Below are 144,179 nucleotides of genomic sequence, written 5' to 3' on the forward strand. Positions count from 1 at the left end.
TTTCTTTTCTTTGCATGGTTGTGGGAAAGGGGAGAGGGGACTTGGAGAGGAAGAAGCTTGTCCTGAAGATGAGGTCAGCTATGTCTGGGCGGCAGGACCCCAGGAGGCTGGGCTTGGGGTCAGCAACAGCAAGGGGCTGTGTGAGACTCTAATTAGCATCCCCTTGTCTTGCTGCCCTAGACATCCATCTACTGCCATAGCTTTAAATCAAGTATCGCCAAGGGTTCTGCACATTCCATATTCATTCATTTATTTTTTAATAGAATGTATTATGCACATTATATAAAATTTGGAAAGAGCAGAAAGAAGAAAACATTTATGCAAGCCTCACTCACCCCAAACAACTGTCTGTAAACACTTTTAGTTCTCAGGTTTTTTTCCAGGCATGGATACTGAGAGATTTCATATATGGTTATCATACTGTGTAAGTAATTGAGTAAATTGCTATTAGATGCCTGTATCTGGTGAGAAGAGTTGCAAACAAGATAAAGAAATAAAGCCCTTTCTCTCCATGCTCTTAGTGCATAAATCTGGTTGCCCGTCTTGGAATAGGTTCATAGGAATGATGTTATGGGGTCAAAGGGTATATTTTAGAGGAGAGTTAAATTTAAGCGAGGGTGAGGGTGCAGGGAAGAAGTGCTTCCTTTTGAGCCACCTCCCCTTCATTTAGTTTATCAGTTATTTCACTCATGTATGGTTTCAGGCAACCACCTCACAGTAAGACCTTTGGAGAGCCTTGGGGTGCATAACCCGGAGCAGTGGCTGGAACAGGGGTGGCTCAGCCAGAGAAGCCCCAGGCCTGCAGATCTGGACTGGGGTCACTCACGCTGGAAATTCAGCTTGCCTTGGTGAGAGACACTCAGGAGTGCATATGAGCTGAACTGAGAAGGGCCCGAGCAGTCCTTGATGGTGGAGGTTTGACTGGGAGATTTTAAATATCTAACCTTGGGAGCTCCTGCCTATAAAGACGTTGAGCGTCACTCCTTTTTTTACTTTGTGTTGGTCACCAGGAGAATCTGATTCCTTCAACTGCCTCACACCATAATCAATGGATGACTTATTATTCTCTTTGTCCTTATTCTCAAGAAGCCTGCAGACTCATGGGGAAGCCATTCCTGAAATAATCACAAGCAAATAAACAGATTTTTCTAAGCTGTTATCACAGTTCAGGTGTTAGGGAGAAAATGTCCAGGGTGCCACGAAAACATATAATCAGGAAACTCCACTGGAGCTGAGGTGGAGTGGGCGTGAAAGGTTTCCCCAATGTCATTACCACTGAGCTATACATTCTGAAGAACGACGAGCAACTCCTAGGCCACAATGGTGTGGAGAAGGGGGTGTAGAGGTGGTTTCAGCAGATCAAACAGTAGCTGTGCAAGTCAAATTGCAAAGAAGCAGGTAGTTAACCACTACCAGCCACCGAAGAGAAGTCGGCTTCATCAGGAAGCAGAGTGTGTGCCTGGGAAGCAGGGTGGCCAACGTACCCTCTTCAGATTGAAAATCCCACGTCATGGGCACCTTCCTCAGCCCCACGCAAACCGGGATGTTGGTCAGCTTAAAAGTACCCTCTGATTCATTTTAATGAATTGGTTTTCTGAGTGTCAAGGGTTGTTTGGTTAGACATTGTCCTGCTCTGTCAATGGACCTCTCTTAGAATGTAAATACTGTGGGAAGAAGATGATGCCGTTAGCCACCCACTTCTTAGTATAAGTCTGCTTATCTGAAGTCTAAATTCTTTACTAGTTAGACTCTGGCTTATGAGGATGCACTGAGATATGGAAGGGAAGGGGAACATGGAAGAAGATGTTTTTTACATAGAGAGGAAGAAAATAAGAAAGCGATGAAGACATGCTTGGCCTGTGTCATTATTTTACCTGTGAATAGGTTACCTTAGGGCTATACTCACTATGCCTCAACTCTTACATATAAGATGAGAGTAGTAAAGTTCTTGTTCAAGTAAGAAATGATGTAGGTGGTAGGCCTGTGGAACTTGTGGTCAATGCTACATAACAGCAGGAACATTTGTTTTCTGTTCTCAGCTCCAGGGAAAGCCTCTCCTCCAGGTAGCCTTGGGATCCATTTGTGAGATGCAAGTCACTGTTGAAAACAGTGACAATGAGGGTCTTCCTGCATTTTCAACAATGTGTGGACTTACCTCAAATTCAGCTTCAAGGAGTAGAGAGTACAAGGGCCTATACTTGTACGTGGCTTATAAAGCAATTTCACTCGTTATCTTCTTAGAAAACTATACAAATCCAAGGAAAAATTCCATCAGCCAATATTTACCTAGCATTTGCTCTGACAAGTTCCATTCTAGGTGCTTTACTTGAACCAGGTAATTTAATCGTCACAATAACCTGATGAGGTAGGTACTATTACCAACCCATTTTACATATGAGCAAGCTAAGGCCAGAAAACCCAGGTAATAAAACAGTTATTAAATGTGGCAGCCAGAAGTTGAATTCAATTACAATGGTGCTGGAACCATCTACAGCTGGGACGAGGTATTGTTACCACTTCTATTTTAGAGCAGAGGAACCCCTGCATACCTGGGGCCCATCAGGAAACCCTGACTGTTACAGAAGGGCCAGACTCAGGCCCTTACATTAGAAAAGGACTCCTACTGCCCTGCTGGCCCTTTGCACAGGATGACACACATGCATTTTGTTTTTTATAAAGCCACCAACTGCCTTGTGTAAAGGAAATCAATCTGAGGTCCCTTGGAAGGGGAAGTGTGGAGGGAAGGTCCTGGAAAGGAAAGGAGCAGAACAGGCTGTGCATTTGCAGCTGGAGCATCACAGATCCGCAGTGAAGAGGGCAAAGTAAGACTGGCCACGGCTGCACAGCGCAGAGGATGTGCCTGGAAATGGGTGACAGTGCGTCCAAGGAGAAGCGTGGAGGTAGGACATGTCATCAGCTGTTTCATTCCACTTCTGGGCTTAGTTTGGTTGGATGTAGCTCCCCTTCCTCCCCTTGGCTGATCAATGAATGAGAGAAAGACCTCGGCAGTGCACTGTGTTAGCAGCAAGCTTGACTCTGGAACTTGGAAGTTCATAAGCACATTGAGTGACTATTCCTGAGTTTGCAGGAGATGAGGAGAGCCCAGAAGCACCAATTTCCAAGTTCCTTTACTCCTCTCAGTTCTTAGAAGCTGTAGAACTTTAAACTGCTAATCTAGTACGTCACATCCTCCTACCTAATGAATCCTCTCTGGCAATTCCCTGAATCAGCTTGGCCTCTCCATCATGGTAACGCTCTCTGTTGCCTTTCTCAGCCGAGAATTTGGTGGGTGCTGAGATATGGCAATCTTTAATACTAGCCTAACTCAATTTAATTAAGGAGATAAACTTTGAGACAGAGAAGGAGGAATAGCTGTTTTGTGATGAATTCTGTAATATGGTGGGTATTCAGACTATTTCCATGGAAAACTGGATGCTGAGTGTGTAGCCATTTAGAGAGTCCTGATGAATAGAATAAATATTTGGTTCACTTTCTATGGTTGTCTTCTAGTTTCTGACTTCCACTAATAACATAGATGTGAATAAATAAAAACCTAAACCACTGCCCACTCAGGATATTCATTTGCAGACTGTGTATTATAGCACTATGTGACTTAAATCTCCCTCCCCCCATGGAGTTTATTTGTCCAAAGTAAACTCTCAGAAGCATAATAAAAGGCTGTGCTCCAGGTTTACAGACTCCAGGTCCTAAGGACTTCAGAGAGCATTTGATTACCACCAGGAGACACTTCGTAAGAGCTTCCCAAGTGTTCTCTAGGAAGAAATGCCTCATCATTTAGGGAGATGTCCCATTAGAACCTTTGCCCTTTGCTCCTATCATTAGCTTTTCTTTTCTTCCTTTTTTGAAAAGCAGTGAAGTGACGTTTTCCCACATTCCTCCGCAGTGCTGTGTACCTGCACACAAGTTGGCAAGAAGGCAAGAGAGGCGGGGGGAACTTAAATGGAAACAAATGTGAAGGTGACTATTTGCTGGTGCTGTGGAACGAAGTTCCAGAAGGCAGCCTGGCGGTGCGTCCAGGGACAGCGGAATTGTTAAGAACGAGTATCGGCTCTGGCATGGGGATAAAGAATTGTCAGGATTTGCTTTTCCATTTTTCACCCCTTTGATGGACTCGTGTTAGTACTTTTGTTTGCGATTAAGCCGTTCATTTCTATCTGTGTGCAATGCAGTGCAGTGTTTCAGGCACTGCGGGGGACCTTGTCTCTCCCACCAGAAGTTGTAGTATAGTTCAGGGCTTTATTTTCTTTTTTTAAAATAGTGTTGTGTGGTCCTGAGCAGAGTGAATAGTTCAGCTAATAAATTCCTGAGCCCCTTTAGCACAGAGGTGAGGGCTCCGTTGCTCACATGTGTCCCTAAGCCTTGACCTGTTGAGCCCTTTGCCACACTGTAGCACAGTCTTTTCATATTGATACTAATTTATCATTATTCCATTTAAATGCTCTTTTTTTTTGTCTGAGAGAAAGAGACAGAAAACATCTGCATATCGAGTAATATTAGCTACAGTTGGTGTCTCAAGTGAGAATGAATCTGACAGCCCCATTTATTATATCTGGGTAGGCTTTATTACAGAGACTCGTGCATTTGAACTTTTCCTCTGCAAGATATGAAAGAGTCTCTGATGGATTCATATCTGGCTTTACAAACAACATTTTGAAATACAAGAGAGATTGCATCTATAGATAACATTTCAGTTATAATAAGCGAGGCCAAATGTTAGCCAGATTTAAACCAATAGCAACAATCCAGACATTTAAAGGTGTTGTTAGTTACGAAGCCTTCTGGTTCATGTTTACAGCTGCGTTCTTTTGTTTCCTGACTGTGTTGTCAGCATTCATGTGGTTGTTTTTGATTCATCATGTCTAGTGCATCGCCCTCCTCCATCATTAGGCTAATAGCTCAGGTCATTTTTAAGAGCAATGCCATGATCCATTTCCCTTTGGGTAGGACTGGCCATTGAGGTTAAAACATGCCATTTTACAACAACCAAATTACCACCACCACTACCAAAATCTCCAAACAGACTTTTTCCCATCAATTTGAAAATCAGCCGTCTGAGGCTTAGTAAGGGACACTGGGGTAGAATGTTCAAAGAATTGGCTTAGCGTTTAACTTGGCTCACTGTCAGTTAATTAGGACTTGAGCTCTTACAAATCAGAGGTGCCCATGTTAGTGTATGTGCTAATGTGTTTCTCAGGCAGCAGGATGGTTAGTAACTATTATTTCTGTATCCCTACTTGCTAAAGAACAAGGATGGCTCTCTTTCCCTCGAACTCTACTGAGTCAAATGGCTCTGCAGGTGATCTTGGTGGTCCTGAACCCTGGGACACAATTCCTTCAGTGAGGCCTGAAAACCAAGGAAGTTTCACACTGGGTTCTTTCGTTTTGTCTTCCCTCTTTACTTGTATTATTTTTAATTGAGTTTCAGTACTCAACACCAGGAAACAGAAAACAAAACAGGGCTCCTGTTCAATGGACTGGTGGTCAGCATGCAATTGTTTATGTAAATCTCTGAAAGTCCAATACGTTTATTTTTTTTTTTATGTCAATGTGTCTTAACATTTTCCATGTAAGCAAATTTTTTTTTTTTTTCAGACGGAGTCTCGCTCTGTTGCCCAGGCTGGAGTGCAGTGGTGCAATCTCTGCTCACTGCAACCTCCACCTCCTGGGTTCAAGCGATTCTCCTACCTCAGCCTCCTGAGTAGCTGGGACTACAGCCGCATGCCACTACGCCCAGCTAGTTTTTGTTTTTTTAGTAGAGAAGGGGTTTCTCCATGTTGGTCAGGCTAGTCTTGAACTCCTGATGTTAGGTGATCTGCTCGCATTGGCCTCCCAAAGTGTGGGGATTACAGGCATGAGCCACCACACCCGGGTATAGATTTGATTTTTAAAGCACCGTAGAGCTGCAGTCCTCATGTTTCTGTGTCAATTAAAGTTAAAATGTGTAGACAACATTTATGAGCATCCTAATACTCATAGACCTTTGTCAGTTGCAAACTAAAATGGTGATTTTTTCCCCTACTCTTTTGTTAGTCTCTGCCAGACTTCTCTAGGTCCTCTATCACCTTCTCTTAGCTCCTTCAGATTTATCTACTCTTGATCACCAAGTCTTTCATTCTTTAATTTATCATATTCTATGCCGGGAACATCTATTTTTCCTCAATCCACTACCTTCCTTGACTTGTTATTTGAAGTCCCTTCACTTTGTTTTATTTTATTTTTCACTTAACAGACACAAACCTACAATACACACATAGTTCAGGGTGCCTGACACCCTAGAGGAGAGATTCAACACATTTCAAAGGTGACTATAAAGGCAGAATGTGATAAATATGAGAAAGATTAAAGCCAAGTGCTTTGGGAGTGAAAAGGGGAGAGATACCCATTAAATGAAAACTCACCTCTTTTAGAAAATGTAATAGTTTATTCTTACTATTAAAATAACACACATTTAGAGATGCAGACTAGGAAGCTTCACAGAGCTACGAAGTTAGCAAAAATATGTGGACCAAAATATTTTTGTGAGAACTCTGGAGACTACTTGAGAAGTCTAAGCACTCTGACCAACATACAACAGGAAGGGATTTCAGATAAAGGGTTAGGGAAGTTCATAGCACTTTGTATGCTCATCTGTGCTCTGCCCCCATTTGACCTAATGCAACACAACTGGAAGGAAACTTCCCACACCAGGGATCCTCTCTTTGAATAAAAACGAAGGAGAGGACCATGTGTACAACAGTCTGGCTCATCTGGGAGCTGACTCAAAAATTGGTATCTATCTCAGTTGGCTCAGATGGCTGATGGAATTTGTGGCCTTGTTTGCAAGCTGCTGAAAACAGGTTCAATGATAGTGGCACTTTTGAGCTGCAGTTCCACAGGCAGGTGCCAGAGGGAGCAAGAGAGTATAGACTTCTGTAAAGAAGCAAGGACAAGCTGCAATGGGAATTTCACAGGACTAAAAGCTTATGTACATGCCCAGAGAAGACACATCCTCAGAGTTTGAAAGATCCTAAAATAAACTCTAGCTGGTCTGATCAGTGAAAGTCTTTTGCATGAAGCCAGACCATAAAGTTCATGAAAAGTGGTTGTTGTTTTGAATGTCCATGTCTTAACAACATCATCAGCACAACAAAAATCACAAGACACACAAAGAAACAAAGATTTATGGCCTAATCAGAGGGCCAAAATAACACTTCAGAAGCCAACCCTAAAGAAGTGAAAATGTATGGGCTTGCTGACAAAGAATTTAAAATAACTGTCATAAATATGCTCAATGAGCTAAAAGAGAATACAGATAGATGACTAAATGAAATCCAGTAAATGACACATGCATAAAGTGAGACTATCAACAAAGAGATAGAAACTATTTTAAAAACGCCAAACAGAAATTCTGGTGCTAAAAACCATAAGAAGTGATCTCAAAATATCACCAAAAAGGTTCAACAACAGACTTGATAATGCAGAAGAAGAAATCATTGAACTTGAAGACAGGTTATTTGAAATCCTCGAGTCAGAGGAACAAAAAGAAAAAAGAATGAAGAAAGTGAAGAGAACCCAAGGAACTTATGGGGCACTATCAAGCAGCTCAATATACTTATTATAGAAATTCCAGAAGGAGAAGAGAGAGAAAAGGCCAGAGCTCTTAACTGGAGAAATAATGGCCAAATGTCTCCCAAATTGAAGGGAAAAATGGACATACAAATTAAGAAGCTCAAAGATTCCAACAAGGGTAAATCCAAAAAGACGCACACCTAGATATAATCAAACTGTGAAACATCAAAGACAAAGAGAGAATCTTGAAACCAGCAAAAGAAAAGCAACCCATCACATAAAAGAGAACTTTGACAAGATTACCAGTGAATTTCTCAGCAGAAAGTTTGAAGGCTAGAGGAAGTAGGATATTATACTCAGAGTGCTGAAAGAAAAAAGGAAAAACAAAAATACCCTCCAAAAAAAACCTGTCAACTAATAATATTGTGTCCAGCAAACTGTTCTTCAGAACTAAAAAAGAAATTAAGACTTATTCAGGTAAACAAAAACAAAGGGAGTTCATTATCACTAGATCTGCTTGGCAAGAAATGCTAATGGGAAATTACTCAAGGTGAAGGGAGAGGATGGTAGAGACATTAGCACAAAGCCATTAAAAAATATAAAGTTCTCTGATAAAGGTAAATTCATAGACATAGTAAACTTTATTACTCTAATTTTATTGCATACCTTCACTTTTAATTATTGTATAGAATTTAAATTACGAAAACATTAAAAAACTATAAATCTATGTTAATGGGCATACAACCTATGAAGACGTAATTTATGACAGCAATAACAAATGGGAGATTGGGCATTTAGTACTAGAGTTTTTGTATAATATTGAAATTAATTTATTTGTTTAAAATAGTCTTATAACTCTAAGATGTTATATGTAATTACAGTGGTAACTATAAAGAAAATATCTATAGAATATACACAAAAGGAAATGAGAAGGAAATCAAAGCATGTCAGTATAGAAAAATCAACCAAACATAAAAGGAAAGCAGTAAGAGAGAAAGAGAACAAAAAGCTGTAAGATATACGGAAACAATTAACAAAATGGCAATAGTAAGTCCTTCCATATAGACAATTACTTTGAATGTAAATGGATTAAATTCCCCGGTCAAAGATATACTGGAAAATTTGATTTTAAAAAACAAGATTCACCTGGGTACGCTGGCTCACGCCTGTAATCCCAGCACTTTGGGATACCAAGGCAGGTGGATCACTTGAGGTCAGGAGTTCGAGACCAGCCTGGCCAACATGGCAAAACCCCATCTCTACTAAAAATTAAAAAATTAGCTGTGCATGGAGGCACATGCCTGTAATCCTAGCTACTCAGGAGGCTGAGGTGGGAAAATTGTTTGAACTCAGGAGGCGGAGGTTGCAGTGACCCAAGATCACAGCACTGCACTCCAGCCTGGGCAACAGAGCAAGACTCTGTCTCAATAAAAATAAATACATAAATAAATAAATACAAATAAACAAAACCCAGGATTCATCAATATACTGTATATCAGAAACTCACTTTCGATTTAAGGATACATATAGGTTGAAAATGAAATAATGGAAAAAATGTTGCAAATGGTAGCCAAAAGAGAACAGGATAGGCTATACTAAAATCAGAAAACGTTTACTCTAAGTCAAAAATTTTGTTTATAAATGACAAAGAAGGACATTATTTAAGGATAAAAGGATTAATTCACCAAGAAGATATAATTCTAAGTATTTATGCACCAAACATCAGAGAGCCTCACTATATGAAGCAAACTTTGGCAGAATTAAGGGGAGAAATAGACAGCAACACAATAGAAGTAGATTTCAATACCCCTCTTTCAATAATGAATAGAACCACCAAACAGAAAATATGTTTAAAAATAGAAGACTTGAACAACAGTATAGATCACTTGGACCTAAAAGACATACAGAAAAGTCTACCCAACAATAACAGAATATACATTCTTTTCACGTGCACATGAAACATTCTCCAGAATAGATCACATGTTAGATCATGGAACAAATCTTAACAAATTTTAAAAGATTGAAATTATACAACATATATTTTCCAGTCACAATGGAATTAAACTAGAAATCCATAACAGAAGGAAAACTGGAAAATCCACAAGTATGTGGAAATTGAACAACACACTATTTAATAACCAATGGGTCAAAGAGGAAGTCAAAGGAAAATGAGAAAACACTTTGAGAAAAATGAAAATGAAAAAAATCCCATATTGAAATGGATGGGATTCAGTGAAAGCAGTGCTATGAGAGACGTATGTAGGTACAAGTTCATACATTAAAAAAGAAGAGAGATATAAACCTGTTTAACTTTATACTTCAAGGAACTGGGAAAAGAAAAACAAACTAAACTATAGCTACTAGAAAGGAGAAAATAAGGACTAGAGAAGAGATTAGTACTATTAAGTAGAAAATAGAAAAATAGTAGATAAAAATAAAACTAAGAGTTGGTTTTTTGAAAAGATAAAGAAAATTGACAAATTCTTAGCTAAACTAATTGAAATAAAAAGAAGACTGAATTAACTAAAATCAGAAACAAAAGAGGGGTTATTACAACCAATGCCACAGAAATAAAAATGATGAAAAGAGATTAATTGTATGCCAACAAATCGGATAACCTAGAAGAAATGTATACAATCCAACACACAACCTACCAAGACTGAATCATGAGAAACAGAAAATCTGAAGAGATCAATAACCAGTAAGGAGATTAAATCAGTAATTAAAAAGTTCTTAACAAAGAGAAGTCTAGGACCACACAGCTTTGCTGGAGAATTCTACCAAACATTTAAAGCAGAATTAACACCAATCCATGTCAAGCTCTTCCAAAAAATTGAAGAGGAGGGAGTACATACAAGGTCATTTTACAAGGCCAGCATTACCTCAATATCAAAGCCAGACAAGAACACTAAAAGAAAAGAAAACTACAGACCAGTATTGTTGAATAGTGATGAAAAATCCTCAACAAAATACTAGCAAACTGAATTCAGCAGCACATTGAAAAGATTATCCACCATGACAAAGTAGAATTTATTCCTGGGATGGAAGGATGATGCAACATATGAAACTCAATTAATGTAAACTTCACATTAACAGAATAAAGGACAAAAATCACATGATCATCTGAATTGATGCAGAAAAGCATTTGATAAGATTCAACACCACTTCATCATAAAAACACTCAACAAACTAGGAATAGAAGGAAGCTTTCACAGCATAATAAAAACCATATATAATAAGTCCACAGCTAACATCATACTCAATGGTGAAAGACTAACACTTTTCCTCTAAGATCAAGAGCAAGGCAGGATACCTGTTCTTTGCCACTTCTATTCAACATAGTTTTGGAAATCCTAGCCAGAGCAGTTAGGCAAGAAAAATAAATTAAAACCATCAAATAGGAAAAAACACCCTACAATTATCTCTCCTCACAAACCTATGATCTTATATGTAGAAAACCCTAGAGATTCCATGAAAAGCTATTAGAACTAATAAATTTAGTGAAGTTGTGGGATACAAAATCAATACATATTTCTATACACTTACAATGAAGAATTACAAAATTAAGAAAACAATTTGATTTACAATAGCATCAAAACAAATATAATTCTTAGCAATAAGTCTAACCAAGGAGGCAAAAAATTCATATACTGAAAACTATAAGCCATTGCCAAAAGAAATTAAATAAGATACAAATAAATAGAAAGATATCCATATTTATGGATTGGAAGACTATATTTATTAGATGTAAATGCTACCAAAATGATTTACAGTTTAAACACAATACCTATCAAAATCTCAACAGCATATTTTGCAGAGATAAGAAAAATTATCCTAAAATTTATATGGAATTTCAAGGGACTTCAAGTAGCTAAACATTTTTTTGAAAAAGAAGAATAAATTATAAATGGAGGACTCACACTTTCTGAATTCAAAGCATATAGCAAAACTACAGTGATCAAACAGTGTGGTACTGGCATAAAGACAGATAGACCAATGGAATAGAATAGAGAGTCTAGACATAAATGCTCACATATATGGCCAAACAATTTTTGAAAAAGGTGCCAAGACCACTCATTGGGAGAAAAGACAGTCTCTTCAACAAATGATATTGAGAAAACAGTATATATACATGTAAAAGAATAAAACTGGATTCTTAAATCATACACAAAGTATTAACTTAAAATAGATTAAGGACCTAAAAGTAAGATCCAAAGTTTCAAAACTCCTAGAAGACATCATAAGGTTAAAGATTCATGACATGGGATTTGGCAATGATTTCTCAGCTATCACACCAAAACCACAGGCAAGAAAGCAAAAATAGACATATGGGGCTACATCAAATTACAACTTTTTTTTTTTTAATCAAAGTACACTGTCAAGAGAGTGAAAAGGTAACACACAGAATAGGAGAAAATATTTGCAAATTGTACATCTGATAAGGGTTTAACATCCAGAATATATAAAGAACTCATACTACTCAACAACAAAAATCCAACTAGCCCAATTTTTCAAATGTGCAAAGCATTTGAACAGACATCTCTTCAAAGATGAAATACAAATGGCCAGCAATCATGTGAAAAGATGCTCAGCATCACTAATCATCAGAGAAATGGAAATTTTAAAAAATGAGATATGACCTCCTATCCATTAGGATGGCTACTATAAAAAAAATCAATCCAGAAAATAGCAATTATTGACAGTGCTGTAGAGAAGTTAGAACCCTGTATATTGTTGTTGGGATTGTAAAATGGCACAGTTGCTACAGAAATCAGTATGGCAGTTCCTCAGAAATGCTCTACCATGTGATCCAGCAATCCCACTTCTGAGTATATATCCAAAAGAACTGAAAGAAGGGGCCTAAAGGGATATTTTCATACTCATATGCTTAGCAGCACTATTCACAATGGCCAAGAGGTGGAAGCAACCCAAATGTCCACTGAGGTATGAATGGATAAAATGAAAGGTAGTATGTACATGCAATGGAATAATACACAGTTTTAAAAAGGAAGGAAATCCTGTCATATGCTACAACATGGATGAAGCTTGAGGACGTTATACTAAGTGAAATAAGCCAGTCACGAAAGAAAAAATGCTGTGTGATTCCACTAACATGAGCTATCTGAACTGGTCTAATTCATAGATATAGAAAGTAGAATTATAGTTACCAGGGGCTTGGAGAAGGAGCAACAGAGACTTGTTGTTTAATAGAGGCAGACTTTCAGTTCTGCAAGACAAAAAAGTTCTGAAGATCTGTTTCACAACAATGTAACCTAACGCTACTGAAACGTACACTCAAAGTGGTTAAGATAGGAAGTTTAATGTATGCGTTTTTTCCCCAAAAAGTTAATTTAAAACATTTCCAAATATGTATTTATTATAGAAATTGTGGAAAGTACAGAAAACATAAAGAAGTAAAGGAACACAACTAGATTTTCAACAACTCATATGTTAGCATTTTGGCAAATAGGCTCTTGGTGGTTTTTTCCTTGCTTTGTATATTTTTCTTAAGGTGTAGAAGTTCCATTTGAAAGTAAATAGCAGTATATGTCTCTAAAGTTTGATATATTAATTCACTTTTGGAAGATATTCTCCTTGAGGGGAGAATGTGAAGGGTCCTTTGAGATTTTTGTCTATCACATATTACCTTTTGTATTTGGGGAAAACTGTAATGTTCAATAAATGCAGATACGGGCCGGGCGCGGTGGCTCACGCCTGTAATCCCAGCACTTTGGGAGGCCGAGGCGGGCGGATCACAAGGTCAGGAGATCGAGACCACGGTGAAACCCCGTTTCTACTAAAAATACAAAAAATTAGCCGGGCGCGGTGGCGGGCGCCTGTAGTCCCAGCTACTCAGGAGGCTGAGGCAGGAGAATGGCGTGAACCCGGAAAGCGGAGCTTGCAGTGAGCCGAGATTGCGCCACTGCACTCCAGCCTGGGCGACAGAGCGAGACTCTGTCTCAAAAACAAAAAAACAAACAAAAAAACCTGCAGATACTTCAGTATAAAATATTAACTCTAATAGGCTTGTGCAGATGGTCAGTTTAGAGAATTGGTTATTTTCTGAGTTAGCAAGGATAATCTAGGTTATACCGCAGTAACAAACTCCCAAATCTTGATAATCTTACACAATAAAATTTTATCTTTGGCTTTTATTGTACACGTAATGAAAGTTGACTGGGGTCTACTTCACATCATCACTCAGGAATCCCACCTCTCTGAGGGACCACCATCTAGAATATTGGTGGTCGCAGTGGCAAGGGAGGAAGGAAAGACCAGAGAGTTAAACAGAGAGTACTTGCTGAATCGGCTCAGAAGAAACACAAGTCATTTTCATACATTTCACTGACCAGAACTACTCACATGGCCCCACCTGACTGTAAGGGGTTGGAAACCTTGAGATTTTCTATATTCCCAGGAAAGAAAGAGAACTAGTTATTGGGGACCACTAGTAATATCTACCACATTTTGTTTATAAGTGGAACAGGAAGTATAATATCTGAAAAATTATTCTTTGTTCTTATAGGGTGGTCTCTCTCTCTCTCTCTCTCTCTCTCTCTCTCTCTCTCTGTCTCTCTCTCTCTCTCTCTCTCTCTCTCTCTGTGTGTGTGTGTGTGTGTGTGTGTGTGTGTGTGTGTGTGTGTAGGAAATTGAGACTAGGGAAGACAAGGCTCTATATTTTCACCATTTGGCAGTGGGACCCTAAAAGGACTCGAAGAAAAAGCTAAAATCTATTTGATCTCAAGTACTCCATGAGGTGTTTTCTTGTTGACTAAATCAAACTTTGTAGAAATTTAGTGTTACCTATCAATGGGCCACATGGTCCAGGCAACTCCATTGTTAATCATCTGGAGGAGGAAGGAGGTAAGCCTTGGGCTGGGGGTGGGAGATCTGTATCTTTCCACTGGACCAGGAGTGGCTGAACTGGGAATTTGGATAGAGGGACGTTTGAAGAAGGTTGTCTGGCCCTTGCAACATGCCAGTAGGTCCGAAGAAAATGAGAGAAAGGTGTTGAGTGCCTGGAGAAGACCCTGTGAAAACCAGAGCCCACAACTAGAAGCAGTGACATGTAACAACCAATTTTAAGGTTTACTTCTTGTGTTCTAATTTTCTTCTATGATGTTTTGATAACACTGCAACCTGGCTTGTCTGTGCTTCTAGGATTTAAGGAAGGGGTTTGACTGCATGCAGCAGGCTACATATAGAGAGATAGTGGCAGAAGTCAGGAAAAATAAAAAGACTACAGTGACGACCAGGGTAAATTTCTCAGAGTTTTGCAGAAATTATATGGGGCGGGTACTTGTAAGAAGAATGAAATTCCCAGTCCAGGGAATGGAGTTCTGCTCTACTGTGATTTGACATCATGTGAAGGAAAATCCTTGAAGACGGGGGAATGTGTGGATATCTGGGTCACATTTAGGTCTTTAAAAAGGCAGAAGTTAGACATCTTTACCAGCTGAGAAGAATGGATATGACAATGCTTCTATTTCACTATTTCTCCCTCACCAGAATTTTAATTTATTATTCTTACTATTTTTTAAAGAGATGGGGGTCTCAGCTATGTTGCCCAGGCTGGTCTCAAACTCCTGGCCTCAAGTGATCGCCTCAGCCTCCCAAAGTGACGGCCAGGATTTTGTATTGGCTTTTAAAAAATATCATACATTTCTACCAGTTACCCTCACATACGCATCAAACCACTCAGTATCATAATGGGTAAAGTTTTCTGGCACTTCAGTAACAAAACAACCCTTACTTTGCCCTGAGCACCTACTATGTGCCAGTTACTCTACATACATTAGCTTGACTCCTCCTAACAGCCGTGTCTGATACATGTTATTATTCCAGTTTTTATTGCATCTTATTCCATACTTTTTTCCAGTTATTCCTGTTTCACTGATAATGAAAGTTAAATTAAGCCAAATTAAGTAAAATTTTCAGGTTCTTACAGTGAGTTTGCAGCACAACTGTGATTTGAACATACATCTTCTGGCCTCCAAAGTCTACAGTCTTCCCATCAGTATTAGACTGCCTTCTTCTGCCCCCACCACAGGGGCTCAGCTGGACAACAGGATGGTCTCTCTACTAAAAAGCGACTTGGCAATGCTGACTTGTTATCATCAGCAAAAGCATCGTTAGTCCCACAAAGCCGTATGCAAGCACTTACAGGTGAGTGGGCTAACACAGTGGCTGTATTTTTCTGCTTTATTGCTGTAAAAAACTATCACACAGCCTTAGTGGCTTAAACAGCACACATTTACTATGTGTTTTACAGTTCTATAGGCCAGAAGTCTGGCCCTGATCTCAAGGCATTAAAATGTAGGTGTTGTCGGAACTGCGTTCCTTCTGGAATAAGGGTGAGTTTGTTCCCTTCCCTTTCCCATCTTCTAGAGACCTCCTGCATTCCTTTGCTCATGGCCCCTTCACCATTTTCAGAACTAGTAATGGCAGATTTCATCCTCACATTGCGTCACTCTGGTCTGTTCTGTAGTTACATCTCCTTCTCTGACCTTCTCTTCTGCCTCCATTTTTCAGTTTTAAAGACCCCTGTGATGACCTTTGACCTACCAAGATAATCTAGGATAATCTCTCTATTTTAAGTCAGCATTAGGAATCTTCATCCTATCTGCTGCCTTAATTCCCCTTTGCCATGTAGCCTAACATAGTTACAGGTTCTGGGGATCAGCACATGAACATCGTTGGGGACCATGGTTCTGCCCACTACAGTGGATTACTGATTCACATCCAAAGTTAGATTGGATCTAGAATGTGGTCCTGATTTAGATATAGAATGTGGCCCTGATCCCCTTAAGGATTGCTGTGTGTTTATTTCATTTTCGCCCTGTGCTTCACTCTTCATTCTTTCAATCAATCTGGTGGTGAGAGGTGACTAACTGAAAAAATGGTAGATGGTTTCAAGGTGGTTCAATACCAAAAGCAAACAAAAAAAACCATGGTTATCTTACACGAAGGCAGTATAATGTGAGGGCTGACAGGGTGGACTTTGGCAGCAGGGTACCTGAGTTCAAGCCCCTACTCTCCTGCTCCCATGCACAATCTTGGGTAAGCTATTTATCCTCCCTTTATCTCAATTCCTTCATCTGCAAAATGGCAATAATAAAGATAGTACCCAACCTGTTATGAGAACAAAACGAGTTAATTCTGGGCACATAATGAGCACTCAGTAAGTGTTACCTGTTACTATGGAGATATGCCTGGTTATTAGCAAAAAGAATTGAAGGTTAAAATTCAGGGATTCACATTTGTTTGAAATGAGAGGCCAAGTATGGCAAGACAAAAATTATAGAAAGGCTCCAGGAGTCCTACACAGAGATGTCTGGGCTTGAATTGTGTCAAAGCAGCTGTGGGCTGGAGGGCTTCATGATAAAGAGTGGGTGCTATGATTTGAATATGGTTTGCTTGTTCCCACCAAAGCTCATGTGAAATGTCACCTCCAATGTGATGGTATTGAGATGTGGCCTAGTGGAAGGTATTTGGGGCATAGGCAGAGATCTGTCATGAATGGCTTGGTGTTGTTACTGCAGCAGTGAGTTCTTGTTCTGGCAAGACTGGATTAATTCCCTTAAGAGTGGGTTGTTATAAAGCCAGGATGCCCCTTGGATTTTTGTCTTTTCACACGTCTGCTTCCCTTTTGACCTTCCCCACCATGTGGTGACACAGCATGGAAGCGCTTACCAAAAGCCAGGGCCATGCCCTGGAAATTCCCAGCCTCCAGAACTGTGAGCAAAATAAAGTCCTTTTCTTTATAAATTATCTGGTTTCAGGTATTCTGCTACAGCATCACAAAATAGACTAAGAGCATGGGCTTCCTGGTCTGTCATTCATGACCACTCATAGGCCCCCTCCATTCACCTTTCCATCTTTGTCTCACTTCTCTCTCTTGAGGGAAATCAGTTGAATGTGCCCATGCTTTTCCAGTTCTGAATCTTTGCTCAAGTGGTTCTCTCCCAAGACTACCTCCTCCCATCTCTGCCTGTTGAGAAATCTCGAGGAATATCTCCATGAAGCCATTATGAACTCTTCAGCCATGGAAGGACTTTCACTCTTCTGAATTCCTATAATGTCTCATCTGCACAGCTCTTATATTATGGTTAATGCTCTCTGTGTCTTTTCTTCTTTACTAGAGACAGCCTGTGTAATGTCCTCATCTACTTCTGCATCTTTCTCAGCACATGCTTAGGAAAGTTGCATTGAATAAATGGTTGGCAAATGATGGAGTGAGAGTGTGCCACCTCCAAAACAGGATGCCTGGTTGCTTCTTGGGTGAGAAATTAGGTCATGGTATTCATAGTGTTCTGCATCTTTGAAGTTACCCTTCTCTGATTGCACGCACTTCCCTTGCTCTGCTACTGCAACCTCCGCCTCCTGGGCTCAAGTCTTCCTCCGACTTCAGCCTCCCAAGTAGCTGGGACTACAGGCATATGCCATCATGCTTGGCTAATGTTTTGTAATTTTTATAGAGACAGGGTTTTGCCATGTTGCCTAGTCTGGTCTCAAACCCCTGAGCTCAAGCTATCTACCTGCCTCAGCCTCCCAAAAAAATCCCATACTGGGATTACAGGCATGAACCACTGTGCCCAGCCAGGAAAGGTCATTATTGATACTGGCATTGCAAAGAATTCCAGATATTGGTTAATGGATGATTCCTGAAAAATAATCAGAAAAAGAAAACCTATCACTTCTCTATTCTTATTGCCAAAACATACCACAGCCATATTGTCAGGGGAGATGTCGTAGATGTCAGTCCATACATAAATGACGAGGTTGAAATTTGGGCAAAATGAGTTCGTCAGGATGAGAAATTAGCAGGTATGTGGCAATAATGGATGGGGGGAAGAGGTGGGAAGGTGACAGGGAGACATTTTGTTTTTGCTAACATAAAAAAGCCTTGAGTTTTCTTGTATTTCAAGAGTTTTCATATATATATACACACACATATATGCATGTGTGTATATATAACGTGTCTGTGTGTGTATATATGTATATACATACCTTTAGTCTAGGGAAAACCTAGAGAAGCATTAAGTCATGGGAGATAAAATACACACACACACACACACACACACACACACACACACACACACACACTCCCCTAAGCTACAAAGCTAAATGTGAAACACAGTAAGTCCACATGGGCTCAAGTGAGAAATTTGCTTCAGGATAACAATTCAGCCAGAAAGTAAACCAGATAAAATACCCAGAGGTAGATAAAGAAAAGGACAGGGAAACTCTGTGTTGTACTTGCAATGTAAAAGGTAAGATTTTTCTCAAAGTTCCATCCTGAATAGGCTTTGCCCTACTGAATAAAGTCTTGAAGGCTGAACTGTGGGTGAGAATATTTGTGTGTTACACATTAGCTAAAGGGACCCCATTATCCACGAGTCAGGAGCTCAGCTGGGTGGAAACTGTAGGTAAGAAAACAAAGGCAGTATGAGAAAAATGGCTGAGGGGGCTCAGAAGTTGGGACTATTTTTTTTTTTTTCTTACACCATGGTATTTTAGTCTTGTTTTGTTTTCTTGATCAAGTGTGTAATTTCGTACTGTTGTGGAATAGAGCCATGACTTTTATTTTGCAATTATGTAGTTTCATTTCCCTTATATTTATGAAAACTACAAATTTTTTTTCTTTGTGATGCTGATGTATTCATTGGATTGTTACAAGAGCATAGGATACCCCAATCTCCACCCCTCCTATCCACCTACCCCACTGGGAGCTGGTTTCCAGGTTCCTTGCCCTGGGCCCTAAGCTTCCTTCTTCTTTCAAACAAAGACCTCCTTTCCCTAGTTCTCTTCTTGGAATCACAGAGGCTGGAGCTGAAGGAACACAAGTGGCCCAACATTCTCAGGTTGCAAATGAGCAAAATGAGAAAACAGAGGCCCAGAGATGGGAGTGGCTTAGTTTCTGTGAGAAATGAGGGTCTCCCAGGAGGAAGCCAGTCCAGTCGGTCCAGCTAGCTGAATGTCTGTGGAAACAAAGGAAGTAATACAGGTGGGAAAGAGGTAATGGTTTAGTATCTCTAGTCTAGTTTTTTGTTGTTGTTTGTTTGTGGTTTTTTTTTTTTTTTTTTTTTGAGACGAAGTCTTGCTCTGTCACCCCAGGCTGGAGTGCAGTGGCACAATCTCGGCTCACTGCAAGCTCCACCTCCCTGGTGGTGGCCATTCTCCTGCCTCAGCCTCCTGAGTAGCTGGGACTACAGGCACCTGCCACCATGCCCGGCTAATTTTTTTGTATTTTTAGTAGAGACGGGATTTCACCGTGTTAGCCAGGATGGTCTCGATCTCCTGACCTTGTGATCTGCCTGCCTTGGCCTCCCAAAGTGCTGGGATTACAGACGTGAGCCACTGCGCCCGGCCTAGTTTTTCTGAAGATCTGGGAAAGTGGTAGCCTGTTTGAGAAGCCATTCTGCATCCAAAAAAAAAAACCAGACCCAGAAAGCCACCTGCTCACACATACAAATGCTAAAACTCCAGGAAAGTGAGTGAACAGAAACACTCACCTGCAGGCACTAAGGAAACTGATTTGAGATACAGAATCCTGGAACATTTGTGCTAGAAAGAACCTCTCAAGTCGTCCACTCTTGTTCCCTCATTTTACAGATCAAGAAACTCAATCCCAAAGATCACAAAGCTAATTAGAAGAGGGTCCTGATCCCACCCTTGAAAGCCCTCTCTACTGTCCTGAGTGGCCACCATGTTTGCCTTCGAGAAACATCGTGGGATTATTGTTTGGATGTTGATTTATCTGTGTCCAGTTCTGCTTATTATGGGCTGGCATTAACATTTCTTTTTCTTCTTGTACACCAGTGGTCATAGCATTATCCACAGTAGTTAAAATGTGGAAATAATCCAAACGTCCATCAACAGATGAACGAACAAAACATGGTGTATATATGGAATATTATTCAGTGTTAAAAAGATGGCCGGGCACAGTGGCTCATGCCTGTAATCCCAGCACTTTGGGAGGCCAAGGTGGATGGATCACAAGGTCACGAGTTCGAGGCCAGCCTGGCCAACATGGTGAAACCCCTGTCTCTACTAAAAAAAATAGAACAATTAGCCGGGCATAGTGGTGTGCACCTGTAGTCACAGCTATTCAGGAGGCTGAGGCAGGATAATCGCTTGAACCTGGGAGGCAGAGGTTGCAGTGAGCCAAGATTGCATCACTGCATTCTAGCCTGGGAGACAGAGCAAGACTGTCTCAATTTAAAAAAAAAAAAAAAAAAAAAAAAAAAAAAAAAGGAAAGAAGTATACTGAATATACTGGCACATGCTACAACATGGATAGACTTCAAAACATTGCGCTAAGTGAAATAAACCAGACATAAAGGACATATATTGTATAATTCCCCTTACATGAGGAACATAGAACAGGCAAATTCATAGAGATGGAAAGAACAGAGGTTTCTAGGGGCTAGAAGGAGGATGGAGAGGAGAATTATGGTTTAATGGGTCCAAAGTTTCTGTTTGGGGTGATAAGACAAGTTCTAAAAAGGATAGTGGTAATGGTTGTACAACAATGTGAATGTACTTAATGAATTTTGCCCATAAAAATATTAAATTGGTAAATTTTAAGTTGTATGTATTTTACTACAATTTTTAGAACTGAGAAAACGTTTCATGGCTTTCTTTATTACAAACCAGTTGAGGCTCCAGTAAGCTGTGGCTTGAGAAGGCAGGATAGGGAGCTAGCCTGAGTTGAATATGTCCACAGATCATTTACCAGTTGGTAAAACACAGACTTAAGTTTTTCTGTCTGGCTAGGCATGGTGGCTCATGCCTTGTAATTTCGGCTCTTTGGGAGGTCAAGGCGGTAGGATTACTTGAGATTAAGAGTTCGAGACCAGTCTGAGCAACATGGTGAAACCTCGTCTCTACAAAAAATTTAAAAATTAGCTGGGTGGGGTAGCGCATGCCTGTAATCCCAACCACTCGGGAGGCTGAGGTGGGAGGATTGCTTGAGCCTAGGAGTTAGAGGCTGCAGGGAGCTGTGATTGCGCCACTGCACTTCAGCCTGGGTGACAGAGTAAGACCTTGTCTTCGTCTCTCAAAAAAAAAAAAATTTTTTTTTCTTTCTAAGATCTAACACTGTCTAAAGGCAGTGTAACCCCAAAGATCAAATAATCAATTATCAAAAATACGTGGAGCTCCCACTCTCTGTCCCATTGTATATATACGAAAGAGGATTGGAATGGCTAGACGGTAGGAGTGCAGGCTTTGGGGCCAGGTTGTCTGAGTGTGAATCTGGCTCCAGCATTTGTAAGCTTTTTGCCTCTTGAGTAAATTATTTTCCTCTGTGTTCAATTGCCTCATCTAAAACCAAGGTACTGTTGGTACTGATTTACAATTTGTTATAAAGGTGAAATGAGTAGGCATGATAAAGGACTTGGAAGGCCACCTGGTGGCGCGTGAGCTGTTATCATTATTTTGATCACCTGTTATGAGGGATGTGGTATTAGCGGAGGTCTCTGCCTGCGCTCCAGGAATGAACTTCTTTTTGGAGAAAACTAGGCTAAGAGTAAGAAACTGTTAGCAAACATCATAAAGCAGTATTGATGAGCTGGAGTGATAAGAACAAGCATCACAGAGCGCGTGGTACTTCGTAGAGTTCCTCCATGTATCCAGGTATGTTTCATCTTTTCAACTTGAAAAAGCACCTTACTGATTTTACTTAGTGGAAAACAGAGGCTCAGAATCATCGCTTTACCCAGGGATTCACAGCTTATAAGTGGTAAAGAATAAGAATCTTGAGAACTTAGAGAAAGGAGAAACCAGTGTGGTCTAAACCACTCAAGAAATGCTTTGTGAAAATTTGACTTGAAAAATATCTTGAATAAGATGAAGATAATGAGAAGAACATCTTGGGCTGGTATATGGAATACAGTGTGAATGAGGTGTGTTTGTCTGTATGTGTCTTTTTAGAGCTGTGCAGTGCACAACCTGTGGGGTCATACAGTGCAGCCCTGCCAGCAGGGGAAACCACATGGGCAGGAATGAACAAATGGTCTTTGTAATACAGGAAGAAGGCCTTGTTTGACTGCCACAGAAGGGACATTTAGTGGGGTAAGAAGAACAGTGTGAGAACAGGGTGGTTGTGTTAATGTTTGGATTCTGTTCCTAGATGCTGAGAATTCCTACAGTGGAAGGAGCTCTGGAATAAGAAACTCCTGATCTCACCCTTGCCTTGGCCGCCGTCAGCTGTGTGACCCTGGGTAAGTCACTCCAACTCGCTGGCCTTCGATTTGTCCATCTATAGACTTAAAGGATTCAGCTGGGTGGCTCTCTCATTGTGTTTTCATGCCTGTTAAGAAGTCAGAAATACGTGGCTATATGACTGTCCTTGCTTCATTTACTGAAAGAAGGAGAAGCTTGGGAAAGGGTCCTTTCCCGTTTTTCTTTTACCCTGGGTATGATAGCCCCTTTTCAGGATGAAGGCTCTCTAAAGCCCTATTCTCTGAAGTGTATTAGAGAAGGAAGTGTAAACATAAGATCCTTTTGGTATTTTTATTAAAAAAACCAAAAAACCCAGGATGGGATAGACTTACCCTTTTCTCCTCTGAGTAATTAACCTGTGTCCTCTCTTTCCCCTACATGGGGACAGCAGACCCAGGTATTTTATACTTCTCTTATCTCATCATTTCAAGCTCAGACTTTTCTACCATTGTTATGTCCCAGCCTCTCTTCGGAATCTATAATGATAGGAATTCTTCCGTGCTTATTCTGTAGTTCGCACAATGTTTTGCAGCCCAAAATAGATGCAAAAGAGTGTGTTGAATCACATAGGTAAAGAACCAAGATACTTGTCACCACCCTACATTTGGGGAAACCAAGGCAAGGAATGGGAAAGTGACTTCACTGACGTGCAAAATAAAGGCTAGGCATGCTAACAGAGCTAGAGGTTTCCATCTTACAGTCCTCGCTCTTCCCCACACGATCATGATGACTGCAGCATGTGCGGGCAGCGACGTGCACGCTTTGCCAGGCCCACCAGATGGGCTTGGAAGCCAAGTCAGAGAGAGGCATTTCACTCTCCACGTGTAATCGGCATTTACCAGCATTTGCTTACAACAAGAAACATTAAACAATTTTCCACATTTCCTCTAAATGAATGGGACTCCGCAGGAAAACCCTAAAGGGAAGTGTCTGAGAAATCGGTGGCAGAGGAATTTCACTATGAGGAGAGCGAGCCAGTTCATTCTGTTTGCTTATTAATAGCTTCTGTGTCGCCAGCTCCGGGGGGAACGGCCTCTTGAATAGCTGGCGGGGAAACGCATTCAAGGGCTCTGCTTGATGAAAATAGGGAATAACGGGAAGGCAGAGGAAGGGAAATAACTTCAGAAAGGATTGGAAAGCTTGTCCTCTGAAATGAAAACAAGCTGCTGCTAATTTGACTAAGTTACTGCTGAGTCTGGGTTCGAGCTGAGCGGCAGCTGAGCCGTGCAGGAAGCTGCAGCCCTGCTTTTCTGGCTCCTCTTTGCAATTTATTTGCAGCCGGTGTTATATCTCATTCTTTCAGATAAGGCTGCATTTAGAATCCAGTGTATTTCAAAAGACAAGCTGCAGAGGCTGGGGTGTGTGTATGACCTTGTTAGAGAGGGGGTTGATAAGATTGTGGATCAATAAATAGATGAGAAATGTTTCCCTATGTGACGCATTATCTAGAAGCAATACATGGCCGTGTCGCTCTCCTTAAGGAGCATTCATTTGGTCATCTTGATGCAGGGCAGGTGAGCCCTAAAGTGGGGCTTAGCCCACGAGGTTTCTTGGCTTGACCCGGGAAAGAGTTTAAGGGTGAGCCAGTGGTGGGGTAGAAGAAAACAGCTTTATTGAAGTGGCATTGTTACAACTCCATGACTGTTTCCTGCAGGGCAGGGCTGGCCCATTGGCAGTGTGCTGACAGTAGCAGCTCAGGGCAGTTTTGCAGTTATATTTATACCTACTTTTAATTACATATAGATTAAGGGGCAGTTCATGCAGAAATTTTTAGGGAAGGGGTAATAACTTTTAGGTGTCAGTTCATTGCCATGGAAAGGGGCAGTAACGCTCAGGTGTTGCCATGGCAACACTGGTAGGTGTGTCTTACGGAAAACCGCTTCCACCTCATCCCTGTTTTAGCTAGTCCTCAATTCCGTCAGGTGTCGGAGCCCTCCCTCTGGAGTTGAATCCTACCTCCTGCCTCAATCTGGTCAACAAATATTTATATCTGTGCTGTCCTGGGATGTGAAGCCAATTGAGTTGTATATCTGGTTCCCAAAGACGCTGATGGAAAAGAGAGAAAATAAATAGACAATCATGATACAAAATATATGCCATGCAGGGTGCAGATTTGCATAGGTTCTTAAGGAAGGGGTACCTGTCCCAGGCTGAGGAAGATGCAAAAGGAAAGGTATGGAAAAGCTGCCTAGAGGATTGGGTTCCTGAAGGAGAATTAGGGGTGAGTTGGCTGGTTTTCCTTCCACAATAAAAGGTGTGAGATTTAAGTACTCTGGGACCCACTGATATTGTCTGCAAATCGGTGTGTTATGTTATGTACATCTGCCTTTCTCCGGAGAGGACACATAATTTATCAGATTCTTAGAGACCTAAGACCTTTTCTATCCCTAATTATGTATGTTAACTGTACAGTACTTCTGAATATTTTACTGATGTCCAAATAATAGACATTCTATTTTCATTTCCGTGTGTGTATATTTGCTTCTACATGTGTGGAACTATAGCAAACATTTGTGTAGTTAAATCTTTGTGCACATGTTTTCTTTTTAAATTTTAGAAAAGTTATTGCGTCATCAAAGAATGTGAACACTTTAAAGACCTTTGGGTACATATTGTCAGAATTCCCTTTCCAAATGTGTACAGGCTTATTATCAACAGAGGTGGAGTACCATTTCCCTGAACTCTTGCCAATGCTATTTTTATTGCCTTTTAAGTAAGAAATATTTTAAATACAAAGTGATACAGGAAATAGATGCCTATGAGCTTATTTACCTAGATCTAATAGATAATGACAATTTGCCATAGTGTTTTTCATATTTTAATAAAGAAATAAAGTGTGTGTGATAGGGACAGCAGAGGCCCACTCTCTTCTTCCCATCTCATTTATCTCCTTCCCATCTCATTCATCCCCTTCCCATCTCATTCATCTCCTTCCCATCTCATTCTTCTCCTTCCCTCCTCCAATACCCAACATTTTTTCCTTTTCTTTCTTTCCTTTTATAGAGAAAGGGTCTCACTATGTTGCCCAGGCTGGTGTTGAATGCCTGGGCTCAAGTAATCCTCCTGCTTTGGCCTCCCAAAGTGCTGGGATTATAGGAGTGTGCCACTGTGCCTGGCCCCCAATATATGTATTTTTCCTAATTGCTAGACTACCAGGGATTGGCCCCCAAGGGTTTTTAAGTGGATATTTTTATACTTTTACCACTCACAGATGTCTCCAACAATAAATAATAATGTCCTTCTTAAAATGTCTATCATACTAGCATAGTTATTGTAATTTTCTTTTTATTTATTTATTTATTTATTTATTTATTTATTTTGAGACAGAGTCTCTTGCCCTATCACCAGGCTGGAGTGCAGTGGCGTGATCTCGGCTCACTGCAACCTCTGCCTCCTAGGTTCAAGCGATTCTCCTGCCTCAGCCTCCTGAGTAGCTGGGATTACAGGTGCCCACCACCACACCCAGCTAATTTTTGTATTTTTAGTAGAGATGGGGTTTTGCCATGTTGGCTAGGCTGGTCTCGAACTCTGGACCTCAAGTGATCTGCCCACCTCAGCCTCCCAAAGTGCTGGGATTATAGGCGTGAGCTACCATGCCTGACTGTAATTTTCTTTAAACATTGATTTTACCCTCTTTTTAAATGTTTTATTTGCTTCTTTGCTTTTTACCCTCTTTTTAGATGTTTTCTTTGCTTTGCTTTTCCTTTGCTTCTCCTGCGTCTCTCTCCTACCATTCCTTGGACTGAACAGTTTTTGTTAGTCCCTCCTTTACCTCTGTTGGTTTAGAAGTTATACAGATAATTTATTTCTACTCTTTTAGGAGTTGTTCTTAAAATATTTTAAACAGCTTTATTGGGATATAATTTACATACTATACAGTTCACCCATGTGATGTGTACAAGTCAGTGGAATTTAATGTATTCACAGGGTGCGGCAACCATCACCACAATTTATGTTAATATTTTTATCATCTCCAAAAGAAACCTCAGAGCCATTATCAGTCACTCCCCATTCTCCCTTGCCCTCTGCCCTTGGAAACCACTAATCTATTTTCTGTCTCTGTGGATTTGTCTGTTCTAGACATTTCACATAAATAGAATCATTCAGTAAGTGTTGTGACCCGCTTCTTTCACTTAATGTAATGTTTTCAAGATTCATTGATGATGTACCATGGATCCATACTTCATTAATTTTTATGGCCAAATAATAATTATATGCATAAGTCATATCCATTCATCAGCTGATGAACATTTGGGTGTTTCCACTTTTTGACATTATGAATGATATAAAGAACATTCATGTATGAGTTTTTATGTGGACATACGTATTCAAGTTCCTTGGATAGATACAGAGAAATGAAATTGGTAGATAATGTGATAAATCAATAGTTAGCTTTTAAAGGAACTGCCAAACTGCTTTCCAAAGTGGCTGCCCCATTTTACATTTCCCACCAGGAATGTATGAATTTCTCCACATCCTCACTAACAGTGTAATTGTCTTTTTTTTTTTTTTTTTTTTAAGAATGATCCTTGTAGATGTGAAGTGGTATTTATTGTGGTTTGACTTTACATTTCCCTAATGACTAATGATGTTGAGCATCTTTTCGTGTGTGTGTGTGTGTGTGTGTGTGTGTGTGTATTTTGGTGAGACGGAGTCTTGCTTTGTCACCAGGTTGGAGTGCAGTGGTGTTATCTTGGCTCACTGCCACCTCCACCTACTGGGTTCAAATGATTCCCCTGCCTCAGCCTCCTGAGTAGCTCGGACTACAGGTATGTACCATCATGCCTGGCTAATTTTTTGTATTTTAGTAAAGACAGGGTTTCACCATGTTGGCCAAGGATGGTCTCAATCTCCTGACCTGGTGATCTGCCTGCCTCAGCTTCCCAAAGTGCTGGGACCACAGGCGTGAGCCACCACACCCACTCTTCATGTGCCATTTGGTCATTCCTGTATCTTCCTTGGAGAAAGGTCTACTCAGGTTCTTTGACCATTTTTAGGTTGCATTATTTATCTTTTTATTACTGAGTTGTAATAGTTCTTTATAGCTTTGGGGTACAAGTTGCATATCGTATATGATTAGCAAATATTTTTTCCCCTTTTATGGGTTGTGTTTTGCTTTCTTGATGGTATCATTTATAGCACTAAAGTTTTCAACTTTGGTGAAGTCCAATTTCTCTATTTTTTTTTCCTTTGTCACTTGTGCTTTTGGTGTCACATCTAGCCCAAGTTCATTAAATGTACTCCTACATTTTCTTCTAAGAGTTTTGTAGATTCAGCTCTTAACATTTATACCTATTGTCCATTTGAGTTAATTTTTGTATATGGTATAAGGCAGGGTCAAAATTCATTTTTTGCCATGTGGATGTCCAGTTGTTCTAGCCTTGAATTTGTAACATGCATATTTTACTTAAGAACTCATATACCACTTTAATTCTGATCATCCCTACTTCTTTCTTGGTATTGAGGCCTAGTATCTTACCTCTACCTTCTTTTTGAGGCACCCAATATTCTTAATGACATTACACTTCATACATATGTGATGTTAATACTTTCTTGGTGTCTTTGCTCACCAGTGCTTTTGCTTCCCACCTTTTTGTGCTTGGTTTCTTTAGCTGCTTTTTTTTTTTTTTTTTTTTCCTTAAGACAGTCTCTCCCTTTGTCGTCCAGACTGGAGTGCAGTGATGTAGTCTTGGCTCACTGCAACCTCCGTCTCCTCAGCTCAAGTGATCCTCCTACCTCAGCCTCCCATGTAACTGGGACCACAGGTTCACGCCACCATGTCTGGCTACTTTTTAAGTGCTTTTGTAGAGGCAGGATCTCTATGTGTTGCCCAGGCTGGTCTCAAACTTCTGGAATCAAGCTATCTTTCTGCCTCAGCCTCCCAAAGTGCTGGGATCACAGGCATGAGCCACCATGCCTGGCCATTCTCTTGCTTCTTAACTCAAATACATCAATTAGTCCCTATTATGGCCCAGGTGAGAGAGTGTAAAACTCTGAGTCTGTCTTTTAAAAAAGTCAGTAGTTGGCCTCACTCCATGTGAACTTTTAATTGAACTCTCACTTTGAGTGTATTCCCTTGTCATCTGGCTTCTAAAGTTGCTGTTGAAATGTGAGTCTAATCTGTCTTGTCTTTTAGGGTGTTTTTAAGATTTTTTTTTTTTTTAATTCTGCACTTTCACTACAATGAATCTCAGTGTGGATTTATTTTCATTTGTCCTCCTTGGGAATCTTTCTGTTTTGTGAAAATAGAAGCAATTCAAAGAGATTTCCCCAAGTGCTCCCCAGCATATCTACCCACTTTCCCGCATCTCTATGTACACTACCATTTTATTGTGACTTTGGAGGAACGATGCTCCTGGCTTGGACCCACCCCTCCACATGTACGTTGGACTCCCCTTCTCAACTATTCATAGGCATCTTTCCAGCATCTCTCCACATCAGTTTTCACCTTTCTACTGCATATTGCATACCAATATGCTTTCATCTGTCTCATCTTAGAAGACCCAGCTCTTTCTGTATCTCACTTCCCTCCAGCTGGCACCCCATTTCCTCTTTGTAGAGCAAACCTCCTTGAAAAACTTGAGTATAGTTGTGGACTTCAATGACATTCTCCCCTTCTTCCTTGTACACATTCTAATCAGGAGGCCACCAATGACCTCCATGTTGTTAAATCACATGGTCAGTTTTCAGTTCCCCTCTTACTGGGCCCATCAGCAGTATTTGGCCCAGTTAATTGTTGCTCCTGATTGAAAGTCATTCCTCACTGGGCTTTCAGGATACCATACTGTTTAGTACATTCTCACACTGCTATAAAGATACTACCTGAGACTGAGTAATTTATAAAGGAAAGAGGTTTAATTGACTCACAGTTCTGCATGGCTGTGGAGGCCTCAGGAAACTTACAATCATGGCGGGAAGGGAAGCAGGAATATCTTACATGGTGGCAGGCAAGAGAGTGTGTGAAGGAGGAACTGTCAAACACTTAAAAAACGATCAGGTCTTGTGAGAACTCACTCATCATGAAAACAGCATGGGGGAACTGCCCGCACGATCCAATCACCTCCCACCAGCTCCCTCCCTCTACACGTGGGGATTATGGGGATTACAATTTGAGCTGAGATTTGGGTGGGGACACAGAGCCAAACCATGTCACACACTCTCCTGTTCTTTTTCTACCTTACTGATCACTCCTTCTTGGTCTGTTTATTGATTCTTCTTCATCTCTTTAACCTCTTCAACTTTGGAGTGTCCTGGGCTCATGTATAAACATCTTGTCTGTTCTGTTTGCACTCCCTCTCTTAGTGATCTAATCTAAACTCTTGGTCTTCAATATCCTTGCTAGCAGTGTCTGCAAACCTGCAGTCTGTTGGCCAAACCTGGCTTGTCTCTATAATCCAAAGATGGTTTTTATGAAGAACATGCAAGAACAATCATATGTGACTTGCAAAGCCTAAGGTATTTACTATCTGGTCCTTTACAAAAAAAAGTTTGTTATCCCCTAATGTGTAGTGTGGTGGTGGTTCCTAAATTTACATTTGTGGTTCAAACCCCTCCGCTGAATTCCAGACGAATTTATTCACCTGCTCACTGGATATCTCCACATGAATGTCTTCTATGCACCTCAAACTTGAAATGACTCAAACAGAGCACTTGAGTTCTGCCTATCTGCTCATGCCACAGTCTCATCATAGCCCGCGGGAACACCATCTTTGCAATGATTGCCCCAACCCAAGCATCATGGCTGATTCTTCTCTCATTTGTACCCCACATTCCATTTCAGCTAATCATGTTCAAAATATATCCAGATTCTAACCACTTTCACTATGTGGTGGAGCCTCTTGTTTATAGTCTCTCGTCTGTTTATCATGAAGGCCCCCTACTGGTCTTTTTGGTCTGTCTTCAGTCCATTCTGTGCCTATTTCTGAGTTAAAATATAAATTAGATCATGTCATTCCTTTGCTCAAAACCCTCACATGGTTTTTCATCTCACCGCGGGTGAAACCAAGCCCCACAGTGGCCTCACAGAGCCATCGTCTGGCCTCTGAGGTCTGCCTGATCTGTTTCCCTGCCACACTCCCTCTCTCACCTCCCGACAGCCACAAGGGCCTCCTTGCTGCTCCTCAAACCCATCAGGCAGGCCCTTGACTTGGAGCTTTTGCATTTGTTGTTAATCTTCTCAAAACATTCTTCTCCAAGATATCTGCATGATATCCTTCAGGTCTTAATCAGAGATTACTTTCTTTGTGCCTGTCCTAGTCTGCCTATTTAAAATGGCACGCTCCCTTATAATTCTTATCCCCATTCCCTGCTTTGGTTTTCTCCATAGCAATTACCCGCACTGACCGTATTATGGTAGGCTTTATTTTTCATTCACGATTACTTATTCCCTTCTCTGTAGGAGGATTATGCATACCCACTCTTGCCGTGCTTGTCTCTAGTGCATACAACTGGTAGCTTTGGGTATGTGATTTGTTTATATTAAGAGAATGTGAGCAAGCATGACACAGGTTGCTTCTAAGTGGAAGCTTTCAGTACAACAGTGTGATTGGCTTGGTGACTTGCATTTTTGCCCTCTGCCACTATGAGAGCATGTCCCAGATGGGGACTCCTTCTTCAGCCTGCATCCTGGAACTCACAGATTAGAACCATAGTCAACCCCCAGCCTGGAGTAGAGCCACAGGGAACCCTGCAACCCTCACTTGACATGAAAACCAAATATCACCGTAAACCATTGAGATTTGGGGATTGTCTGGTTACCACACCAAACACATAGTAATATATCGAATTGTACTTAAAAAATTATCTCTTGTCTTTTTCTAGCAAGTGGACCATTTTTTAAAAAAGAGAAGAAAGCAACAACCACAACATTATCTCTTTTCTTTTAGAAAGTAAATGCTGTGAAAGCAGGGATTTTTGTCTTCATTCATTGCTTTCTTCTTAGTATCTAAAATAGTGCAGGGTACATGGTAGAGCTTCATAAATATGTATGGTATTAACTAATATATGCTAGAAAATTCGTAGTCATTTTTCCTTTAAATATTGCCTCTCCTCTTTTCCCCTATTGCCTTTTCCTGGAACCCCTATTAGATGTGTGTTGGGCTTTCTCATTCTCTCTTCCATATCTCTTAACCACTTTTATATTTTCCATTTCTTTAAATCCCCAAATTCTTCGTTGTATATTTTTTTAAGGTTTTATTCCAAGGACTGTATGTTTTATTTCTTTAAATTCTATTCTACTCTTTCTGCAAATGTGCCTATTTTTATAATGTGCTTTTCTTCAATTTTTTTTTATACCATCCATATTTAGTTTATGTTTTTCTGTTCGAAGAATATTATCTGACGTTTTGGGAGGTGGTAACTGCCCTTTTTTTTTTTTTTTTTTTTTGAGACAGAGTCTCACTCTGTTGCCCAGACTGGAGTGCAGTGGTATGATCTTGGCTCACTGCAAGCTCCGCCTCCCGGGTTCACGCCATTCTCCTGCCTCATCCTCCCGAGTAGCTGGGACTGCAGGTGCCCGCCACCACGCCCGGCTAACTTTTTGTATTTTTAGTAGAGACGGGGTTTCACCGTGTTAACCAGGATGGTCTCGATCTCCTGACCTCGTGATCCACCCACCTTGGCCTCCCAAAGTGCTGAGATTACAGGCGTGAGCCACGGCGCCCAGCCGGTAACTGCCACCTTTTTAAAACTTATGACTATTGCTCACAGATTATTTTCTCCTGTGATTTATAATACTTTTGGAAGCTCGGCCGCAGTGAGCATTAAAAAAGTGTTCTTGTAAGAGCCACATACGCTCTTTCAAAAAAGATCATTGGCTTGGGTCTTCTCTTACAAAAAACAAAGAAAACAAACAAACAAAAAAACAGCGCTAATTTGTACTGTGTGCGCGCATATGGCATAGGCTTGAGTTTTCACCTTCTTCCAGAAAGTTTTTAGTTTCTTTTTTGTTCCCCAGAAACCTAGTAAGAGATAGTGACACTTTTTTCTTCCCTGAGGTGTTAAATGGGCCAGATTTTATTTAACAAAACTGTTTTTCTGTAGGTTCTGGGGATTCCTTCTGGGTTTGGTATTATGTTGTCTGGAGTTATAAAGTTCACTCTTTACAGACAGTGCGGCCTTTTCAGGGCCCCTGGATTGAATACAGGGTCCCCCAGGGTCCCTGCAGGAGTCATAGTATGTGTGAAGCCCCACCCTTCACTCTTAGGTATGTATTCTTTGAGTCCTTTCTCTCGAACCTTTCACCATCTGCAGTCCTGAAGAATCAGCTTTCAAGCTCCTTGCTTTATCTTTGTCTTCCAGAGACTGCTTAGAAAGGTCTTTCTTGCTCTGAGATTTAAAAAAAAAACTGCATCTGTACTTTTTCTAGGTTTTAAAAAATTATTTTTTTTTTTTTTACGTTGAAAGTTATAAGTCATGTGAAATTTATTTTGGTACACGGTGTAAGATAGGTATCTAACTTTACTTTTCTCCCAAATGGCTAACCAGTTGTCTAAACATATCTTATTAAGTAATTCATTCTTACTCTCTGTTTACCTTTATCATGAATTGCTATGCATACGGGGTGAATTTCAGAGCTTTCTGGTTTGCTTTAATGATCTGTCTGTCATTCCCTGTGCTTTTATCATGTTCTTTTAAGTAGTGTATCTTTCTAATACATTTTAATATTGGGAAATTCAGGCCACCTTGCAGTCCTGTTTTTTTCTTGTCTAGTAGCAGATGTTTATTCTTTTTAACAAGCTGAAGAATTATTTTGTTCAGCTACACAAAACATGTTTAAGATTTGATTGAAATGAAACACATTCATAAATGAATTTAAAAATAATGGGCATCTTTATGACATTGAGCCATCTCATGAAGAAACAGTTCCTCACATGATATTTCTTCATATAGCATTTGTTTTAAAACTTACTATTATTTTTTCTTTTAAATGCCTTTAAAACGCTTTCAGTTGTGGTAAAATAGACATAACATAAAATTTACCGTCCTATTTTTAAGCATATAGTTCAGCAGTAAAGCTCATTTTCAGTTCATTCATATTTTAATATAACTCACGTTCAGGACTCTTTTCATGTTGCAAAGGGAAAACTCTGTACTCATTAAACAACTTTCCATTCCCACTTACCCCAGCCTCTGGCAGCCACTATTCTACTTTCTATTTGTGTGAATTTGTCTACCCTAGGTACTTCACATAAAGTATTTTTCTTTATGGAATTTATAAAGTACTTTTCTTTATGGAATTATAAAGAATGTGGCTGGCTTATTTCGCTTAGCATCCTTAAGGTTCATTCATGTTGTAGTGTGAGTCAGAATGTCTTTCCTTTTAAAGATTGAATAATATTCTATCATATGTATAGATCACATTTTGTCCATTCGTTCATCCATGAACACTTATTTGGCTGCCAACTCTTGGTATCATGAATAATACCAATATAAACTTGAGTGTGAAAATATCTCTTTGAGATCCTGATTTAAATTATTTGTGGTATATAGCTAGAAGTAGAAGTGCTGGATCACGTGATAATTCTATTATTGTGAATGTTTTATACTGTTATTAGTGGAATTTTGACTGCATCATATTTTGTAATCGGTCCTTTGTGGCATAAAGAAAAATCTATTGGATTTTGTGTATTTCCTGTGTTTTTTTTTCAGTGGTTCTCAAGCTTGGATGCATATTAAAGGCATCTGGGAGCTTTTAAAACAGACATGGAGCCAGGCCTCAGTCAAGAACAATTATATCAGAATTTCTGGGGTGAGCCCCAGGTATTGATAGTTTTTAAAAGCTTTCCAGGTGATTCTAAAATGAAGTAAAGGTTGACAAAGGTATTAGACTCAATCATTGTTTAGTTGATTCACATGGATGTTTTAGACAAATAATATCATCTGCAAAGAATCATTTTCTATTATTTTCTATATACCTTGTTAATGTGTTTTTGACTTACTGCATTGACCAAAATTTCCTCAACAATGCTAAATACATCTTTGTTTTGTTCTTGATTTTAAAAGAATGCATTTGCTTTGAGTATATTAGATGCTGTTTTCAGAGATTTTCTTTTTCTTACTGTGCATTTCTTGAGTAAAATATAAAAGCAGGGATGATTTGAAGACTTTACATTTTATCCATGCCTGTGTCTTTTGAAATTTCAGTGTATATTTTCCTGAAGTAAGCACAGATGATTTTTCATAGAAATCGAATTACGAATGTATTTCCTATTCATTTCACTAACACATTTAGTAAAATGTATGTTGAATCATCAATGGATGCTGACATTGACATCCTTATCTGCTTTACCTAACTGCTAGTTTGAGGCGTATTAGTGGATATTTGCTAGCATTGAAACCATGGGTTAGAGCTGCTTTCTAATGGTTATGTGTTCTTCTGCTCCGCCTGGACTGACGACTCTCTGGACTGATGGAATACATAGCTGCTCTGCTCCTAGAAGATACAGCCACCTTGTTTATTTCTGCCTCTGCTCCTATCTAAAGAGCCTTTTTGCTGGGATTTGGCCTAGGCTGTCATATGTTGCTACTTTTTTCCCACGTTTCCTGTTTAGATGTTTCTGGGCATTGCTATATCTGATTGGTTGTTAAACAAATGTTGGGTGAGAATGTGTGACAGAGGGGAATGGTACCTGCCAAGACTAAAAGGTGGCATTTGCACCCCAAGTTTCTGGGTCATACAACTTCCGGGTCTGAGTCAGGAGACAATGGTAAGGGAGGAATGACTTATCTTCCTTTCTCTTTTCTTTTTCTCTCTTTTCTTTCTCTCCTGTCTTCCTTTCTTTTTAAATGATCTCCTTTTTATGAAGCAGAGACTGAGATTCATGAGACAATAATTGCCAGATTTTATTTAACAAAACTCTTTCTGTAAGTTCTGGGGATTCCTTCTCGGTTTGGCATTATGTTGTCTGGAAGATTTTCTTTTCCTCTGGTTGTTTTTAATCTTTTAATTGAGTTGGGTTTTAACTTTTTTAAAGTTTTTAAAAAGATATTTTAGGCCGGGCACGGTGGCTCACACCTGTAATCCCAGCACTTTGGGAGGCCGAGGCAGGTGGATCACGAGGTCAGAAGTTCAAGATCAGCCAGGCCAAGATGGTGAAACCCGGTCTCTACTAAAAATACAAAAAAAAAAAAAAAAAAAAAAAAAAAAAATTAGCCAGGTGTGATGGTGGGTGCCTGTAATCCTAGCTACTCGGGAGGCTGAGGCAGAGAATTGCTTAAACATGGGAGGCGGAGGATGCGGTGAGCCTAGATCACGCCACTGCACTCTAACCTGGGCGACAGAGAGACACTCCATCTCAAAAAAAAAAAAAAAAAAAAAAGATATTGTAGTGGGATGTTGGAAAAGATTGAATTAAGGCTTAGATTCAGATACTACTTTAAAACGGAAGCCTAATACTATTTTAATCAGGAGAGTGATGTGCAGATCTGCACCAAAAAGGAGATGAGAGAGGAAGCCTGGAGGACCAGTAAGGGAAGCTATGATAGCACATTAAACTGTTGAAAGACACTTTGTTGTTGTTGTTGTTGTTGTTTTGAGACAAGGTCTCACTCTGTTACCCAGGCTGGAATGCAGTGACACAAACACAGCTCACTGCAGCCTCGACCTCCCCAGGCTCAGGTGTTCCTCCCACCTCAGCCTCCTGAGTAGCTAGGACTACGGGCATGTGCCACCACACTCAGCTAATTTTGGTATTTTTGGTAGAGATGAGGTTTTGCCATGTGACCCAGGCTGGTCTCAAACTCCTGGGTTCAAGCAATCCACCTGCCTTGGCCTCCCAAAATGCTGGGATTGTAGACATGGGCCACCACACCCAGCCTGGAGGACACGTTAATACAGCATAAAATAAGGTACTAATCTGAATGTAGTTGGAAATAACCAATCTCATGTAATAGAAAGATCCCTGGGCTTGATATCAAAAGAGCTGAGCTTTAGCTCTAACTAACATTAACCAGCTGTGCAAACTTGAACAACTCTTTTAAGGTCTTGAAATCTGAAATTAATCACAGTTAAACCAAGATGTCAACCTGACAGGGGGTGCCCAGACAGCTGGTAAACGTGCTTTCTGGATGTGTCTGTGAGGGGTTTCCAGGAGAGATTTGTGTCTGAATTGGTGGACTGAGTAATGTGGATCTGCCCTAATCAACATGGATGAGAGTTGTCCAACTGAGGGCCCAGATAGAACAAAAAGGCAGGAGAAGAGTGAATTTCCTCTCTCTCTCCTTGAACTGGGCAGTCGTCTTATCCTGCCCTCAGATATTGGTGCTCCCAGTTCTTGAGCCTTAAGCCTTAGACTGAGAGTTACATTGCTGGCTCCTCTAGTTCTCAAGCCTTCAGACTTAGACTGAATTTTACCACTGGGCCTTATGGTTATTCCTTTTGCAGTTGGAAGATCATGGGACTTGACCTCCATAATTTTGTGAGCCAATTCCAATAACACATACTCTCTTCTGTACCTATAAGACAGATTTTCCTGGTGGTTTTGTTTCTCTGGGGAACCCTGACTAACGCACCTATGTGAGAAGGTCAAGAAAGATCTCTAGTTCTTGAGACTATCTGACATTTTTGGTTTTGATCATTCCACATGTAAAAATGAATGGTGTGGGCTCTGAGTGCAGTCGAAGATTGACTTGAAGCAGGTGGGGTGTGTGATGGGCTTGGAAGAAAATCAGGTTTGAACGGAGAGGGCAGTGAAGCCTCCAAGGGGTTCCTGTTGAAGGTGGGGGGTTGCTGTTTCTGGTTTGTGTGCTGAGGTTGACACAATGTTTTGTTCCTACAAGAAGGAGTAAAAAAAGGACATACTAGAATGGATTTGTTTTTATTTTAGTCTGGTATATTATTATCTTTGTGAGTAGTTGTAGGCTGTTCTTGCACTGCTACATAAACAAAAAAGAGACTGGGTATTTTATAAGAAAAGAGGTTTAATTGGCTCACAGTTCTGCAAGCTGTACAGGAAGCATGGTGCCAGCATCTGTTTCGGAGGCTTCAGGAAGCTTCTATTCATGGCAAAAGGTAAGGGGGAGCAAGCACAGGACATGGCGAAAGCAGGAGCGAGAAAGAGAGAGAGAGAGTGAATATTGGATATTGGGTGGGGTAGGTGCCACACACTGTTAAACCACCATATTCTGTGTGAACTCAGAGCAAGACCTCACTTATCACGAAGGGGCTGGCTCATGCCATTCATGAGTGATCCAACCTCATGATCCAAACACCTCCCACCAGGCCCCACCTTCAGCACTGGGGATTACAATTCAACATGAGATTTGGGTGAGGACAGATATCCAAACTATATTGTTAGTCTTTGCAATAATTCATCAGAATTTTCTTATAGAAAGCCTAGCCTTTACAGTGGGGCAGAACCAGCACTTTGCACATATTATGGTAATGCAAGAGCGGTAGATATGACTGCGTCTCGATGAGGTTCAATGATGTGCACAAGCCTGCATAGCTTGTAAATAGACAAACTTCAAAGTCTGCTTACATCTGTGATTCCAAAGCCTGTGAGCTTCTCGCTGAGTAGAGCTGCTTTAGCTCGCAGGTCCCGTAGGTGTGGTTGTGTTGTTGATAATAGAACCAAGGAAATTTGATATGTTTGCTGGGCTGGTAAGAAACAATGCCCTCCTGGAGGTCAGTGACTGTGTTTTATCAACTTTCTAAACCCAATGACTGGCATGATTACTGGACCATATAGTAGACACGCCATAAATATAGTTAAGTGGAATTGAATTACACACAATACCAAGTGGGGATCTGAATGCACCCTCTCTGTCTTTCTTGACGCTCCATCTGAATTTGTGCTGGAGTCTTGGCCTGAATTTTCTCCTCCAGGTGCTTGTCAGGGAAGGGCACAGACTTGAAGTATTTGCTTACAAGTTAATTTGGAGATCAGCAAGACTGAATCTCAGCACTGAGGGAGATGGAGAGTGATGCCTTCAGGCTGGGATTTTGAAACCAAACGATTAAGTTCATTAACAGTAATGAAACACAGGGAAGACAGCACCAGCGAGAGAGGCACAGTATAAAATGAGCATCGGTTCTCCCTTCACCCTCCTCTCTTTTTCATTTTCTTCCTCTCAAAATGAAAGTTGCTGACCTGTGGGGCTTTGTTTACCCCTGTGAACTGTGAAACTATTGCGCTCTTGAATAATTGCGACTAATCATGGGGAAACAGACCTTTTCAAAAGGCCCAATTTAAAGCAGCTTGGTACAAAAAGGCAGATCTTGCATTTTGAAAATATAAATGGATCAATGCAGATTCTAAGTTCCATAACCAAATCATGTTGTGCGGGAGCACGCAAACCATGTTGTGTGTGTGCACGCGTGTGTTTCTTTCTGGTGTGGTTTCTTTCTGGCATCATGGCTGCCCAAATTATGTTTGCTGTGTTGCATTGAAAAAAAACAAACCTCAAGTTGCTGTTTGAACTGACCCCTTTGCTGATGCTCCCTTTCTGTTCCCTGTGGTCAGCCTGGGGTTAGCTTGGCACAATGGAGGGACCTGCAAAAGGCACCCCACGTTCCTTAACCAAAACAGGCCCATGGAGGTGCACAAGCAAAGTGAATTCAGAACTATGGACAGGCCTGGAGGGGTGGAAGGGAGGGGTGTGTAAGCTTGTCCTGCATGACTGGTGTGCACTGTGACGGGCTTCTAATAGGTGAAATAAAATTGTAGTCACTGCTGTAAAAGACTTCTGCTGCAATTTATTAATCAGGGTCTGGGGAGATCAATGACACTGAATGATTATGTAGCATTAGGCGAACGCCCCAGTCCTTCTGCCATGCTGCTCTCTGGATGGGCTACAGATGCTCACATCTGCTTTTGTTACAGCCTCAAACTCCTGCGACCTGGCATGAAGTTAATGAAGGCCCCTGCCCTATTCCCCACATTCCTTTAGCGAAGTTAACCATATCTGGTCAACCTGGAAATCCAATGAGTTAATTAAGGTAGAATTGTCTATGATTTCCTTTTACATTATAACTGCCCCCTCAACCCTCAACCACCCCCACACGGACTCGGTCCCCCTCCTCCCTGCAAACCTAAGCAGTGAAACTGCCTCTTGCCCCATGTGCCAGAATGATTAATGGGGGGACTACAATGAGGTCAATTAGCTAGGGTCGGCTTGAAGCTGAAAGGTGGAGTGTGTTTCTTTATTGAACACTGCATTCACACTCCAAACGGTGACCTGCGCTGCAGTGATTTATTGCGAGGGCAGTCCTCTGATCACTTACCTTCAGTGCTTGTACCTTGGCTTTGAAAACCGGGCTTTCACTGTCAATTAACGCCAGACAAGGAGATCCATTCAAAATCTGAAATGCATACCTAATAATGGAATGAGGGCAGGGGCGGTGGAGGGGAGGGGCCGAGCGCAGAGGGTAGCAGCCCGGGACAGTGGCTCTGTGGCCAGCAGGACACCCAAGCTGTGGAGGGGCTGGGCTTTCCTTTGAGGACTAAAATGCTTCAGGTTTGAAAGCACGTTACCCTGCTTGGCAGCAGTCGCTTTGTTGGCCCCAAAGGGCACACTGTTCTACTCAGTTTTGTAGACATCAGAGAGCTGGAAAAACTTAGCAGTTTCTGTGTATTCTTAAAGCGATGATAATTTCTTGCACGGGCCTCTGAAACAGGATTTCAACATGAGTCACTTGCATTTGGGGGCTTTTCTTTTTTGGAGACAAGAGTTTCACTCTTGTTGCCCAGGCTGAAGTGCAATGGCGCCATCTAGGTTCACCGTAACCGCTGCCTCCCAGGTTCAAGCAATTCTGTCTCAGCCTCCCTAGTAGCTGGGATTACAGGCATGCACCACCACGCCTGGCTAATTTTGTACTTTTAGTAGAGACAGGATTTCTCCATGTTGGCCAGTCTGGTCTCAAACTCCCGACCTCAGGTGATCTGCTCACCTTGGCTTCCCAGTGTTGGGATTACAGGCGTGAGCCACTGCGCCCAGCCCTGGGGGATTTTCAAACAAGGATTATTAGTATCTCAGTGTAACACGATGGTTGATATCTGTATTAAAAAATACCAAGGCAAGAACGAGACTTTTCAGGGATGGTCAAGAATATGTAGTGGATAAGTCATGTTTCTTCCTATGATTATTATTATTTGGCTTGCATTTTTTATTGATATCAACATTCATATGTATTTGTGGGATACATGTGATATTTTGTTACATGCAGACTGTGATGATCAAGTCAGGGTATTTGAGATATCTACCACCTCTAATACTTATTATTTCTTTTTTTTCTTTTCTTTTCTTTTTTTTTTGAGACAGAGTCTTGCTCTGTCACGCAGGCTGGAGTGCAGTGACATGATCTAGGCTCACTGCAAGCTCTGTCTCCCGGGTTCACGCCATTCTCATGCCTCAGCCTCCCAAGTAGCTGGGACTACAGGCGTCCGCCACCACGCCCAGCTAATTTTTTTTAGTAGAGACTAATATTTTTAGTAGAGACAGGGTTTCATTGTGTTAGCCAGGATGGTCTCGATCTCCTGACCTCGTGATTCACCTGCCTCAGCCTCCCAAAGTCCTGGGATTACAGGCGTGAGCCACCATGCCTGGCCCACCTCTAGTATTTATTATTTCTATGTGTTGGGAATATTTCAAGTCCCCTCCTAGCTATTTTGAAATATACAATACACTACTGTTAACTTTAGTCATGCTACTCTGCTGTCGAACATTACAATTTATTTCTTCTAAGTGTATGTTTGTCTCTTTGTACCCGTTAGCTAGTCTGTCTGTATTCCCTCCCCTCTACACATCCACACCATTCTCAGCCTCTGTTGTCTATTGTTCTATTCTCTACCTCTGTGATATCAATATTTTTAGCTCCCACATGTAAGTGAGAACATATGGTATTTGTCTTTCTGAGCCTGGCTCATCTCACTTATGTGCAGTTCCATCCAGGTTGCTTCAAATTACATGATTTCATCCTTTTTTATGTGTGAATAGTATTTCAGAGTGTGTTTATATGTCTCACATTTTCTTCATTCATTAGTGGATATGTACATTGTTTCCATATCTTAACTATTGTGAGTAGTGCTTCAGTGAACATGAAAGCGCAAATATCTCTTTGACATACTGATTTCTTTTGTAGACAGACACACAGTAGCAAGGTGGCAGGATTATATGGTAGTTCTATTTTTAGTTTTCTGAGAAATCACACTGTTTTCCATGACTATACATTCCCACTCAGTGTGTAAGAGTTCACTTTTCTCCATATCCGTGCCAGCATCTGTTACTTTTTATCTTTTTAATAACAGCCATTCTAAGTGGGGGTAAAATGATATTTTGTTGTGTTTTCTTGTTTGTTTTTTTGAGATGCAGTCTCACTCTATCTTTTAGGCTGGAGTGCAGTGTTGTGATCTCAGCTCTCTGCAACCTCTGCCTCCCGGTTTCAAGCAATTCTCCTGACTCAGCCTCCTGAGTAGCTGAGACTACAGGCACAGGCTAATTTTTTGTATTTTTAGTAGGGATGGGGTTTCACCATATTGGTCAGGCTGGTCTCGAACTCTTGACCTCAGGTAGTCCACCCGCCTTGGCCTACTAAAGTGCTGGAATTATAGGCATGAGCCACTGTGCCCAGCCTCATTGTGGTTTTGATTTGCATTTCTCTGATGTTTAGTGATGGGGAGAACATTTTGTTGTATACCTGTTGGCCATTTGTATGTCTTCTTTTGAGAAATATCTATTCCTGTCCTTTCCCCACTTTTTAGGCATTATATGTTTTTGTTTTTGCTGTTGAGTTGTATGAGTTTTTGGATATTCTGGATATTAGCACCTTCTCAGATGAATAGTTTGCAAATATTTTCTCCCATTCAACAAGTTGTCTCTTTGCTCTGTTGATTGTTTTCTTTTTGTGTAGAAGCTTTTTACTTTAATATAGTCCCCTTTGTGTTTTCGTTGCCTGTGCTTTTGAGGTCTTAGGCATAAAATTTTTGCCCAGACCAATGTTCTGAAGTGTTTCTCCTGTGTTTTCTTTTAGTAGTTTTATAGTTTCAGGTCTTAGATTTAAGACTTTAATCTAACTTGCATTGATTTTTCTATATGGTAAGAGATAGGGGTCCAGTTTTATGCTTCTGTGTATGAATATTCCATTTTCCCAGCACCATTTTTTGAACATGGTGTCCTTTCCCCAATGTTTGTTCTTGGTAACTTTGTTGAAAATCAGCTAGCTATAAATACATGGATTTATTTCTGGGTTCTCTGTTCCATTGGTGTATGTGTCTGTTTTTAATACCAATACCATGCTATTTTGGTTACTACAGCCTTGTAATATGTTTTGATGCCAGGTAGTGTGATGTCTCCAATTTTGTTCTTTTTGCTCAGCATTGCTGTGGCTATTCTGGCTCTCTTTTGGTTCCATATGAATTGTAAGATTGTTTTTTCTATTTCTGTGAAAAATTATGTTGGTACTTTCATATAGATTACTTTGAATCTGTAGATTGCTTCGGGCAGTATGGTTATTTAACAATATTATTTCTTCTAATCCATGAGCATGGGATATCTTTCCATTTGTGTCCTCTTCAATTTCTTTTATCAGTGTTTTGCAGTTTTTCTTATGGAGGTCTTTCATCTTTTTGGTTAAATTTATATCTAGATATTTTAATTTTTTGGTAGGTGTTGTAAATGGAATTGGCTTCTTGATTTCTTTCTCAGCCAGTACATTATTGGTGTATAGAATAGTGTATGTTAATTTTGTATCCTGCAACTTTACTGAATTTATAATACCTAAGAGTTTTCTGGTATAATCTTTAGGTTTTTCTATATATAATATCATTTCTTCAATATCAGATCCAAAAATTAAAAGTATGTAACATTATATCATCTGCAAAGATGGAAAATTTGACTTCCTCCTTTACAGTTTGGATGCCTGTTATTTCTTTCTCTTGCTTGATTTCTCTGGCTAGGACTTCCAGCACTGTGTTGAATAGGAGTGGCTGAAGTGGGCATCCTTGCCTTGTTCCAGTTCTTAGAGGAAAGGCTTTCAGCTTTTCTCCATTCAGTATAATGTTAGCTGTGGGTTTGCCATCTGTGGTCTTTATCATGTTGTGTTATGTTCCCTCAATAACTAGTTTGTTGAGAATTTTCATCATAAAAGGATGTTGAATTTTATCAAATGCTTTCTCTACATCTGTTAAGATGACTGTATGGCTTTTGTCCTTCATTCTGTTGATGTGATGTATCACATTTGTTGATTGGGTTTTTTTGACCCATCCTTGCCTCCTGAGGACTTGATCATGGTGTCTTATCTTTTTGATGTGTTGTTGGATTTTGTTTGCTGTTATTTTGTTGAGGATTTTTGCATCTATGTTTATCAGGGATATTGGTCTGCAGTTTTCTTTTTTTGTTGTTGCATCATTGTCTGGTTTTGGTATCAGGGTAATGCCAGCCTCATAGAATGAGTTATGGAAAATTCCCTCCTCTTTAACTTTTTAGAATAGTTTGAGGAGAATTGGTATTCCTGATGAAAGTTTGGTTGAATTTCACACTGAAGTCATCCAGTCCTGAACTTCGCTTTGTTGGGGGACTTTTTATTACTGATTCAATCTCATTATTCATTATTGGTCTGCTTTGGTTTTCTATTTCTTCCTGATTCACTCTTGGTGATTGTATGTATCCAGAAATTTATCCATTTCCTCTAGGTTTTCATTTTATTAGTGTATAGTTGTTCATAATGGTCTGTAATTTTTTTGTATCTCTGTGGTGTCAGTTGTAATGTTTCCAATTTCATATCTGATTTTATTTGGGTCTTCTCTTTTTTTTCTTGGTTAGCTTAGCTGTCTAAAGCAATCTACAGATTCAAAGTAATCCCTGTTCGTTGGTTTTGTTTATCTTTTTTAAAAACCAACTTTTTGTTGATTGTATTTTTGTTTGTTTGTTTGAGATGGAGTGTTACTCTGTCACCCAGGCTGGAGTGCAGTGGCACAATCTTGGCTCACTGCAACCTCTGCCTCCCAGGTTCAAGCAATTCTCCTGCCTCAGCCTCCTGAGTAGCTGCGACTACAGGCACTCACCACCACGCCCGGCTAATTTTTTTGTATTTTTAGTATGGACGGAATTTTGCCATGTTGGCCAGGCTGGCTCAAATGCCTGACCTTGTGATCCACCCGCCTTGGCCTCCCAAAGTGCTGGGATTACAGGTGTAAGCCACTGTGCCCTGCTGATCCTTTGTCTTTTTTTAAGCCTCAATTTTTCTTGTTCTGTTCTGATCTTTATTATTTCTTTCCTTTTACTAATGTTGAGTTTGCTTTATTCTTGTTTTCCTAGTTCCTCAAGGTACATTGTTAGATTGTTCATTTGAAATATTTTTACTTATTTGATGTAGACATTTACTACTATAAACTTTCCTCTTGGCACTGCTTTTGCTGTATCCAATAGGTTTTAGTATATTGTGTTTCAATTTTCATTAGTTTTAAGAAATGTTTCAGCCGGGCGCGGTGGCTCACGCCTGTAATCCCAGCACTTTGGGAGGCCGAGGCGGGCGGATCACAAGGTCAGGAGATCGAGACCACGGTGAAACCCCGTCTCTACTAAAAATACAAAAAATTAGCCAGGTGCGGTTGTGGGCGCCTGTAGTCCCAGCTATTCGGGAGGCTGAGGCAGGAGAATGGCGTGAACCCGGGAGGCGGAGCTTGCAGTGAGCTGAGATCCGGCCACTGCACTCCAGCCTGGGCAGCAGAGCGAGACTCCGTCTCAAAAAAAAAAAAAAAAAAAAAAAAAAAGAAATGTTTCTATTTCCTCCTTAATTTCTTCCTTGACCCAGTTGTCATTTAGGAGCATGTTGTTTAAATTCCATGTATTTGTGCAATATCCCAAGTTCCTCTTGTTAATTTTTAGTTTTATTCCATTGTGGTCTGAGAAGGTACTTGACATAATTTTGACTTTAAAAATTTCTTAAGACTTGTTTTTGTGTTCTGACATATGGTTGATCCTGGAGAATGTTCCAAGTACTAATGAGAGGAAGGTGTATTGTGTAGTTGGGTGAAATGTACTGTCAATGTCTGTTAGGTCCATTTGGTCTAATGTGAGGTTTAATTCCAATGTTTCTTTTTAAATTTTCTGTCTAGACCAATCAAGCTTGTCTAACTCAAGGGCTGCATGCAGCCCAGGACAGCTTTGAATGTGGCCCAACATAAATTCATAAACTTTATTAAAACATTGAGATTTTTGGCCGGGAGCAGTGGCTTACGCCTGTAATCCCAGCAGTTTGGGAGGCTGAGGCAGGTGGATCACAAGGTCAAGAGGTCAAGACCAGCCTGACCAGCGTGGTGAAACTCCATCTCTACTAAAAATACAAAAATTAGCCGGGCGTAGTGGTACACACCTGTTGTCCCAGCTACTCAGGAGGTTGAGGCAGAAGAATCGCTTGAACCTAGGAGGCAGAGGTTGCAGTGAGCTGAGATCGTGTCACTCTACTCTAGCCTAGCCTGGGTGACAGAGCAAGACTTGGTCAAAAAAAAAAAAAAATTGAGATTTTTTTGTGATTATTTTTAAAGTTAATCAGCTATCATTAGTGTATTTTATGGGTGGTCCAAGACAGTTATTCCCGTGTGGCCCACAGAAGCCAAAAGGTTGTACACCCCTGGTAGCTGATCTGTCTAATGCTGTGAGTAGGGTGTTGAAGTTCCCAGTTATTGTATTGAAGTATCTCTCTTCCTTTAAATCTAATATTTGCTTTATATATCTAGGTGCTTCACTGCTGGGTGCATTTTTGTTTAGAACTGTTATATCGTTTTGCTGAATGAATTCCTTTATTACTATATAATGACCTTTATCTCTTTGTACTGTTTTTGTCTTTCGATCTGATATAAGTATAGCTACTCCTGCTTACTTTTGGTTTTTGTTGGCATAGAATCTCTCTTTCCATCCTTTTGCTTTCAGTCTATGTGTATCTTTACAGTTGGGATGAGTTTCTTGTAGGCACTATAGAGTTGGGTCACGTATTTTTATCCATTCATGCAGTCTCTATCTTTTAAGTGGAAAGTTTAATCTGTTTACATTCAAGGTCATTATTGGTATGTGAAGATTTATTCCTATCATTTTGTTAATTGATTTCTTGTTGTTTTGTATATCCTTTGTTCCTTTCTTTCTCTCATTGTATATCATTGTGGTTTGGTAGTTTTCTTTGGTAGTGGTAACATTTGATTCCTTTTTCTTCCTTATTTGTGTGTTTGCTCCACCAGTGGGTTTTATAGTTTCGTGTGTTTTCATGATGGTAGATATTGTCCCTTTGCTTCTAGGTATAGAACTCCCTTAAGCTTTTCTTGTAGGACCAGTCTAATGGTGATGAATTCTCTCACCTTTTGCTTGTCAAGGAAAGACTTTATTTGACCATCACTTATGAAGCATAACTTTGCTAAATATGCTATCTTTGGCTGACATTTTTTTCTTTCAGCACTTGGAATATATCTTCTCATTCTTTCCTAGCTTGTAACATTTCTGCTGGAGAAATCCACTGTTAGTCTGTGGGGAGTTCTAAGTGACTAGATACCTTTCTCTTGCTGTTTTTAGAATTGTCTCTTTATCTTTGACTTTTAACACTTTGGCTGTAATGTATAGTAGAGAAGATCTTTTTGCATTGTGTCTGGGAATCTCTGAGCTTCCTGCATCTTGATGTCTAAATTTGTTTTTAGTCTTGGGAAGTTTTTGGCTATTACTTCATTAGATAGGTTTTCTAACCGCTTCATTTTCTCTTCACCTTCTTTGATACCAAACATTTGAATATTTGGTTGCTTTATGGTATCCCATATGTCATGTAGGCTTTTTTCATTTTAAAAAATTCTTTTCTCTGTGTTTTTGTCTGCCTGGGTTATCTCAAAAGAACTTAGAGCTCCGAAAGTCTTCCTTCTGCTTGTTCTAATCTATTTTTGAAGCTTTTGCGTGTATTTTGTGTTTCATTTAATCCTTCAATTCTAGAATTTGTTTCATTTTTTAAATGACATTTATCTTTTTGGAAAAATTCTCATTCATATCCTGAATTGTTTTTCTAATTTCTTTATATTGTTTTTCTGTATTTTCTTAAGCTTCTTAATATCATTATTTTGAATTCTCTTTTTGAGGTTTCATAAATTTCTTTTTGATTGGAATCTGTTGCTGGTGAATCATTGTGTTCTTTTGGAGGTGTCATACTTTTGTATGATAGCTTCCTTACATTGCTGTCTATGCATCTGATGTAACAGTTGCCTCTTTTGATATTTTGAATTTGCTTTTGTAGGGGAGGACTTTTTTTCCTGAAGATTTAGATATAGTGTTGGTTGGTTAGGACACACTGGCTTTGATTCTGGGTGCATGTAGTAGTATAGTCTCTGTATGATTTCTCTTGCTGTAAACAATGTTGGTGGTTTCTGATTTCCTCAATGACTTAGAATGCAGTTGTTAATGAAGCCTGTGGCAAAGTTTTGCTGGATATGGGAATACTGGGGGTGGGGGTGAGGTGGGGTGGGGGGTGGGGCTGTCTTTGGACCCTAGTCGTGGCAGTGGTGGGCCAAGTATGCCTATCCTTGGGCCGCAGGGTGGCATATGCTGACACTGGTGCTACTGAGTTCAGGTGGGTCAATTTTTGGACCTACAGGTGGCTTGCTCAGGTATAGGTAGTGCCAGTGGTGGGTTAAGCAGATGAACGGGTTCTCAGGCTCCTGGGCAGCAGGTGTGGCATGGACAATGGCAGAGTAGTGGTGGGACTAACCTCTGGGTCCCAAGTTTTCCATGCTGGTGTTGGTGGTGGCTGTGACAAACTGGGTAGTTCAATCCCCAGGCCCGTGGGTGGGTGCCTGCTGTGGTGGTAGCAGCAGGTTGGGTGGGCCCGACTTCAGGCCCCTGGGAGGAGTGCTCAGGTGTCAATGGTGGTGGACTGAGCTGGGTGGTCCTCAGGCCTCCAGACAATGTGCCCAGGCACTGGCGGTGCAGAGGCGGGCCAGGTGGATCTATCCTCAGGCTCCCTGATGGTGCGTGCATGTGTTGGCTGTGATAGGAAGGGGTGGACTGATCCTCAGGTCCAAGGAAGCCCATCCTGGTGAGGCAGCTGAGCAGGCTGCCTCGCTTCCCTCTCTTTGCTTTAGGTGTTTCCTGTCACTTCTCTGTTGAATTCCAGCATTCTCTCTTAGATGGTATATTTGAAGTGTGATTATCTTCTCAGTATTTCGGAGGTTCTTTATGGAGGGAGGTGAGTACCAGACGCCTCCAGTCAGTCATCTTGAGGGCCTTCCTTTCTTCCTATTCTCAATCTCAGGATTCTTAGAACACTTCAGCAGTGTGGTCTCACCTTTGGGAGTGTCCACAAGAACATCAAGGGATTTGGGATCTCATCCCCTGGTCTACTGCATTCTCTGGAAGGTTCCTCCTCCAGTCCCAGCATAGATCACCCCTTATCTCCTTCTGGTCTTTGCTCAAGTGGCACCTTCTTAGCAAGACCTTCGTTGACCACATATTCAACTTGCAGCTCCCCTTTCCCCTCTCTGGTTTTATTTTTCTCTTTAGTTTTCATCTCCATGTGACATAGAGTCAGCTTTCTATATCTGTAGGTTCCGCATCTTGAGATTCAACTGACTGCTGATTGAAAATATTTGAAAAATGAAAAATAACAATTTAATAATGTAAAAATACAAACTTAAAATATGTAGTGTAACCACAATTTATATAGCATTGTCAGTAATCTAGAGATGACTTAAACTACACAGGAGGATGTTCATCAGTTATATGTAAATACTATGCCATTTTAAAAATTATTTTTGGTAGAAACGGGGTTTCGCCATGTTGCTTAGACTGGTCTTGAACTCTTGGGCTCAACTGATCTGCCTGCCTCAGCCTCCCAAAGTGCTGGGATTTCAGGTGTGATTATGCCATTTTATATCAGGGACTTGAGCATCTTCAGACTTTGGTGTCCATGGGGTTCCTGGAACCGATCCGCCACTGATACTGAGGCATGACTGTACTGTTTTTTACTCATGTATTTGTTCATTGCTGTGTCTACCATAAGAATATAAGCTTCATAAGAGCAGAGAGTTTGCAGCTTTTTGTTCAGTATTGTGTCCAGTGCCAAGAATAAAGGAAGGAATACAGGAATGCTCTCTGCCCTGCAAATATTTTTCCAAAGATCGTGTGTCTTACTAGTTCCTCAGACTGGTTTATGTTTTAAAACTATCTATATTTAATTCTTGTTTTTAAAGCATCTATAGTTGACAGTTCTAATAGTAAAACATTTTAAATGTTTATGATTGATGACGACTCCCTGTATCTTTTTTTTTTTTTTTCTTTTTGAGATGAGGTCTCACTCTGTCACCCAGGTTGGAGTGCAGTGTTGTGATCACGGCTCACTGCAGGCTCAGCCTCCCCAGGCTCAGGTGATCCTCTCACCTCCTGAGTAGCTGGGACTACAGGTGCATGCCACCATGCACAGCAAATTATTCCCTATACCTTTAAAAGCACTTCTGCACGGGTCACCTCTTTCTTTAGTTTCTTTAGTAAAATTGGACAATAAACCCTCTTTCATGGCACCATTGTGTGAATTAACTGAGATGTTGTATGTTTTGCATAGAGTAGGTGCTTAATAACACCAGCTTTTGTTATTTTGCATCTGAACATTAGAAAAATCCTTACAAGAGACACAGAGCAGGATAATAAGTTATCCACATCTTTTACATGAAATAACTACAGTCAGAGGTATTAAATGACTTGCCCAAAGTCACCCAATGAATCAATGTAGGCAGTGGCTCTAAACTATTGCCTTGATGGAAACCCTTATTCCTGGTTTTTATTTATTTAGAAATGAAGCTAACTAAAAAATAAATTCTATCCAATCTCAGAAATCTAAAGAGGGGCTACTGTAATGGTATTGGGGAAAGAGGTAGTTTTAAGAATATGCAGTGGCAAATGTTTTCCCATCTGAACAAAAAAGATATAGTCACATCTCAGCATCCTGGGCAAAGCTTTGGGTGTCTCCATGTCATTGACCTTTTCTCAACTCCTCTCTATCCTACTCTTGAAAGCATGTTAGAGTGAGAATGATGGGAAATGTGTGTGTGTGTGTGTGTGTGTGTGTGTGTGTGTGTGTGTGTGTGTGTTTGAGACGCAGTCTTGCTCGGTCACCCAGGCTGAAGTGCAATGGCACCATCTCGGCTCACTGCAAGCTCCACCTCCCGGGTTCACGCCATTCTCCTGCCTCAGCCTCCCGAGTAGCTGGGACTACAGGCACTCACTACCACGCCTGGCTAATTTTATTTTTTTCTTTCTTTCTTTTCTTTTTTTTTTTTTTTTTTTTTTTTTAGTAGAGATGGGGTTTCACCATGTTAGCCAGGATAGTCTTGATCTCCTGACCTCATGATCCACCTGCCTCAGCCTCCCAGAGTGCTGGGATTACAGGCGTGAGCCACTGCACCCGTCTGACACTTTTTGAAATTTCTGTTACTTATAGGAAAAAACTATTTGCAAAACTTGGTATACATTAACAGTAACAAACTACTCTCCTCGTATGCCATGGTGGATCACAGTAGACCAGAATCCTAAGACCACATTTGAGACTACGTATCCATGCCAGGAGACTACCCCTCTTTCCATTCTCGGGACTTGCAAAGTCATCCTCAGCTTGAATTTCCTCTCAGAAATTGACATGTGGAAGGGACAGCACGGTGGTGAACCAGCTCCTCTTCTAGCAGTTAACACTGGTATCTCTCCACTGACTCAGAACTTGATAACTCCTCTAATGAGGAAATAAAAGAATTAGACTAACCCTTCCCTAAATCTGTCCTGGTTTCTCTGCCCCCTTTCCCCAGGAGACACTTAATGACAGACATGTGAATTTGGAAAGACCATTTTGGTTGTTTCTTTCGTTCCCAATTACAGATTCGTTCCTTTGGAATGTTTCTGGAAGGTTTATCTCACCCCGCTTTAAATGCACAAGTCAGTGGGACTTCCCTGGATTTCTCTTGGGAAGTCATTCTGACAGCTGGAAAGTCTCTCATGATCAGCAAACAGTAGCTCCCTCTGTTTAGAATTAGCTTAGGAATAGGGAACATGGGGAAGGCCTTCTGAATCTGTGATGTGATTGGCACGCCGGGGCCCTGGCTGACGAGGCCTGATCACAGGTTTCCCGTAGCTTAGTGTGGTGGAGCGAGCACGGCATTTGGGTTCGGGGTCTGCGCTTGACCCACACTTCTACCCCAACCACCGTGTGTCTTTTGAACATTGCTGTGCCTTCACTTTCCTTATCTGTAAGACAGGGTTCATAATGCCCACTTTGCAAGACTGTTTTCAGGAGTGAATGATATATATTTGCAAAAGCATCTTGACCGTGCTGTGGGACATCAGAAATGGGGCTGAGGGAGAAGATCTGCCTACCTCCATGAAATGTGAACCCTGGAAAGTCACCTGTGTATTGTGAACCACCAGATAAAAGTGAGTCTGTAGGAGGACAGGAAGGTCTACAGGGAAGAAGTGGGGGCTGCCGAGACCATGCTATGTTGGCTCTGGGTTCAGATGGCAACTCTGTGGCTGTGGCTGTTTTGCCTGTGAGTGGAAGTGCTGTTAGGCCAGGGGAAATGATTATGGACAAAGGACACGAGTCTGTTGCCAGTTGTCATGTCCATCTGTAGCCACCATGGAATGCTGGAAGGTGAGCATGAGTATCCCAGGCCTGTGTTTGAGATCCTCCCTCAGGGGCCAAATATGAGCCAAGTAGGGTGAAAGTGAGAGTTTGAGTTTGTAGCTACATGCAAATTGGCCAAAGCTGGATAATGGGGCCATACCACAGGATGCCCTGGGAGATTAGAGCCAGGTTGGGCTTTCTCTCCGACACTTGTAGGTCCCAGGGGTCCTTTAGCTACCACGTTTAGTAGCAGAGGAAATGGGATATGCATCCTGGATAGGGAGCCCCAGAGAAGAGTGGAACATCAAGTCCCCAGGGAGGAGGATGACAGCTAGACACAGGTCCAAGGTGAAGGGCTGGGTAGGACAGAAAGAGCAGGGGCCCCAGGCAGAGGGCGAGGCATTTGCTAGTGGTGAGAAATGGGATCCGAGGGTTAGGAGCCCATGAAAGGGTGCACAGGAGGAAGGGGACTGTGACATTGGCTGCCTCACATAGGACTAATGGGATTAGAAGTAGACATGGATGGGCTTTCGCCCTTTTCTATCTCCCTTATCTCTCCCTGCTTGCTTCTCCCATGATGTACTTGCAGCAGTTTAAGTCCAGGGGCAACTTCTGTTGGCCAAATGCCCCTTTCCTTGGAGAGTCAAGTGTGACAACAAAGATGGGGTCTAGGGCAGCTTTTCTCCATTGGTGTCCACAGAATGTTAAGTAAAAAAAGGGGAAATGTTGGGTTATGTCAAGTTAAGATCCTGCGGGCTAGTCAGGGCAGAGTCTCCTATCACCATTTAGTAGTGAGGAGTTAAATTAGCCACCTAGGCTTCTTCAGTTGGTAAGAAGGCAAAGCTGGGTTTCAAAGACAGATCTTGTGGCTGTGGATCAACTGAACTCTGGAGGTAACTGTCTGTTCACAGCTGTGTCTCTAACCTGATGTGCACAAGGTGAATAAGCACATATATAGATGTCCACACTCCACCCCCCCCCCAAAGTCATGGAAAAATGAAAGCTTTAATAAATGTGGTTATAGATAAAGGAACAACTCATAATGACATCTGAAAGCAATTCTGTTAACAACTGAAATAAATGATCTGTCCGACTTTATAAGATGACATATAATGAACTAGTCTCAGAATAAAAGCCCTTGTCAGTGATGAGGAGAAAATTCACTGGGCACTATGGGATTGATCGTAGACTGTTTCTTTCCTAATTTAAACCTAACTCTTTAAAATTAAAAATTAGAGGATGTGTGGAAAGAGAAGTGGATTAAGAGCTAAGAGACCTGGGTTTTCATCCTTTCTCTGGCTAATGAGCTATGTTACACTTCCAAGTGACTCAGTCTTTGAATCTTTGTTTCTTCATTTGAAAAAAGAATGGGTACATCAGATAATCTCTAATGTCCTTTTCAGTGCCAATAGGCTGTAATAAGCTTTTTTTTTTTTTTTTTTTTTTTGAGAAAGGATCTCACTCTGTCACCCAGATGGGAGTGCATTTCACTCTGTCACCCAGATGGGAGTACGGCGGTATGATCATAGCTCAGGGTACCTTCAAGTGATCCTCCCACTTCAGCCTCCCAAGTAGCTGGGACCACAGGCACCACACCATGTCTGGCTATTTTTTTTTTTTTCATTTTTTGTAGTCATGGAGTGACACTGTGTTGTCCAGGCTGGTATCAAACTCCTGGGCTCAAGCAATCCTCCCGCCTCAGTCTCCCAAAATGCTCAGACTACAGGCAGGAACCACCATGCCCAGCTAGCTAATGAGCTCTTTAAGAGAACTCATAAACGTGTCTAGAATGTGTATTTTTATCTTTATTATGATCACAAGCACCTGCCAAGGGTCTATTGCATATGCATTATCCATGTTAGTATATGTCCCTTTTGAGGGAGGGACACTGCTGCTAGGCATGGCTTGGCCTTTTGGCCTGGCTCCAGTCCCTCCTTGCTTTTGCTAACCCCCTCCTTTCTTAGGGAATAGAGTCCTACCCAAAGTCTGCATCAGGGGGTCTATGGCCTCCAGCATGGTTTGCCTGGAACTCCAGATCCTGTTGCACGCAAATTTCCTGTGGCTATGTTCTTTCCCGGTTAAAGGCCTAGTGATCACATCACATATCCTCAGCTTGCCTGATTAGACTTTCCTCCACTGATTGCTCCTGGGTCCTTGCTCTTTTTACCCATCCCATCTAACCAGCTTCTTGAGTTACTTAGTTTGAGCCTCTGTTTTCACAAAAGTTGAGGTTGCCTTGGGTGGCTTATATAAATTAGGATGGTAAGGAATAGCTACACAGGGAGGAGGAAATGGAGATGAAGCAGACTCTGCTGTTTTATTAATGTTGTCTAGCCCTCCCAGGATACTAGTACACTTTGGCAGGCTTTAACAGGACTTACCCTTTACCGCCTCCGCACTCCACTGGCACCAGAGATGTCTCCCATACCCCCCTCTCCCGTTCTACATCCACCCATCCTCTGAGAGCCGTGTCAAACCTCATCTGCTCAGGTCACAAGACTAAGTGGTTTCCCCTTCTCTGAAACGGCATGCCACACACTATCTGTAGCCTCCCCACTCTACACAGAGCCCAATTAATTCCCACTTCTTCAGATCTCAACCGAAAAGTCACTCTTCCTCCAGGAAGCCCCCCCTGGCTACACAAACAGGCCATATCCCTCTGTTTAGATGCTCATGAACCCCTGTTACTTTTCTTTCACCCCACTTAGTAGGTTGTGAATTCAATGTTTATTTGAATGAAGAATCGATTCCCAATACTCTCCCATGAGGACAGAATCTGGTCTCTTCCACTGACCACTGTATTCTCCAAGGTCTGGTAGGGTAACTCCCGTATACTCTCCTGAACCTCGTTTACTCTCTTGAACATTTCTGTAAATCCTAATTACTTGCCTAAAGCTCTTTTCTCTTCAGCTGATTTGCATCCTCCTTGAAGGCAGTTCCATCTTGCTGTTGTTCCTTCATAGTCCAGCACTGTTCTGAATAAATATACATCAATTTGATGTTTCAGTTTAGGAGACATTATTTGATCATTAGTCTGAATTTACAGCATATGAACTGTGAAGGGGACTTCTTCCTGAACAAATTTTACTGAACTGAACTGGGATCCGCTTGCAGGCCCAGCAAGGCTAAACACACACACCAAGATTTTGCAGGGAAAGAAAGGAAGGCATTTATATGCAGGGCACCAAGCAAGGAGAATTGGGCCACTCATGCTTAAGACCCGATCTCCCCGATGACTTGCAAGCAAAGATTTTTAAAGGCAGGGGTAAATTTCAGGAAAGCGGAAGTTACAGGCAAAACTGTAAATTAATACATGGATGTTAAACATTAGTTATCCCACCTAAAAAGGTGGGTTTAGGTGGGATATCTGGAAGTGGGGGCTTACAGGCCACAGGTGGATTTAGAGATTCTGATTTGTGATTGGTTAAGGAATGGAAACTCTGTCTAAAAACTTCTGGTCAGCATAAAGGAATGTCAAGTTCTGGCCTATGGGTGTGCCTTCCTCCAGGCACCTCAGGTAGAAATACAGAACAAAGAATGGTAGAGTTTAGTCCTCAGTTCCCCCTTATTTGAGGTTTGTGTGACAGTGGATTCATTTAGTGGGGGACCTAGGTTTCTGAAAAACACATCAGACATATGTTATGATGTTATCTTTAGTTTCTATAGTGAGCCAAATATCTTGTGACTCTAATTTCCTTGGCTATTGTTTTAAGCTACTATTACTTTCTTGCTGATCAAGTTGCTCATTTACTTCTCAGGACTAGCTAGGTGCCTGTAATTTCCCTCCAGGGAACTCGAGATTTTCCTTTATTTCCATGTTTGTAAGGGCCTGGCAGGTCCCTAAGAGGGAGTCCCTGCTGCATCTCAAACTTCCTGTACAGAAGGGAAGTTAATATTTAACATCAGAGTTGTAGATAGATGTGGGAAGAGAAATGAAAAGGAAACACTGACCCTGGCTTAAGGCCACTGGAGGTTCTCACAACAGGACATTGTCTGGGGACAGCATCGGGATGAGGAAGCTCATGGGAGAAGGGTTGGTCTTGGGGTTTTAGGCCTGATTCCATACTGTCTGCATTCCATGGAGGCTACTCAACCTCCCCAGACTTTGGTCCTTTTCCTTCCACACAGTGCAATAGATGTGGTAGGGCCCGGTGAGCTATGACACACAACACATGGGTAGAAGATGATCATTTCAAAGAATCCAGTAATATTCAACACTTGCCAGAGTTCTGGATGCAGGCTTCCATTTCTTTTTGCAATTTGGACCAAGTAACTAGATCTCTCCTTTTTTTTTTCTTTTTGCAAAACATGGTGGTGCGATGGGGTAGAGGTGAATAGAAATAGCTGCCTTCTCTCTGCAGAGTTGATGAAGCATCAACTGCGATAATAAATGTGAAAACACCATGAAATGAAAACATCTATTTAAATGCAAGAGGTTGTTATTTACAGTCTTTAAATGATATTTGCCCAGCTCTGGTTGTTTACCTTTAGCACATCCCACAGAAACTGTGGAAACTACAAAAACTACAGAAAGTGATGATTAAATTCAGAAAGTCAATCTGACCCGATTTGTTTGGGTTGGCAATCTCTCTCTGTGCTGTTTTCTTGCTTAGGACTGAGGAAGCTTTATAGATGGACCGTGAGGAGGAAGTCCAGGCAAGCTGGTGGGAGTTCATGCCTTCAGAGAGGGGTCCTAGCTTTGATTAGGTCTGCGGATGGATTCCCTGTCAGTTTCAGAGGATTTAGTGGCCCTGCACTTCAACTGCCCCAAACCAGAAATCAATCTGGGACTGTGCAGGGGAGAAATGGTGAACTGTACTTTGCAGGACAGGAAAGAATAAGATAGACGAGGAGAGAAATGTTCACCAAAGACCATGAACTCATTCTTAAGCATCAGCAGAACAGGCTTATTGATGTATCTTACCAGAAGCCCTAAGCAGAGGAGTTAAACATGTAGGATTTGTAGTCAGGCAGGTTTGAGTTCAAATCTTGCCTCTACCCAGGAGCTCAGGGTAGGTTACTCTTCTTCTCTGTGCTTTAGTTTCCTATCTGTATGGGAAGAATAAAATCCCTACCTCTAATGATTATTGTGATGATCATATATGGGCATTCAATACATGTTAGTTTCTTTTTGTTACTACGGGCCAATGTCTTCTGTACTATCAGTTCAAGCCTTTTAGTTGTTTGAAGTCATTGGCACTTTCTAATCTCAGAGTTCTCAGAAGCAGCACGGTGAACTGGGAGTAGATTCCATGAAGAATAGGGTTCTGTTGGATGTGTCACTAACAGCTCTGTGACCTTGGGCAAGTTACTTAACTTTTCCAGCCCTGTTTTCCTGGACAGTAAAAAGAAGGTTGCAGGCTGGGCGCTGTGGCTCATGCTTGTAATGCTAGCACTTTGGTAGGCCAAGGCGGATGGATCACCTGAGGTCAGGAGTTCGAGACCAGTCTGGCGAATATGGTGAAACCATGTCTCTACTAAAAAAAAAAAAGTTAGCTGGGCGTGGTGGCGGGTGCCCCTATAATCCCAGCTACTTGGGAGGCTGAAGCAGGAGAATCTCTTGAACCCAGGAGGCAGAGGTTGCCGTGAGCCAAGATCACACCATTGCACTCCAGCCTGGGCAACAAGAGCAAAACTCTGTCTCAAAAAAAAAAAAAAAAAAAAAAAACGGGGGGGGGGGTTGCACGTTGTGAACAAATACCTACTGAACACCCAGGATGTTCAAGACGTGTGAATGACTCAAAGAAGTGGCAGCTGCAGAAGTGATGGCCAATGTGGGGAAGGGGGTTGGTGGGGATTGGCAGAGACAGGGGACTCCACATGTGAAACCTCAGTGAGGGGACAGGACTGAGAGTATGTAGGCACCCTCTTCTGGAATGTAGGAGGAAATGGAGAATGTAGGTATAGGGGCTAAGGGGAACTTCAGTGAACTCTGAAGTTTCACTGAAAAATCAACTCGTAAAAGACAGATTAATTGGAGAAAAGGCATACAAATTGATTTAATGTGTATGCACGGGGGCCTTCAGAATGAACACCCAAATATACAGGGGAAATTGTTTATTTTTATGCTTGGGTGCAACAAAGTATGGATAGCCATGTAGAAATGCGATTGGACAAAATGGGTGTGTTCTAATGCTAACAGACTGAGTTAGGAAACCCAGCGAGACCTGTCTGTCTAGATCCTTCCTGGCCTCTCTGTGCATTCCTTCCTTCTGGGTGTGGGGAAGGCCCTCTCTGGAACGCGGGTCCTATGACCTACAGTCAAATAAGGTAGGTCAGATAATTTCTTTATAGCCTATTTTTACACAGAAAGGCAGAGGAAGTTTAGAGTAATATTTTTCGGTTTTACGGCTGGCTTTGAAGAAGGGGTTCTGGTTTCTATGACTGGCCTCGGGAAAGAGAAATTCTGGTTTCCATGGCTAACCTTGAGGGGAGAGAGAGGAGGGCAGGAGGTGAGAGAAAAACTTTTGCTTCTGAGGCTGCCTCTGAAACCTTTGTTTGGGGATATTGTTTTCTGAGTCCCAACACTGTTGAATAAGTTAACACCTGGATGGCTGAGTTGATTATAAAATAGACATGTAAGCCAAGGTCTGGAGCGGGAGGAGTCTGGACGGTTTCAAGGGTGGAGGTAGGCACAAGAGCCAGCATCCCCTAACCCCCTGGAGGGGTAGTGGGAGGAGGAGGGCAGCAGCTCTGCAGTGAGCAAGGAAGCCCGGGACAACCCAAATCCACTGGTCTGGGGGCTGCACCTGCCGCACTGGGGCTGGCCCCCAGGTGGGCGGGGTGGGGGGGGGCGGGGCTTCCTCGGAGCTCGCTGATTGGCCAGTCGCGCAGGCAGGTGCCGTCTGACGCCTCGGGATCCCAAAGCATGGCCTCCTGCCTCACCTCAGGTTGTTCATCACGCTCAGGCTAATTTCCCAGTCTGAGAGCTGATGCTGATCAGCCCCTAAACCTCACACGCAGCCAGGCTCCAGCCACTTTAATTTCTGGCTGGGAATTAGCAAGGAGGCTATGCTGCCCCCACGCCCCTTTCCTGTAGGTGTTGCTGTCGATCACCACACACCCAACACACACCTCCTTTTCCTACATTACTCCCCTCAGCCCCCTGATCTCCCCACCTCCACCATTTGGGGGGCAACCCTTTCACCTCTTAATATCACCCCATCCACTGCCAAATACATTCTGATTTTTAAAGAGGCGTCCTCTAGGTTGACATCCTGGCATGAAAAGGCAGCGTTTGACCTTCCCTGGTTACCACACTGTCGATTCGGCTGGTGTGGATGGAAAGGCTCCCACACTCACTCCTCCTTCTGTCTCTTAAAAAAAAAATTACCCACCTCCCCTTTCAAATAAAAAAAAGAGAGGGAGAGAGGGAGAGGGAGGGAGAGAGAATTTGACATTGTATAATTTAAAATTGCACAGCCTAGAGCCCACAAAACCGAGCATGTAATTACACACTTACTAGAGGTAACAGCAGTGCTGATAATTATTCTTTACACAGGAGAGACCCTGCTGATATCCCACAGTCAGAAAGTGGGAACTACAATATCTTTAATACCATCCTCAGAGACCCTCATAAGCAGAAGAGAAGTATGAGAAAGCTCACAAGGTCCACAGCAATATCTTCATCGCGCCGGAATGTCAGGGGCTTTAGCACAACAGAAATCAATAGTTTCTAGTACATTTTTTTGGTACAATTTTTTTTTTTAATGACCTAACCTGAGAAAGTACAGGGAAGGCAGAGGTACAGAACAGTAGGAAACAAAACCTCCTTAACCGAAGGCCTGTCTGTTTAGACATGTCATGCAACGTCAGTTTAGGAGAGACACATTCGTTATCTGAGCCACACACCTGGGCAGCTGGAGTGAGGTCTTGGTCCTGGAGTGCTTTTGGTCATAGGTAAAACCTTTTCGTTTAAATCATGAACTGGTCCTTCTCCCCGTATTTCCTGACTAAGGCAGCACCTTAACTAATTATTGGCTGTAAAGTGATGCAGTATTAAATCTCTAAAGAGAGGAGATTAATATCCAGGCATTTATTTCCAGGCACTTGGCCCTTTTCTGCTCCTTTCTCCCTATGGACAGAAAATGAGTTGGTTGCATGTTAAAAAATAAGACCAAGCATCAGTTGAAACACTGAGAAATTTAAAGCAACAGTCAGTGATGCCACAAAGTGAAGTAAACGGTTTTTGTGTTAAACTTGTACTTTGACTTTTTTTTAATACTATAACTTGTTTTCGAAAGGAGACCATTTTGCTGTTTGCACCTCTATGCTAACTACAGAAGGTGACAAATGGTTACCTTTTTCTACTCCGTAACCATAGCCAAGTTCTTACGCAGTTTGCTCTTAAAAATGCTTCTTGATTGTTTGCAGGTTGTGCTGATGTTCTGATTGACAATGTGCATCAATTCAGCTGGGCTAATAAGCCAATTTAATTGGGTCCATTGTTCAGTAGAAATGGCAGCCAATTTTTGTTTGGGGCTTAGGGGAAGGACACTCTGACTGACTGATTCTTTACTGTGTGCCAGGCATAAATGGATAGATGCATTTCTGTACATTAGTCATTTGAGACTCATACAGCTTCTGTGCGCTTTGTACTATCCTCCTATTTTAAATATGAAAAAACTGAGACTCAAACAGGTGAACTTGACCAAGGTCACACAGCTAACAAAGATGGCAGAGCAAAGACTCCAGTCAGCTCTGTTGACTTTGGACAGAAGGGTGTATTGTTTCATTTTACCATTTGAATGGTATGGCCAGGCCAGTGAGTTTAAAGGGGGTGGGAAGCTCAGAGCAGGGAGGTCCTTGGAGATGACTTTACAAAATGTCTTTTGGTGGGGACATTGCATCACAACATAGGAACAAAGAAACACAGTGGCCAGAGGAGTCTTTGGTGACTCCCCAGGGAAACAGATTCTAGGGGCGGCAGACTCCAGGCTGGTCTGCACCTGGGGCCCAATGAAAGCAGCAGTTAGCCATTAGGCCACCTGAAAAGAGGGAATTAGAGAACAGGCAGATGTTTTCAATGCATGAGCAAAAGTGAAGACATTGGTGTGAGAAGTAGAGAGCTGAAGGCCAGAAGTCTAAGGGGATGAATGGAATTGCATCTGCTGGAGGTCTTCAGATTTCCGGTATGCAGGGTTATTCTGGATATTTCAGCTATGTTAACTGGCTTTTTGGTTTGATCTGGGTGGGGTGGGGGCCATGAGATCCCTGACGCTGCTAATTTAAAGAGGCTGTATTAGCAGACTCAGGGTAAGGACCACAGGTATATAAAGGCCTTATCAGCGGCAGCCACAGACTATTTACTCTGAATCTCCCATGGCGGCTGGCTCCAATACTTGTAATTTCTGCTGCTTTTGAGAAGGGTGCAGGATACTTATTGCTTATTAGGACTCGTGCTTGAACCTTAAATGAGAGTAATCAGCAGGACCATCTCTGCGCACGTTGGTAGGAAATTGGAATTTGTCTTTTGGTCTGTATCTCCGTTTGCATCCACTTCAGTGACCCCAGCTGAATCCTGGTGACCCAAGAGCCTGGATGAAAACCTATGGTGTGATCCCTCTCACGGCTGTATTCTCATTGGTATAAAAGGCTTCAAAGGGCCGGGCGTGGTGGCTCACGCCTGTAATCCCAGCACTCTGGGAGGCGGAGGCGGGTGGATCACCTGAGGTGAGGAGTTCACAACCAGTCCGCTCAACATGGTGAAACTCCGTTTCTACTAAAAATACAAAAAATATTAGCCAGGCATGGTGGCGCATGCCTGTAGTCCTAGCTACTTGGGAGGCTGAGGCAGGAGAATCACTTGAACCCCGGGGGTGGAGGTTGCAGTGAGCCGAGATCACGCCACTGCACTCACATATTAGTGTAGCTTACCCACTCGGTCCTTTGTAAATCAATCCGCATCTGTACTTCGAGAGCACAAACTTCTGGAGGAGAAATAAAGGAAGAAGCCTGCCTGGGGAGGGAAGGGCCTATGTTAGGGCTGAAGATCTGGAGCACAGAAGTTCAGCAAGGCAGGAAGCTCTTGACCTTTGCAACCAGAACAGTTTGGGATGCAGCTGCTTTCCAGGCCCTAGCTGTTTGGATCTTGACTCTTGTACTTTCAGTGGCCCCGGGAGCTGGGATGGCAGGAGTTAAGGGAGCAAGATGAGTTCCTGTTGGTGACTCATGCCAGGAATTTCTTCAGGTCCCCATGGGGGAGAGGTCATTGGAGACAAGGCCTTCTAGGATCCTCAATTTAGGCTACTGACTCATACACAAATCCTTTCTCTTAACATAGCAACGATTATCTATGAGAATTAGCAAACTGAGAGCATAGGCATTGGAGTCAAATAGATGTGACTTTGAGTTCCAACTGGGCTATTTCTCAACTGAACAACTTTGGGCAAGTTATTCTGACACTCAGTTTTGTTTTGTTTTTCCTGAGAAATGGGAATAAAACTCTCTCCTTTGGGGTTGCTATTAAGAATAAATAATAGATGGAACTTAGTAGAGACTCAGTACTAGTTTCTTTCACCTCTTCTTTCTCCATCAGTTTCCCACTCTCCACTTTTCCCTCCCCAAATTATAAGGCGTCAAAAATTCAGGGAAAAGAAGAGGACCAAGGGAAGTGACACACCAGTGAAATATTGCTTGAGGGATAAGTCTCAACTTCAGGGGTGGGATCACTCACCCCACAGGAGATCCCCTTGACCTGCCTATTGCATTTCTAAACCCAGAGGCAAATTGAAGGCATCACAAGTATGAGAGATGATGTAGGAATTGCAACAAATATTCAAAGAAATAAAACTACCAATACATCTTTGCCACCTCCAAGATAAGAGAGGGCAGAGGGCACATGGGGAGAAGAGCGGGGAGAGGGGATAACTTAGAATCATTCACCTTGTTGCTATTGTTGTTAAATAGCACTCCTGGCACTCCAAACTGAAAGCAGTGTTGGCACCCAAGTCTTTTTTTTTTTTTTTTTTGAGACACAGTCTCACTCTGTTGCCCAGGTTGGAGTGTAGTGGCATGATCATAGTTCACTGCAGCCCCAACCTCTCAGACTCAAGCAATCCTCCTGGCTCAGCCTCCTGAATAGCTGAGACTAGGTGCACAACACCACACCTGGCTAATGTATTTATTAGTAGAGATAGGGGTCTCGCTATGTTGTCCAGGCTTGTCTTGAACTCCTGAGCTCAGGTGATCCTCCCACCTTGACCTCCCAAAGTGCCGGGATTACAGGTGTGAGCTACTGCACCAGGCTGGGTGTCTGAGTGTTCAGGTCATCTGAGGCTGCAGGTCACTCATTTACCATAAAGGGAAGGAGTGAGGATTGTTAAAAACCAGAATTGCCCTAGAGTGAAGGGCTTCCTTTTCGTATTCATACTTCAGAAAGATGAAGCTGCTCGTGGCCCCTTTTTGGCCTTTTTGTGCTTTCCTATGGTAGTGGGTAGGTTAGAGAACACGGTAAAACACACGACTTTGCCATGTCTTGGGTCTTTTCATCCTCCGTCCACCTCCCGCCCCCACCTACCCCCGAACCTTCCCTCCTTTGTGCAAATCTGTTTTCGCCACAGGAGCACATGCTGTCTCTTCTAGCTACAACACTACTTGCTAATTCAACGATTCATCTTTAATGAGGCCCCCTGCCAATGTTTAAATAGCATTCAGAACAAAGAAAAGGCAATATTTCCAAAACAGCTGCTTCTGCTGCATCCTCATAGCTCATCTCTCAGAAAATCAAGAAAAATACCTTGACAGATGATGGAAAAAATACCTGGCTATTATAGATAGAGCTGCTATCTATATATGTATAAATGGATAGGTATAAAGATAAAATACCCACTTTTATGATGCCAGAGATTTTGAATATAAGCATCCTAAAAAGTTTTGTTGGCTTTAGATAGTGCTACATCAGGGACACTTTTCTTTGTGATTTTATTGGTTCTTTTCAGAATTGTTTGGGAAACACATTTGGTCATGGAAAGAGCACACAATTTGGAGTTAGCTAAATCTAGGCCCATCTTTGCGCTCTGTCACTGACTAGCTGTGTAAGTGGGTAGATCATGTGAGCTCTCTGCCCATATGTTATCTTATTGGTAAAATGAAGATAATACTCTCTTCCTTCCTGGATATATGTCAGCGTGACTAGCACAATGTTTGGCAAATAGTAGACCTGCAATCATTTCTTTATTTTATATTTTAGTTTCTGAGACAGCGTCCTACTTTGTCACCCGGGCTGGAGTGCAGCAGTGCGATCTCGGCTCACTGCAACTTCCGCCTCCCAGGTTTAAACAATTCTCCTGCCTCAGCCTCCTGAGTATATGGGATTATAGGCATGTACCACAGCACCCGGCTAACTTTTTGTATTTTTAGTAGAGGCAGAGTTTCACCATGTTGGCCAGGCTGGTCTCGAACTCCTGGCCTCAAGTGATTCACCTGCTTCGGCCTCTCAAAGTGTTGGGATTACAGGTGTGCCACCGCACCTGGCCATTTCTTGGTTTTAAATTCAGGACCTTCTAAAATCATAAAGCACTGGCAGAGTCTGAAGGACTCCGTGCCTGTGTTTCTAGAAGTGCTGTTCCAGGGGCAATAAGTCTTTTCAGTAGCCACCTCTCTAATGTGCATCATCAATTCCACATCTTTGAGTAAGAAAGGATAAGCATCATGTAGGGAAGGAGGCTTGGGAAAGTTCACAGTTGCCTTTATCAGTTTTTAAAAGGGAGATTGAAAATAACAGAGATTAGAAAAATAATAAATGAACCCAAGGAAACTTAGAAGAAAGGAATTAATGTGTTTCAAACAATTAACAAACTCTAACACAGAAATATGGTAGAATTGATTTAAAACCATACAAGACATGGTTCTTTGAAAGGGGGAAAAACGGAAACTTTGAAAAAGAATTGAATTAAGAAAAAACACTTAACATTGGGCCTGAGCTAAAACCTATAGACACAAATGAAGAAACTTTTATTAGAGAAAGATGAGGCAGATGTTCAGAGAGATGTGAAGGAAAAGTGAGGGAATGGGAGGAGGAGGAAGAAGAAGCAGCCAGGCTTGTCCCTCCCATTGCCTGTCTGGTCAATTCTTCCTTGAATTCCATCTGATGCTTTAATTTCCTTTTTTGCTTTAGCCATCTTGAAGTTGATTTCTACTATGTACTTGTAATTAAGCAACCATTACTAATACAGATGTGAAAATAGCAAGTTACAAAGTAGTTACTTTAATATGGCCCTATTTTTGTGAAGGAAAATTGTGTATAAATGTCTATAAAACAAAACCTGGAAGTATATACCCTAAAAACGATAACAATTGTTATATTTGGGGAATGGGATTATGAGTGCATTTTATTTTCTGCTTTTTGCTTGTATAATTGATTATGCATGAGTTATCAGGACCAGAGGGCTGTTTGGACTTGTGAGGATTAGTGGATTTGTAAGATTTAGCCTATCTGTGATTAGATATCTTATTTATCTTCTTGGCCTTTAAAAGAGGGATGTTAGAGCAATGATAATATGTGTGCATAAGGGCCAGACTGATGTTGTATGGCAACCAGGGGGTGACATCAATGAGACGAGAGAGGGGAGCACCAATTAGAAAGGTTAAAGGGCCAGATAAAGGAGCCAAGCAGGCAAATCCAGGGTTCACAGATCCTGATAGAGAACTGGTCTTTCCATCTGATTGCCGAGAAACAGGGGTGCCTACAGAACTGTTGTAATCAGGAGTCATTTGGTTGCAAGGACAGAAATTTCTTCAAGCTTAACATTTACAAAGGCTTCATAAAACAATACAGGGACATCACATTGACCCCTAACTGTATAACTATGGCCTGCTACTCTGTCTGTGGTTCTGGGTGGCCTCTCCTTACTTCTTTCTGCAACTCAGATGTCTCTGTGAGCTCCAAAGCGCCCACCTTAATAAGGGTAGGGAGAGCCAGCCTCTCCTACCCTGAGCTTCCATAGCACATTCTATTGTGCTGCAGTTTTCTCTTTCTCTCTCTCTCTCTCCTTTCTTCTCTTTTCTCTCCTCTTTTCTTTCCTTTCTTTTCTCCTCTCTTCTTTCTTCTCTCCTCTCCTCTTCTCTTTTCTTTCTCTCATTTCTCTCCTCTCCTTCGCTTTCTTTCCTTCTCTCTCTCTCCTTTCCTTTCTTTCTTTCATCTCTGAGCTCATTATGGTAGAAATGAACTTTTCATTTCTCTTTCATCAATCACCAGAAAACTGCTCAATACTTATTTTGAATAACAAATATGACAGTGTGAGTGAAAGTACTTTATAAAATTAAGTACTTTATAAAATTATCATAATACAAGATGATATTTTGTTGTGTTCTTTCAAGGCAGCCTTTCTTGCATTCTTACTCCACGCCTGTTCCTGGTATAATATCCAGGCAGGCCAGTTGCAGAACTAAAATTAATTTTACCAATCCATCTCTTGGTTCAGAAATCAGGTGAGATGAGACACATGGAAGTGCCTATTCCCATGCCTTCTGCATAGTAGCTGTTTACGCTTGGTTAAATCCCTGAGGAGGGTCCAATGGGAAGATGAACAAAAAAGAATTAGGTGTTCAGTGTCTTCATATGGCTCTGGAGGTTTTTAATGGGGAGACTCCAGCAGCTTGACCTCAGTTGGGCACAGTCCGTCAAGGAATCTTAATGCCCACATCAAGCTCCATTACATGACTTCTTGGTATGTATTTGACTTTTTTTCATCTTTTCCCGTGATCACATTTATTTTAATGTCCAGAATCTGCAGCTACACATACCCCCTCTTTGATACTTGTCCTTCTACGTGGCATGGCTCATAGATTGTTTTAACCATGCAATATGATCTCGATCTCTTTAGAAGTAGGCTTAGGTAGAAATAAATCCCCACTGAAATAGTGATTCCACCATAGCCTTTCTCAGTGGCTTTTAGGAACATTCTCTGTTCAGCAGGACTCATCTTGGTCATGAACTTTTGCCTATAGAGCACTAATTCCCATAATTTCCTTCAAGGAGATGTTAACTCAACAAATGCTTATTGAACATTAATACATACTACTGGGTCTCTGGTGTTGCTTATTTTCTTTTGTGATTACTAAACCAGTACCACTGTATTCAGGGGGCTCAGAACATAGAGGAAAGACAGACAATTCTAGAATTTGTCTCAAGCCAGCCGTGGCAGTGATGTAGGGTAGCTCACTTCCAGTCTACTCTTCATTTGCTTTTCTCTGATATGAAGTCTGGAAAGATCCGAACGCGTCTTCCAAATTCCCTAGCAGTCTGGAGTGACTGTATTGTGGCTTCAGTTGTGGTCGGTGAAACATCACAGAAGTGAGGCCTCTTTTCTTCTTCCTTCCTCCTCCCCGTTGTGAGTGTGGGGCTTGAGCTTGGCAGCCCTCTCTAAGGCTGGCAGAGAGAGAGAGAGAAGGGAGAGCTTGGTTCCTCTGTGGCACACACCAGCCCTGGACTGCTATGCTGATATTGCTTTGTGAGAGAAGTAAACCCCTTATCATTTCAGCTGCTGTTTGTTTATGGGAGCTTGCAGGCTAAAGCAGTCTCAACTCACATATCTGTCCGCTCACAGGAGCCTTGACTGGAGGGATCTTACTTCACTTAGCATTAGCCCATGAAGCCCATCTAGCGTGATCTACGTTATAGTGGACAGTCCAACCCCCTCCCCGCAGGCATGGGCTGGCAAACTCTAGTTATGAGATGATCTTTAATTAACAGCAAAAATCACATATGACATGATTTAATAGGCAAACTAGAAATCAGGGATGAGTACCACTTTGTTCACAACTGGCAGATTCCTTTCTCACTAATCCATTTCCACTTTCCATTTCATTCTCCCCGTGACCCTGACCCTCCAGCAGAAAAGACTCCATTTACTCCTGAGCTGTTGATCTGTTTTCTCCTGTTCTTCTTCAATGTGGCCTTCTTAGCTCATTTACCTCGCTCTTCCTTTTCCAGGGCCCCTCGCCTCCTGTGACGCATTTTAGTGAATTGTCTCCCTAGTGGTAGCCTGGCTCTATTCTCACTCTCCAGGTCATACAGTAACTCTAGTAAGAAGGGACCAATGCTACATTTCCACAGAAATTGGGATCAAGTGCAGGAAAATAGAGTTAAGAGGAATGATTTGTTCCTGGGAGTAGGAGCTTTGAGTTGGAGAAAGCTTTGTATGGGACTTTTTTTTTTTTTTTTTGAGACAGAGTCTCGCTCTGTCGCCCAGGCTGGAGTGCAGTGGCGCGATCTCGGCTCACTGCAAGCTCCGCCTCCTGGGTTCACGCCATTCTCCTGCCTCAGCCTCCTGAGTAGCTGGGACTACAGGTGCCCGCCACCACGCCCAGCTAGTTTTTTGTATTTTTTAGTAGAGACGGGGTTTCACTGTGTTAGCCAGGACGGTCTCGATCTCCTGACCTTGTGATCCGCCTGCCGTGGCCTCCCAAAGTGCTGGGATTACAGGCGTGAGCCACCGCGCCCGGCCTTGTACAGGATTTAATGTTTACATCGAGATGCAGAGGGGACAAAAAGGATATTTTTTTTCCCCTCAGAGAACAGAAGAAATAAATTCCAGGTGTAGGAAAGAGTGCAATCTAGATACAGGTGGGTGGCATGTTTGGGGAGCACTGGATAGTCTCTTAAAGAGACATGAGGAAGTGGTGTGAGATTCCCTATATATGAGGCTGGAAAGAGATATTTGGACTAGAGTTTGAAGAAAACAGAGAAGCTTGAAAGGTTTTTTTGTTTTGTTTTGTTTTTGTTTTTGTTTTTTACAGGTAAATGGTAACCAATTAAATCCTGGAGAGAAAACTAGACAGTGTTTTAATCAGGGAGAAGGAAAGGAACTATATTTAATAAATACCAGGTGCCCAGCAGTACTACTTTAAATTCACAGGTTAATTTTCTTCTTACAATATGCCTTGATGGTAGATATAATATTACGCTCTCATTTTATAGCAGAATGAAGAACAACCAGTCAGGTAGCTACGGGAGCAAGTTCACACCAGAGACGACTGGGGGCTTGGGTGGGGCAGGAGCAATGAGGATGGAGAAGAAGACACGGATGAGAGCTGTTTCAGGAATAGAGGCAATAACAGATGGAATCATTGAAACATGCAAGTGGGCTAGTGAGGAAAGTCCAAGATGGGCATTAGCAAAGTTTCAGTGAATGAATTAATAAGAGACGTGTTATAGAGGCAACCAGCAGGACCTGATAGAGCTGATGGGATGTAGCATGATCAGGTTGATGGTGGTCCCTGCTGTCAAATGTTGCAGGTAGGTCAAGGACAAGTAAGACTCACAGAAACTTAATGGAGAGACTCTGCAACCTTTAAAAAGCACTCTTCACAAATAGGGCAGAGGCTAAATAGGAAGTGTCTGGAGAGTCAATGGAAGATAGGAATGGAGACCAGGCATAGGTGTAGCCTTATTTTCAGGAAGTCTGATGGTCAACAAAGAAGAGATGCTGTGGAAAGTTAAGCACGTGTGTGAGGGAGAGGGGTTAAGCCTGAATAAAGGCCCTTTGAAGGGCAGAAGACCTTGTTGAGAAGTTGAATGACTGGAAGGTGAATAGAAGGGGAGACATCCCAGGTACAAGAAGGAGGGGAGGATAAAGATTGAATGCATTTGTAGAGATAGTTACAGTTTATACAGTGCTTTTCATTCAGTGTCTCATATAGGGATAGGTGGGACCAACATCACCACCCATTTGATAGATGGGTAAACTGAGGCTCATAGAGATCAGATGACTTTATTAGAGAGGGGAGAGGGAGGATATGAACTCAGGATGCCTGAAACTGGTTAGGATTTTGTTTGTTGTTTGTTTTTATTCTTTGCCTTCCACATGAGGAAAAGATGACTTGAAAAACTACCACTTAGGAGTAACACATTTTTGTGGAGAAACACTCCCATTCATTGCCTACTTTGAATTTTCCACCACAATGACCCTGTGAGGTTGGCAGAATCAGCGTTTTTCTCATTCCATCAATGAGCAAACGCAACCTCAGCAAGGCCAAGCAACTTCCATGACGCCACATAGCTGAGAAATGGCCAAGAAGGGCCTCATCTTGACTCTTAGATGAGCAGTCCTGTCAACAATGAGGCGTCTCCCTGCACTTGTGGATGAGAAGACAGCCTCCCAGCAGTGTGGCAGATAAACAGTGCCTGTCCCCCATATTTCTGGTTCTCTACTCCTTCCTGGAAGCTGGAGGGTTGTATATTGCCATGCCCTTGGGTTAGGCATGACCATCTGACTCGCTTTGGACAATGCAGCATGAGCTGATGTGCAGTTCTTCACAGTTTTGTCTTCCACTGTCTGCGCTATTTTGGAGGAGAAATGGCTGTAAGATGGAAGCTGCTGGAATGTCAACTCAACGCTGGGAGGCTAGCTGCCTGGAAAGCTGCCTAAACCTGGAGCCAACTTTGAGTGAGAAGTAAAATAAAATGCCTGATATTTGGAGATTGTTACAGCAGCATGATCTAGTTTATACAGTTGAACACCAACAAACTCTTCCCAGTGGAAAAAAATAAAAATCCCAGTGCCTCATAGAAAACCCTATCCCAAAGAGACAAGCATCTTCCCAGAATAACTGGGAAATAAACATCACTAAAAGCCCCTCTAGGAGTTAAAATGCCATTAGGACTTTTTTTTTTTTTGAAGGCTGTATTGGATGTTGAGTTTTTATTATGAGGTTGAGTTGTGAGCTTGAGGAGAAATTGTTTTTACAGATGTTCAGGGTGTGTTATGAGGAAATGGCCTTTTACAGGGGTTCAGATTGATGGGCTCTCTAGGGACCCCTTCTGACTACATGCGCAGAGGAAGTAGGGAGGGGCCTGAAGAGGCACAGAAGGACACTGGAGTTTGAGGAAGACCAGGAAAGGGGGTGGCTGAACGATGAACTAGAACAAGATTTGGAGTCACATAGACTTGAGTAGAGTCCTGGCCTTGCCAATCACTTAACCTATCTGAGTGTTAAAATGGTTTTCTATACAATGGGAAAAATGATACGTGCCTTACAGAATTGTAGTGAATTTAGATAGATTCAGTCACAATTATCATTACTTTTGTTGTTATTGGTAATACAGTTGTCCTTTGGTGTCCATGAGGGATTGGTTCCAGGCATCCCCACCAGGATGCCCAAATCTGAGGATGCTCAAGTCCCTTGTATAAAATGATGTAGTATTTACACATAATCTGTACACATCTTCCTGTATACCTTGTCATCTCTAGATTACTTATAACACCTAATACAATGTAAATGCTATATAAATTGTTATTGTTTATTTATATTATTTTTTATTGTCCTAATTTTTTTTGTTTGTTTTTCTGAGATGGAGTTTCGCTCTGCTGCCCAGGCTGGAGTGAGTGGTGTAATCTCTGTTCACTGCAACCTTCACCTCCCAGGTTCAAGCAATTCTCCTGCCTCAGCCTCCTGAGTAGCTGGAATTACAGGTGGCACCAACATGCCTGGCTAATTTTTGTATTTTTACTAGAGATGGGGTTTCACCATGTTGGCCAGGCTGGTCTCAAACTCCTGACCTCAGGAGATCCATCTGCCTCGGCCTCCCAAAGTGCTAGGATTACAGGCGTGAGCCACCACGCCTGGCCGAGTATTTTTTTAATTTATTTTTTATTTTTAAAATTTTTTAGAGACAGGGTCTCTCTCACTCTGTCACCTAGGCAGGGGTGCAGTGGTGCAATCATAGCTCACTGCAGACTCAAACTTCTGAGCTCAAACCATCCTTTTGCCTCAGCCTCCCTAGTAGCTGGAATTACTGGAACGTGCCACCATGCCTGGCTAATTTCTGTATTTTTATTTTTTTTGTTGAGATGGATTCTCGCTATGTTGCCTAAGCTAGTCTTGAATTCCTGGGCTCAAGCAATCCTCCCACCTCACCCCCCAAAGTGTTGGGATCACAGGCGTTAGCCAGCATGCCCAGCCACTGTTTTCTGAGGTTGGTTGTATTCTTGGATGTGGAATCCATGGATATGGAGGGCCAACTGTAGCTTACATTGGGGACTTGATCTTCCAGTTCTTACTTTTTTCTCCTGAAGATTCAAAGTGGTTGCTATAAACTGAATTGTGTGGCCTCAAAATTCCTGTTTTGAAGCCCTACCCACCAGTGTGGTGGTATTTGGAGGTGGGGCCTTTAGGAGATAATTAGGTTACCTGAGGTCATGAGGGTGGGGCCCTTATGAAGGGATTCGCGGCCTTGAAGAATTAGTGCCATAGGAAGACAGAGAGAAGACTGCTTTCTGAAAGCCAGAAAAAGAGCCCTCAGTAGAATCCAGCCATGCTGGTGCCCTGATCTTAGCCTTTCAGCCTCCAGAACTGTGGGAATATGAATGCTTGTTGTTTAAGCACCAAGTCTGTGGAATTTTGTTATGGCAGCCGGAGCTAATATACAGCTGGATTTGAAGAGGGAGTTAGAAGCTTCTACTACTTGTCTACTTTTATTGCTTCTTTTGTGACTACATTTTGGGATGGTGAGACCTTGGGAATTGTAGGTTGGAGAGGGTGAGGTGGGGGTGCCTTCTTTGTAGAAGTGGCATTTGAGTCTTAAATGCTGAGAGCAGCCAGGCTGTGGCCGGGGACAAAGGAGCTGGCTGCTTAGAGCTGGCTCCAAGGTCATGGTTCTAAGTGGGCCTTCTGCGTGGTCTGGTCTTGCTTACCGGAAAATTGATTTCGGGTAGGCTTCCGGTCAGTATGAAATAGAATTCATCTATTCGTCCTATCTGATACCACTCTTGGGAGCCCCAGCAAAGTGTGCGGGGCATTGGCATTGGGTGTCAACTAGGGGAGGCAAAGGGAACCCCCAAAATATTGGCCCTAAGGGAGAACTTGGTGGGGTCTCCTTTCCAGAGCCCTGACCTTGCACCTGTCACCTCAAGCATTTTTGTCCTCTTGCTTGGAAGATTGTGCAGTTCTAAAAGAGGACATTGGACGTTGTAATCTTTTCCTTAACACAGGTTTCCTAGTCTTTATTTATTCACACGCAATTGTCATGTTCTTTTGTTGTTGTATCTGTAAAATGTCCATCCTATTATTTACTTTATAATTCATCAAAATTGACTCATTTTATTTAAACATCTACTTTAGTTTTATGTTAATACTATTTAAAAACTGGTCTGTGTTTATTTTCATTTTTTTAATTATTATTTTTTTTTAGAGATGGGATCTCCCTGTATTGCCCAGACTGGTCTTGAACTCCTGGCCTCAAGGGGTCCTCCCTCCTCGGCCTCCCCAGGTGCTGGGATGACAGGCATGAGCCATCATGCCAGTTCCCCCCGCCCCGCCCCACTTTTTTTTCCTCTAATACACATTACAACAAATACGTCACTTAAAATTTTTAGAGAATATTCATGAATGTCCCACCTCACATCATCTTGGGGACCACTCATAGGACACGAACCACATTTTGGGGTACTCACTTTAGGAGCTGAGGCAAGCAGCGTGCCTTACAGACGGGAGTGGGATAAGGGGCGTTTGGAAGGAGCAGCAGCATTCTTGCAGCACCAGCCCCATGGGTGGCCTCCATCTCGGTGGAGCCTCCGTCTTGGCACTGCCATCTGCTCCAAGCGAGCAGGCTTTTGTGAGAAGCTGTGGGAGGATAAGCCTGGCTGATTGGCTGGAGCCATGCCCAGAGTGCCCAGATGTACATTTGCCCCAAAAGAGGGGGCACAGCTGGGGTTCACTGTCTCCCTGGAGGCCTGGTTTTTCTGGTGCAGCTCAATGCTGCCTCCCACTTTCCTGCTGCGCATTCTGCTCAGCTGGGCGGCGAGGAGCGGGCCCAGAGCGGCACCGCGAGCTCCCTCACCGCCGTCTGCCTGCCATTTGCTGCCACTGGGGACCTGCGACTGCTTCCATGGAAACGGAACCACGGATTGTTTTTCCAGAAAATGTCTCAATCTAATTTGTGTAGAGCCGCGTTGTATGTGTGCACGTCTGTGTGTGTGCTTCAGTTGTAGAAGGGGGTGAGAAGTGGAAAGAGGGAATTTGCATAGAACCTACAATTTTCCTCATTTCCCAGGGAGTTGATGATTTCAGGTGAGCGCTGCATCCCAGACCCTGAGTCGTATTACGGGCTTGGGTTAGGAAGCAGTGACCGTTATATTTGCCTAGGGAACTCCGAAATACTTGAATTCTGCCTTGGTCTAGGTAATTCTCCTTTTCACTAGGTCTTCCTCAGAGGAGGGAAGGTGCACGGGGAGACAAAGCATGGCAATGAGGAAGATTCCATTTAGCATTTCCTACCCTGATGTGGGACTCCAGGAACTGGGCTGAGTCCCTTCCACAGTTTCCCCTCTACCAGGCAGGGCAACATAGCCTCAACAAGAAATAATTGGGAGGTCAAGGCGGGTGGATCACTTGAGGTCAGGAGTTTGAGACCAGCCTGGCCAACACAGTGAAACCCCGTCTTTACTAAAAATACAAAAATTAGCTGGGGATGGTGTCACATGCCTGTAATCTTAGCTACTGGAGAGGCTGAGGCAGGAGAATTGCTTGAACCCCAGAGGCGGAAGTTGCAGTGAGCCAAGATCACACCACTGCACTCCAGCCTGGGCAACAGAGCAAGACTCTTGTCTCTAAATAAATAAAAATAAATAAAAAATCATGTGAACTCTTGTATTTTCCTCTCCACAGCCAAATATAAGTCTTAATGTTACATCTGCAATGGAAAAACAAGTCAGACTCAGTAAAAAGGAGCCCCGAACAGACAGAGTTAAGTGCTTCTGTGATGAGAGTAGAGTTGGCCTATGCTGTCCCTCCCAGGACTCCTTAACCCGAGAGAGAGAGAGTATGTGTGCATCCAAAGGGGAGTGAAAATAGAATACAAATAGGGAAAACAGAACTGCTCAGAGCAGTTCAGGGATCTTTACCACTCTGACATGGAGGGAAGAAGGAGAAGAGAAAAGACGAACAGACCTTGAACCTGGGATATCTCATGTTACTGCTACATTGGTATTAAGATACAGCACTCATATGCCCTGGGATGTTTTGTTCTATTAGGTGCTACACCCAGTAGAACAGTGCTCCATCCAACACAATGTTCTGGGATTTAAACAATCCGGACCAGAATTTTTGCTCCTTGGAGATGGAATGTCTTGCTCCAGAGGGAGGAGGAAGAAGAGAAAAGAGGAGAAGTCTCAACCAGCCTCCTCTCTACCCCAAACAGAGAATAGAGATGCAAAACTTCTCCCATAGAGTGTTTCAGCTTCTTCCTGGTTTCTCTTGCTTCTTTTCTCTTCGGACAATGATATGTAAAGTTGACTTGTGGCACATCTGGCTCTTCTCCAGGGGTGCTCACAGAAATAACTCCAGTGGACTAGAATGAGATGCTTGAAACCTTCCCCGGAGCCTTGCTCTACATTTAGGAAAACAGTACAGCACACCATGATCTAACATAGTTGTAGGTGGGTGGGAGTCTCAGTCTGTAGTTCTATATTACCTATTAGGAGACTGGAACTTGGTCCCATGTTTTCTGCGGGAGGTTGAGCTCTTAACAACGTGCCAAGCCAGCAGCTGTGCCCTAGAGTCTTGGCCCAAGACAAGCAAATAATTGTCAAATGACTGAATAGTTCTGTTTCCTTATTATAGCCCAGGTTTAGAATTCCTTTCACAATTAAAGAGATTTGGACAACAACTTTATAGCGCCAATTCTTTTTATTCCAGGTTATCACAACATCCTCAAAGAAAAATGCATCATGAATGGTCTTCATACCATCTAACAGATCCCGTTTACCCTCATTCCCATGGCTTTGTTCCAGCTGCTACCTTCACTTGGCATGTTTCTCCTCCCCTTCACCCTTCAAACCATGTTTTCTCTCAAGGTTCCCTCAACCCTAATGTGCACTGTCTTTCTGTCCACTCAAGTCCTGGCTAATCTCTCCTATTCACACTTATGCCACTATTCTTTTCAGCTCTACCCATGTGGCACTTGCCAGATGTTACCTTTTTTGCTTTGGGAATTTTGCTTTCCCGACTACAGCGTAAGTAGGAGTGGTGTCTTATAGTTCTTTGTATCTTTCTTTCATGTTTCAGATGAGTGTTTTCCATAGAGTGGAGCTCAATTCCTATTTCAGATTTGAGCCATCAATCCTGGGCAATTTCTTCCCAGGTAAAATGAAGGCAATACTAAAATCTTCCTCCAGATGGGACTGTGAGGACCAGATGAGATGCTGTTTTAAAGCCCCTAGACCCCAGCACACAGTAGGCCTTCAATAGGTATCATTCACTTCCCTGTCCTTTCTGGCAGGGAGTTTAGCTTTGACTTATTAAGGACTCATAGGAAAGTCATTTTTTAATTGTTATGGGAGAAAAAATGGCATCCCCTTCCTTGTTTTACTGTGGTTTGTGGAAACTCAAAAAAGCAGCAAATTTGGTTTTACAATCTCTATACATTGAATTTCCTGTCTTTTCAGAGCTGTGGTTCTTTATACTGTATTTTTGCCTCTTCCACCTCCCAGGGCTGCATGGCATCCATCTACTTCTAAAATTAAACACATTTCCATTTTGTTTCAAGGATTTCTGCAGGTCCCTGCACATCTCTGGAGATCTATGGGATGGCTCTGGGCCCCAGATTGCAGTGATCACTGTGGAGCATCAACCGTCTCTCCATCCTGGCTCCACTGAGCTTCTGCTTCTGTCATATCTGCACTCCCCATTGGCACTGCCCGCCTGGCGCTCACCCAGGCTGGTCTGACACTTGCTGCTGAGGATGGGGCGGGGACCCAGGCAGGTTTCCAATTCTTTCATGAGCTGGGTGCTGCCTGAAGCCAGCAAACTGTGAAGCCCTGTTGTAAAGGCTTCAGAGGGCCCCAGCATGGTGGGGTGGGGGCACCAAGCCATGGGAAGTGTGTGAGCAAAGAGGGCTGCTGAGTAAATTAGCTTCTGGCTTTGAGTCCTGCTGATATAATCTCTTGATTTCCCCCCCCCCGCCCCCCCACTCTTCAAGTACCACTTAAGTCCCTCTGCTTGCTTCCTCACAAACAATGGAACCGAATGTTCATTTGTTTGCTTGGAACTGGTTGGGCATCCCCCCCTTCTCAGTTCCAAAGGCTTGAAGTGCTCAGCTGTCCTCTCTCCAGAAGCCGGCCCCCCTTGGCTTTAGTGTCTTCTGTGCTTAATTGCAAATTATTGATTTGAAGGGAATTAATTTTTAGCTCTTGCCAGATTCAGTCGCTCCTGGGTAGGACTCCTCAGCAGGACACCCTGGGGATCCCAGCCGGGGCCGGGGGTGGGGGAGGGACCATGGCTTATCAGGGGCTGCTTTGGGCAGAAGGCCCAAAGACTCATCCAATGCCAGGGCTGTGATCGTCTAGCTCAGCGTCTTGATTTACCAGAGAGGAAACCGAGGCCCAGGGATCGCCAAAGCTTAGCCAGCCACAGAGAGTACAGCTCCCATGTCCCGGCAGGGGCATATCTGCAACAGTCCTTGACATGCATAGGCTCATTTGGTCCTCACAAAAAACGTAGAGGGCAGGAACTTGTTCCCATGCAGATCTGATTTAGTAGATGTGAGTTGACACCTGAGATTTTTGCATTTCTTATTTATTTTTTAAATAATTTCAACTTTTAGATACGCGGGGGTAAATGGGCAGGTTTTGCTACATGGGTATATTGTGTGATGCTGAGGTTTGGGGTATGGATCCGTCACCCAGGTAGTGAGCATATTACCCAATAGGTAGTTGGTGAGAATGTAAACTAGATTTCATATTTCTAACAAACACCCTCCATGGGTTGCTGATGCTGCTTGTCCAAGATCACATTTTGAGAAGCAAAGATCTAAACTGCAGAGCTGGGTCCTAACCTTGTCAGCACATTGGAATTACCTGGGGGTTTAAAAATTACTCATGTTTGGAAACTATCCCTAGAAATTCTGATGTAATTGTTGTGGAGTGCCCTGGGCAATGGGATTTTTTGAAACTTCAGGCAGGTTTTTTTTTGTTGTTGTTGTTGTTTTTACTTTTAGATTCTTTCTCTGTTGCTCAGGCTGGAGTGCAGTGGTATGATTATGGCTCACTGCAGCCTCAAACTCCTGGGCTTAAGCAGTCCTCCTTCCTCAGACCCCTAAAACACTGGGTTTACAGGCATGAACCACCATGCCTGGTCTTCCAGGCTATTCTTATGTTTAGCTAGAATACTTTCTAGCCGCCCTCGTCTCTCCCAGCTTTCCTATGTACAACTCTACATTCTTTTCCATCGAAGTGCCCTCATAGAAACCCACGCGTATATGTCTTTTGCAACATCAGAGATCTTAGAACCAAAGGAACAAAATAATAATTACAACATAATAATTTGTTTCCTGAGCACGTTTTTTAATCATTTAAAATAAAATAATGTTACTCCTGGTACTGTACATGCACTACCGCCTTAATGTATCACAAAACCCTTGCACAGCAGGTGATGCTGTAATCCCTGGGAAAGGTCAGCTGATTCCCCACTTTTCAATCAGGTTTGGCACCATCACATCCACTTTATTCATGAGGCATCTGAGACTTAAAGATCCTCATTCCCATGTGTCCTGTGGGGCCATTGCCAACCCAGGCTGGGCGAGGGAGTGCTGGGTACATTTTGTGATTTGCAAGGCGGGGCTTCCGGGGAGCAGCAGGACTGAGGCACAGCGGGAGCTGACACATCAATGACCAGAGGAAGCAGCTGCGGAAACAGAAAGCAGGAATGTAGTGAGCAAGGCATGGGGCAATTTCATTGATCTGATTCTTGGGTATGAATTTCAACCAGCAACTCAGTTTGCAAAATAGAACCTTTTTCTCTGCAACTGAGCTGGACTTGGCTCTTAAGCTCTCTTGTGTCCGTAGCAAAAAACCTTACTTAATTTCAGATAAATGGTCATTGCCAGTTTTTTCTTTCCTCTGTGCCTTTGATATAAATTATCATTTGATCCCAGTTCCTTTTTCTGCTCTTCTTTTTCCTTTGTACAAAAGTAAGGTTGGTGGTGAGTGGGCTTATTGTCAGGGAAATGTGTGTGTGCCTGTTGTGCTGGACACCTGCATGGCTTGGTCCTATGCTGTGTCTCCTAAAGTCCTCTGCCACCCCTTAGAGGCTCCCGTGAGTCCCTGTCCATCATCCCCCTCCTCTGTGAGGCTCTACCAGTGCTTCAGCTAGTTTGAATAGAGAGCATTTCCCATGAGCCAGGCTCCATTATAAGTGCTTTACATGTATAAATGTATTCTGCTCTCATGAATATATACCACCTAAGAGGTGGGTATTATTATCATCTCCATTTTAGAGATGAGGACACTGGGACACAGAAAAGGGGTAAGTAATTTGCCCAGGGTCACATGGTAGAGCCATGACTCAAAATGTCACCTGGCACCAGGACCTACGCTGTTACTGATCTTACATATTTGAAATCCCAGGTGTCCAAGGACACTATAGCATTAGTGAAGGGATTTGGGATTTTTATTTTATTTTATTTATTTATTTTTCTTGAGACAAAGTCTCACTCTTGTCCCCCAGGCTGTAGTGCAATGGCATGATCTCGGCTCACTGCAACCTCCGCCTCCCGGGTTCAAGCAGTCCTCCTGCCTCAGTCTCCCGAGTAGCTGGGATCACAGGCGCCCGCCACCAAGCCTGGCTATCTTTTGTAGTTTTAGTAGAGACAGGATTTCGCCATGTTGGCCAGGCTGGTCTCAAACTCCTGACCTAACGTGATCTGTCTGCCTCAGCCTCCCAAAGTGCTGGGACTACAGGTGTGAGCCACTGTGTCTGGGCAGCATTAGTGAAGGGATTTGATTGGATGATTTCTTCATAACTTTCAACTCCGACCCTAACCCGAGGTGGGTCAAAAGTGTCATGCATACGTCTTTCAGTTTCCCTGGTTTATCACTTACACTGCATTTTCTCATTTCTTACACCACGGGGGCCGTGAATCTGTTCAGACTCCAGGCATACGCCCGTCTTCCCCTTATTACACCTTGTAGGAGGACAGACTATCCTATTCACTGCTGTAGCTCTTGAATGGCTCATGTGTTGTAGCTGCTCAGCAAATCTTAAGGAACTTGAAGGGCATTGGGTTGAATGGTAGCCCAGAGACTAGATTTTCTTGATGGAAGGAAAGGGAGAAGGGAGAGAACTGGAAGACAGGTGGCAGGCTACCCAGAAGGCAATAGCAGGATCAAGTCCAGTGCTTTTTAAAAATTTGATTCATGTTAACCTGATCGCTAGTAGTCTGGAAGCAGAGCACTGTAGGAGCGTGTTTACAATTTCTCTATTACAGTGATGGCTGGAGCTCCCACGGCCAGTCTTGTGACCTGCTCTTCTCCTTCAATTTCCCAAAACAAGCATAAAAGACTCTGTAACCATCAGGTCCTGAGCAAGGAAGTGATTCACTTTACAAAGGGTTCTCTCCCCAGTCCCTCCCTGCTACAATTAACACCTCAGGGAGGGAATTTAAAATCAAGTGCTTCTTTTTCAATTACCACTTAGAAAACTGTGCAATAAAACACCACTGCAAGCCTGCTTGCTCTTTTTGAAAGTCTAATTAATTCATTTGCGGAGGTTGCGTCTTGCCTGGCACTGTGTCACTGGCTCATTTAGAAAGGTGCCAAGGCTTGGAATCACTTGAACAAATCCATTTTCATGTCCCGTGTTTGGTGGCTGACAGAAGAACATCATAGGCTGAGATGGCCCAGAAGCCCAGGGACAATACAGATGTCCTTTGACCCAAAAAATTAACCTGCCTTTGGCTTCACCAACCCCACCCTCTACCCTGGGAGGCATGAGGCCTGGGTCAAGGCCAGGTTTGGTCACTCAGCAGTCACTACACTTCTCACCTTCACTTCCTGTCCTCTTAAAAAAAAAAAAAAAAAAAAAAAAAAAAAAGCTTTCAGTCAGGCGCAGTGACTCATGCCTGTAATCCCTGCACTTTGGGAGGCCGAGGTAGGCAGATCACGAGGTCAGCAGTTCGAGACCAACCTGACCAACGTGGCGAAACCCCGCCTCTACTAAAAATACAAAAATTAGCTGGGTGTGGTGGCATGTGCCTGTCATCCCAGCTACTCAGGAAGCTGAGGCCGGAGAGTCACTTGAACCTGGGAAGCGGAGGTTGCAGTGAGCCGAAATTGTACCACTGTATTCCAGCCTGGGTGACAGAGAGAGACTCTGTCTCAAAAAAAAAAAAAACCTTTCCCCCAACTCTAATATTTCTAAGTCAGGTCAATTTCCAGCTACCAATTTGTTCCCCAAATATACTGCTATCTTTAGTAGATTAACCTGAAACCAATTGCAATTATTGCATTTCATTTAAAATGTGCCTGATTGATAAATTTTTGGTGAAAAACTATGTAGGCATAAATGTTACAAAAATTCTATTGATTCACAAGGTTGAGTCTCTTCTCCCTTCCAGATAGTTCGTGTGTATTGACAAAATTTAAACCCAGAACATAGTATCCAGTTGGCATTAATTTAAGGGTTTAATTTCTCTAGCCTGGCCCTCCTATTGCAGTATGAAACTAATATGTACACAGGGGAGAAGTTTCATTCCCTATAATATCATCTCATTAAAATTTTCCCCACATTATGACACAGGCTAGAGATTTCTTTTCTACTCAAGGGCACAGGATATTATGGCCACATGCTGAGATGTATGGAGCTGGCTGGCTGAGCATCTGGAGTGGGTCAGGGCTGTCCCATGCCAGAACATGGGGCCACAGGTGAGGAAGAGAAGCCAGAAGCCTGAGAAAGTCAATCTGAGCAACATAGAGCACAGGTGCGATGCAAATCTGGAGATGGCAAGAGCCAGTAAAGGTGAGACAAACTGCAGGAGTCAAGAGAGGCAGGAGAGCAGTCAAAGACTGGACAAAGTATGGGATTGAACAACGGAAATAAGTGGAGTCCCAGCATATTTGCATTTACAAGAGGCCATACCAACAGCTGCCAGATAGATGAACACTATTCCAAGACTTCTCATTGTTCTTTGACCTCCTCTTGCTCTAGGTGCACCAAGTGTGGCTTCAAACACCTTCCCATCAACATCTTCTATCTATCCCTTGAGAAGAACAATTGATTGAAACCTATCCATGTCTAAATTACATCATGATTCTAATATCTTAGCCTAGACTTCCCAGAAAACAGAACTCAAAGCAAAGCTTATGCAGTAATGCCTTACTTGGGAAGTGGGCACGGAGGTGTGCAGTCCCAGGGCTGTAAGAGTGAGGAAAATAGGGAGGTAAGGCAGGAAAAGAGGAAAGGAAGCAGGCTACTTAGCTATATGGCCCCCTTTGCACAGGCTATCCCAAGTACTGTGTCTCAGAACATTTTTTGTTATTGGGAAAAAGGGAGGAAAACTCATTCACTGGATCCTCTCCTCATCCTGACTCTTATTGAAGGTTCATCCCTGTCTCAGTGTCTTGTTGACTGTCTCAGCTGACTTCTGGGGAGAGAGACTCATGCCCAGTGGTACAGTGCTACATCTGAATCTGGACGTAGATGGGGTGGGGAGTCAGAGTCTTTGTGTGTCTAGACAGGTTGAACCTGGGGACTGGAGCCTTTATGGCTCTTGTCATGTGTGGCAGCTGTGATGGAGGTCATGCTTTAGCCAATGCTGATGCTGAGGGGCCGAGACAGCCAGTGGTGCCAAGAGAAGAGGCAACAGTGACTTCAGTGAGGTCTCTCTGCAGGATCAAGGACTGGGGAACACTGGAGGCTGAGTGAACATGAGGAAGCAAAAGACTAGATCACATCCACTTATACAGTGAGGAATTTGGGGACCAAAATGGTGGTCTGGGAGGGGAAGAGCATTAACCAAGAGCAAATGTGGCTTGGACTAAGGAAGCTGACTTAATTTTAGCTTATTCTAAGGATATCCCAGTCGTTCAAATGACAATGTTCCAATGGCAGTGGAATTGCGAGGACTGACTGGTCTCACTTTATTATTTAAACGGGTCTTTCAGACTATCTCCTGGCACTGGCATGATTCACTGCCAGGAGGTTGGGAGTCAGCTGGTCTCACTGAAGCCCATTTGGATTGCTTGATTGGTTAAAGCAAGATCCAATAGGGTCCTTAGAGCCCTCCTGGGACGTGTTACTAATAGGCTTGCTAGCTGATTCCAGATCCCATCTGCTATTAGGAGGTGCTGAGATCCTGGCAGGCCGGGTACTTACTGTCTTGGGCACTGAGTAGGCTGAGTTGGCTACTGTCTAGGAGTGAATGGAGAACTTTGCTAGCCTCTTGACCTAGAGAGGTAAAGCACCTCTACCACCACTACAATGGTAGAGTGTTAGAGTGCTGCTTAAGTTGGGTTACCCCAGTATTAATGTTGGGCAAGATTACTGTGGAAAGGAACATTAGTTGGGGCAACGTAAACTTTACTTGAGCAAATGATGCTCCCCCTTACTCCCTACCTCCTTTCTTTTTCTTAAAATTAACTTTATCTTAGAATTATTTTTTTACCTAGAAATAATGAAGGTGAATATACCAGAAATGTAACCATCTTAGAAAACTTTCAACTTTTCTACCACTGAGATATGTGGATCACAAAGTGGGGATCCTCATACTTACTTGCCTCTAAAGAGAATGGGGTTAAGTAGTTGCTGTCTTGTAGTTAAGGAATCCTTGTAGCAGTCAGGCAGCATGTGGCCTAACTCACTTTACCAGGGCTAGAGTTCTTTATAGAGGTTTGAAGTCAAGTTTCCAGTTAGAAGTATTCATTTCTCAGGCTGTATTCTGAATTCACATATCTTTTGACCATTTCAAAATGCTGAGAGTGACAATGCAGACTTTGGGTGTTCTGAATTGTGGGTCCTGGTCAAATACCATCTTTCCATCACAATGTGATTTATAGGTATGTAAGGATAATATTTTGAACTATTAAGCGATGATTTTTAATTCTCTCCAAGTTCATTGATTCCCTCAGCCCCTTTACTATTAAAAAGGCATCACTAGGGAAACTGAACTGCTGAAAACAGAATCAAAGTCTTGGTCTTTGCCATGCAAGATAAACTCTTAAAGCCGCTAGAAGAGCAGATGGTGTTGAAAGCTAAGTTTTGTTTCACTGTAAGAGGTATGTTTTTTTGAGAGAAAGTATTTTTTATACCAAGGACTAAACATAAAATACATCTATAACAGCAGTTTTAAAACTTTTTGGTTTCAAGAGTCGTTTATGCTTTTAAAAATTATTGAGGATCCCAGGATTGTTTTGGGTGGAGGAGGTGATAGGGTAGGTTATATATATTGGTATTTACTTTATTAGAAATTAAAAGTGATGAATTTAAAAAATAAAATTGCAAAGGACAACAAAATATATTTTCTTCTTAAATTTTCATACAAGCATTACGGCAACTGTGGAATTTCAAAATAATGATTTATTGGACAATAAATTAGATATTATAGCAGATATAGCCAAAGGTAGCTGGTAAAAGTTCATTTGAAGCCCTGAGAAAAAAGAATTAATCTCTGAAAACATATTTGTTCATATAGTAAACCTGCGACCTTGAAACATTCTTTAAAAACTCAAGAAAACAAAACATATTCTTTTAGGTACCAGAGTAATGGCCTCATATGTCATGCAGTCTCTGGAAACATCTATTGCATACTCCTGAGAAAATGAGAGTGAAAAAGGCTAACATTATCTTTGTATTATAAAAGTAGTTTTGACATCGTGGACTATTACAGTACATGTTGTGCTACTATAGCAGAATACCTGAGACTGGATAATTTATAATAAACAGAAATTTATTTTCTTACCATTCTTGAGGCTGGGAAGTCCAAGGTCAAGGTATAGGCATCTGGTGAGGGCCTTCTTGATGTATTGTCCCATGGTGAAAGGCCAACAAGCAAAGAGGCAGACAGGACTGAACTGAACTTGCCTCTTTATAAAGGTATTAATCCTTCTTATGAGGGTAGAGTCCTCATGGACTAATCACCTCTCCAAGGTCCCATGTCTTAAATACTGTTACAATGGCAATTAAATTTCAACATCAGTTTGGGATAGGACAAACATTCAAACCATAGCATGGACCTCCCAAGGGAGCCTTAGGAACCCCTGGGAGTCCCTGGGCTGTACTTTGAGAACTGCTTATTTATAAATAGGTTCTCATATATCTCAATTTGCCTAGGATAGCCCAAGTTTGTTTGCTGTCCCTGTTAATATAGTTATTACAGCAACCCTCTTTACTCTTAAAAGTTTGGATAAAAAAATTATATGGACACACTATTCACAAACTGCAGGCCAAAAGTATTGGCTTAGCCAGTTTTCCTTCACAGATCTTGAGGAAGAGAAGTTTTTAGAGAAGAACTGAGAGTAGATTGAATCCCTGGTGTGCCTTATGAATGAAAAAGCCAATGGCTGAGCCCTGAATTGAGTTCCACTGGGGCGAGAAAGAGATGATTGTTAAAATGCACATTGTGGCTAGGTGTGGTGGCTCATACCTGTAATCCCAGCACTTTGGGAGGCTGAGGCGGGCAGATCACCTGAGGGCAGGAGTTTGAGACCAGCCTGGCCAACATGGTGAAACCCTGTCTCTACTAAAAATAAAAAAAATTAGCCAGGCGTGGTGGCACAGGCCTGTAGTCCCAGTTACTCAGGAGGCTGAGGCAGGAGAATCACTTGAACCCAGGAGGAGGAGGTTGCAGTGAGCTGAGATCATGCCACTGCACTGCAGCCTGGGTGACAATGAGACTCTGTCTCAAAAAATAAAAAATAAAAAAAAAAATAAAATGCACATTGTTGGTTGGGTATGGTGGCTCACACCTGTAATCCCAGCACTTTTGGAGGCTGAAGCAGGCAGATTGCTTGAGCTCAGGAGTTCAAGACCAGCCTGGGCAACATGGCGAAACCCCATCTCTACAAAACATACAAAACTTAGGCGAGTGTGGTGGTGTACACCTGTAGTCCCAGTTACTCAGGAGACTAAGATGGAAGGATTGCTTGAGCCCCGGAGGCAGAGGTTGCAGTGAGCCAAGATGGCATCACTGCACTCCAGCCTGGGTGACAGAGTGAGATCCTGTCTCCAAAAGGCAAAAAAATGCACATAGTTAATGGGTACAGAGTTTCAGTTTGGATGAAAGAGTTCTGGACGTGTGTGGTGGTGGTAATTGTACAACAGTGTAAATGTATCTAATGCCACAGAACTGTTCACCTAAAAGTGGCTAAAATAGTACATTTTATATATATATATATATATATATATATATATATATATATATATATATAAAATCACAATAAACAAAATGCACATAGGTTTGAGGGAGTTGCTCCGGGAGATTGTCAATGTTGTAAAGATGTGCTGTGTCTACTACAGTAAGAGAACAATGGGCCATCAATTGTTAAGAAAGGCAAGTGAAATGGACAGAAGACTCACAGAGCCCCTCTGTCTCATTGAGACGATCTTGTCAGCGCTCAGGCATGGACTCTAAGTTGAAAATCTTGCTAGAAGTACTGACCTCAGCTGAGGATGCATTGAGTCTAGAGGCTGCCCATGAAAGACTAGGTGGGATGAAGTACAGCTCCACGGATAACAGAGGAGAACAGAGGACAGCCTGTGCCAGATAAGCCCCTCACTCTGAATGCCTTGCACACTTAGTCTACCTGGAGTTGGTCCGTGAGAGACGAGGAAGAGCAGACCCTTGAACTGACTGACAAGATCCAGAATAAAACAGAAAACTACCAATAGAAAGACAGTGTGAGGCATATTTTATATTTCCTGGTAGTGACATGAAAATGAAATTAAACATGTTAAATTAAGTTAAATAATATATCTTATTTGTCCCAGTATGTCTAAAATATTATTTCAATGTGTAATCAATATGAAAAAAAATTAATGAAATATTTTGCATTCCTATTTGTAGTAAGTCTTAGAAATACAGTGTGTGGGCCGGGCGTGGTGGCTCACGCCTGTAATCCCAGCACTTTGGGAGGCCGAGGTGGGCGGATCACAAGGTCAGGAGATCGAGACCATGGTGAAACCCCATCTCTACTAAAAATAGAAAAAATTAGCCGGGCGCAGGGGCGGGCGCCTGTAGTCCCAGCTACTCGGGAGGCTGAGGCAGGAGAATGGCGTGAACCCGGGAGGCGGAGCTTGCAGTGAGCCGAGATTGCGCCACTGCACTCCAGCCTGGGCGACAGAGCGAGACTCCGTCTCAAAAAAAAAAAAAAAAAAAGAAATACAGTGTGTGGTTTTTACTTACTGCAATTGGGACTAGCACATTTCAAGAGTTCATTATCCACATGTGGCTAGTGACTGATGTATTGGACTATGCAGGAGTAGAGTTTAAGCCAGAAAGAATCAAACAACAACAACAAAATTTTATAGGATTTACTTGGACGTGATTAGATTGTTTTTAGTCAATGAAATGGAAGTAGAAGTGATGTGCATTTTTGCCAAGGGCAGAAGCATTTAATTGCCAGTATAAGTCACTAGAGCTTGCCCATTCACTCATACAGTGAGTGTGGAAGCACATGTTGAAATGGAGCCTCCATCAGATTGAGTCCTGAGTGATTAAGATGAACAGAGCCACCTGCCACCCATGTTGGATGCACAGTGAGAGCAAGAAAGGAATGGCTGCCTTCTGAGGAAAGGTTTGTTACTGTAGCATAACTTAGCTTATCCTGACTGATACATGTGATTAAATTGTATTTCAACTAATTAAACTTTTAAATACAACTTTGGCAAAAATTCATGTCTTATATTTAAAATATTTCCAGAATTTTTAAAGGCTGTGGGAAACATGCCATTCATTAATGTTCCATGAATCCATTTACCTGGATATATTAATGAATTGCATAAAGGGAGATATCAAACAAATAAGTAGAATAAAGGTAATTTTTAAAGTTAGCTTCAGAAAAGAATTTCAGAGCCGGACATGGTGGCTCATGCTTGTAATCCCAGCACTTTGGGAAGCTGAGGCAGGTGGATTGCTTGAGCTCAGGAGTTCAAGACCAATCTGGGCAACATGGCGAAACCTCTCTACAAAAAAATACAAAAATTAGCTGGGCATGGTGGTGCACACCTGTGGTCCCAGCTATGTGGGAGGATTGCTTGAGCCTGGGAGGTAGAAGTTGCAGTGAGCAGAGATTGTGTCACTGCACTCCAGCCTGGGTGACAGAGTAAGACCCTGTCTTAAAAACAAACAAAAACCAAAACAAAGCAATTTATCCATTAGTGTCTGTTGAGGGATACAAGCAGGTAGAATTTTAATCCTGCAATAGTAATGGCAATAAATTATTTGCTCTTACAAGTATTAATCATAGACTATTAAAAAAAACTTGGGATTGTGAGGGCTCTTCTCTATGGATTGTGAAACATTTTCCACTTATTTTGGAAACTGAAGATTTAAACACGAGAAGTCCTAGGACTACAGATAATCTAAATGTTCCACCCATTTAAAAAATCATAAAGACCAATTTTTAAGTCTCTCCAGAATTTGTAATTGTTAGCACTAGTAATGGAACATGTATGTGCCCGTGTATATTTGTTTAAGTGGAACTTATATGTGCCCATGTATATTTGTTTAAAGTGTTTTGAAGCTGTGCATAGAAACTTAACTTTGCCAGGACTTGTCATTATGAAACACAATTAGAATTTTTCATAATGAGAACTAAAAAAACTCTCAATTCCTAAACCTTCCTTTCACAGGTCAAACTTTTAAATTATCTATCTCATTTTCTTTGAAACTCCCTCTGCATGAATATTGTGAAATTAAAATAAAATCCTAAGTGCCCCCCTGACTGACTGAACAGGCCCTTCTTGGCCAAGGGGACTCCAGAAAAACTTTAAAAACTAAATTTCAGGGCAGTGACAGGATGGCAAGTCGGTCACACCTCAGTGCACCCCCTTCTTCGCTGTACTTTTTTTTCCCCCTTTTTCTTTTTTCCTGAGAGTTAAATAGAAACCAGCCCTGGAAAAAGAAAGAAGACACTCCTCCACAGACTTCAGCACACCACCTGACACTGTGGCCCAACTCCCATCCCTTTTTGTGGTTTTGACATGGCAAATAACCAGTTTCACAAAGCATTCTTTCCTTACAAATGACCATTGACCATGAACTGGTTTTGACTGGTTTACAGAGGCTGCACACATAGTGCCTTTGTGTCCTAAGTGTCACCTTTTAATGTATAGTGCCTATAGAGCCTAATTTTGCTGCATTTTAATGTTAAGTGCCACCCCTGTGTGAACATGGGATTTATGTAACATGTAAATTTGCTTATCACACATGTAGGTAACCCCCTTTATGTATGTTTAGCCAGCCTGTTAAGCATAAAACTCCTGTCCCACCCTTCCCTTCTGAATCTCAGCCAGTGACTCTGCTTCCCAGCATGCAGATTGCAACTCTTCTCAGAAATAAAGCTGTCCTTTCCAAATTTAGAGATCTTGTAACTTTTCAGTAAATAGTACACTTCTTTTGGGGCACTGAATTGTCTCCAATTCTTTCTTAGTATTCAAGTAGAGACTAAGAAATTAGTACATTTCTGAAAAATTTTTTACTGTATACTGAATACTATTTTCCAGTTGGCTTTAGAGGAAAATTTAATTTATTGAGTGTTTTTCAAATACTTACTTTATATTCAATATTGTGCTTGGTGCTGTGAAGAAACAGTGGATGTAGAAGATATATTACTGTCTTGAAAGAACTTATAGTCTTTTTTTTTTTTTTTTTTTTTTGAGATGGAGTCTTGCTCTGTTGCTCAGGCTGGAGTGCAGTGGCGTGACCTTGGCTCATTGCAACCTCCGCCTCCCCCCGGGTTCAAGCAATTCTCCTGTCTCAGCTTCCCAAGTAGCTGGGATCACAGGCACGTACAACCACACCTGGCTAACTTTCATATTTTTAGTAGAGACGGAGTTTCGCCGTGTTGGCCAGGCTGGTCTTGAACTCCTGACCTCAAGTGATCCACCTGCTTTGGTCTCCCAAAATACTGGGATTACAGGCGTGAGCTACCACGCCCACCTAGTCTTGATGGTGACATAGGCACACAAATCTGAAATGGCCAAATGACTAAAAGGTAGCAAAATAATTAAAGGACCAACAGAGAGCCAGGATGTTGTAGGGCAGGGAGCACTGGACAGGGAGCCTGGAGATTTGAGTTGTAGTTCTAACTCTCCAAATGTAATAACAGTATATTTGTATTGAATTATAAATCAAATAAAATGCTTTTACACATTATCTTATTTAATCCTCATAACACTGAGAAGTGGATATTATTATGATCCTCATATAACACGAGAACATCAATATTTCTAATGTTTTGTGGTTAATCTACCTTAAAACACCTACTTAAAAGACAGTCCTCAAACTGAGTTTTATCTCCAAACCTGGATCTTTATCCATTCCACCACAGGTGCTGTGTGACCTGACACAAGTCACTAGACCTATCTGTATCTCAGGAATGTAATTTATAAAATGAAGGCTTTGGCCGGGCGCGGTGGCTCAAGCCTGTAATCCCAGCACTTTGGGAGGCCGAGACGGGCGGATCACGAGGTCAGGAGATCAAGACCATCCTGGTTAACACGGTGAAACCCCGACTCTACTAAAAAATACAAAAAATTAGCCGGGCGCGGTGGTGGGCGCCTGTAGTCCCAGCTACTCGGGAGGCTGAGGCAGGAGAATGGCGTGAACCCGGGAGGCGGAGCTTGCAGTGAGCTGAGATCCGGCCACTGCACTCCAGCCCGGGCGACAGAGCGAGACTCTGTCTCAAAAAAAAAACAAAAACAAAAATAAAATGAAGGCTTTGGCCTACATCAGCATTTTCTGAAGTAACAGGGAATACTTACTAGTCGTGCATAACATTAATCAGTCACAAATATATTTGCGAAATGTCAATTTAAAGTGTAATTTCTCAACTATTAAATTATTTCTTAATCATAGTTTTATGATATATTTTATATTACATATTATATATTAAGTGTATTTATTATATAATAAATGTATTTAGTAACTGTTATAATTATTAATCATAATTTCCTAAAAACTTTCCAGAAATTCTAGTATGCTAATGGACATTGTTAATAATTAGGAGACTGTAACACTTATAGAGAGTGTCTGACCTACTTTTTCTATCACTTTTTTTTTTTTTAGCAGGGAGACACAAACCATCTTAAAGGATTGGTGTGTCTCCTGTTTAGGTAATGCTGAACTAAGCTATTTATTTTTTTATTTTGAGTCAGGGTCTCACTCTGTTGCCCAGGCTGGAGTGCAGTGGTGCAATCATGGCTCACTGCAACATCTGCCTCCCAGGCTCAAGTGATCCTCCCACCTCAGCCTCCCCAGTACCTGGGACTACAGGCGTGCACCATCACACCCGGCGAATTTTTATATTTTTTGTTAGAGACAGGGTTTCACTATATTGGCCAGGCTGGTCTCGAACTCCTGATCTCAGGTGATCTGCCCACCTCGGCTCCCAAAGTGCTGGGATTACAGGCATGAGCCACTGCGCCTGGCCTGAACTAAGTTATTTTTAAGGTCCTTGAATGCATCACATTTTATGAGTCTATGTGAATAAGTGGTGTTTGAAGTCAGAGGAAAAGTAATGTCAGTGGATGGGAGTGAGAGGGGAGAGCTTTCTAGAAAGAGATAGGGTGTAGCCAAGATGGAAAGCCAGGCTGTGACAACCAATGTCAGCAAAGGTCAGGAATGTCTGTCTCTAGAAGAAAGCATTCATGGATGAGTGCGAGAGCAGAAAGAGATAAGATTGGATCTTTGGGTTGGGAGAAAAAAAACATGAAAGACCTTGAATGCCAAGTATATTGGACACTTGGTTAAGTGGTTAAGTCTTCAGCTTCCTTTTTCCAGTTGGGTTACAGAAAACCTTCTTGGAGACCAGGCTTTAGCTTATGGAATATGCCTGATTGGTGTAGGGATAATATCTACCCACTGCTGATAGCAAGTTCAGGAATGGGTCCATGACCCCATTGTAGGTAGATCTGTGAGTCTTCATAATACTTACTGTCATTCCCATGGACCCTATTGATGCCAGACTTACTTTGGTTAATGAAAATGAGCCCAGGGATAGGTCTGGCAATGTCCCAGATAAGAGGCCCTAGAATTAGATGATAGGAAACAACTGCAGCCAATTCGCATCAGACATGCGCAACAAGCAAAAGCTAAACCCTTATTGTAAGTCATAGCAACTTTAGCCCAAAAAGGAATGGAAAGGAAAGGTCTATTCGATGATTTTGGGAAAGGTTTTTTTTTTTTTTTTTTTTAAATCTTTGAAAACACATACACCCATCCACCCTCCCACCTACATACAGGGACTACGTCTTTCACTGGGAGTTACTGGGGAAGCATGAAGCCCTTGATTTCACTGTTAGGCAACTTAAATCATGGGAAAGACCTTAGCATGAAGCCAATGCTGGAGAGATGGAAAGAAGTTAGATCTTTCACAGCCCTGAGCCATCAATCCTACTTCTGGATGGCTCTTACATGAATCCTGTATTTCTTTTTATAAACCAATGTGAGTTGGATTTTCTATTACTTGTAGTTGAAACCATCCCAATTCACAAAACTAAACAGCTAGATGTAATTTTGGGGTTACAGGCCACTGAAGGGTTTTGATAGGATAGTAATAAGATACAAGCAATGAATTTAAAAGGTGTCTTAGTCTGTTAGGGCTGCTATCACAAAATATTATAAACTGGGTATCTCAACAGAAATGTATTTCTCATAGTTCTGGAGGCTAAGAAGTCCAAGATCAAAGCGGCTGATTTGGTGTCTGCTGGGGACCTGTTTTCTGGTTCATAGATGGTGCCTTCTAGCTGTGTCCTCACATGGTAGGAAGAGCGAGGAATCTCTTTTATAAGGGCATTAATCCCATTCACAAGGGCTCTGACCCCATGACCTTATAACTTCCCAAAGGCCCTACCCCGTAATACTATCACCTTGGTGGTAAGGATTTCAACATATGAATTTTGGGGAGAAGCAAACATTAAGGCCATAGCAAAAGGTACATCTGGCCTTTGTGAAGAACGGTTCACAATAGATGGGAAGAGAAAAGAAAAAAGCAGGAAGGCCAGTCCTAGAAAAATGACACCAATCCACATAGAGTACAGTGGGAGCCCAGTAGGGAATGCAATGGACAGGAGAGAAGTGAGGGACATTGTGAAGACTGATAGGACTCAGTGCCTGGAGGAGCAGAGTAGGCTTCAAAGGCAAGAGAGTTGGCAGGACTGTGAGAATGGTGAGGTCTGGTAGGATAGGGAAGAAGAGAGGGAGGAGTAACTTGAGAATGAAGATGAAGATTTGCTCTGGGACATATCAAGTTCGATGGAAGCAGAAAAATAATGTAGATAAGCATACTACGTGGAGTCTACTATGTGGGAGATACTAAAGATTTTGAGAAGAAGACCACCTAGTTCATTTCCTGTGAGACTCCCAAAGCCTAGATGGGAAGTAGTGGCAAACAAATGAATTGCAATACAGTGATTAGAACAGCAAGGTGTAGAGGCAGCACAGGGGTGGGAGATCCAAGGAGACATTTATCCATGTTCTTACAGAGATCAGATGGGAGCTTGTGAGAAGCCAGGACTGTCAAAACCCACGTGGACCTCATTTGCAGAGAAGCAATAGATACTGCCATGCAAGAGATGAATCTCCAAGGGTGATGAGATGCAGTGGGAGTGGAACAGAGAAAAAGTGAAGGCAGATTTAGGTTGGTGACTTATTTCTGCCACTTGCTGGCTATGTGAATTTGGACTTGTTATTTGCAATGTGAAGCTTCAATTTCTTCCTTCATAAAGGGGAAAAAAGTGGCTACCTCCTTGCTTTGTTGCAAAAATTAAATGATATAACTCATGCAAAGTACTTTGTACCATATCTATAATTTGATAAATGCTTACAGAATGCTAGCTTTATTATCTTTATTATCATCATTACTGTTAGTAGTATATATTGCTGCATAAGAAACTGCCTCAGTGCAACTATTTATTTATTCATGAATCTGCAGTTTGGTCAGGGGTTGGTGGGAATGACTCATTCCTGTTCCATGATGTCAGCCCGCGTGGCTGAAATGGGACTGGAGGATTCACTTCCATGACTGGCAAGTTAGTGCCGGATTTGGGTGGGTGCTTGGCTGGGGTCCTCAGTTCCTTCGTATGTGGGTCCCTCCATGAGGCTGGTTTTGCTTCCCTATGGCATGATGGGGATGAGGATTCTAAAGATAGGAAGTAGAAGCTGTCAAATTTTAAGGCCAACACCCAGAAACTGGCACAGCATTGCTGCTGCCATATTTTATTGGCCAAGAGTCACAAGCCCAGCCAGATCCATAGGAGGAAGACATGGACCTCACCTCTCAGTAGGGAGGATTTGTGGCCATCTTTCATCTACCATGTAATGGAATAAAAAAATAAACTTACGGAAAGTCTACCATCAGGAAGCAGAGTTACAGTTAAAAACATATTCTTTTAAAAAAGTGACTGAGGGATTAAATAGGAAAGCTCTTATACATTTAAAAGGAACTCTGCCATGCCATTCCATTAATAAGAATCAAATTTGATCAAATGTAGAAGCAGATGACTACTGCCTTTAAAGTTTAACAGAAGAGCTGGGAGATCTGGTTAAATAATGGAACCAGAGACCTTAGATCTGAGAGGACCTCACAGACCCCCTGATGCAGGCCTTTGTGTACTCATTGGGAGTGAAACTGGCCCAATTGTCCCATAGCACTGATGTTTATGGTTTCTTTGAATAAACATAGAAATTGGCCCTCCCAGTCTTAAAACTTGAGAAAGCTACATTTGTCTTATCTGAGTTCCTTTCTCAGGAAACCAACCGTCAGGCCTTTCAGATAGTATCAAGGAGCCGAAACTTACTGAAATCACTGCATCTGGAAAATAAGATGCCAGACCCCTCACCCTTCATGATTGCCTAACCGACCACCTGCTTCACATTGATCAGCTTCTCTTCCTTTCCTGTCCACGCCCACCACCCCCACCCTCCACCCCCCACCAAATTCCTGTTTTTCCACACATGGTTACATTTCTTCTCTGCTATATAAACTCCTAATTTTAGTTGGTCATGGAGATGGATTTGAGACCTATCTCCCTTGTCCTTGGCTGTGGCACTGGATTAAAGCCTTCTTCCCTGGCAATACTCATCTCAGTGATTGGCTTTCTGTGTGATGAACAGCAGGACATAGATCAAATCTCTGGTTTTTCAATAACAGGAGCAGAATCTATTCTTGCAAGAAAGGTTTGTGAGAGACCCCACAGCTAGGGGATGGAGAGTATTTCAGTGGGACATTTGTGTGTACCTAGATAGTCATATTCCGTAGTGTAACAGTCTTTCTCTGGTTATCCTCTCTTGGAGGGAAGGAGAACAAGGGGAAACAATTTCCTCAAAGGACATCAACTATAGTTTAATTCATCCAAACATATCAGCTTCTAAAGTATCACTCTGCTATTCCTCACCAAACACTCTTTGGTGCAAAACATAATATTTCAAACATGGCTTGTTGGTCTAATGTAAGACAGCACTTTCTAAGCTGGTTTGTCAGATCCCCAAGATTTTGCACTAGGAAGATATTTAACTCTGTCCTCTTGTATGGATCTGGCTTTCTAGCCTAGGGTCAAAACGAAGTGAGATTTTTTTTTTTTTTTTTTTTTTTTTTTTTAGTGGATTATTTATTTAAAGAGCACTGAATAGGTAGTTGGGACACCATGGTTCTGATCTGAGACTTAGCCTTGACTGTCTCCTGCCTGCATCAGTGAGGCAAATAGGTTTCCAGAAAAGCGCTGGAAGGTTCCTCCCAATTCTTGGGATCAAAGATTGTGTGAGTGAGGTCACTGGGCAAAAGTGAAGAGTGACAACGTATCCTGCTTCCTGAGAGACCCAGGAGTAAACCTTATCACAAAGAGAACACGTTTCCTGAAATACACACTGCCAAGGGTTCCTGGGTTTCCCTAAATTCTTAGGACAGTATTTAGGAAATACGTTGCTTGATTTTAATTCTGCAGGGCCAAAGTCTCATAGATCAACACCCAGTATTATGAAAGGCATCCCAACATCTCTGCAGGCAGTTCAGGGCCTTTGTTTGTTATTTTTCAAATAATGTTGTGCTGCTGACTCATGTTTGTCTTGTGCCCTGCTGTGACCCCCTAGATGTTCACGGTCCTAATCACATTCCATGTTATTATTAATAATCAGTGCCTATGAAATTATACTACTCTCTGGCTTGTTATCAAGTCCTAGAAGTATGCAAATAGATTAATCAAGCAGCTCCTATGCTGAAAACCTTGAATGGAACTTTAAGGATGGTGGAAGTATTTGCCCTGGCTCTCGATGTCTCCTCCAATCAAGCCTGAGGTGTGTTTTCCTCCTAACTTTTAATTGCATGACCTCTGAGAACCTAATTTCCAGAAAATCCATTTATTATTTTAATGCTCATTTGGCATTATTATTTTCCCAAAGCAATCTTTTTGTCTCTGAATCTCTTAGGAGAGTTGAGAAGCAAGCCAAGAAAAGCTTCATTTTCTCCTTCTGGCCCTCAAAGGAAGCAGAAATGAAACATTAAAAATCTTAGTTTCTAGTCCGGGCTGGGGATGGGGGGAAGGGAGGAAGAAAGGAAAGGAGGGAAGAGATGGGAAGGCATTTGCCTTGGTCCCAGATGGGAAGCAATCCAGCAGATTGCCTTTAAACAGCAGTGTCCCTGCAAATAGGGCACTCTAGCTGTTTTGTGTCACTTTAAAGCATCTTGTTGATATTTTTATAGATTTTATGATACATTCTAAAGCATGCGTCAGGAACAGCCACTTGGAGCTCTGACAGTAATGAACATTGTTATACTCACAGTCTGAGTAGTCTTTACTTCAAAGGGAGGAGTTGATCTGATCTTTCATCTTCTCAGCTGTTGCTCACCAGCTTCCTTTAAATACTGTTTGAACTAAAAACCCCACATTTCCTGGTTTCAGTGAGCAATTCCCCTGACACTTCTAATCTTCTCACTTGGAAGCTACTAAACGGTGATTGAATGATGCCATTAGCAAGAAGGAGGTAAATACATCTAAACATGCCATCTTAGACTTTAATGATAACTAGCTTGTATCTTCAGCACTCCTGCTTGTTTACAGAAACCGGGGGGTGGGGGAGGGGAACTCGGGAGAGGGAGAAAGAAAAAAGCAATGTTGAATAAATGAATCAGTATTGTAAGCAGGCAGTTTGGTTTGGTGATAGGAAAAGGTGTCTCACACCCCTCTTGGTAGAATGATAAAAAGAGGAAAGAAAAGTAAATATTCTACCCTTTGGAAATAGTGAACCAGATTTTCCATAAGGTGAGTAACTTTGGTCAACCTTACTTTAGGCTACTTTCCATTAAGGACTATTTATTTAAGCCAGGTAAATGGCTTCGGCACTGATCCCTGAACATCACTTATTTTCTTCCACTACCAAAAGTTGTTCATACTATGTGACTACTTAAATTTAAATAGAAATAATTTTAAGTTAAATACGATAGAAAATTTAGTTCCTCTTTTCTACTAACCACATTTTGAGGGCTCAATGTGAGTTGTGTCTACCACATAGGCTGGTACATATATAGACATTTCCATCATCTCAGAGTCCTGTGCATGGAGCTGCTCCAGAGACCTATAAAGTGTTTTTTGTTCTTCCACAGTTGTGATTAAATGGATTAATCATGATCTTTAGTTCATGACACATTCCTCTCATTGATCCATGCATGTCCTAATATTTATTTATTCATTAGTTTTCATCCCATAAAAACATCCATAAAGCCACAACTCAGAATTAGGACCTTAAAAATAATGTACATATAGTCATGTATCCACATCCCATTCTGCTATTCCCCATCTTGAGATTACTTAATCATTGTCATGGTTCCAATGTTGATTCATGCCCTTGCTTTTCTTTTCATGTATATTCATAACAGTTCATGTGCATATATGCATATATGTGTGAATGTATTCCTATACGTATACTTTTTGTTTTTAACTTTATGAAAATAATATGCTAAATGTAATTTGGGAGGACTTTGAAATTTAGCATACTATCTTTATATGTTGCAGTCATTTGTTTTTTCAGATATGTAATATGGTACACATTGTGTGAACATACCACGGTTTGTTCCTCTACCCTCTTATTGATTTGGATTACATCAGGTTGTTATTGTGAACAATGCTCCCATGAGTGTTCTAATCATATTTCCTGTTGTAGGTGTGCAAGAGTTTCTCTTGGGTATTTATCAAAGAATAGAATTACTGGTTATAAGACACATGAAGGAGTTAATGTGTCATTATCAGGAGATAATGACAAACTGTTTTCTATAGGGGATTTGCTGGTTTACTTCTCAAGCAGTGTAAAAAAGATCTTATGGATCCCCATCCTTTCCAGCACTGATTTGTCATTTTTAGCTAATTAAATAGGTGTAAAATGGTATCTCCTGGTGGCCTTGATTTGAATTTCCTAGATCACTAATGGTGTTGAACATATCTTCAAATGTTTATCAGTTATATGCAATTCCAAAATGCCTGTTCATGACTTTTACCCATTTTTATATTTGTTTGTGCTTTTTAAATTGATATGAATTCTTTATATCATCTTGGTACTAATCCATTGTGCCATTGCAAACATCTTTTCCATTTTCAACTTGTGATTTTTTATGAGGTTTTGGAAGAACAAGTGTTTTTGATTTTAATATAGTCAAATTTGTTACTCTTTTCTTTATAGTTACCCTTTTTTTAATTACTTTTCTTTTTGAGACGGAGTCTTGCTCTGTTTCCCAGGCTGGAGTGCAGTGGCATGATCTCGGCTCACTGCAAGCTCCACCTCCCAGGTTCACGCCATTCTTCTGCCTCAGCCTCCAAAGTAGCTGGGACTACAGGCGCCCGCCACCACAACCGGCTACTTTCTTTGTATTTTTAGCAGAGAAGGGATTTCACTGTGTTAGCCAGGATGGTCTCAATCTCCTGACCTTGTGATCTGCCCACCTCAGCCTCCCAAAGTGCTGGGATTACAGGCATAAGCCACTGTGCCTGGCCTATAGTCATCCTTTTTTGATGTCTTTTCCAAAAATATTTTTTTCATCTCAAAAGTTATTCCTCTTAATTGTTTTTTTTGCTAAGAAATTTAGAGTTCTGGGTTTTTTTCATTTAAATCCTTCATTCATCTGGAGTTGGTATTTGGCCATGAAGGGTTACATTTGTATTTTTTTCCACATAGATAACGCCTTTTCCCCCAGTTCTACTTACTGAACAAGACTTAGGTTTCTTCATTGATCAGACATTACACCTTTGTCCTAACCCAAAGTTCTATTGGGTCAATTTCTGGTCCTTTAAGTCTGTATCATTAATCAATTTGTCTGCCTCTGCCCTAATACTATACTCTTTTAATTGCCAGACTTTCATAATAGGTCCTAATACCTAAATAAAGCATTTGCTCATTCCTTATACTTCTTATATTTCTTACTCAGAAGTGTCCTGGCTATTTGTGACTTTCTACTTTTTAATATACATTTTATAATATTATCAAATTCTACTTTTAAAAAACCCACTCCCCACCCAACACGGTGGTCATTTAAATTGGAAATGCATTGAATCCATAGTTCAGTTTGGGAATAGTCATTTCAATGATAAATCTCCGTGTGTACAAACATGTTCTATCTCTGTTTTCTGCAATATCTCTCATCTTGCACATATTTTGTTGGCATTAGTCCTTGTAATTAGTCCTTGTAAAAGAGGTTTATTTGGTTCATTGTTCTGCAAGCTGTATAAGAAGTGTGGTACCGGCATCTGCTTCTAGTAAGGGTCTCAGGAACAGGTGAAGTGGGAACAGGTATGTCACATGACAAAAGAGGGAGCACGGCCATGTTCTTTTAAACAGCCAGATCTTGTATGAACTAATAGAGCAAGAACTCACTTATGCAGGATAGGCACCAAGTCATTCATGAGGAATCTGCCCCCATGACCCAAATACCTGCCACTAGGCCCCCACATCCAATTTTGGAGATTACATTTCTTTATTTCTTTACTTTTTTTTTTTTTAATAGAGGCAAGGTCTTGCTATGTTGACCAGGCTGGTCTCAAACTCCTGGGCTCAAGCAATCCACCAACCTCAGCCTTCCAAAGTCCTAGGATTACAGCCATGAGCCACTGCGCCAGGCCTGGAGACCAGATTTCAATGTGAGATTTGGAGGGGACAAATATTCAAACTATATCAGTGTATCAATCCTTAATTCTTTTTTTTTTTTTTTTTTTTTTTTGAAGCAAAGTCTTGCTCTGTTGCCCAGGCTGGAATGTAGTGGCATGATCTCGGCTCACTGCAATCTCCACCACCCAGGTTCAAGCGATTCTCCTGCTCAGCCTCCTGAATAGCTGGGACTACAGGTGCACACCACGACACCCAGCTACTTTTTTGTATTTTTGTTAGAGACGGATTTCTCCGCGTTGGCCAGGCTGGTCTCAAACTCCTGACCTCAGGTGGTCCTCCCACCTTGGCCTCCCAAAGTGCTGGGATTACAGGCATTGAGCCACTGTGCCAAGCCTCAATTCTTGATATTCTCTGAGACTATTGTAAATGCTATCTTCTCTTTAATTATATTTTCTAGTTGTTTGCTAATGTTTGGAAATAGAACTAATCTTTGAATATATAAAAATACATAAGTGGCTGGGCATGTTGGCTCATGCCTCTAATGCCAGCACTTTGGGAGGTCAAGGTGGGCGGATCCCCTGAGGTCAGGAGTTTGAGACCAGCCTGGCCAGCATGGTGAAACCCCATCTCTACTAAAAATACCAAAAAATTAGCCAGGTGTAGTGGTGGACACCTATAATCCCAGCTACCCAGGAGGCTGAGACAGGAGAATGGCTTGAACTTGGGAGGTGGAGGTTGCAGTGAGCCTAGATCAAGGCATTGCACTCTAGCCCAAGCAACAAGAGTGAAATTCCGTCTCAAAAAAACACAAAAAAAACAAAAAAAAACAAAAAAAACATAAGCATATATACAAACACAAATGAAAACACACATATATATGTACCAGCCAATTTTCAGCCCTTCTATTATTTTAAATAACTTTTATCACATAATTTGTAAATAATGAAAATTTTCTTTTTTTTTTTTATTTTTTTGAGATGGAGTGAAAATTTTCTTTCCTCTTTTTTAATCCTTGTGATTGTACTTTCTTTTTCATGTCTTATTATATTGGCTAAGATAGTCTATTCAATATTTCATATAGAGGTATAATAAAATTACTCCTGATTTGAAAGAAAATAATTCTAGTGTTTCAAAATTTAGGGTGATGTTTGCTCTAGGGCATTTAAAAAACATATCTTTATCAGCTTGAAAAAATTCCCTCCTATTTCTAAGTTATGAACAGTCTTTATTATATATCAGTATTGAATTTCAGCAAACAGTTTTATAGCATCTATCATATAATTTTTAAGCTGCTAATGTGATGAATTATATTTGAGGATTTTCTGTTATTAAAACCATCTGCTCTGGTGTGATAAACCCTACTTGATTATGTTCTATAATCTTTTACATATACTGTTGAATTCAATTTGCAAATATCTTGGTTAGGATTTTCCATATTTTTATTCAAAGGTGAGGCAGGCTAGTAATACTCCTTTCTCAATGCATCAGTCTGAGTTTGGCATGAGAGTTATGCTGTTTTCATAGAATAATATGAGAAATACTTCACTTTATTATCCTTTTACTGTTAGAACAAGTTTGTGTTTCTTGGGATGACCTGTTACTTGAAAGTTTCATAGAATTTACCTATAAAATTATCTGAGCCTAGTACTTTTATTGTGGGTAATTTTTAACCATCATCTAATCCTTTCAATAAATGTAGAATTTTTAAACTTTTTATTTTCTATTGAGTCAATTCTGGCAAGTTAGGTTCTTCTATGAATTTGTCCATTTTATGTAAGTTTAAAACATTGGCACATAGTAGTTGATAGCATCCTTACCATATCTGTGGTTATACACACTTGCAATAGGTAATACTGTTTATTTGAATTATCTCTCTTACTTTCTTGCTAAGTTTTACTAAAGATTATTTGTCTTGTTTTTAGTTTCAAAGGATGAACTTTTGACTTGGTTGACTAACCCTGATTTCGTGTGTGTGTGGATTTCTATTTCATTTCTACTCCTACTTTAATTATCACTTTCTACTACCTTTGAGCTTGTTCTGTTGTTCATTTATATAACTTCTGAAGATGGACACTTATATCATTAATTTGAAGCTTCCTTCATTTCCATGAAAATTATTTAAGACTATACAGTTCTCTTGAAGCACTGCTTTTGATGGATTTCTTGCTTGTTATAGTCTGATTACATTCAATTCCCTTCAAGACTCAGGTGAAATTTTACTTCCTTTATGAAGCTTTGCTTCCCTGGCCATGCTAGTTTGTGGCCATAGATTTAGTTTTACAACTCTATATTGTAATAAAGTGGAATAAACACAGGTTTTGAAGTCACATAGATCCAGGTTAAACCCCAGCTCTGCCACTTAATAGCTGTTTGACTTTATGTATAATATGTCATTTTTCATCTTCAAAATGGAATAGACAAAAGCTAAATTTGAGGGTTTTGTACAACTTAAATGTCAGTTAACTGACATGAAACTGATACCAGCTTCTAGCACATAATAAATCAATGAACTGCTTTTTTTCCTCCGTGCTCCCTTCCTTCCTCCCTCCCTCCCTCCCTTCCTCCCCTCCCTCCCTCCCTTCCTTCTCCCTTCCCTCCCTTCCTTCCTCCCCTCCCTCCCTTCCTTCCTCCTCCCTTCCCTTTCCCTCTCTCTCTTCCTTCCTCCCCTTCCTTCCTCTCCTTCCCTCCTTCCTCCTTCTCCTTCCCTCCTTCCTCCTTCTTTCCTCCCCTCTCTTCCTTTTCTCCTCCCCTTCCTTTTCTCCTCCCCTTCCTTTCCTCCCCTCCCTTCCTTTCCTCCCCTCTCTTCCTTTCCTCCCCTCTCTTCCTTTCCTCCCCTCCCTTCCTTTCCTCCCCTCCCTTCCTTTCCTCCCCTCTCTTCCTTTCCTCCCCTCCCCTCCCTTCCTTTCCTCCCCTCCCTTCCTCCTCTGCTCCCTTCCTTCTCCTTCACTCCCTCCCTTTCTCCCTCTTCCTCCCTTTCTCCCCCTTCCTCCCCTTTCCTCCCTTTCTCCCCACTTCCTTTCTCCCTCCCTCTTTCTCTCCCTCCCTTCTTCTTTCCTTCATTCCTGTTGACATTTATCACATTCCAGGATTGTTTTTTTCCTCTGATAGATAGACATTGGAAATTATTTCTGCATAAAAGCTGTGTAATGCAGAGTAAGTGGACTTGGCTAGTTTCCTTCTTCCCCCTGGTTTTTATTTTCCTTTGGTAGATATTATCCACTCCATTTTCTCCTTGATGGAGAAAGTGAAAGCATAGTAGCGACTGAGTAGTTCTGTTGTTCGTTTTCTTTGGTTAGTGATTTTGATTTCTTCTTCATGACTCTGGAGACTTTATTTGGCTACATTTTGACCTGCTGTATCAACTCCTCAAGTTGCTAGACCTAGATTCCTGCCAGTTTCGCTCATTTACCTAAGAAATACTTTCCTGTTTTATTACATTCACCAATTTATTTTTATTTTAAGCTCAATGCTGTGGATTTTCTTCTACTACAACTGTCTCTTTCCATACTGTCTTACCTAAGTCAGTGAAGGAAAGTCCAGCTGTAATGCATTAACTCCTTAATATTTTCACATCTTTCTGAGTAGCTGCTATTGCTGGGAGCCATCCTCAACCTCCAACTTTGGTACAAATGATCATCTCATCGTAGCATGTCAGCAAATATGGCTGCACACTTCATAGTTCCAGATGGAGAAATTTCCTTGATATTGCTTTTTCTTTCATCATATTCCCCTTCATGGGATTCCAACACTTGACCCACATTTTTGGTAGAGAAAGTATTAGATTAAACAACTAGAGTTAAATATGGATTCATTCACCAGTGGAGAGTGACCAAAATTGTTAATTTAGCAAGGAATAGGCAATACATGCCCATCCACATTTACAGCTACTCCTGCATCCCATTTTTCCACTGTGAGGAGTATCTAACAACATGAATTGTCAATCAAGAGCCCCTAGCACAGCATGAATTGAAATGACACATGTTCTTCCAAAGCTGTGGGTATTTATACTATGTCAGAAATATCTCCCATAAACTTTGCTGGTATTTACTAGTGGAAACATACATACACAGATCCTGATGCAAAATATCAACACTGAAGAATCTTCTACTTATTCCTTAAAATCCGAATGTTCTACCTGTGCAGTCTCAAGATGTGCTAGTAAAAACTTGCGAGGGAACCTGGTATTACTGACGTGGCCATCTACCAGTTCCCAGGTAGGCCCAGATTTACTCACGGAGTTCAGGGATGAGCTACTCTATGATACCCACTTCACAACAAATGACAAAGGCACTTCAGTCCGGGTGGGGATGGAGGAGGGTTTACAAACAGAACAACACCAATATCCATGTGTGGTAACTACAAACTTCAAAGCGTAGGATCCCACACAAGTAATCAGTCACATAGCTAACTTCAGTAACGTTGTAGTAAGTGTCCCTGGTAGAGCAGAATGGCAGGCCCCAGCCAACTGCAGCCTGAACATGCCTACCCTCGGTTCCAGGGCCTTCAGAATAGTGGTCCCCAACTTTTTTGGCATGAGGGATTGGTTTTGTGGGAGACAATTTTTCCATGGACAATTTTTCTGAAACCAGGGATGGTTTCAGGATAATTCAAGTGCATTACATTTATTGTATATTTTATTTTTATTATTATCACATTGTAATATATAATGAAATAATTATACAACATACCATAATGTAGAATCAGTGGGAGCCCTGAGCTTGTTTTACTGCAACTTCACAGTCCCATTTAGGGGTGACGGGAGACAGTGACAGATCATCAGACGTTAGATTCTCATACGGAGCACACAACCTAAGTCTTTCACCTGCACAGTTCACAACAGGGTTCACGCTCCTATGAAAATCTAATGCTGTCACTGATCTGACAGGAAGTGGAACTCAGGAAGTAATGTGAGTGATGGGGAGAGGCTGTAAATATAGATGAAGCTTCCCTTACTCACCTGCTGCTCACCTACCGCCCATGGCCTGGTTCCTAATAGGCCATGGATTGGCAGTGATGTGTGGCCCAGTGGTTGGGGAGCCCTGCTTTAGAAAACCCCTTTGACTTTCCTTCTATTCACGAATTTCAAATAATGCCAATCTAGATCCTGAATTTTCAGGGTTTGTTCTTTTGTACCTTATGCCAAGGATTTTTGCCCAGGAGTGATTACTGGGCTGAATGATAAATCTCCTCATTGTGAGTATTGTTAGTTCACCACCATTTTGACCTGTTGACACCACCGCTTTCTTTTTATTCCTTCAGTTCTGGGAATGCTGGCTGCTTCCTTCAGTTATTAAGGAAAGTCTGAGCTCTTGTAAGGAAAGACTGATGTCTGGGTAATTCGGTTTTTCTCTTTTCTTTTCAGTTTTCCAATACCTGCGTACCCAAATTCCTAGAATAAATTATTTCTATTTGAAATACCTGGCTTGGCTCCCTTTAAAATTTTATTTATTTACTTATTTATTTATTTATTTATTTATTTATTTATTTATTCTTTTGAGATGGAGTCTCTCTCTGTTGCCAGACTGGAATGCAGTGGCATGATCTAGGCTCACTGCAACCTCCATCTCCCAGGTTCAAGCGAGTCTCCCGAGTAACTGGGCTACAGATGCACACCACCACACCCAGCTAATATTTGTGTTTTTAGTAGAGACGGGGTTTCACCATGTTGGCCAGGCTGGTCTCAATCTATTGACCTTGTGATCTGCCCGCCTCAGCCTCCCAAAGTGATGGGATTATAGGCATAAGCCACCATGCCCAGATGTGTTTTTTATTATTATTTTTTTTTTTGACTGAACGCTACCTGATTACATATCTTCCACAAAACGTCTTGAAACTTCTGATGACATTACACTGTATGAGCATAATGTAATTTATGTAATCAATGGATTTAATGAATCCAGCATAGGTTATTTGTTTCATTTATTATAAAATTATTGATTTAACAACTATTTGGGTATATCTTCAATTATTTCCTTAAGGCATATTCCTAATAGGGAAATTCTTGATTTAAAGGTTAAGATTTTTATTAAGTACTGTAAAATTGTCCTCCAAAAATGCAGTATAAACATACAATTTCACAACTAAAGTGTGTAAATTCCATTTTTCTATATTGTCATTAATCCCGATGATTTTCATTTAAAAACAAAATTAAAATTATTTCATTGTAAATGGCTAAAAAATTGTGTTTTGATGAATTATCTTTAAAATCATGTGACTTCCCAACCAGTTACATATTTCCTTATGTAATTTTTACCTGAAACTCTTGCTTTTTAAAATTTATACATAATAATTGTACATATTTATAAAGTACATGTGATATTTTTACATGTGCATACAATATACAATGATTAAAGTATTTGGGATATCAATTACCTCAAACATTTATCATTTCATTTCTTATGTTGGAAACATAATCTTCTCTTTTAACTATTTTGATATATACAAGAAATTATTGTTAACTATAGTTACCCTACTGTGCTATCAAACACAGGCCTTACTTCTTCTGTCAATGTATATGTTTATACCCATTAATCAACCTATCTTCATCCCCCCATCCTTTTTCTCTTCCTGTTCTTTAGAAACTACGAATTTGCTCTCAATCTTTAGAAAATCAACTTTTTAAAAGCACCTACGTATGAACATGTGTGTGAGGACACGTGATATTTCTCTTTCTGTGCTTGGTGTAGTTCAATTAACAGAATAACTTCCAGTTCTATATATATTGCTGCAAATGACAAGATTTCCATCCTTCTTATAATGAATAATACTCCATTGTGTGTATATCACATTTTAAAAAATTTTATCCATTGGTGGACACTTAGGTTGATTTTATCTCTTGGCTATTGTGAATTGTGTTGCAATAAACATGGGAGTGCAGATATCTCTTTGATATACTGATTTCCTTTTTACTTTTGATATGTAACCACTGGTAGGATTGCTGGATCATGTGGTAGTTCTATTTTTTGGTTTCTTAAGAAACTTCCATAGTAATAGTACCTGTATTAATTTCCATTTCCACCAACAGTATATGAGCATTCCTCTTTCTCTGAGTCCTCATCAGCATCTGGTATCTTCTTTTTGATAATTGCCTTTCTAACTGGGGCGAGATATCTCACTTTAGTTTTGATTTACATTTCCCTGATGATTAGTGATGCTAAGCATTTTTTCAATACCTGTTGGCCATTTGTATGTCATCTTTTGAGAAATGTCCATTTAGATCTCTTTCCATTTAAACATCAGATTTTTGTTTTGCTATTAAGTTCTTTGAGCTGCTTATATGGTCTGGTTATGAATCTGTTGGCAGATGGATAGTAAAATTCTTTTATTTATCTTCCACTTAAGTTTGTTCATGTAGAGTCTACATTTCTTCTTAAATGTATTGCTAAGTATTTTACATTTTTGTTACTATTCTAGATTGAGTCTACTTTTTAAAATCCTTTTTTTCCTGCTAATTAAAAATACATATTCATCACTGAAAATCTAAAACAGTGATAAGTTAAATAAAAATAAAATAAATGAAAACACTTAATCTTAACACTCAGAGATAATCCCTGTGGAATTCCCACATGGGCTTTTTCCCAGCTCATTCCGTATGTGCACATGGACACACACTTGTACTCTTCACAGAATGGTTTCATGCTGTACAGGAAATTGTGTAATTCTGTTAGTTTAGCTTGAAATACATAACCAGTATTTTTCCACGGCAAAACATTATTCTAACTACAACATTATTCTTAGAAGACTAAAGACTGTGTTTTATTTTATCAACTTGCAGTTGTTCATGGTTTTTAATGTTTGCTATTATAAACAATATTGATATTTTCATAACAGAAGTCTTTGCATATATTTAAAAAAATTTCCTGAGGAAAAAATCCTGGAAAATAAATGGCTGTCTGTAGGGTATATTATTCATTTAAGGCTTAATATACTGTCTTGCTAAATTATCGTTAATAGACAGGTTGCTAAATTGCTCTACAGAAGGCCAAATTTACATTTGCATGAGAATAATCAGTTCTCTGTGCCATTGTCAGTTATTGGGTATTGTGCTTAAACAAAAAAGTTTACCAGTGCCTGTAGTTTAGTTAGTATTTATTGTTACAGAGAGGGTTGACAATTTGTAATCATTTTATGTATTTGTATTTCCTTTTCATGAGCGACTTTTCATGTCTTTTGCCTATTTTAAAATTAGGTTTTTATGTTTTTCTGTTTTATTGAGACATTTTTATGCTTTAAGGACTTGAATCCTATATTTATCATGTATATTAGAAACATATTTCTAGTATTTTATATGTAACTTTATTTTACTTTATTTCATCATTCAGAGATGGCGCTTTTACTTACACTTTTAGCTGTTCAGATCTATTAATTTTTCCTTCATGGTCTTTGTATGATGTACCATGCTTAAAAAGCCTTCCCTATCACAAGATTATATTGATATGTATGTACATTTTCTTTTCGTATTTAAAATTTAAATATGTATTTAGGAAATGGTATGTAGGAATCCAAGTTTGTTATCAAATTGCCCCAATATCACTTATTGAATAGTCCAGGCTTTCCTCACTGATTTTACATACATCCCCCTACCCCGAACTCTTGATTAAACATGGCAAATTGAACACATTCATTTGTCTCTGCTTCCTCCTGAAAGCCCAATGGCAATGACAATAAAAACATAAACAAGTGAAACCCACAGTACAAAGAAATTGGGGGAACAGATTACAGGAGTAGCAGGATGTTAACTAGCATTTTTGAAACTAGAAAGCTAGTGGATGAGTGGGAACCCACTTAGCAGATGTGAGATAAATGCCAGCCTGCAAGAGGGAAGACAGCATGAAGCAAGAAGGTTCAAGGATTCCTACTACAGACCCTGAAAAGACCTAGGAATTGGAGGCAGCAAATGGCTCTGATGAAAAAACTGCGGACAGAGAATTGATTGAATGTTTGTATCAGAAGCAACAAATCCCTCTCCTTAATCAGTACAGCTAGGTGACTGCCCTTCATTACCTTGAGAGAAGATGGAAATGTACTTTTGGCAGGGTGGTTTAACCAGTTGTCTCTAGGTTTGGCATCACCAAGTACAGATGAGGGCAGAACTGAGGCACATTAGTGAAAAGAGAAGGCCTAAATGAAAACCTGTATATTGATTTGTGAGACACCTAGTCCCTTTCCCACTTCAGCTCCCAGATGGCTGAAAACCAATCTCAAATAACCTAAAAAGAAAGAGGGAGGGTTTCTCTCTAGGGAAATGTCCATGAGAAGAAGACCTTAAGATGCTGACATTTGGGGATCTCTCAATGAAAAAGCTGGTTTAAAGCTTTATCACTTGGCAGAGAAGTTTATAATTTACACAAGTACACAAAGCTTCCAATTAACATTACTGAAAAAGATTCATTGAAGTATAATGTATATGCTATAAAATATGCTCTTTTTAGTATGTGGTTTTATGTATTTTGAAAATACATTTATGCAACTACCATCAAAATCAAGATACAAAAATAGTTCAATCAAGACCCCAAATTACTAGGTGACTCAGTGTAGCAAATTCCTAATCCCTGGCAACCACTGATTTGTTTTGTCCGTAAATTTTTGCCTTTTTATGAATGTCTTGTATGTATAATAGTTTACAAAATAGATTTTTGATTGTGGCTTCTTTGAGATTCACCCGTGTTGTTGGTTATCTCAATATCAGTTCTTACCTTTTTATTGCAAAGTAGAATCTCAATGTACAAATGCACTACAGTTATTTTTATCCGTTTACCAGTTGAAGGACATTCGTGTTTTTCCTCATTTTTGACAACTGTAAATAAAGCAACCATAAACATTGTATACAAATTTTTGTGTGAAAGTAAATGAAAATACTTTTCCTTTTCTTGGAGTGGGATTGCTATGTTATATGCCATATTTATGTAAAACCTAAAGCTATCAAGCTGTTTTCGAAAGAGGAAATATTTCACATTTGCATTTCCAGTTGCTCTTTAGAGCAGAGATAGTTGCAGTTGTTCTGCATCCTCAACAACTTTTTATAAAGTCACTCTAATAATTATTTAGTGATATCTCATTGTGGTTTAATTTGCATTTCCCTGATGACATGATGATGTTGAACATCTTTCAAGTGCTTATTTGTAATACATATATCTTCTTTGGTGAGTATCTGCTCAAAACTTTTACCTATTTCAAAAATTGTGTTGTGTTTCTCACTGAGTTTTAAAAGATATTTTTTCTTTCATATTTGCTGTATACAACACATAGATAGGTGTTTGCAAATATTTTATCTCAGTCTATTGCTTGTCTTTTCATGTCTCAGTGCTTTTCAAAGAGCAAAAGCTTCTATTTTTTATAAAGTCCAATTTATCCATGTTTAATTTTGGGATTAGGCTGTTGGTGTCATATCTAAGGAACCTTTGTCTGACACAAAATTACACAGATTTGGGGGGTGGTGCCAAGAGGGCCGAATAGGAACAGCTCCAGCCTCCAGCTCCCAGCGTGAGCGACAGCGAAGACAGGTAATTTCGGCATTTCCAACTGAGGTACCAGGTTCATCTCACTGGGGCGTGTTGGACAGTGGGTGCAGGACGGTGGGTGCAGCCCAATGAGCGAGAGCCGAAGCAGGGTGAGGCATTGCCTCACCTGGGAAGTGCAAGGGGGAAGGGAATTCCCTTTCCTAGCCAAGGGAAACCATGACACACAACACCTGGAAAATCGGGTCACTCCCACCCTAATACTGTGCTTTACCAAGGGTCTTAGCAAATGGCACACCAGGAGATTATATCCTGTGCCTGGCTCAGAGGGTCCCACGCTGACAGAGCCTCCATCATGGCTAGCACAGCAGTCTGAGATCTAAATGCAAGGTGGCAGCGAGGCTGAGGGAAGGGCACCTGCCATTGCTGAGGCTTAAGTAGGTAAACAAAGCAGCTGGGAAGCTCGAACTGGGTAGAGCCCACCACAGTTCAAGGAGGCCTGCCTGCCTCTGTAGACTCCACCTCTGGGGACAGGGCATAGCCAAGCAAAAGGCAGCAGAAACCTCTGCAGATGTAAATATCCCTGTCTGACAGCTTTGAAGAGAGTAGTGGTTCTCCCAGCACAGAGTTGGCGATCAGAGAACAGACTGACTGCCTGCTCAAGCAAGTCCCTGACCCCCCGAGTAGCCTAACTGGGAGATACCCCTACTAGGTGCAGACTGACACCTCACACCTCACACGGCTGGGCACACCTCTGAGACAAAGCTTCCAGAGGAACGCTCAGTGACATTTGCTGTTCAGTAATATTCACTCTTCTGCAGCCTCCGCTGCTCATACCCAGGCAAACAGGGTCTGGAGTGGACCTCAAGCAAACTCCAACAGACCTGCAGCTGAGGATCCTGACTGTTAGAAGGAAAACTAACAAACAGAAAGGACATTCACACCAAAACCTCATCTGTACGTCACCATCATCAAAGACGAAAGGTAGATAAAACCACAAAGATGGGGAAAAAGCTGTGTAGAAAAGCTGAAAATTCTAAAAATCAGAGAGCCTCTTCCCCTCCAAAGAAATGCAGCTCCTCGCCAGCGGTGGAACAAAGCTAGATGGAGAATGACTTTGACAAGTTGAGAGAAGAAGGCTTCAGACGATCAAACTTGTGCAAGCTAAAGGAGGAAGTATGAACCCAGAGCAAAGAAACTAAAAACCTTGAAAAAAGAATTGATGAATGGCTAACTAGAATAACTAATGTAGAGAAGACCATAAACAACCTGATAGAGATGAAAACAATGACACAATAACTGCGTGACAAATTCACAAGCTTCAGTAACCAACTCGATCAACTGGAAGAAAGGGTATCAGTGATTGAAGATCAAACGAATGAAGTGAAGTGAGAAGAGAAGTTTAGAGGAAAAAGAGTAAATAGAAATGAACAAAGTCTCCAAGAAATATGGGACTATGTGAAAAGACCAAATCTACGTCTTATTGGTATGCCTGAAAGTGACAGGGAGAATGGAACCAAGTTGGAAAACACTCTGCAGGATATTATCCAGGAGAACTTCCCCAACCCAGCAAGGCAAGCCAACATTCAAATTCAGGAAATACGGAGAACACCACAAAGATACTCCTCAAGAAGAGCAACCCCAAGAGACATAATTGTCAGATTCACCGAGGTCGAAATGAAGGAAAAAATATTAAGGGCAGCCAAAGAGAAAGGTCAGATTACCCACAAAGGGAAGCCCATCAGACTAACAGCAGATCTCCCTGCAGAAACTCTACAAGCCAGAAGAGAGGAGGGGCCAATATTCAACATTCTTAAAGAAAAGCATTTTCAACCCAGAATTTCATATCCAACCAAACTAAGTTTCATAAGTGAAGGGAAATAAAATCCTTTACAGAGAAGTAAATGCTGAGAGATTTTGTCACCACCAGACCTGCCCTACAAGAGCTCCTGAAGGAGGCACTAAACATGGAAAGGAATAACCGGTACTAGCCACTGCAAAAACATGCCAAAATGTAAAGATCATCGATGCTAGGAAGAAACTGCATCAACTAACGAGCAAAATAACCAGCTAACATCATAATGACAGGATCAAGTTCACGCATAACAATATTAACCTTAAATGTAAATGGGCTAAATGCTCCAATTAAATGACACAGACTGGCAAATTGGATAAAGAGTCAACACCCATCAGTTTGCTGTATTCAGGAGACCAATCCCATGTGCGGAGACACACATGGGCTCAAAATAAAGGGATGGAGGAAGATCTACCAAGCAAATGGAAAACGGAAAAAGGCAGAGGTTGCAATCCTAGTCTCTGATAAAACAGACTTTAAATCAACAAAGATCAAAAGAGACAAAGAAGGCCATTACATAATGGTAAAGGGATCAATTCAACAGGAAGAGCTAGCTATCCTAAATACATATGCACCCAATACAGGAGCACCCAGATTCATAAAGCAAGTCCTTAAAGACTTACAAAGAGACTTAGACTCCCACACAATAATGGGAGACTTTAATACCCCACTGTCAACATTAGACAGATCAATGAGATAGAAAATTAACAAGGATATCCAGGAATTGAACTCAGCTCTGCGCCAAGCACACCTAATAGACACCTACAGAAATCTCCACCCCAAATCAAAAGAATATACATTCTTCAAAGCACCACATTGCACTTCCACATAGTTGGAAGTAAAGCACTCCTCAGAAAATGTAAAAGAAGAGAAATTATAACAAACTGTCTCTCAGACCACAGTGCAATCAAACTAGAACTCAGGACTAAGAAACTCCATCAAAACCTCTCAACTACATGGAAACTGAACAACCTGCTCCTGAATGACTACTGGGTACATAACAAAATGAAGGCAGAAATAAAGATGTTCTTTGAAACCAATGAGAACAAAGACACAACATAGCAGAATCTCTGGGACACATTTAAAACTGTGTGTAGGGGAAATTTATAGCACTAAATGCCCACAAGAGAAAGCAGGAAAGATCTGAAATGGACACCCTAACATCACAATTAAAAGAACTAGAGAAGCAAGAGCAAACACATTCAAAAGCTAGCAGAAGGTGAGAAATAACTAAGATCAGAGCAGAACTGAAGGAGATAGAGACACAAAAAATCCCTTAAAAAATCAACGAATCCAGGAGTTGGTTTTTTGAAAAGATCAAAAAAATTGATAGACCACTAGCAAGACTAATAAAGAAGAAAAGAGAGAAGGATCAAATAGACACAAGAAAAAATGATAAAGGGGATATCACCACCGACCCCACAGAAATACAAACTACCATCAGAGAATACTATAAACACCTCTATGCAAATAAACTAGAAAACCTAGAAGAAATGGATAAATTCCTGGACACATACACTCTCCCAAGACTAAACCAGGAAGTAGTTGAATCCCTGAATAGACCAATAACAGGCTCTGGAATTGAGGCAATAATTAATAGCCTACCAACCAAAAAAAGTCCAGGACCAGATGGATTCACAGTCGAATTCTACCAGAGGTACAAGGAGGAGCTGATACCATTCCTTCTGAAACTATTCCAATCAACAGAAAAAGAGGGAATCCTCCTAATTCATTTTATGAGGCCAACATCACCCTGATACCAAAGCCTGGCAGAGACACAACAAAAAAAGAGAATTTTAGACCAATATCCCTGATGAACATCGATGCAAAAATCCTGAAGAAAATACTGGCAAACCGAATCCAGCAGCACATCAAAAAGCTTATCCGCCATGATCAAGTGAGCTTCATCCCTGGGATGCAAGGCTGGTTCAACGTATGTAAATCAGTAAACATAATCCATCATATAAACAGAACCAAAGATAAAAACCACATGATTATCTCAATAGATGCAGAAAAGGCCTTTGACAAAATTCAACAGCCCTTCATGCTAAAAACTCTCAATACATTCCATATTGATGGAATGTATCTCAAAATAATAAGAGTTATTTATGACAAACCCACAGCCAATATCATATCGAATGAGCAAAAACTGGAAACATTCCCCTTGAAAACTGGCATGAGACAGGGATGCCCTCTCTCACCACTCCTATTACACATAGTGTTGGAAGTTCTGGCCAGCGCAATCAGGCAAGAAAAAGAGATAAAGGGTATTCAATTAGGAAAAGAAGAAGTCAAATTGTCCCTGTTTGCAGATGACGCGATTGTATATTTAGAAAACCCCATCATCTCAGCCCAAAATCTCCTTAAGCTGATAAACAACTTCAGCAAAGTCTCAGGATACAAAATCAATGTGCAAAAATCACAAGCATTCTCATACACCAATAACAGACCAACAGAGAGCCAAATCATGAATGAACTCCCATTCACAATTGCTTCAAAGAGAATAAAACACCTAGGAATCCAACTTACCAAGGATATGAAGGACCTCTTCAAGTAGAACTACAAACCACTGCTCAACGAAATAAAAGAGGACACAAACAAATGGAAGAACAGTTCATGCTCATGGATAGGAAGAATCAATATCATGAAAACGGCCATACTGCCCAAGGTAATTTATAGATTCAATGCCATCCCCATTAAGCTACCAATGAATTTCTTCACAGAATTGGAAAAAACTGCTTTAAAGTTCATATGGAACCAAAAAAGAACCCGCATTGCCAAGACAATCCTAAGTCAAAAGAACAAAGCTGGAGGCATCACGCTACCTGTCTTCAAACTATACTACAAGGCTACAGTAACCAAAACAGCATGGTACTGATACCAAAACAGAGTTATAGACCAATGGAACAGAACAGAGCCCTCAGAAATAATACCACACATATACAACCATCTGATCTTTGACAAACCTGACAAAAACAAGAAATGGGGAAAGGATTCCCTATTTAATAAATGGTGCTGGGAAAACTGGCTAGCCATAAGTAGAAAGCTGAAACTGAAAGGATTCCCTGTTTAATAAGTGGTGCTGGGAAAACTGGCTAGCCATAAGTAGAAAGCTCAAACTGGATCCCCCTTCCTTACACCTTATACAAAAATTAATTCAAGATGGATTAGAAACTTAAATGTTAGACCTAAAACCATAAAAACCCTAGAAGAAAATCTAGGCAATACCATTCAGGACATAGGCATGGGCAAGGACTTCATGTCTAAAACACCAAAAGCAATGGCAACAAAAGCCAAAATTGACAAGTGGGATCTAATTAAACTGAAGAGCTTCTGCACAGCAAAAGAAACTACCATCAGAGTGAACAGGCAACCTACAGAATGGGAGAAAATTTTTGGAATCTACTCATCTGACAAAGGGCTAATATCCAGAAGCTACAAAGAACTCAAACAAATTTACAAGAGAAAAACAACCCCATCAAAAAGTGGGCAAAGGATATGAACAGACACTTCTCAAAAGAAGACATGTATGTAGCCAACAGACAACATGAAAAAAATGCTCATCATCACTAGCCAGCAGAGAAATGCAAATCAAAACCACAATGAGATATCATCTCACACCAGTTAGAATGGCAATCATTGAAAAGTCAGGGAACGACAGGTGCTGGAGAGGATGTGGAGAAATAGGAACACTTTTACACTGTTAGTGGGACTGAAAACCAGTTCAACCATTGTGGAAGACAGTGTGGTGATTCCTCAAGGATCTAGAACTAGAAATGCCATTTGACTCAGCCATCCCATTACTGGGTATATACCCAAAGGATTATAAATTATGCTGCTATAAAGACACATGCACACATATGATTATTGTGGCACTATTCACAATAGCAAAGACTTGGAACCAACCCAATGTCCATCAATGACAGACTGGATTAAGAAAATATGGCACATATACACCATGGAATATTATGCAGCCATAAAAAAGGATGAGTTCATGTCCTTTGCAGAGACATGGATGCAACTGGAAACCATCATTCTCAGCAAACTATCGCAAGAACAGAAAACCAGACATCGCATGTTCTCACTCATAGGTGGGAATTGAACAATGAGAACACTTGGACACAGGAAGGGGAACATCACACACCAGGGCCTGTTGTGGGGCAGGGGGAGGGGGAGGGATAGCATTAGAAGATATACGTAATGTAAATCACCAGTTAACGGGTGCAGCACACCAATATGGCACATGTATACATATGTAACAAACCTGCATGTTGTGCATATGTACCCTAGAACATAAAGTATAATAAAAAAAATTACACAGATTTTTCTCTTTTATTTTATTCTGGAAATTTAATAGTTTTATGTTTTACACTTAAGTTTATGATTGTTTTTAAAGTTAATATTTGTATATGGTGTGAGGTGGGGATGAGGTTCATTTTTTTTTTTTTCACTTGAATTTCTAATTGTTCCAGCATCATTTGTTGAAAAGACTATCCTTTCTCCATTGGCTTGTTTTTGTACTTTAGTTGAAAATTGACCACATATATGTGTGTGTGTGATTATTTCAGGACTCTGTTAACGTTCTTTTTATCTATATGTTTGTTTTCTCTCTAATACAATGTGCTAATTTTTGTAGACTTACAATAAGTCTCAAAGTCAAGTAGTTTGAATGCTTCAAATTTATTCATTTTTTTCCTCAAAATTATTTTAGATTATCTCTGAAATTCTAATTCCACATACATGTTAGCATTAACTTGCTAATTTCTACCCAAAAAATCCTGCTGGGATTTTTTTGAGATTGCATTGAGTCTACATGTAAATGTTGAGAAAACTGACATTTTAACATATTGAGTGTTCCAATCAATGACTGATGTTATATCTCTCTATTAAGTCACATCTTGATTTCTTTCATTGGTTCAGAAGTAAACCCATTATTATAAGTGTTATTCAAATATTCTATATTCTTAGTGATGTTTCTATCTAATCTGATCTGTTATTGATAGAGCAATTTTGAAGTCTCCAACTATAATTATGGATTTGTCTACTTTCTCTTTTCTATAGTTCTATCAGTTTTCTTTTCATATATTAGGAAGCTCTATTTTAAGCACATACACAATTATAATTGTCATGTACTACTGGAGAATGTACCCCTTCATTTTTATGTGATTTTAAACAATTCTAGGTAATATTTATTGTTATAAAATTTATTTTGACATTAAAATAGCCAACCAAGTATTTTAAAGTTAGAATTTTCATGATATATCTTTTCCCTTCCTTTTAATGTCTACATAACTATAGTGTGTTTTCTTTATAAAGCATCTTGCTTTTTGAAAAATCCATTTCAACAATCTGTCTCTTAATTAGTGTGTTTGGGTAATTTATATTCAATATAATTATATGTTTGAATTAAAATCTGTCATCTTGCTACTTTTTTTTTTAACTGTAGATAAGCAGTTTCTTTTAGAGCAATCACAAATAAGAAATGTTCTTTCTTGCATTACTTAAAAAAAAAAAAAACTATTTCTGGATATCTTCCTTTTTTTGTTCAGAAAGAAGTTTTCTTTTTTGTATTTTATTTTTGTCCTTATAAAAATTCTCCCTGAAGAACTTCTTTCACATTTTTTGACTTTGTCTGCTTGTAATTTATTTTCTCAATTTTTGTCTGAAAATAATCCTTTTTAAAAAAATCTGTTTTTGGTTTGGCGGTACATGTGGAGATTTGTTATATAGATAAACGTGTCACAGGGGTTTGTTGTATATATTATTACATTGTTTAGGTATTAAGCTCAGTACCAAATACTTTTTCTGCTCCTCTCTCTCTTCCCTCAAGTAGACCCCAGTGTCTGTTGTTTCCTTTCTTGTGTTCATAAATTCTTATCATTTAGCTGCCACTTACAAGTAAGAATGTGTGGTATTTAGTTTTCTGTTCCTGCATTAGTTTGCTAAGGACGATAGTTTCCAACTCTGTTTCTGCAAAAGACATTATCTCATTCTTTGTTGTGGCTGCATAATATTCCATGGTATAAATGTATCACATGTTCTTTATTCAGTCTGTCATTGATGGGCATTTAGGTTGATTCCATGTCTTTGCTGTTGTGAACAGTGCTGCCATGAACATTCGTGTACATGTGTATTTATGGTAGAATGCTTCATATTCCTCTGGGTATATACCAAATAATGGGATTGCTGGATCAAATTCTAGTTCCGCTTTTAGCTCTTTGAGGAATTGCCATACTGCTTTCCACAGTGGTTGAACTAATTTACACTCCCACCAATAGTGTATAAGGGTTCCCTTTTCTCCCTAACCTCACCAGCATCTGTTATTTTTTTACTTTTTAGTAATAGCCTTTCTGACTGGTATGAGATGGTATCTTATTGTGGTTTTGATTTGTATTTCTTTAATGATCAGTGATATTGACCTTTTTTCCCTGTGCTTGTTGGCTGCATGTATGCCTTCTTTCAAGAAGTGTCTGTTTATATACTTTGCCCACTTTTTAATGGGGTTTTTGTTTTTCTCTTGTAAATATGTTTAAGTTACTTACAGGCACTGGATATTAGACCTTTGTCAGATGAGTAAATTACAAATATTTTCTCTCATTCTGTAGGTTTTCTGTTTACTGTGTTGATTCTTTTGCTGTGCAGAAGCTCTTAAATTTAATTAGATTCTAATTGTCAATTTTTGCTTTTGTTGCTATTGCTTTTAGTGTCTTTGTCATAAAAATCTTTGCCCGTTCCTATGCCCAGGATGGTATTGCCTTGGTTGTCTTCCAGGGTTTTTATAGTTCTGGGTTTTACATTTAAGTCTTTAATCCATCTTGGGTCAAATTTTGTGTATGGTGTAAGGAAGGGGTCTAGTTTCAATCTTCTGCATATGTCCAGTCAGTTATCCCAGCACCATTTATTGAATAGGGAGTCTTTTTGCCATTGTTTCCTTTTGTCACCTTTGTCAAAGATCAGATAGTCATAGATGCACAGCCTTATCTTTGGGCTCTCTGTTGTGTTCCATTGATCTATGGTTTTGTACCAGTACTATGCTGTTTTGGCCACTGTAGACTTGTAATATAGTTTGAAATCAGGTAGCATAATTCCTTCAGCTTTGTTCTTTTGGCTTAGGATTGCCCTGACTATTCAGGCTCTTTTTTTTTGTTGCATAGAAATTTTAAAATAATTTTTTCTAGTTCTGTGAAAATGTCATTGGTAGTTTCATAGGAATAGTATTGAATCTGTAAATTGCTTTGAGTAGTACAGCCATTTGGATGATATTGATTCTTTCTATCCATGAGCATGGGATGATTTTCCGTTTGTGTTTTCTCTGATTTCTTTGAGCAGTGTTTTGTAATTCTCATTGTAGAGATCTTTCACCTCCTTGGTTATCTGTATTCCTAGGTATCATATATTATTTATTTATTTATTTATTTATTTATTTATTTATTTATTTTGTGGCAATTGTGAATGGGGTTGCCTTTCTGATTTGGCTCTCAATTTGGTTGCATTGGTGTGTAGGGATGCTAGTGATTTTTGTACATAAATTTTGCATCTTGCAACTTTGCTGAAGTTGTTTATCAGCTGAAAGAGCTTTTGGGCTGAGACTGTGGGGTTTTGTAGATACAGAATCATAACGTCTGCAAATAGAGATAGTTTGACTTCCTCTCTTTCTATTTGAGTTTATTTCTTTCTCTTGTCTGGTTGCTCTGGCTAGGACTACCAATACTATGTTGAATGGAAGTGTTAGAGAGGGCATCCTTGTCTTGTGCTGGTTTTCAAGGGAAATGCTTCCAGCTTTTGCCCATTCAATATAATGTTGGCTGCGGGTTTGTCATAGTTGGCTCTTATTATTTTGAGGTATATTTCTTTGTATTTCTCTATTGATCAGTGATATTGGGCCTTTTTTCATGTGCTTGTTGGCTGAAAGCATATCCCATAAAGGGATGTTGAATTTTATCAAATGCCTTTTCTGCATCTACTGAAATAATCATTTGGGATTTGTCTTTAGTTCTGTTTATGTAATGAATCACATTTATTGATTTTCATATTTGAACTAACCTTGCATCCTGGAGATAAAGCCTACTTCATCATGGTGGATTAGTTTTTTGATGTGCTGCTATATTTGGTTTGCAAGTATTCCGTTAAGGACTTTTACATCAGTGTTCATTGAGGATATTGGCTCGAAGTTTTCTTCTTTTTTTGAGATGGGGTCTCGCTCTGTCACCCAGGCTGTAGTGCAGGGGCACGATGTCAGCTCACTGCAAGCTCCGCCTCCTGGGTTCACACCATTCTTCTGCCTCAGCCTCCCCAGTAGCTGGGACTACAGGTGCCTGCCACCACGCTCGGCTAATTTTTTGTATTTTTAGTAGAGACAGGGTTTCACTGTGTTAGACAGTATAGTCTCGATCTCCTGACCTTGTGATCCGCCTGCCTCAGCTTTCCAAAGTGCTGGGATTACAGGCGTGAGCCACCATGCCAGGTGAAGTTTTCTTTATGTATTGTGTCTCTGCCAGGTTTTGGTATCAAGATGATGCTGGCCTCATATAATGAGTTGGGGAGAAGTCCCTACTCCTCAATTATTTGGAATAGTGTCTTTTGGAATGGTACTAGCTCTTGTTTGTACATCTGGTAGAATGCAGCTGTGAATCCATCAGGTCCTGGGCTTTTTTTGGTTGGTAGGCTCTTTGTTACAGATTCAATTTTGGAGCTCATTATTGGTCTGCTCAGGGGATCAATTTCTTCCTGGCTTAGTCTTGGTAGGGTATATATGTCCAGAAATTTATCCATCTTTTCTAGGTTTTCTAGTTTGTGTGTGTAGAAGTGTTCATAGTAGTTTCTGATGGTTGTTTTTATTTCTGTGGGGTCCGTAGTAACACTCCCTTCATCATTTCTAATTGTGTTTATTTGGGTCTTCTTTCTTCTTAGTCTAGTGTCCTATTCATTTTCTCAAAAACCAACTCCTGGATTTGTTGATCCATGGAATGCTTTTTTGTGTCTCTATTTCCTTCCATTCATCTCTGATTTTTGTTATTTGTTGTCTTCTGCTAGTGTTGGGATTGATTTGTTCTTGCTTCTCTAATTCTTTCCATTGTAAAGTCAGGTTGTTAATTTGAGATCGTTCTAACTTTTTGATGTGGGCATTTAGTGCTATGATTTTCTCTCTTACCACTGCTTTAGCTGTATCCCAGAGATTCTTGTATGTTGTATCTTTGATCTCATTATTTTCAAAGAACTTCTTGATTTCTGCCTTGATTTCATTATTTGCCCAAAAGTCATTCAGGAGCATGTTGTTTGATTGCCATGTAATTGTATGGTTTTGAGGGATTTTCATTGTGTTGACTACCATTTTTATTACACTGTGGTCCAAGAGTGTGTTTGCTATGATTTTGGTTCTTTGACATTTGTTGAAGATTGTTTTGTGTCCAATTATGTGGTCAGTTAGTAGAATGTATATTCTGTTGTTTTTGTGTGGAGACTTCTGTAAAGGTCTATCGGATCCATTTGGTCCAATGCTGAGTTTAGGCCCTGAATATCTTTGTTAATCTTCTGCCTGAAGATCTGTCTAATACTGTCAGCGGAGTGTTGAAGTCTCTCACTATTATCACGTGAGAGTCCATGTCTTTTTGTAGGTCTCTAAGAACTTGCTTTGTGAATCAGTGTGCTCCTGTGATGGGTGCGTATATGTTTAGGATAATTAGGTCTTCTTGTTGAATTGAATCCTTTACTATTATGTAATACCCTTCCTTGTCTTTTTGATTTTGTTTGAAATCTATTTTGTCTGAGATTAGGATGGCAACTCCTGCTTTTTTCTGTTTTCCATTTGCTTGATAGGTTTTTCTCCATTCCTTTATTTTGACCCTATGAATGTCATTACATGTGAGATGGGTCATACCATTGGGTCTTTATTTTTTATCCAGGTAGCATACCATTGGGTCTTTATTTTTTATCCAGCTTGCCACTCTGTGCCTTTTAAACTGGGGCATTTAGCCTGTTTACATTCAAGATTAGTATTGGTAATGTGTGGATTTGATCTTGTCATTGTGCTGTTAGCTGGTTGTTGTGTTGGCTTTTTTGTGTGGTTGCTTTACAATGACATTGTTCTGAGTGTTTCAGTGTGTTTTTGATTAGCCGGTAGCAGTCTTTCCTTTCTATATTTAGTGCTCCTCTCAAGATATCTTGTAAGACAGGTCTGGTGGTAATAAAGTCCCTCAACATTTGCTTATCTGAAAAGGATCTTATTTCTCCTTCACTTAGGAAGCTTAGTTTAGGTGGATGTAAAATTCTTGGTTGAAGATTTTTTTCTTTAAGAGTGTTGAATATAGGTCCTCAATCCTTTCTAGCTCGTAGGGTTTCTACTGAGAGATCTGCTGTTAGCTGAATGGGGATCCCTTTGTAGTGACCTGCCTTTTCTCTCTAGCTTCTTTTAACATTCTTTCATTTCGACCTTGGAAAATCCAATGATTATGTGTCTTGGGGATGATCGTGTGTAGAATCTTGCAGGAGTTCTCTGTATTTCCTGAATTTGACTGTTGGCCTCTCTAGAAAGGTTGGGGAAATTTTCATGGACGATATCCTAAAATATATTTTTCAAATCGCTTGCTTTCTCCCCATCCCTTTAAGGTATACTAGTGATTCATAGATTTGGCCTCTTTACATAATCTCATACTTCTCAGCGGTTTTGTTCATTCCTTTTTATTATTTTTTCTTTATTTTTATCTGACTTATTACAGAGAACCAGTCTTCAGAACGTATTTCTTTCCTCAGCTTGGTTTATTCTGCTGTTAATACATGTGATTGCATTGTGTAATTCTTGTATTTTGTTATGCGGGTCTGTCAGACCCATTAAGTTCTTTTTTATACTGGCTATTTTGTCCTTCAGCTCCTGTATCACTTTATTGTGGTTCTTATTTTCCTTGGATTGGGTTTTGCCATCTTCCTGAATCTTGATGATCTTTGTTCCTATTCCTTAGTCTGAATTCTATTTCTGTCATTCCAGTCAGTTTGACCTGGTTAAAAACTCTTGTTGGAGAACTGGTGTGGTTGTTTGGAGGATATATCACACTCCGGCCATTTGAGTTACCAGAGTTCTTGCATTGGTTCTTTCTCATCTTTGCATGTGGGTGTTCATTTAACTGCAGCATAGATTGAGTACAGTCAATAGACTTCTTTTCTGGGTGTTTTCATCAGGCTGAGGCTTTGTGTAGGGTCTTTATTTGAAGCTGACTTCTTGTGTCTTGTTTCAGAGTGGGGTATGTTAGTGAGGTACTTTTTTGGTGTTGAAGCTTTGGGGTGTGATCCAGGAGGTGATACTTAGGCTGATGGGTCAGTTGGTAGACTCTTGCCCCGTTGTGTGACTCCTCTGTTTCCTCACAGTTGCAGCCATGTTCCTTCTCAGTGCTCTGAAAGTGTGGGTTTCTCTTCCCCTTAAGTCCTGGCTGTAGTTCACGACCTGGCATTCCTGGGCTGCCCACTGCAGCTCTGGAGTGATCTCAGTGTTTATGTCCTTCCCCAACTTAGAGGCAGCAGAGGAAGAGATCTCAGTAGTCCAAGTAAGAGATCAAGTTCCAATGGTCATTTGCTTGACTCCTGCAGACTGCACTCCAAAGAGATGCAGCTTAGCAATCACTCAGTGCAGTCAGCCCAAGAGGGAAGGTTTGTACTGTGGTCCCAAGTCAGGGGTTCCCTGTCTGGTGCTGAAATGTGGGGAATGTGTGAGGGTCTCATGGAAGGACTGGCCTTCTCTCCTTGGGTTAACTGCAGTTTGTTGGAGGTGTGAATGAGGTACTTAGGGTCTTTACTCCTTTGTTAGTCTGAGGGTGTCAAGGGCAATTCCACTGCAGAGGAAGTGACGGAGAGGATTTCAGTTGCCCCTGGAGGCTCTGTCCAGGGAGTTGCTGAGTTGGTACTGGAAGGACAATGTAATCTTAGTCTACTACATAACTTTGTGAATAATATTTATATTAATATAAACAGAAAATACTGATTTAACCAGAGATTTTTTAATTGCTATATGATGAGGATAGAGATAATTGTGCATAAATGAATCTTCACATTTCAGAATTAGAAGTCAGTAGATAATGTCTAAAATTTAAAAACCAAAGAATAGAGATATAAGCTTTTAATTTAGAAGTATAAGATCACATAATAATGGCATTACCTAAAATAATTTAAAGTGGTTGCCTCTAGGACATGGGAGTTCGGGGTATGAGCAAGGGTGAAACATCAGGTTTCATTTGAAGTATTAAGGTTTTACTAGAAATTTCTAATTGTGTATATGGTTAAAAATTAAATATAAGATTAAAACTTTTCCATATATTAAGTTCTTCTAAAACGTCTTTGACAATACTTGATAGGAAGCCTAGGTTTGAATATAGTTCCATACATAACAGCTGTATGTCTGTGGATGACTGTTACTTAATCTGACTGCTTCTCATTCCTCCTTCTAAGGTAAAGATAAAAATAGTACCCACCTCACAGCATTGTGATGAGATAAAGTTAGTAAATGCATGTAAAACACTTAGTGCGTGGAACAAAGAAAGCAACTGTTAAATGCTGACTATTACTATCTTACTCTAGCAGTAGTTCCTATAATGGCCTAATTAGTATGACTTTATATTGTATTTAATTTGTAATACAAATGTTTGTATTAAATACAATATAAAGCCACACTAATTTCCTTTGTTTGCTAAATTCCACTTCTTTTTTTTTGATAAATTCCATGACTTTTTTCTTCTAAATAAACTTAAGAATCATTTTCTCTTCCCCAACAAATATATTTTATCTCTACATTTATTCAAGTTTTCTTTTATGTCCACGGGCTTTCTTTATCAAAGTCTGCACATTTCTTGTTAAATTTATTTCTAGGATTGTGAGCGTATTTGGGTCTCTAAATCTCTTTCTCTTATTAAATAAAGTTCCAGGTCTAGTTCTATATTTATGTACCCTTGCATATGAAATCTTATTTTTAATATTTTCTTTACATCTATTTGTATATAGGAACAGTCTTGACTTTTGCCATCTTATTTTTTAAAGCAACACCTTTCTGAATTTACCAGTTTTAATATTTCAGTTGATATTCTTGTCTTTTCCTTTTATACAGTCATAATATCTGCAAATTATGATATTTTACCCTTTTTTCAATATGTGACTAATTTTCTTTTTTCTTCCTTTCCTTTCTGCTTTTACGATATTTGAAAGTTGAACTTTTGCTTTATTTATTGTTACTTTGATCTTGTGATTTCCCATTATTTTGTTTTCTGTCTTTTGGTTTATGGTATGTTTTCTTTATTTTTATTCTTCTAGTGTTTTATGTCACATTTTTATTCAAATAGTAATAGCAATAATATTTTGAATTAGTATGATCATAATAGCCATTTATTAGAAACTTGCATGTACCTGGAGATGTGTTAGCCACATTACATGCTTTTCAATAATACTAATATTACTACTACTACAACAACAACATAGCAACAATTGCTAACAATATTGAACATTTGCTATGTGCTAAGTATGTTTTTTAGGTGCTTTACATGCATTATCTAATTTAGTTCTTTAACTCTGTGAAATAGCTGGTATTATTGTCCTAGTAAAATCCTATGAGGCATGTACAGTTATCTACTTTACAGAAGAGAAAATGTGATTCTTGGGTATAACATCGATACCTAACAATAATACATTGTCTCTCATACTTTTAATGTTTTGAAAATCATTTTTCTGTAATTTCTTTATTTTTGAAACCTTAGTTCTTTTTCTTTTTCTTCCTCCGTCTCTTCTTTTCTTATTCCTTCTTCTTTCCTTCCTCCTCCTCCTCCTTCTCTCATCTTCCTCCTCTTTCTTTTCCCTCCTCTTTCTCTTACTCTCCTACCCTTCTTCCTCCTCTTCCTCCTCCTCTTCCATATTCCTCACCTGTGACCACTTTTGCTCATTGTCTTTCATCTTAATTGTAAGCAGTTTCACTCTGCATTGCTTTCTCCTTTTCCTTCTTCAAAGACCAGTAGTGCAACATCTATTACGTTCACACAGTAATGTAATAGGAAAGGAAGGAAGAAAAGAGAAAAAGAAAGGAAAGAAATGGTGAGGGAAGAAAATCTTTTCAAGACCCTGATTTTAGGTTATTCCCAGTGACAATTTTCTTCTTTATTCCAAGATCAGGACTCCTTCCTCTTGCAAGGGCTTGGGGGCAGGTGGTGTAAATAAGTGCACATTCAGTATCCAGGGTGTAACAGTTCCCACACAGGGTGGCTGCTCCTCGGGTTCAGGTGCAAGAGAACAGCCACAGATGGTGCAGACCATTACTTGCTACCCTCAGGCAGCGCAGCCCGTCTCCCATTGTTCCCAGAGATGAAGTAGTTAGATCAAGCCAGTGACAAAGGGATTCTCTCTAAGCACTAATTAGACTCTGAGTAATTTCCAGTCTAACTCCAATTTCAACCATATGTATATACAGATGCAGTTTATACTTCTCCTCCTTTGCTGCATCATTCTTACATGCTTTTGCCACCTATCCACAACTCCTGCATCCTTTTTATTCTATTCTTCAATTTCCTTCCACAAAATATTTTAATATTAACTTGAAACTTCAAGGCTGACAACTTTTGGGATCCTGCATGTTCTCCTACACTTCTACATGGGGCTCTCAGGAACCAACACTAAAATTGGGATTAAAACTCAGAATCCCTTTCTTTATGGGATGAAAATAAACAAATACAGATGCAGTGGAGGCAGGTATTGCATAACCCGCTGACTCTGTTGTGTTATTATTTATTTTTAGTATTTTTTCATTATTTGATTTTTTGTTTTTGTTTTTGTTTTGTTTTGTTTTGGAGACAGATTCCTGCTTTATCACCCAGAGTAGAGTGCAGTGGTGTCATCATGGCTCACTGTAACCTCAGTCTCCTGAGCCCAAGCAATCCTCCCACCCTAGTCTCCCGAGTAGCTGGGACCACCATGCCTGGCCAATTTTAAATATTTTTGTAGAGAAGGGGTCTCACTATGTTGCCCAGGCCAGTCTTGAACTCCTGGGCTCAAATGATCTTCCTGCCTCGGCCTCCCAATGTGCTGGGATTACAAGTGTGAGCTACCAGGCCCAGACCCTTCATTTGTTTCTTAAAATATTTTCTCAAAGTGATCTACAAAGAACACCTGTTTGTTATCTTGAGCACTTTACTGTATCAGAGTCTGCTCTAGGTTGTCCAAGGGGCCCTTTGGCTTAGTCCTATTCTTTTCATATCAGTGGCCTTCTTGGGTTGTGGATTTCTTTAGATGACTGCACTTGTCTTTCTATTTGACATCAGCCATGAGTGTATTGTCGTAATTTTACTTTGGAAAATTCTGGTTCTTATTTTTCTCTGTCTGTGGGTTGACTCCTTTTTTTTTTTTTTTTATCTTTAATATATTTCCACAAATTTGTTTCTTGAATTGCATAGTCCCTACTAACCTTGCACCAGTTCTCTTCTCAGTGGACATGAATTCCTAGAACACAGCAGTATTCTCTTGTAGATGCTCCTTGTTTCCACATCCCCTATCAATTTGCATTAATTAAGGCCGGTGTGGTCATTATCTGTGGGGCCATGGAACGTGATGGCTTTGGAGCCTGTTGGTCAAGGTTAAAACCTTGGCTCTACTTCTTGCTGGCTGTGTAGCTTTAAGAACGTTACTCAGCCTGCCTAAACCTCAGGTTCCTGGTGTTTAAAAATGGAGAGAATAACAGCTACCTTGTGAGATTATCATGAGGATTAGAGGTCATTCTGTAAATTACCTGGTGTGTGATAGGTATACAGTAAATGAAAATAACTTTTGAGTCAGTCAAAGATGAGATTCAAATCCAAGTTCTGCCACTTACTCTAACTTTTTTTTTTCTTAAGTTTACCACTTTATGAGTCTCAATTTTCTTATCTGTAAAATGGGGGGAAAAGTTCCTATCTTATAGCATTCCTAGGAAGACTATAGCTTCTGCCATGGTATAAGACAGTGGTACATGCTCTCACTGAAAATTGCTCTCTTGGGTGGGCATGGTGGCTCACGCCTATAATCCCAGCACTTTAGGAGGCTGAGGGGGGCACAGATCACTTGAGGTCAGGAGTTCAAGACCAGCCTGGCCAACATGGTGAAACCCTGTCTCTACTAAAAATACAAAAATTAGCTGGGCATGGTGGTGGGTGCCTGTAATCCCAGCTACTTGGGGGACTGAGGCATGAGAATCGCCTGAACCCAGGAGGCAGAGGTTGCAGTGAGCTGAGATTGTGCCATTGCACTCCAGGCTGAGTGACAGAGTAAGACTGTCTCCAAAAAAAAAAAAAAAAAGAGTGCTCTCTTATGCCTTCTGAACAAAGACATGCCCTGCTAGACACATCTGAACTTTACCTGACATGCTTTTTTTTTTTTTTTAAAAAAACAGAATGAAGCTTCCAGTAGGTATCACACTAGCCTGAAGGCTTTGCTTTAGCTCAGTAGAGTCCTTGTTTTGATACGTTGGGTAAGCAGTACCCACTTGTTACTTCTGATCAACAGAAATATGTTTTCATAAACATTTTACTTCTGATTTTTACTTTCTACATGGCTGTGTAGAAAGCCTCACAGGTATCATTAAAAAAGGAAGGAAGGAGAAGAGAAAAAGAAAAATGGAAGAGAGAAAGCAAGAGAAAGGAAGGAAGGAAATAAAAGGAAAGAAATGGGCAACTTACTGAAGGGGACACTTTCAGGTATTACAGAAAACAAGAGAGTCATAGACAATCTCAATCAAGAGACATTTATGCAGCTTGGTGAGCTCATTTGTCACAGTTTGCTAGAAGAAAAATTCGTAACCTTAATCATTTTTTCAAGGATTTGGAAAATGCTCAATAAAAGGGAAGCAGAAAATTGGGGAAAATATTGCTTATACTAGAATATAAACAAAGATTCTTTGCTTCTCACAGGGCTCTGAAGAAGAAATGATCTTGGAATGTGAATTTCATCCCATCCTTTGTAATCCTACAGGAATACTTCCATATCTGATGAACTGGAGGGTGTGGGCTATTTTAAATCTAACATGCCTTGATTTGAATCCAAGCTCTGCCGTTTACTATCAGCAATGCATTAAACCTCTGCATGCCTCAGTTTCTGTAGGCATTTGAAAAAGGGCAGCCTACTTTTTTCCTCATATAGTTTCTAGCAGGAACAAATAACTTAATTGATGTATGCTGCAGCAATTAGCACGATTCCTTGCATGGAATAGATAATAAATGTTAGTGCTCCATCTCTTTTTCCTGGAGGCCTATCCAATAGTGTGAACTTGATTATCATAGATGATCAATATGAGTAAATAATGGGACCTGATGGAAGAATGTATCAGTGGAATTAATCTCATTTTCACTACTATAAATCAATTTGAAGAAGCATCTGCTCTTGAGAGGAGCAGAAATGACTGAATTGTTTTAATACACGGCATAACTTGATTTTAATTTTATGAGGAAAATATGAACCCCACCTGGTTATGATTATTGATTAAAAATAACTGCTACCATTTGTTGACTTAGTGTGAACCAGATGCTTGCCATTTAAGGAAGATATTATGTACATTGGGCAGATGAGGAAACTAAGGCTCAGGGCAGAGAGGAGACATTCTCAAGGTTACACAGCTAGTGAGAAGAATCAGAATTTAAACATAGGCCCTTTCTTTTGGTGTGTGAGGTTTTGTGCTGCATGGCAGCAGAGCCAGACCATTACTCCAAACATGTACATTATTTGTCTCACAATATAATTGAATCTGGTATAACACTTAAGAAAACTCTTGGCCCAGTGCAGTGGCTCATGCCTGTAATCCCAGCACTTTGAGAGGCCAAGGTGGGAGGATTGCTTGAGCCCAGGAGTTTGAGACCAGCCTGGGCAACATAGAGAAACTCTGTCTCTACAAAAATACAAAAATTAGCCAGGCATGATGGTGCACACCTGTAGTCCCAGCTACTCATGAGGCTGAGGTGGGAGGATTACCTGAACCAGGGGAAATAGAGGCTGCAGCGAGCCATGATTGCAAAACTGCACTACAGCCTGGGCAACAGAGTAAGATCCTGTCTCAAAAAAAAAAAAAAATATATATATATATACACACACACACATATAATTTTCATATATTCCCTGGAAAACATCAACAATCTTGGGGTAAGGTAATTTTATTTCTATCCAGTTTCCATGTGTAAGTCAGTTTCATTAAGTTTATCTAGATCAGTTATCAGTGTCCTACCACTGGATATAAGAAAGAGTCGTTCTAACAAATGAGGCCATCCCATGACTAAGGCGTCAAGACTACGTATTTACTGACAAGTCAAGGAAGTAGGAGATATGCTTTCTTCCTTTTGAGTTTTGATACTTTCAAAGGGAAGTGAACTAACCTTCAAAGTATACCTGGAATGTAACCAAAACTATTAATACAAATAGGAGTATAAAATTCATCCTCTCATTTAATACAACAATGGGTGAGACAAACATTATTATCTCTGTCTTATAGTGGATAAATGGAGGCTTTGAAAGGTTAAGTAACTTATGTAAGGTAAGAAGTGCAGCTAGATTTTCAGCCCCAGAAAATACAGTCACATTGAAGAGCTCATTCCATGATGATGCTCATAAATGAAGTGTTGCAGCTCTTTGCTCTAATTTCTTTCTTACCTTGACAAGGAAACCATTCATCATTTTTTCTAGTGGTGCCTTGGCCCATCTCAGGGTCAGGCTGTCTTTCAATTAAGTAATGTGAAAATTGAGGAGCACATGGCCAGAATGTCTTCACCAGAACCCTTACTCTGCAGGCTCAGAGTTGTAGGGGTGGGTGGATAGAGAGGCGAGAAGGTAGATGGGAATAATGGAAAATGAAGTGATGTTGTGGAAATGTAGATTTTGAAATGATTTTTAATCAAGTCAGCCAGGAGAACCTCTCTTCAGGTGTAACCAAGATGTAATCAATAACTGACGTTCCCGGCCCTCTTGTCTCCCATGTGATTTTATTGAACACAAGTTTAATTGACCTGAAAAAGAAACTTACTTGTTTGGAAAGATGTGTGCACCACCAGCAAAATAAACCTTTCTCATTTCTTGCCATGTATAGGGGTGTTACTGGACTGTTTTACATGATCACTTCTGACAGTAGAAATCTGTCAGGTCACCACGTTGTAAATGCTTTGGAAGCAACAGTCCATGAGGCCATTTTGATAATGAGAGAAATTATAAAATGTGGTGAGGATTTCCTTTTACTTGGTTTGCTCATTCCAGAAATTGATTTGGATTGATTACCATGGAAAGACTCCACTGCATCTGTGCTCCAGAGGGGCAAAGTGGCACAAAGGGATGAGGCTTGTACAGTAAAATTTTACCTCCCTTGACATGATACAGTCCACGAGGATCCTATCTCAAGGGAGTAGACTAGAAGTGATTGCTCAAGGAAAACCCCCATCTGTTTATGGAATCCCGGCTATGCATTTTGTCTCTATGCACCTTGTTCCATCATCTGTGAAATAAAAATAAGCCTTACCTTGTCGGAATATTACAAAGGCTTCTGTACTTAGCAACTCAAAAGAATTTAGTCAGTGACTTCATACTGGTACCCAAATTCTTCTGTGCACTTAATAATACGTTGGTGGCCTGAAAATTCTTTCTTGAGCCCTGTGTTTTTTATATGTAGAATGAGATTCAGCTAGATTATCACTAACATACTTCCCAACCCTAACACCAAATAACAGCACTTCTACCAATATCCTAGGAGTAAGGCAATCTCGAATTTATAAAATATTGTCAGGCTCAGAGAGCTGTTTTAGAAATCAGCCTTGACACAAGGAAAGGACTTTGAGTTAGGAGAGCTGGACTCAAGGTTTCACCTCAGCCACATCCTTGTCATCCCTAAGCCTGAATATCTTCCTCTACAAAATTAGGATAATTTCCTCCTCTACAGACTTATTGTGCAACACATAGTCCATACATCTGCTTCCTTTTGTCACTGATGTCCTGTTCCCCTGAGGCAACCACTTGCAACTGAGTTTTTATTTTTTCTGATATTTAGCTCCATATATCTAAATAGCTACCCATAGTGCCATTTCTTGACTTTGTAGTTTTAGGCATTTTATGACCTACCCATTAAGGAAGATGGGAACTTAGCCATTTCATCCCTATCACTCTACTAGTAGCAAAAGCATGCACAGTTATTCATGTTTCCATTTTCCCAAAATAAATATATATTTTGGCTAGATCTATCATCAGTGCTTAAATTGAGTACATAAATACTATTCACAGCTGAGCCACATAGAGTACTATTATTTTTTCCCTTCTTGAACAAGCATTTGTTTTCCCTAGATTTACTAAGTGTTTTGTTTTGTTTATGTACTGCGTTTTCTATGGTCTTATCTCTGATTTAACCTCAAGTTCTCTCAATATACCTCAATGCATTAAGTCTTTTTAGCAATTTTATCTACTTGGAGACATTACTGTGGAAGCCTTCTTATCTATTTAGTTAGTTCCTGACCGTTGTTTGCAAGCCTACTGTTTGCTGCCATCCTGGGGTTATTCTTTGTTGTATTCTAGGGGTTTCTTTTATTATATAACACCTCTCTCATATTGAATTCCTCATTACTTGAGCGCAGTGTCTACAACTTTATTAGCTGATCTCCTTGTTTTAAAAATGGAGCACCTTTTCTAGTACCCTTCAGTAAATGTGTATATGTTGAGAACTTATATATCTGAAAACATATTCAGTTTATCCTTATCCTAGGTTAATAGTTTGATCAGTATAGAATTTAGGTTGGAAACAATTTTTCCTTATGATTTTGATGGCATTCCTCCAGTCTTACTGTTAAAATGTCCAGGGCCATTCTGACCCTTGAATACTCCTGATTTTTCCTTTAAGAAGCTTTTAAGATCTTCTGTTTTTCCCAGCATTCTAAAACTTCATGGTGGTGTGATCATAAAAATAAATAAGTTGTATTTATTGTGCTAGTGCTGGGATTAAACATATTCTCCAGTCCTGAGATTGAGTGAGACACTTCTTGGTAGCTACTTTTAACTGAGTAGTTTAACGTAATTCTTCCATGAAACTGAAGACACACTTCTTTTAACAGCTGTTATGACATTGTTTTTTAGTTAGTTGTGTATATCCACACCATATAGCATTACAGGCCCCATCATGGAAACCCAGTGGAGTTCTGTTGTATAAATGAAAAACAATTACTTACGAGCTTCTGCCTGCATGAGCATAGAAGCAAAATATGTATTATGGATATGAAAAATTAATAAGTTATATTGAGTTTTTAGAAAACATACCACTACTTTAGAGAATTCACAGTTTGCTATACATTATGTAACTTTTTGTAATAAATGAGTTAGTTATCAAACGGAACAAATTCTGAACTGCTTTCTGTAACCACCTGAAACTTGAAAGGAGAGAAATAAAAATGGTTTGAGGTTCTGGAGGTTTCTAAAGACCTTCAAAACCCCATTGGTTGTGACAGTCAGGATGTTTATGATCAAGGAAAAAGGGAGATGTTCTGGAGACATGTCCTATTTCCACATTTGTGGTGCCCAAATCAAAGACATAAATGGTGACCCACATATGTATGTCTAAATAGTTAAAATTTATAACCCAAGCTTTAAAAATATTAAACAAAATTTGCCCTAGCAAATTTGGAAGGCTAGGTTGCATTTAGAGTTCTGGGATTTCTTGGCAGCCCAGGAAGCCAACCCTCAGCCACCAACTTGGCTGTCTTATCTCCTTACCTTCCCCCAGATATTTTTAGTCTTTGTGGCACCCTGTTTGCACATATACAGACATGTTAACACGATAGTCACATGGCCAAGCTCCATTCACATGCTCTACAAACAACTGCCCTTTGGCCACCCCTTGGGGAAAGGGTAAGGACATTGGTGAGTCAGTTACCACTTGGGAGGACCATCATGGGTCAGAGGCTGTGCATGCCCTGAAAGTGAATGAGGGGCCATTTGGAAAAGGAATTCCCATGGAGAGCAGGCATGTCGCCTTGGCTCTGGGGACTCCTCCACAGGACAAGGGCCAGAAAGGAGTCCACCAAGTGCAGAGTACAGGGCAGAGTCACCTCCTGACTGAGGCTGAAGGTGAGACTCTAAGACAGTAAGAGGAACCTGACTGTGATCCTTTGGTCAACTTATGGCAAATCTGAGAAGGAAACCCAGGTTGTTCTAAAGGATTCCTTTGGCGTCTAACTGCCTCCCCACCTCCATGAGCAATTCCATTAACCAAACAGGAAGGAACTGAGCAAGTTCAGTCCTCTTACTTTTATTTTACATTTAAAAAAATAGCGATGGAACATGATCCTTCTTGATAACTTAGACTGGTCCAGCCTAGACCATAAATCAGAATGTAAATGTCTTGTGGTTTGAGGTGAGGCCTAAGCTGACGTTATCCTCCCTTTTATGAAGCCTCGGAGGCTCACAGGCCCAGATTTAGTCTTGGTGGTTTGCATATTAAAAACTGGTTTCTTTCTCTGGATTTTATGTTACCACTTCAAATTCCTCTAGACAAGAAATAAGGGAAAAGGTGGGAAAGCTCAAACTACAAAGGGTGCTCACCCAGGATTCCAGGAAGGACCCTCAATGAGACTTTGGAAGCTCAGAATACCTTTGCTTCTGATAGACTTATGAACGTGGAACAAGTTAAATTTTTTGTTTCAAAAACTTTCTAAATAACAGTGTCTTAAATTTAAAGTCCTTCCTCCCTCACTCCACCTCTAGCTGATTGTTTTGCTTCAATATTTGTAAAGTACCTGTAGTTGTTTACATTTCTTCTACTCTTTTTTTGCAAGGTCCCAGGCATGCAAAGGGAAAACACACCAACATAGGCAAGCCTTGGGGTAATTTTTAAATAGTCACTGCTCTTTCAATGCATGGTGTTGAGTCATTGCTTAATAAACAGTATTCTTTCTCAACTCCTACTCCAGCTCCATTTCTGTATACTTTACATTAAGACTGGAAATAGATCAACTGCTAATAGTTTAGCTCCCAGGGTGAGTGGGATGCTGGGTCAGGATGTTCTCTCTCAGAGGAAACAAAGGGTCAGCCAGGCGACAGCTTGAATGTTGGAGGCTTGTTTCCTTGCCTTTTTCTAGCAGTTCAGATTTTGGGTTGGGTCTTAGAATCTGTTTCTCTTAGTTGCTCTGGTATGAACTTGGCATCTCATGGTGATCGATTCTATCTGATCTTGGCCTGCACTCCCCTTACCCACTCAGCTCTGCCTTCCCACCCATATCCATCCCATTAACTGGCTTGTTCCCGCCCTTTGGTAGCCATGGCAGTGGGACAGCCCGAGTGCACACTGCACAGATTGGTGCCTGAGAAAGGACATTGCCCACCTCTATGTTAGAATAAGGAAATGTTTTCTTTTTCAGTTTTTAAGTTCAGGGAGTACATGTGCAGGTTTGTTACATGGGTACATTTCATGACACCAAGGTTTGTGGTATGAATGATCCCATTACCCAGGTAGTGAGCATAGTACCCAATAGGTAGTTTTTCAACCCTCTCCCCTCTCCTCCATCTAGTAATTCCCAGTGTCTGTTATTCCCATCTTTGTCTTCAGGTGGACCTTGTGTTTAGCTCCCTCTTACAAGTGAGAACATACAGTATTTGGTTTTCTGTTCATGTGTTAATTCGCCTAGGATAATGGCCTCCAGCTGCATCTGTGTTGCTGCCAAGGACATGATTTAGTTCTTTTTTTATGGCTGCATAGTATTCCATGGTATATATATACCACATTTTCTTTATGCAGTCCACCACTGATGGGCACCTGGGTTAATTCCATATCTTTGCAATTGTGAATAGTGCTACAATGAACTTATGAGTCCATGTGTCTTTTTGGTAGATGGATTTATTTTTCCTTGGGTATACACCCAGTCATGGAATTCCTGGGTCAAATGGTTGTTCAGTTTTAAATTCTTTGAGAAATCTCCAAACTATTTTCCACAGTGGCTAAACTAATTCACATTCCTACCAACAGTGTATAAACATTCCTGAGAATAAGGAAATGTCTTCACCTCTCAGTTCACTACCTGCAGGGTCATCTCATAGCTATCAATTCTTATTGCCTCCTCCAGACTTGTCTTCTTTTTGTAAAATTTGATTGCACTGTCATCAGGAGTTACTATAGAGACCTGAGGCTTTTTAAAAAGCAAATATAACAGCACTCACAAATTGCCACTGGCTTTGTTCTTTGGTGTCCTTTCCTTGTGAAGCCAAGTGTTCACTTCAATGATGCTGCTTTGCTCAATACTTTTTAGGAATTACTTCTTTTTGGAGCTGCCTCAAGAGCTAATTCTCCATTGCTATTTCTAAGCAATTGAAATTCCTTGAAAGAAGAAAAACAAACATTGCTAAGGGTGTTCCAGAAAGGAATTTTATATATGTATAGTTCAAGCATAGCATTAGCTAACCTGACATTTTATCTTTTTCACAAAATTTGGCTTGGCAAGACTTTTCCAATTTGAAAAAAAAAAAAATCCGTCTACAAAGGTGCAAACTGTGCAGCCATGGATAACAATATTTGAAAGAACATCCAGAGTTCTGCTGCCGGTTAGCAAGTAGGAACATGTGAAAGACCTTTGCTCCTGCCAAAACAAGAAGAAATCACCAGAGAAAACAAAAAGCATACTTTTTATTTAGTGTCATTAAAGAGCTTTGGACACAAATATAAAAGAACCAAATTCTAAAGGAATGAGTTCTTCGAAGGTGAGCAGCAAGAGGAGGTTGCATACCTGGATTGAGTTGCTGAGTTTGGGTGTAAAATGACAGGGGAATGAGGCTTCAGGGAAGGACAATCTTTGCTTGGGTGTGGAGAAACCCTCTAAACTATTGACAAACTTGGAGGCTGGTATCATCAGATTTGATCCTGGAGGAGCCCCCAATGCAAAAATAATTATCTCTTCCACATAACTCACTAATGTTGCTAAGTAAACAGAGGCTGGAAGAGAAGGTGAAAAGCAGAAAGAGTTCTCAAATCTAGCCATCTCACAGTTTTTTAAATCTTGTGATCTCTAAGTCTCATGGTTCCAAACACTCTTTACCTCCAAATCTTATCTCATGGGCTTGCTCTGTTGAATTCTTGAAAATTTGAGGTTGTGAAGACTGGTGGTTTTAAAGTCTCATGATCATCCACTCTCACCATTTCTTGGTTCTGAGGTCTAGCCATCTTACAGGGTTTGGTCTTTGGACTTTCCCAGAGAAAGAGGCCTGAACTTACTTTCAAAGTGTTTGAAGACAGAGGTATAAAAACTTAGTCTAACCAAAGCCACAACCAAACACCCATTCTATTTAATGTCTGATACATTCAAAGATTTCAGCACCAGCACAATACATGAGTTAGGATCTGGGCTGAAAAGCAGAGATGAATTTCTTAAGATCCCTCATACTAAATTCCATCTCCCTGCTGGAGGAATTAAATCTGCAATGCTACCCTCAAACAGTTCAATTCCTGATTGCATCAAACTGATCAGCAGTCACCCAAGTTGCACATGCCCATTTTTCTTTAGTCTCTACTGTTCTTTTAGACCCAATGTCCAACACACAATAAAATACTATGAGTCAGGCAGCAGAGCAGGGGAACGTGACACAGATTAAGAAAAAATCAATGAATAATAACAAACCCAACAACCCAGATGTTGGAATTATCAGACACGGTCCTTAAAATAGCTATTAAATATATTAATACTCTTTTTTGATACGTTGTAAGGTATTTTATTCCTCCAGACTTTATAATCCTCATATATCATTGATGATTTCTCCTTTAAGTAGTAAATTGTATTTTTTAAAAATGTAAAGGAAAAATAATTTATATTAAAGACATGTGTTAAACAATTCACAGAAAAAGATGGATTAAATGGATGAAGAGACGGGGGAATTTATGGAGAGGTTTAGAAACAGTGAAAAAGGGGCCAAATGAAAATTAAGATTGAGAAATGAATCTGAAATGAAAATTTTACTGGAAGAGATTAATAGCAGATTGGACAAAACAGAAGAAAGAGATGATGAATTTAAACGAAAGATGAATTTAAATTATTCAAACTAAAGTACAGAGAGAAAAAAGAACAAAATAAAAAGAACAGGACCTCAGCAACCATGACACAATAGCAAATATATGTGTATGTGAAGTGTAAGAAGAAGATAAAAGACAAAATAAGGCAGAAAAGGTTGTTGAAGATTGTCAGCTAAAATTTTTCCAAAGTTGAATAAAAACTGGCAATTCATAAATCTAGACAGTTCAATAAATCCCAGGTAGGATAAATGCAAAGAAAACCACCAGTAGGCACATCTTGCCAAACAATTGAAAACCAAAGAGAAAGAAAAATCACAAAACAGCCAGAGGAAAAAAGGCACATTACATATAGGGGACAATGACTGCTGACTTCTCATGGAAAACAGTGGAATGATCCAAGATGCAGACCTAAACTGAAAGAAATGCTAAGGGATGCTTTTCAGGCTGCTGCAAAATTATACCAGATGGAAACTTGTATGTAGAGGAAGATATGAAGAACACCGGAAATGGTAAATATATGGCTGAATGTGAAAGACAAAATTTTTTCCTTTTACATTTCTTTAGGCCAAGCACAGTGGGTCACGCCTATAATCCCAGTGCTTTGGGAGGCCAAGGTGGGCAGATCACAAGGTCAGGGGTTCGAGACCAGCCTGACCAATGTGGTGAAACCCTGTCTCTACTAAAAATACAAATATTAGCCAGGCATGGTGGTAGGCGCCTGTAATCCCAGCTATTCAGGAGGCTGAGGGAAGAGAATCACTTGAACCCGGGAGGCGAAGGTTGTAGTGAGCTGAGATCGCACCACTGTGCTCCAGCCTGGGCAACAGAGTAAGAAGTGAATAATAATTCTTTAAAATACAGTTTACTATTTAAGGGAAATGTTATTATGTTATGGGCTTGTAAAGTATGAAAAGAGAAAAATACAACATTATCAAAAAGGATGAAAGTGTACAATTTAAGTTACTATGTTGTAAAATTTCTATATTATAAAGGAAGTAGAATATCATTAGTTCAGTGTGAATTGTGGCATGTTAAGGATGTATATTGTAGCCAGACGTGGTGGCACACACCTGTAGTTCCAGCTACTCCAAAGGCTGAGGTGAGAGGATCACTTGAGCCCAGGAGTTCAAGGCTACAGTGAACCGTGATAGCACCACTGCACTCCAGCCTGGGAACAGAGCAAGACTGTCAAAACAACAACAGCAGCAACAACATACAACCCAGATAAAAAGGGGTAGCTAAAAAGCCAGTAGAAGAGAGAGAAGGGAATATTAAAACATACTTAATTAATCCAAAAGAAGACAGAAAAGGATAAGAAAATGAACAAAAGGGACAAGTAAAACAAATTTAAACAATTGTAGACTAAAGCCTAACAATATTGAACATTACATTAATTAAAACTCTCCGGCCGGGCGCGGTGGCTCAAGCCTGTAATCCCAGCACTTTGGGAGGCCGAGACGGGCGGATCACGAGGTCAGGAGATCGAGACCATCCTGGCCGACACGGTGAAACCCCGTCTCTACTGAAAAATACAGAAAACTAGCCGGGCGAGGTGGCGGCGCCTGTAGTCCCAGCTACTCGGGAGGCTGAGGCAGGAGAATGGCGTGAACCCGGGAGGCGGAGCTTGCGGTGAGCTGAGATCCGGCCACTGCACTCCAGCCTGGGCGGCAGAGCGAGACTCCGTCTCAAAAAAAAAAAAAAAAAAAAAATTAAAACTCTCCAAGTAAAAGGAAAATATTGTCAGCCTGCTTAAAGAAGTAAAGCCCAACTGTATCTTGTTTTATATATGAAGCCCTTTAATGTAAAGACACGGACAAATTGAAAGTAAACTGTTGAGAAAAATACAGACCACGTAAATACTAAAAATAAGAAAGTTGATTTGGCTCTATGAATATCAGATAAAATAGACTTAAAGACAAGCAGTATTACCAGGGGTAAAGAGGGTAATTTTATAAAGAGAAAGGGCATAATCCTTATACAACTACTTGAATATAACAAAAACCATTGAACTGTGTACTTTAAGTTGTGCACATTTAAATTGTGTATTTTAAATGAGTGAATGACATAGTCTCTATATCTCAATAAAGCTGTCAAAAAAGAGGAAAGGTGATCTGGAAGTTGATTGAAATGACTCTGATTGACTAATATGATCTCACCCTTCCACTGGTTCAGTAATTTTTTCAGCCTTAGTCATGTAACGCATTAAATTGGTCAAAAGCCTATATATGGTAAAATATTTATCTCTAGAGGTATCAGTCCTTAAGAGATAACCATGCTGTTGTTAAGTGTCTATTCAGCTATTCATTTATTTGTTCACTTATTTACCTAGGCTATATGATGTATGCTGTTAAAGTAGCTTTGTTCAAATACTATATATGCCATTTAAAATAGCTATTTTATGCTCATCTTTACAATATGTTTAAGGTGTAACAAAACATATCTACTTTTACATTTTGTCATTTGCAATGTTAATTTTTAAAATTCTTAACATAGGAGGAACTGTTTAAAGGCTACAACTTTTTCTTATCCTCATATGCCCACCTCTTTGCAATATGACTTTGCCACTCCTCACATCCAGAAATGAGGCCTATTTCTTGTTCTCTTGAATAATGACTGGTCTCTTGACTTGCTTGGACTAAGAGCATGTGGCAGAAGTGACACTTTGTAGGTTTCAGAGCCTCAGCCTCAAGAAGGATTGCAGCTCCTACCTTTATCTTCAACCCTACACCGAGGCTGCCATGGAAGAAGGTCAGTCAAGCCTGCTAGAGATAAGCTATGTGGAAGAGAATCATGTGCCCTAGTAATAGCCTGTGCCAGTTTCCATACATGTGAGTGAGGACATATTGTACCTCCAGCCCAGTCAACCAGCAATAAACCCTAAGTAGGATAAATGCAAAGTATCATTGAATCAAGCTTCATCAAGCTTCATATATTATCCCAGCCTAAACCAGCAGAGGAGATGCTCAAACTACAGAATTCTGACAAATAAGACAAAGTTGTTTTAAGCCATAGAGTTCTGCAGTGCTTTGTTACACAGCAATGGCTAAAGGAAAGAGAAATTGCTACCTGGAAGTAGGATGATGAATAGCAAAAACCTAAAACATATGCCACTGAGTTTGGGATCAGGAGGCAGATGAAGGTGGGAAGGGTGTGTGAAGAAAAAGGGAATGAAGATTAAATGATCACAGGGAAGTTCTTATGGACACTAGAGAAAGACCCAAGTTACGCAATGGTGAAAAGATGAGCAAGATTGTTATCCGCAGCAATTTGGAATCTAGAATGTGTTTAATTAATGTGTGGATGTGAATAAGGAAATTTCTTGGCAGAAAGAAGTATCAGTTGTCATTTTTTAGCTATAGGGATACACAAAGAGATACATGAACTCCAGAGGGAACTGTTTAGCTTGCAAGGAAAAATTAAAAGACATGCACTAGATTCAGGACATGCATTAGGTTCAGGGCATACTAAGTAACCAACCTTCCAAAGTGCTGAGATTACAGGCATGAGCCACTGCACTTGGCCCTAAAACTATTTTTTATTCCTAGCAAATATTTTCTCCCAGAAAAGATTCTTAAAGTAGGAAACAATCTCAGGGTAAAGATCAAATTAAGGGAGTGGGTATAAGATCATTTAGTTTGGAACTATTTAACGTAGTTCCAGGAAGTTCCTCTTCTCTTTACAAAGGACTTCTAAGAACCACAAGGGTCATGTTCTAAAGCAGCTCCATACAAGGTCACAAATAGAGAAAGCCTTTTTTTCAAAAAGAATTATGGATGTATCTTTGGGGGCATTTAATGATTCCCAATCAAATTCATAGGAAAGTCAAATTTTTTTAAAGGGTTGTATTAGAAGAAACACTACTAGCTTGGATTATAAGGGACAGAGTATTAGACATGTCCTCCTATCATAAATAAAGATAAACTGAAAAAGAAATAGGCAACTCTTATCAGTCATCGGACAAGAGACAGCACAGAGCTGTGACCCTTGAGAAAGGAAAAGCGCAGAAGAGGAACCCCACTTTCATACTGTTTTTCTACCTAGGGCAATTTGCTAATCAGGGCACAAGGAAGTGGAGGGCACATAGAGTATAGCAGTCCTGCTGAGTTGGGGAGGATGAGATCAGTGTTAGGGTCTGCTACAAGACCTGGAAATTCCAGGGTAGGATACTGTAGAGGAGAGAACTTACAAAAGTCTCTGCAGACTTCAGAGTAAGTATTTCAATCCCTAAAGTTCTTTCTTTCTTGCATGCACACGCACACGTGCATACCCCCGCCACACACACACACACTTATAGCTGAAGAGCCAATAGAATAAAAGAACATAAAATATAACCCAAAAGAAAGCAGGAAGAGAAGAGCAGAGAAACAAAAGCTAATGGCACAAAGAGTAAACAAACAACAAAGTGGTAACATAAACCCAACCCATATTGACAATTTCCTTAGTTATATATGGACTTAGAACTCCAATGGAATGGCAGAAATGGTCAGCCTGGTTGTAAAAGCAAAACTCAACGATATGTTGTCTAAATGAGAGTAAATAGTAGGATATAGATTAGCTAAAAGTAAAAGGATGAGAAATATATACCACTTGAAGAGTAAGCCAAGGGGAAGTTGATATGGATATATGAATATCAACATATTATGTTATGATAAAAGGGTCAATTCAGAAAGAAGAATTCTAAGTGTATATGCTGCTAAAAATAAAACTTCAAAATACGTAAAGCAAAAACTGACAGAACTAAAAACAAATCTACGATTATAGTTGGAGATTTTTTGCACTCTTAGGAATTTATAGAATATCTAGATAAGCAGTGAGTAAGAATACAGAAGATATAAATCATACAAATCAACCAACTTGACCTAATTGATATTTACATAATATCCCAATGCTACCATGTACATTGGAAACATTTGGCAAGAGGGACCATAATTTCAAAAGATTGAAGTGTTTACTCTAACCACAGTAAAATTCAGTGAGAAATTCATAATAAGATAATACCTACAAAATTGCCAAGTATTTTTTAAAATAAATAACCCAGATATCAATAACTTATGAGTCTAAGAAGGATATTCAAATTGAGTAGTCCAAATTGAATGAAAAAAGACAGGTTCTAAAATTAAGTTGGATGTAGCTGAGTGCTCAGAGGATAATTTATAGACTTAATACTTATATCAAAAAAATAAAGATTTAAAATCAGTGATCTAAAATTCCACCACAAGCTAAAAACAAGACCAAATTAAATGCAAAGTATAAGGAAGTAAATGATAAATATAAGATTAGAAATTAATGAAATAGAAAACAACATAAAATTGACAGCACTAAAAAGATATTTATTTGAAAAGATTAATAAAATTGATAACCACCTAGCAAAGCTAATAAGCAAATAGAGACAATTTAGATTTGCTTTATCAGGAATGAAGAGAATAATATCACTACAGATCGAATAGACATTAAAAGGATAATAAGGGCATATTGTGACCAGTAACTTTTGTCATACG

This window comes from Macaca fascicularis, chromosome 8, assembly GCF_037993035.2.
Source record: "Macaca fascicularis isolate 582-1 chromosome 8, T2T-MFA8v1.1".
In the NCBI taxonomy this organism is placed as follows: domain Eukaryota; kingdom Metazoa; phylum Chordata; class Mammalia; order Primates; family Cercopithecidae; genus Macaca; species Macaca fascicularis.